A 137,926-nucleotide genomic window follows, 5' to 3' on the forward strand; every position below is an offset into this window, starting at 1 on the left:
TGGGTTTTTCCTTCAGCATTTTGGCTTTCTTTCCAGTGAACGGTGGCTGGTCAGGTCTTTGCTTCTTTGTCAGGGGGTGTAGCTCACAGTTTCACCCCTCCTCCTCTTGTTGCGGAACCTGCCTTTTATTTTGGGGTGGAAGAGGGAAAGGACAAGTGGGATGCACACAGCCCATGCTTGCTGACCACTGTCACAGGCTTGTTTTAGCTCAGGGCATTGTCAGCAAAGGAGCAAGAGACATTTTGGGGGCAACATTCACAGCCAGGGTTGGCTGCTGCTGGGCATCCCTGACTCACTGCGCAGGAATCTGCGCTGCACAGAGACTGTTCCTGCTGTCCCTTCCACGTCCATTACTAGAACAAAGTAACCCTGGCTCATCTGCAGCTCAGGACACAATTCCTATCATTGGGAGCAGCCACACCCTGCTCAAAACGGAGCTCCAAGTAGGGATGCTGCAGCCCTTGGGCTGCATTATGACAGTAAGGAGGTTTTTCTTCAGTGCTTGGGAAATCTTCCTGAGGATGGACCCAAAAAGCAAGGCCGGTGTGCAGGGCTGTGCTTAAGGCTTTATATAAATCACAGCAACACTATCTGCCTGTGTCAGGTTCTGTGTCCAGCTGCTGCTGCTTGTTTTGCTGCCTGCGTGAGACAAAGAAAGAGGGTCATGGACACCGAAATGGGACACCTCGTGTCCCATCAAGGGGGGGAATAAACATCTCTGGGCAGTCAGGGCATGGCACACTGCCTGCTATTCCCAGCACTATGTCCAGTGTCCAGCTGGGCTTTGCATTTCCATGGCAAGGAAGGGTGCTCTGCAAAATAATGAGCAAGAAAACTCTGCCTTATCCAAACAAAGTGTTGGTATTTATCCTTGTTAGAGTTCCAGTCACATGGCTGTGGCTGTGCACACGGCTGTGCATCACCCTATAGACTCTGTGTGCTGCAGACGAGGATGCTTGTGACAGCAAACCCCATTGGGGGGTGCACCAGCGTTTATCCTCATAATGCTTAAGTCTGGACGTCTGTGCCCACACATGGCCAATCCCTCTGGCTTCTCATTATCTTATTGACCCTATTTAGCAGGATCTTGCTTTCTCATTTATCACTGAGAACCTGAGCAGAGTGGTGAGCTGTGCTCCAAGCATCTCCCTCCAGATTAATCCCTCCCACCCTTTGGAATAGATCTGAGATAGCAGCCTTCCTATGAGAAACCAAGGCACATGATTGCACCGTCATGCTGCTTGCCTCCTCCCTGCTCAGCCCCTGTCGGCCAGTAAATGGATGAAAATGGTTCAGTGTCACAGAACCATGAAATGTGTGGGGCTGTAAGGACTTGAAAGATAATAGAATCATCACATGGGTTGGGTTGGAAGGGACCTTAATGATCACAGAATCAAGGAATGGTTTGAGTTGGAAGGGACCTTTGAGGTGAGCAATGGGTGAATAATGGGAGGAGAACCGGGATTGGTCCCTCTCAGCTGATTCCTGCTGTTGCAAAGCCTCGTCTTGAGGCTCAGAGCAGGATTTGGCCTGCAGAGAGAAGTGCTAAGCAACGTGGAGGCTGTTGTGGGGTTGGAGGAAGCATCTTCTGTAGAACCCAAATTAAAAGCCTGAGCCAGGACATCCCTGCCCTGAGGTATCACATGCAAAGGCACAGCTTCTGGATCTGCCGTGATACAAGTGCAGGGTGACTGGTCCAGCCTGGTGTTTGTCTGATGGAAAAGAGAGATTGCAGCAAGAGATCCCCAAAATGCAATTAGTGCCCTTAAAACAGCAGCCAAGTCCATGTCCAGATTCCAAGAGCAACGTGCTTTATGGATAAATCATGCAGGTAATGCCCCTGAGGTGTCACTGTGAAATGTTTTGCAAGGGAAAGGAAGGTTTGAGAGCCAAAACCAAGCACAGCTCAGGTAAAGACCCACTGAAGAGAAAATGAGGTCACTCAGAAACACACAGAGGCAAGCAGCCAAAACTCAGCCCCTCAACATGCCCCACCTCCCCCTGCACTCCTCTTTCCCCATGCATGGCTCAGATGGGGGAGCAGGCAGGGAGCAGGAGGGTCCACATGTTCTGCCACCTCTTGGATGGAAGAAAATCAGGGCACAAAGCATTCTCCTGCTTCTCTCCCCCGTGAGAGAGCTCTCCCTCTCCCTCTCCCTTCCCGTTCCCATGCTGCGCTTCATAGCAAGGCGCATTGCTCTGGGTCCGCGTGGCTCTAATTGGCATCTCAGTTCTGTGTCAGCTCTTGGCTGCTCTCAAGAGTGACGAGGAATTGATTATATATTTTTTACCTTTTTTTCCCTTGCCTTTGAAGTACTCACAGGGCTTATTTTTAAACTCTAAAGAATCCCATTTGTTTTTTTTTTCTCCTTGCAGAATGTAGATCCTCGGATAAACACGATCTGTGAGCACAGATGATATTTCTGACCCCTCTTCACTGCAGGTTTGTGGCACAGCGGCTCCTGTTTGGCTGCACGGGGAGAATAATTAATGCTCACAATGCAGAAATGTGGGACATCGACCCTGGAAGATGGAAGGGGCTGTGAGATCCCAAGGTTAAAACAAGGAGAAGTTTAAAGACCAGGAGCTATCACCACAGTGGGGATGTGTGGGTCAGTGTTGAGGCTCTGCCAGGTGGGCTTGGTCCCCAAACTGCAGCCTGGGCAGTAGGATCTGGCTGTCAAAAGGCAGGGGATGATGCTTGTTAACTTTGCTTTCCCACTGCTGTAGGTTTTGCATGTCCCTAGACACTGTGCATCAGCACAGCAGAGGCTGTCCTGTTGGCATAATAATACCATGGGCTTATAGGATGGCCTCAGTTGGAAAGGACCATAACAATCATCTAGTTTTAACCCCTCTGCTATGTGCAGGGTTGCCAACCAGCAGACCAGGTTGCCCAGAGCCACATCCAGCCTGGCCTTGAATGCCTGCAGGGATGGGGCATCCACAGCCTCCTTGGGCAACCTGTTCCAGTGCATCACCACCCTCAATAAAAATCATTATCAGCGCTGAGAGTAAAGTGGGAGTGGGATACATGGGTACAAACCACCTCCTTCCCACAGCAGTGCTAAAGAGCTGCCCCTGGGTAGGGTCTTCCTCCACCTGGAGATCCCCAGTCTTTTTCTGAGCTGTATTTGCTTTGCCCTGGGGGATCCTGGACTTTGGAGTACCCAAAGTGCTTTATTTTGAGCCAGACCTCCATCAGCTTTTATTATCCCATTGTCATTATTCTGTTATTACTGCTTAAAACTTGGTTGCTTACCAAGAAACAGTTCCTGATAAGGATGACAAGCAGTCACCAGCTCTCAGAAATGCCAACTCCTGCATCCTGAGGGCAGTGTGGATGTCACAGCTGTCAGCAAATCAGCATGGCCACCATCCCAGCACTCCATAAGCTCTGCAGGGATGATGCAGGGTGAGATCCTAAAACCACAGAACCCCAGGGCAGGGTGCCCAGCATCATGGCCAGGGGCTGTGAGAGATCCCCAAGGAGGAGCTCCACCGCTCTCTGCTCCCTATGCCAGGGCTCCGGCACCCACCCAGTGCAGGAGTGCTGCTCATAGCAGCAGACAAGCTCTGGAGTCAGGGAGAGTGGTGATTGGAACCAGGACCACAGAGCCATAGATTCATTAAGGTCGGAAAAGAACTCTAAGGCCACCAAGTCCAACCCCAACCCATCCACACCATGACCAGTAACCACATTCCTCAGTGCCACATGCATAGAACTTCAGAGCCTGAGCCAAAGAGAAGCCCCTGAGACAGGATCCCCAAGGTAATGAGCATGGTTTAGTTTTACTATCTCCTTGTTCCTCTATGTCTTTTGGCAGCAAAACTACATATAATACACACAGAGATGACAATGTGTGTGCTGCTTCCATAGCAGTCTTCTCTCTCCACCATGGTCAAAGGGAGGATCGTGGTGCAGGACAGAGACTGCAATACTGTGTTTGTACCCAGAGTTGGGTCACTTCACATGGTGCCATTCTGCACAGGCTCCATTTCCATTCTCCAGGACGCGGTGGAGGCTGATTTACTTCTTTCTGCCCACATTGCTTGGTGCTTCTTGTGCATTGAAGTGAAGGGTAGCATCACTGTTGGCACCAGGAGGGGATTAGTGCTGTTTCCACTGCTTCATAAGGCTGTTCTGAGTGGGAGAACAGTGCGTTTGAAGAGGAAAGGTCCAGGACTGCTGGTATAGATGTAGGGCTTTGTGTCATGACTTCTTGCATGTGTTACCAGGACAGTTAGTGCTGCTCATGTGGTTTTGTTGGGGACCTTATCCCATACATTCTTCTCCTACCTCCTGGCCAAGTGCAGCCAAAGAGATCCAGAGGATTCCAACTCTTCCAGGTGAAGAGCAGGGGGAGATGCAGAGACAGTACACCCAACTTGATAGCCCAGAAGTTGTTCAGGTCTACTTACCCATCTGCTGGTTAAGAGAAGATAAGATACAGCAGAGGAAGGAACCACATTCATCTGCTGTCTGCCCTAAGACATTGATGGGATCCAGATTAGTGAAACATGAGCACACATCTTTGTGTTGGCAGTCTGGAGAGTGGCAGACCCATGAACCAAGTTCTTCCCAGCCCCAGGCTGGTTTTAACCTTGGGTTTCACCTTGATTACATCTTTGCATTCTTGCACACAAAGCAACGTTGTCCACTCCTGTTTGATCTGGTCTCCCAGGTGCCATAGTAAATGGCAAGTTTGCTTCACGAACCAATCGATAATAAGCTACTTAAACAGTGTTGTGTTGAGGTAATAGCATTAAGGAGTCTGGAGGGAATTAAGGAAATAACAACTGGCTTTATTAAGGAGCTTAATTCAATTACATAGGCAGGATGGTTTAAGCTTCAGTCCTGAGCTCTTGGAACGAGGTGCTCAGCAGCAGTGAGCACACAGCCGGAACCATCTCAGAACTCCCTGGAAAACTACAGCACAGCATCATGATGGAGCCAGCAGGACCTGCCTGGATGTCAATTCCATTTGCTTGGGGCTTTCTCAGAACACAGAGGGCTTCTGGGGACTCTTCTGCTTTCTAGAATCACAGCACAGCTTCTGCTCCATAGGCTGAGAGACAAGTAGAGTCATGGAGTGGCTTGAGTTGAAAAGGGCCATAATGATCATCCAGTTTCAACCCCACTGCTATGTGCAGGGTCACCAACCCCCAGACCAGGCTGCCCAGAGCCACATCCAGCGAGGAAATGATGTGTCCTGAAGAGTTTGGGATGGAAGCCCAACCCACAGTGTTTGGGAGAATCTCTGTGAGCTCTGCAGGGGGAGCTGAGATCAGGGTTTCCATGAAGAAATGCACCTGCAAAGTGTTTTTTATCTAAGCCCTGGGCACACAGTTAAGCAAGCACAGGGCTAAGGCACAGCAAAACCAAAGACATCCTGCACCCAGTGCATCCCAATGAGGATGCTGGTGGCAGAGCAAGGAGAAACACCTGGCACAGCTGTCTGCTCCATGAACAAGGCTCAGCCACTCTCCAACCTCAGACAGCAACAAGGAAGTTGCTTTGTCGCCAGGACACCAGGGGAGAGAGCTAAAGTGCTCACCCTCAGCAGCAAGAGCAGTTTAATAAACACTTTAGCAGGAGCAGTGAGGGACATCTGCCTTAGACACGTAATTGAATTTCGCGGTAGCAAGTGGATTAAGGGATCTGAAACAGGGCAGTTTTGAAATCATAAGCAAGAGACATTGTGCAATTTGATTCTGCTGTGGAGAATGGAAACAAACAGATTAATCCCCGGGAGGACAGGAACAAAAATATCTGGGAGGCAGCAAGTGGGGGTCATGTTTGTACAGCTCTGACTACACTGCCTGGCTCTCCCGCCTCCATGGAAGGAGATGAAAAACCCATTTGGGATCATCTAAGCCATTCTCTACCTCATTTGACAAGGGATGCCATTTCAGCAGCTTGCCAGCACCCTTTGAGTCCTTCCAGAGGAAGGAGCCAGGTGTTGATGCACATTGCAATGACCAACCACTAAGGATCCACAGATCAGTCTGTCTCTGTTCTGAAGCCATGGATGGTTTTGACATCTTTGACACCATGTGATGACAGATGTGCAGTACTTCCTTGTATGTGTTTGCAGTCTGTTATCTTTTTCCTGGGTTCAAAGTACATTCACTTTAGATGACACTGGAACATGCATCTGTCAGACAATTCATCTGGGTCAAAGTACTGACTAGAGGACAGGAAAGGAAACTGCAAGATAAAGGGGCTGAGATAGGAGTCCTCTGTAAATGCATGGTACTGAGTAAAAGGGGTCCAAACACAAGTTAATGGAGATAAGCTGTTAATGAACAAACTAAGCCCATGAATTACCCAGGGTTACTGCAAGAAAGGCCATTTGCAGCCCATATTTATCTCATCCGAACCTGCCCCAGCCGATATCAGTAGTGATTGCTCAGGGAAAGCACAGAAGACCCAGTTGTCAGCTGGTGTCTCCTCCATCCCTTCAACATGGTTCAGTGGAAGGTGGGTAAAAGCACCAGGGGAACATCACCATGCCCTGGTTCTCAGAGATCTGCTCCTGCTGACAGAACTGGGCACATGGATCCCGTTCCTACACCATCATCCATTATTCTGTTCCAATATAGTGTAAGAGAGCTGTCCATTGGAGAGCCTCCATCCATTGGATGTGATCTTACATCTGCCTGCATCACAAGGCACACTGGCATCATTTATACAAGAGTTCTGTAAAGAGAATTCCCTCACACCTTGAACTTCTTTACTGTTTCAAGAAGAGAGGACCTGCATAGGTCTGTGGTGCTGGATGGTGAAGCAGTTCTTCCAGTTGGTTTCACAGCTCCCATTTGATCGTTTCACAGGGAAATTGTCTTCCTTCTTCAAACAGAATGGTTCTGCAGAAAGGAATCAAAACGGTGCTTTTAAGCCTGAATTAGTTTATATTCTGGAGATGAGGTGGGATGAATTGACGTGGGATGAGTTCATATGGGGTGAGACGAAAGGAAATGAGATGAGGTGGGATGATGAGATGAGAGGGTGATGTGAGACGGTGTATGGGAACACAGGGCCCTTGAGTAGATGACCCAACATAGCCCATGGCATCCTTTATCAAACCCCTAAAGAGACAGAAACCACAGCAGCTAAAGGAGGAAGCACTTGCTTTGAGCAGCAGCAACAGTTTCTGCACTCAGTGTTCAACAGGCAGCGGTGATATCTTCACTCTGCTGCTTTCTGGAGTTCTGCTTCAGTAAAGAGGGGAGTTTAATTGTTTCATTACGGAAACTGGATGAAAAAAATAATAGCCCTGCACAGTTTCATTCCCCTGAATGAAAACATCTCAGGGAAGCTGCAACCTATTCCATTTTTTCTTTCACACTCTTCAGTGGCTCATACATCTGCCCAACAACAACTTAATTAGGAGAGCCTTTGCTTCCTTTCATGCATGAAAGAGCAGCAAAACAGAAGAGAACAACAGTTGTATGAAATTATCTCATCCCAGCTTGTTCAAGATGGAGAAAACCAAGAGGGTGCTTTCCTCCTTGGGCTTTATACTGTGGGGAGGTGTGGTGTGCATCAGTGTATGTTGGGTGCAAACTCTATGATGTTTACTTAGTAATTCTCCTTAATTCCAAATATACTTCTTATCCTACTCCAGCACCAGGCTGAGAGGACATTGCTCACAGTTCCCAAGCATAGTTTGGCCTTAAATCTGCTGGCAATTCTACCAGTGACCCCCAAGTCTCTATTTGAAGGACACCATCCAAGTCTCTCCTTGCTGCTCCCTGGAGCCCACATGGCAGAAGCTCATTCTGCACCATTGGGGTGGGCACACGTGGACCTACACATCTGTATGAGATGGTCCCAATAAGCCTTTTCCCATCACTGAACTCTGCCTGGCACTGTCTTCCGGTGAGGACAGCTGTGAGTCATGATGTGAGCAGAGACAACGTCTGTAAGTGCCCGGAGTTCTCATGTGACCCAGCTCCTCTTAGCTTTCATCTCCAACACAACATGAAATGGAGTCTCTAAGGAGCAGTTTATTACATTTTCTTGGAAATTTCACTACCCAAATGTGTTTGATGATTGAGTGGATGCTGGCAGGCTAAGTCTGAGCCAGAGAGGACGAAGAGCGCCAACGAGTCCAAGTAACACACTAAAAGGGCAATAATTATCCATCCAGTCCTCCAGAGAAAGTGATTCCTCCAAGTATAGCACTTGCAATGTATTACTCAGACTACTGCCGCTTTCCACGTACAACCATTGAGGAGAGTGCTTGGAACAAGGCTGGCAGAAGGACCATCCTTCCACACTCTTTGAACCACTTCCCTTTGCAGACTCTCCCTCCCTTGCTGGGGGGAGGCTGGGATGACAGGTCTCATAAAATGGAATGGTGCCCTTGTGGGGCTGGAGCGGCTTAAGCGAGAGCTCTGCTTATGGACTTTGGGATTGAGAACAGAGCGATTAACAAGTATAGGATCTATCAGATTTCTCTGGGACCAGGTGGGCTGCAATAGGAGCATGTATGGGATGCAGTTTGAGACTCAGTTTTGGATGTGACTGTTGCCCCAGAGATAAGTCCCGGCTTGGAATGTTATTTTTAGGAGGATGCTGCTAACATTCCTTCCTTGTTGTTTTCAAGCACTTGCTGGAAACAACTCGGCACACACCAGCCCATCCATCAGACTGTCCTCCAGCCGCCCAAGGAGGAAATGGATGTAGTGGGGTGAAGTCTATTTAGGTTTGTTAAAAGCCTATCCATCTTCCAGCCTCTCTCGCTGTTTGCAAAAGGGGACAGGGTGAGGGATAAGACTGGAATCAGTGCTGGAGACGCTGATGAGAGCTCTTTTCATAGAACCATAGTATGCCTCAATTTGGAAGGGACCCCCAAAGATCATCAAATCCAACTCTTGGCTTCACAGAGCATCACCCAAACCCTATGGCTGAGAGTGGTGTCCCATTGCCCCCTGAGCTATGGCTGCTCAGGGCTGTGCCCATGGCCCTGGGCAGCCTGCACCATGCCTACCATCCTCTGGGTCAGAGCCGTTGCCATTCTCTTCCCATGAGCAGAGCCCCTCATTATGACACAAAGCCACCTCCCTGCCCTTATAACATCCCCCGTATCTAGCACAACCCCAGATGCTGGCATTGGGCTCAATGATCTCTGGACATCCCTCCCAATCCCTTCAGTTCTGTGATTCTCTGATACTGTGATCCCATGCAAGTGGGGTTGTTTTATCTGCAGTTCCAGCCCAGGAACACTTAGGATGGATGTTCCCTTTGAACAACACTGCTGCACATCCTGATTTGTATTTAGGATAAGTGCGATCCACAGCTCTTGTTCATTACTTACCTCCCACGGGTAGCAGGCGTGAGGGAAACAAATGGCTCATTTTGTTCACATCTAATCCACTGCGCCTGGAAACCCACTGATCTCTGTAGCTATCCTAATTGAGAGGAGGCTGCTAACGAGAGCGGTGCTCAGCAGAGCAGGGCAAGAATAAAGGGATCGTTTGGTTCAGTGGCTGAACCCAGTGAGCCAAAAGCTGAAGTTATTCCATTAACAAGGAAAATCATTAAGCCCCAGAACAACCCCAGTAGTGCACAACTGGGCTGCCCAGGAACACATCTGTCCCATCATCAGAGCCACAAGAGGAGCCTCATAGCACAGCACCAACACTGTGTCAATGCTTCCCACATCCAGCCTGGGCTTTAACACATCTTCCACTGCCCAAAAAGAGAAGTATCTCGCATGCAGACATCCTGATGAGTGCAGGAGAACTGTGTGCCTCTGAAGGGAGGATTACATATGCACAGCATGCAGCCACGACTTCCTTTTTGTGTTCTTTATTTATTTCTCTTTGATTTCCCCCTTTGCCGTTTCCCGTTTTAATCGTTTCTCATGCTTTAGGGATTAAATGCCTTGTTAGAATATTCCCATTACACACACCTCGTGGTCCTGAAAGAGACGACGCAACGCCGCCCGTTATAATAATAATGCCAGTATTTGATTAACAGGGAAGCTACACACGGTAAGATTAGAGAGAAAAACTGCTGCTGCTGTTGTGCCTGGCGGGAAGGAAAGCTCTGGCTCCTGCAGTATGGCTGATGGATTGCTCCCAGCCTGAAGCTGCTCAGTATTCCTGTCAGAGCTCAAAGGAAGTGTTAAATCCTCCCAGAGGGATTTTGCCTGTGACACAGTGATCAATGGGGGGACACGCGGCTGGCTCACTTTGAGCAAGTAGGGATGATTAAGCTGTTCAAGGTTTAAGGTGGCTGAGCATCAGGCTGCACAGCTTGAGGATTGCCACCACCATGTGGGCACCACCTTGGGGTCACCACCAATGCCACCACCTTGGGAGCAGCACTTTGGGAACATCACCTGTGCCTCCTCCTCATGGCAACTGCTGGGCAGGGGATACAACCAGGGCATTCCCTGGGCTCTGGCTGTGGCGTGGTCCAAAGCCTGCACGGGAGGGTCTGGGTGGGTAAACAGGAGCAGGGGGTTTGCTGGTGGAGAGGAATCTCAACAGATGTTTGAGCTGGGATCTTCTGATCCTGTTGGTATCCCCCACTGCAGTGGGTTAGCTGAGCAGTCTGGCTTGGTGCTGGCTGCGAAGCTCCCTTCTGATAATTTCATTCAATTCCCTTCATGTTCTTCCACACGTCATAATAAAGGCGAGGGAGAAAGCTTGTCGCAGAGTATAATTGCCCCTCCTGGGACAGAATGGCTGGTAGCAGCAGCTTTGTAGCCATGCAGGGAAAAGCAGGTTGGAAGGGCTGGAAGCCAGTGCTGCAGTGATGATGGGAGGAATGAGATCAGAGCTCCCCAGCAGGACCCTTCCTGTGGGTCCAGGCTGGCCCTGGGTATGAAGCTAGAATGAAGCTTTCCCCCTTACATATATGCATATATATATATATATATATGTACATAATGTATGTGTCATTTGCTCCTGCAAACCGTTTGGATATCATTCTAGCACAGCTGAATGTATTGTCCAGGGCTGAATGCTGCTCAGCTCTTCCCATAGATGGGGATGCAGTCCTGCTTGGGGTACGTGCCGTTGGCCCTAAACAACAGCTGTTTTCCTAAGCACATCTTCGTGACTTTCATGCAAAACTGCAAAGCTCATCATTCGAAGACAAATCCCTGCTGCAAGCAGCTCAGGACCATGCCGAAGCAGTGCTGCCTGCAGCCCTGGCAAAGCATAAGGGCATGAAAGCAACACCCACATGTGCTGCTCCAAATAACAGTGGGGCAGAGGAAGAAAGAGATTAGGTAGAGGATAGCAATGGGTGAGAAAATGGCTCCAGAGTTTCCACCTGTACCCAGTGTGTCCCCAGCCTGTGCCACGCTCAGTGCTTCTGCACCCCATCCCTTCCCCAGACAAAGCGAAGGACACTTTAATGGGCAGCCTGGTGTAATTCCTTCCCCTTGGCAGCGCAGATGGCAGCGGGCAGGAGACAGATGCTCACCACAGCCCGAGGTGGGGGCTCACAGCAGCCCCGGCTGCGTCACTGCAGGGATTACAGAGAGAACAGCACGTGCGAGGGGAAGGAGACGTGTTGTACTCCACGCTGCATCTGGGGACAAACCCCCTGTGGGCTGGAGAACCCACCTGGGGCAGATGGATGAGCTGAGGTCCCTACGAGGGTTTCAGTTTCATCCCTGGGATCATTGTAACAAGAAATGAAATATGAAAAAAAGGTTTATTGGAAAGCAAAAATAACGAGTAATTCCACCATTTCTACCAGGTGTTTGGGAGGTGTGGAGATGTGGCACATAGAGGCATGGTTGGTGGTCATGGTGGGGGGTGGGTTGGGGTTGGATTTGATGATCTTAGAGTCTTTTCCAACCTTAATAACCCTATGATTCTTTTTAGGAACATGAGTTAGTGGGCATGGTAGAGATGGGTTGGGTTTGGACTTGATGATCTTAGAGTCTTTTTCAACCTTAGTGACTCTATGATTCTACTTGAGCACATGAACCAGTGGGCATGGTGGTGAAGGGTTTGGGTTGGACTTGATGATCTTAAAGTCTTTTCCAACCTTAATGATTCCATGAATCTATTTAGGAACTTGGGTTAGTGAGCATGGTAGGGATGGATTGGGGATGGAGTTGATTTTAGATGTCTTTTCCAACCTGAATCATTTTATACCTCTGTGACCAACCCAGGTTTCCTCCCAATGTGGCCAGCATCTCCTGTTCAGTGTTTTAAACACAGGAAACGATATGAATGGAAATAGCTGTGCAGGAATTGTTCCTCCGTCCCAAGAAAGGGCAAAAAAATAAAGAGGGAAAGGAGTGAGTGGTGCTTATGGAATCAAGTGATAGCTCTGGAGGACTTAATTAAAACCCGAGAACTAAGAGTATTTAGATACACTGTCAGGCTGAATTACACCGCGTGTGTTTGACTTTCACATGTTTAATTGAAGATCTCTGCGTGAAGGACTGTACAAATCTCACCGCTCAGCTTTACAAGCTCCTGGAAAAAATGTTGTAAGAGCAAAGAGCTGTCGCAGGAGCTACAAGTTAAGACAAAAAACACAACTGGAACATAAAAGGAGAAGCACGGGTGGTACCCAGCTGGTGATACCCAGCCTGCAACCCCAATGTCTCACATCCCATCCCCATGCCCACAGTGCTGCCAGAAAGCACGCACCTATCCGCCTGCCTCCTAACATCCCTCTGCCCTGTTCTCACATTCACCACCTGGCATTTAGAGCTATGTAAACATGCCCAGCCTCTGACGCCTCCCTGCGTTTTTCCATTTGGTGGCACCTTGAGCATCTCTTTCTCACCAGTGCATTGTGACCGTGCCCTATGCCCTATCCCCCATTTCACTCCAAGTCACACCATAGGGCTGTTTTCTTGTCGAGGAACTCCAAGCCTTATCCTCAGAGTGAGAGACCAGAGGACAATGGGGCAGAGGACTTCCAGGTGCCTCAGGGATGTCCCATGGGCATGGAGACCTCCAAGGGGCCACCAAGCATTCCCTGTGTCCTCCACTTCATTTCAGAAATGGTAACTCAACCATTTGCAACTATGGTTTCACTTTGTGTTTGCATCTCCAAACCAAACAAGCTGAAGATACTTTATAAAGTAAAGCTTGCCCATCACCTCTCAAATCTGTGCTCCTCTGCAGGATCTGTGATCAACACTCAGGACCCAAAAGCCACAAAGGTCTTTGTGCAAAAAAGGAACCATTTAGGGCTGAACCTCCCTGAGCTGATCAGAGCCCATCACCATGGTTGTGTCTCCCAGTCCCCATATCTACACCTCAAAGAGATTTGTCCCTATGTTTCCGGCAGGATCTGTTACATAGAGTCATAGAATCACGGTCTTATAGAATGGCATTGGTTGGAAGAGACCTTCAAAAGCTCCATCAAGCTACAACCCTCTGCTGTGGGCTACCAGCACTCCCAGGGTCTGCTTCTAGACCAATTTAGGGGTGTTCATATCATTGTTGGGGTCAGGGATGGGAACAGCACCTCAGTGGGCCACCTGCTGGAAACTACTTTGGTGTTTGCTGAATGGAAACACAGCTGCTCCTATTCTACATGCATAACCCCGTTCATCTCTTTTTAGATGACTTTGGACACACGATGGGTAATTTTGGAATCACGATGGATCAATTGAATACATGATGGAATACTCTGGATGCACGATAGGTCATTCTCGTTGCCCGATGGGTCATTTTGGATACACAGTGGGTCATTTGGATGCATGATGGATCACTTTGGAATCATGACGGATCATTTGGATGCATGTTGGGTCATTTTGGATACACCAAGGATCACTCTGGACGCACAGTGGGTCAATTTAGATGCACAACAGGTCATTTTGGTTGCACAGTGTGGCATTTTGGATGCACAATAGACCACTTTGGATGCACCAAGGATCACTTTGGATGCACAGTGGGTCATTTGGATACACTCCGTATTATTTCAGATGCATGGTGGATCATTTGGATGCACGACGTATCGTTTCAGATGCACGCATTGCATTTCGGGAGGGCCATAAACACTCAAGCAGCTGTCCCCAGGCTGCCATTATGTGCAGAGCAGACAATAAAGGAGACACAGCCGTGCACGGGCACATAATTACAGGACGGAGGTCTGCAGCAGGCAGCTCACGCTCGCCTGCCTTGGTTATTTATGCAGACAACCCAGCACCAAAAGCAGGGAAGGGCTCTGTTTTGCCTTTGTACAAACACACTTTGAGCGGAGCCGTGGGGTAGCAGAGAGGGGTTTGGTTTTCTTCACATAAAGTCAGAAAACAAACATTTTATGATTATGGATCATCTGTTTTATGCAAGCATCTAACAGCCCTGCCTTAACGCCAGCCGTTGCGCTGCTTGCCCAAATGAATACACAATAAAACACATCCCCAGGCTGAAGGACTCACAGTTTAAACACAGGGAGGTGGGAAGGACCAGCATTGCTGGCTCAGGCAGCTGCAGCACGGGACATTAAACAAGTTGTCAGGGCACTGAAAGCAGCCCATAAACACCCACCTGCAGGCTGCTCCACCAGGGAAGCAGCAGTCGGACTGAGGCTACAGGTGCAAGGATGGCCATGAGGGGTCCCCAGTTTTGGGGTGTAATGAGCATGCACGTGGTCCTGCACCCTGAGCTGGCAGTGACCTCCAGTCTGCAGTCTTTGAGGGTCTCAATGGCCTCCACTTCCAGGCTTGGGCTGAGCTATGAAGGACGATCCCTTCCCACTGGACCAGGAGATGTGAGCAGCCTTGGAGACGGGTTGTAATCCTGATAAGCCATTCTGGTCTCCAGATGGTTCAAGCCCCAGGCTCCTTCTATCACCTGTCCCCAAGCACTTTGCAGCTATCCCTTCTCCCCAAGCAAACCCTGCCAGCTCCGACTGCTGAGAGCAGCTGCAAAAGCAGCTGGAGAATGCAGGCAGCTCTTGCAGACATCAGCACTTTCCCCTGCTAGAAGTGAGCCTGTCCCTTCCTGGCTGTGCTACTGAGGCAGGAAGCACTGCAGGGGACGTTTGACCCCTTTCCATTCACCTTGACCCTGTGCTGGGAGTGGAGTTAGGACAGGAGGGATGCTCAGATGTAGGTCCCATATGAAGTGCAGCACCTGCACAAAGCACACAGCCACTCAGTGGGGAGAGCTGAACACAGGACGTGGGGAAGGAGAGTTGAGAGAGCTGGGGCTGCCCAGCCTTGAGCAGGGGAGGCTCAGGGGGATCCCCCCACAGCTATAAATCCTTACAGGAGGTGCAAGAGAACGGAGCTCTGCTCAGCGGTGCCCAGGGGCACAGCCTGCAGCCCAGGAGCTGCCCATCAGCAGCACTGCAGTGCTGGGTGGGTGCTGGAGTCCTGGCACAGGGAGCAGAGAGCGGTGGGGGCTCCTGCTGGGGGATCTCATACAGCCCCCGGCTTTGGTGCTGAGGATCAGGACCAGGACCGGGATCGCATCTCTATGCCCGTATCCTGCGGGGCTGCGCTGCCCTCTAACGGAGGAAAGCCCCGGCAGGCTGCAGCACTCGGCTCCCCCTCCTTCTCCTACCCATTTTCGAGGTGGAAGACCCCTCCCCTTTTTGCTACTTCCCTTTAAAATAAAGTTGAGAGGGCCGTGGGTATCCTTGGAGGGGTTCAGATGTGCTGAAAACACATGGAGTCATAGAGTGATTTAAGCTGGAAGGGACCCTTCAAATCCACCACATCCAACTCGCCTGCAATGAACAGAGACACCCACAGCTCCACCGTGTTATCAGAACCCCATTCAGCCTGACCTTGGCTGTTTCCATGCACGGGGCACCCACCAGCTCTCTGCTGTTCTATGCTTCACTACCTTCTCCACTGGACACCCTCAGGGCTGTTCTTCCTTTCCCTGGTGTATTCAGCCCCCCCTTTCCCTGCCATGCACTAAGGCTGCCCTGAGCCCTCTGCATCCCATAGCTTTGCATCTGAGCATATGCTGGCTGGGGCCTCTGCATCCCATGGCAAAGCACACCCAAATGCTTGGAGGGTGTTTGTGTGGATGAATCTGTCTTGGATATCTTGGCCAGAGTGAAGGAAAAAGAGAGATTTCCTTGCTCTGGTGTCTCAAGGATGGGTTACAGAACTGCAGTGTCACCAGGGGTGATGCTGAAGGGCTCAGGTTGACAGCAATGAGATGAAGAGGGTCCAGAAAAAGCAATAAGAGGGTAGAAACGGTCCTCCTCTGGTGTACAGAACAGTCTCTGAGCTGGCTGTGGGATCTTCTGATCCCCACACAGCCTACATTATGGCTCTCAAACCATTCATTGAGGATCCTTTCTATAAAGCATCCAGTGAGACCCTCCCAGGACTCCTCATCCACCAGTTCAGGATTAGTCTGCAAAGTCCCTCCAGGGAGCAAATTCCACCTGGAGATGCACTAAAATACATGAGAACTTTTCTCAATGCGTTAACCATACACTCAGAAGTGCTGCAGGTGTGGGTCCCCATCAGCTTGCCCTGATAGGATGAAATGTGCTGGCGGGGGGGGAGTGATGATCAGATGAGGGTAAAAGGGTTATTTCACTTCAGATGTCAGTGAGTGGAGAAGAAATCAATAACAAGGCACTAAAAGCCATTTCTGGGCTCCTGAGTGAACAGACATCACACCCAGGGGAGCATTCATTTCCCTCCCGGGCAGGCTGTCCTGCTACAGAGTGAACACTGGGAACAGTCCTTGATTTGGGATGGATGAATGTGCTCTACAGGAGCCCTCCCAGAGCCCTTCCTACTGGAAAAGCACCTCTCCCCCATAGTCAAACTAAGTGGAGTATTCCCAAGCACGTCTTCCTTCCATTTATTTCTCCAGTAGCTTTAAAAACTAGCTTTAAAAACCGTGGTGTCAACCCATCAAAGCCCTTTTGGACCTATGAGGACTCAAGTGGACCCATCCCTTGCCCATACTCAACCCTGATGAACAACCAGCCCCTTCCCTTGGGGGGCCCATGCACACAGACACACACCAGCACTCAATTCCCTCTCCTTTATCTCAGCTTTATTAACCATCACACCCTCCCCAGCTGGGAAACCAGCTTTCTACTAAAGGATGCTGTTGCTTATCCCCTGTACTCAAAGAAGCTGTCGCGGACCACTCTCTCCTCTGCAGTGACCCTCTTGCCTGATGGGAATGTCTGGTAGGTGTGCAGGTTCTCTGGGGACACACGCTCTAAGTGCCATCGTGTCTTTGCACTGGGTTCAGGCCTGGGGGACAGATATAAGGAAGGAATTATGTATGGAGGTGGTAAGGTGCCAACACATGACCCAGAGAAGCCGTGGGTGCCCCATCTCTGGAGGTGACCAAGGCTGTAAATGGGGCTCTGTGCAGCCTGACCTATAGGAGGGGTCCCGCTGCTTTTAGCAGCTTCCATCAGCTCCAAACGTTAAACTTCATTGCAGTGGCAATTCGTGACCACCTGAATGGTCCGACAGTGAGGGCATGAAGGTAGATCTGGGGTATGGGAGCTCTCCCAGCCCCGGCTGGGCACTAGAGGGCCCCCGAGCGTTTCTGCTGCCCGTGCTGGTGCCCCCCACCCTGACATGGGGATACTCCCAGCCCCGTATCCAAAGGGGCTCCTTGCGTTTGCTGCTGTGCATCCCCATGGTAGGATAACAGAGCGCTCTGTCTTGGGTTGATATGAGTGAGGAGATGGGACAGGACTGCTGCTCCAGTACAGCAGCTCCTGTGAGGGCTAATGGAATAAGCTAACACGCAGGATTTCAAATGTACAGCCAGGAGGATGTTTGCTTTTAGAACGTACTGGTAATTTTCAATTGGACAGAGACCCCAAAGCCTGGCACTGTCCAGCTGGTTGGGGGATAAAACAGGATGGGATGGGATGGGGTGGGATGGGGTGGGATGGGATAGGATAGGATAGGATAGGATAGGATAGGATAGGATAGGATAGGATAGGATAGGATAGGATAGGATAGGATAGGATAGGATAGGATAGGATAGGATGGGGAGAACTGGAGCGGGGGAATGGATGGGATGGGATGGGATGGGATGGGATGGGATGGGATGGGATGGGGAAGGAGTGCCTGCTGTGTACTCACAGGTCCAGTGGGTGTGGATATTTCTCCTCCTCCTCCTTAGGCAGCAAGAAGTAGGGAATGGGGTGAAGTGTCCCAGTCTTGTCCTGGTAAAACTTGCGTTGCTTCTGGGCCAGCTGCAGTGAAAGGCAAAGAGGATTGGGCCAGCAGCCTTTCCCAGCCCTGCACAGCCACTGCCTGCAGGATGCTGCTCAGCACACTGCATCCATTGAGCTCAAGCCCCTCAGCAAGATCCCATGGATACAGTGATTTGGGGAAAGGCAGCAGAGGAGGCATCACTGTCTCCATCCCATCCCCACCTCGTAAAACTTGTCCAGCTCCAGGGACCGCTGTTTTTCCAGGCTCAGAGGGGTGTGCGTGGAGGTGTAGTGTCTATGCAGCTCTCCTGAGTACTTCCTTGAGGTCTGGGGACTCTGCGGCCTCATCATGGTGGGGTTTCTCAGAGGAAAAATGCTGCGCTCGGGATGTGCTCTGCTATAACTGCGAGGGAAACGTGGGGTTAGTTTTCATTTCCCCCTATTCAGCATCACAGTTTGCATTTTAAGGTTTCCTTGGGTAAGGCAATGCTGCTGACAGATCTGCCGTGCTGCAGAGGGACCGCTCCTACCCAGCCCTCACGGTGCATCTGGAACCAGAAGCACTGATTTGCACGGTGCACACTGAACCCCTTGATAGTATCTGAGCGAGGTTCTGCACCAGGGCTTTGCTCATTGAAGCACAAAGCTGATCTTTTTCAAAAGGAGAGGTCATTAATACATATATCTCAGTTAGGTGCCCTGTCTGTTCCCACTGCTGCACCTTTTCCTTGCTTTTATCTGCAGCCTGGCCACAATTTGCTGTTTACCAGAGCAGCTGGATGGAAAGGAATGGGAGAGATTTGGCAGCAAATCAGCTCCAGGGGTGAAAGCACTGAGAGCCCTTCAGACACAAACGAGCAGCGAGCTGTCAGTGGGATGCCTCAAAATGATGCTCTCAAATGAGCAGAGGAGAATTATTTCTATAGATATGTATCCTACAACCACAGCTCTGCCTACAAGCGAGAATGAGCAGGAGCTCAGTGGTGCTCGCAGGGGTGAGGGGTGTTTTGGGTCCATGTACAGGACCTATGTAGGGTGCAGGGTGCAAGGTGACCATACTCAGCCCTTACCCAGCTCCAGCAGAATCCTGATTGCAGAGTGTCCCTGAGCTGTCGTTACCTCAACCCAACCTGAAACTGTCCCGTTCCGTTCTGTCTCCACCTCAGCTGGCTCACAAACACCGTCACCAGGCAACAGGGAGAACTCAACCCCAGCACCCATTGTGAACATCGCCTACTCCTACTGCCTGCCCCCCAACGACCCCCATACCCTGCCCTCACCCAACCTTCTGTGGGTGAAATGTCTCCACGCTGGCATTTTTTTATGTGTTTTTTCTTCTTTCTTCTTTTTCCTTTTAATCAACTCTTTCTGTAAGAGGAACTGTGGGCTCTTCTCCTGCCCCAACAGTGTAACCATGGACCTGCCTCATGCTGTGCCAAGGTAACTTTAGGGTGGATGTTAGGAAACACTTCTTCACAGAAAGGGTGGTTAAACACTGGAATGGGCTGCACAGGGAGGTGGTTGAGTCGCCGTCCCTGGATGTGTTTAAGAGCTGTTTGGATGCGGTGCTCAGAGATACGATTTATCAGAGGGCTGTTAGAGTTAGGGTACTATGGTTAGGCTGTGGTTGGACTTGATGATCTTGGAGGTCTTTTCCAACCTGGGTAATTCTATGATTCTATGATTTTCCACCTTGCTCCATTCAACCAATGCAGGACTAGTGGGAAATGTGGATGGAGTCTGCACATGGTCTTTGGTATGGGAGATCTCTCCTTGGAAAGCATTGCTTCTGGATTAGGAAAGTTGGGTTCATTGAACTGTAAAATAATGGAGGTTGGAAAAGACCTCTAAGATCATTGTGTCCTATCATCAGTCCATCACCATCACGCTCATGTTGGTTGTACTGAATTGAAGAGAAAGGGAGATCCTCTGTGTCAAAATTTGCATGAAAAAAAAAGGAGAAAAATAATAAATCCACTCACTGAGGAAGCTACTGCACTACTATGGCTGTTGAGTAACAAGTGCAGCTCTGGCATCTATGAAAGTCTGGAAGGATGTTAGGCTTGCAACCATGGCTTTCCAAATGGTCTCAGAGGATACCAGAGGCAGAAGAGAAAGAAAATGAAAAATGATGCAAAAGGCCAAATGGATTTACCAAGAGACACAGCTGGGCTGTGCTCCTCAAAGCATCTGTCTGGGAGGGGACCAAGGTTCTTATAGCCAGGGTGGGAAGGCCAAGGTTTGCTGGCCATGGCAGCTCTACACTGCAACAAATAAAGCGCTGTAGACTCTGCTGGAGAGCCTGAGACTCCAATGCAGCAGTCCCAGAGCAGCTCTTCCCAGAAGATGTTTCCACTTCTCTGGAGCTCCCTGAAGGTTTTGCCATCTCTGCAATAGTGATGAAGGGTGCAGGGACGTATGGCTGCACTCAGCGGGATGCACGGTCTGCAGAACTCAAGGGGACACATGGCAAACACTGACTTCCTTTAGAGAGGTTTTTTTTCTCAATCCCTTGCATTCTCTCACCCTTCTGCTTACATACAGAAACTGCCTCCACAGCATTTCCCCCTTTTCTTCCCAAGACCGACACACACATGCAAGAGCCGCCCACTGCAGAGCTCACAATTACAGATGATGCTGTGATAAGCGCTTATCTCACAACGCCTCACTCATGACAGTTGCATCCCCCAAACCCTTCAGCGTGAAGGAACTTCAGTGCAGGGGGGACAGCAGTTTGCAGCAGCTCGGAAAGAGGTGTGGACTGGGAATGGAGCAATGGAGCAATGCTCGCCTGCAGGGATAAGGTGCTGGTGCTGCCCACAACAACAGGGAACAGAAAAACACAGCAACCCACTGTAATTAGTATCAAGGCTCTTAATGGTTTGACAAAGAGGGAGGCTGATAATGATTTTTTTTCTTTCCCAAGCGTGGGAGGAGAAGAGCTGGGGGAAAAAAAAAATGAGAGAAAAGGAGTTAAGAACAGCAAATTTCATTAATTTTGGACTTAAAGTTCTGTAGCATCATCATAAGAGCAGTGATTGCTTTGGGATGTGTGACTGGGTTGGATTTATTGTGATGGATACTGGTGCCATGGGAGGTGGAGGGAGACTGGTTATGGCATGATCATGCCTTGGGAAACCACACTTTCCTCTTTAACTTTGGTGTAAGGCCATGGTAAATAATAAAAATCATTGGTGATTCAGAGGTGGGTGTGTAATTCTATTCACACGCAGCGATGCGAAAAATGCAGATATGTCGTGGAAACTGAAATATGTGTTTGGAACCACAGGCAGATCCTTCCTCTCCCAGACCGAAGGGCACATTTTGGATCCACCATACCTTGACAGTCTGTGTTCATTTGGCTTCTTTGCAATTGGGCTCCTGTGTTATCGCCTTGTACAGAGACACAGAACAGTTTGAGTTGGAAGGGACCCTTAAAGGCCAGGTGGTACAAGTCCCCTACAATGAATAGGGGCACCAACAGCTTCATCAGAGCCCCGTAAAGCCTGACCTCGAGTGTTTCTATGGACATACTGTTCCTGCTCATCTTCATTATCCAGTTTAACCGTGTCATGGATAGACAAATCCCCATGGCTACAGATGGAGACCTTCCCCCACCCAAAAGAGCACTGAACTCCGGAGGCACCTTTAGTTCTGATCAGACAAACATCAGCAGCACTGTGCAGAGAGATGTGGATACAGCCCAGATCCATCCAGGAGAGCTACAGATGTGCTCCTGTGTACCCCAAAGGGTGGTTGGGGCTGGAAGTGCCACTGGTGCCCTCCGGTCCATCAGCACCGCGGACAGAGGCTTAGGAGGGGATCCCACCATGTGTGCACATCATCTTCTATCCTAATTTCTACTTCTGACATTGCCACACAAGCCCTTTGTCTGTCATTTTCCAGTAGCAGAACTAAACCTTGCCTGGGATTCCATATAAATAAAGACCAGGAACGAGCAGACCCATTCTTTAGCAGGTCCCTCTCTCACTGCTGGTGCAGCTCTCAAGAGCCCACCTTGCACCACCCACCTGTTCCATCAGCATCCCCAGACAATGCATCTCATGCTGAGAGTACTTTGCTATCAACTTTCTGCTGTTAAGAGGTTTCTAATTAGCTACGTGGTACAGAAGGCGTACGGGCTGCAGATGCAGCACCATTTTGTGCAGCACAGCACAGGAAGACCAACCGGGAACCAAGAAATATCCTGTAGTTTGTGCCTAATGAGCACTATTAATCCCCACAAGTTTCTTCGTTCTTATGCACTTGTGAATGAGTGCAGGGACCTTTTCCACTGGCAGGACAAATGTAGATGGAAGGACATGCCTCATTTCCAGGGCTTTATTACTAATTTATGGAGGTTTCACCCTCACTTGTCTCTCCCTGACAATGCTGAAGCCCTCTTGGGTTCACTTCTCACTGCAAAAGGGCTTTTCTGGGTAGTTTCCAAGCAGAAAACACAATGTGTTGGGCTCCCAGCTCTGCCTTCATGCTTGTTGATTGTCTTCCTCGAAATAAAGGATGAGTTTAAGGTTCCAAGAACAGTGTGATATGCAGCCCTACCAGGCATGACCCTCTCCATACCAAGTCCACACTGTCAAGCTGTTATCTATGCCCCTCGCCATGCACTCCCCATGTCTTCTCCCATTGATATGGTTGACCCCCAGGTTTCAGCTTGCAGTGCTCCCAGCTTGATGCCTCACACGTAGGGGGAGCACTGCCTCAGTTTCCCCACTGGAGTCCCTCTCTCAAACCCTAACAACTGAAGAGGGGTGATTCTTGCAGCCCTCCCCCTTCCCCCACCCCAACCACCTCCTTCTCCAGGGAGGGAAGGGGAAGGCGGTGCTGCTGCTGAATAATTGAAGAATTCGGTGCTGGAGGAGGGGGGGTGTGCACCGTGTTGTGCCTCGGAGTGCAGCTGGGAGCGCGGCGAGCATTGCACTGAGCATTGCACCGAGCACTGCGCCGAGCATTGCACTGAACGTTACCCTCAGCGTTGCACCGATCCCAGCGCATCGCCCCACACCATGGCTCTGCAGCTGCAGCTCCGCACCGTCTCCGGCCTCCGCGGCAGAGCGGATCGCATCGCCAAAGCGGCTTTCCGAGGTAAGGGGAGGGGGCAGAGGTGGAGTGCATGGGGGTCCCGGGATGGGCTGTGTCTCATGTTCCCCAATGGTTGCACTTAGGAAGGGAAGGGGTGTGAGCACTCACTGCCCTGGGGACAGGGATTTGTGCAGTGGGGAAAAGGGGGTGAATCCCACTTTGGGATGCTCCCTTGTTATGCCATCCCGTGTTCTCATCCCTATTTTCCTCCTGGATAGAGAACTGGTGTCACTGTCACTCCGGGCAGGGTGACACCAAACTTCAGAGCAGTGCTTCCTTCTCCTGTGCTGGAATGTCTTGTCTGGCAGCCTGCTGCCATCAGCTGCTGGGCAAACAGGAAGATTAGCCTCATGTATAGGGCAGAGACCACCTCTGTATGCTGCTGGGGATGCTTCATCCCCTGCTCACTCTAAGCACCCATGGGATTTGTGACCAGGACACTCAATGTCACCATCAAACCCAGTCTGAAAGGAGAAGCTCCCAGTAATCAGACTCAACAAGGCTGGATCCTGATGGCAAAATCTCACTGCTAAAAGGGGGAGCCATCCCTGGTTCTGGTGTGAAGCTGGGACAGGACCTTGTGTGGGGCTGCAATTGCTCTGTTGTAGGGCAGGGGCTGGGATGATCATTCTGGGATGATACTGAAGCTGTATGATCTTTATGGGAAGATATTTTTCCCTGAAACATTAAGGATTTTGTGTGTGTTACTAATAGTGAGGCATGAACAGGGATTTACCCATCATCTAGAGCCTGTGGCTCATCTCCCTGTGCCTCCCTCCTGGGCCAGGTGTTGCATTTGCATCACATGAGAGGAAGGAGCTCAGAGTGCAGCAGCAATACAGTCTTTTTGTCAAGAGATGATCTGCTCTTTGGTATTTAGTGCTTACTGGTGTTTAGCATCTCCATAGCTCAGCCTTTGTTTTCCCCTTGCTCCATGATCATTTGGGAACAACAAGGAACACAGTCAGGATATGGGAAGTCCATAGCTGCTGTTTTGGGTTCCATTTGTTTTGCCAAGATTGGCTGTGGAATCTCCTCCTTGGGGATCTCCAACAGGCCCTGGCTGTGGTGCTGGGCACCCTGCCTTACTTAGGTGGCTTTGCTTGGGCAAGAGGGGACCAGAGGGACCCAGCAAAGTCAACCACATCAGGGTCCTGGTGTTCTGTGACCTCAGTGCCAGGCTCAGGGGAGCATCCCAACATGGACACTTAGTTTTTGGGCTGAAGTCTTGTGGGAAGAGTCTCTTTCTTTTCTCCAGTGACTCTAGAGGGAGCACACCCCTTTAAAGCAGCCCCACAAATGAAGGGAGGTGTCCACCTGAACAGGCCCATCCCGGTGCAGGTCATTTCTGGTCCCCAGCTATCTCAGCCAGGTGTCCCTTCTCCAACCCCTGTATTGCATCTCTGAGCAAAGCCACAGTCCCTCCATAGAGCACACAGCAAAGGGTGGGTCCTGCAGAAGGCATTTGCAGAGCAGCACTGTGCTGGAGCACAGCAGTGCTCTCCTTCTGGTGCTCCTTCCAGGGGCTGCTATACCCACAGCTGGATTGCCCAGAGCTGGGGGTGCCCTACTAACTATTGCCATACACCAGAGTCTGTCTTGCTGCTAGCATAGCTTTTGTTCTGAGACTCTGTGCACTTAGACACCAGGGTTAAGGTGCTGCTTGTCCCCATAGCCAAGGACATTTGGGATCGTGTACCTGATGGCCCCATTCCTGGTCCTGCAGGTGGAGCTGGGTGGTACGAGATCCCTAAGAAACCATCACACTGATAGCAGGGAGCTGAGAATCATGATATTTCAATCTGTAGCAACATAAAAGTTGATCCCATAGGTGTAACAGGTGTCCCAGCCTCTGTGCTCCCTGATTAAGGGTCGCCTGTGCATTCCTGAGCACCAAAGACTTCCCAGCAGTGTTTTTTATTACCTAGGAGACAGCATTCCTTTCCAGAAGGAAAAAGCCTCTATTTGTTTCAGTGAGAGACTATCGGAATCTTTATAACTTTCCCTTCAGCACTGCTGTGAAGTAGATCTCAGCCACAAATACTGATCTGGGGTTACACTGTGGGTGATGCTCCATGGGGAAGCCAGTGTTAGCATCTCAAAGGACAGCACAGATGTGGGGCAGCTCCCCCCATTCACTTTGCCTCAACCAACCTGCTCCTCCTCTCCCCCTGCAGGGCTGTCCTTCTACACCCGGGTGATGGAAAACTGTGAGGACGAGGCCAGGTTTGACGAGGTAAGAGAAGCAATGTTTTCCTCCTACTCTGTCTCAACCATGTGGTTTCCTTTGCCATGACTGCTTGTCCACGCACACATCCTTATTCTCCAGAGGTATTCCCAAGGCAGCAGTAGTTCTGTGCAAGCATAATGGGATAAAGGCAGTTCTGGGGGAAGATCTCAAACTTAGGTGTGCTCCAACACCTCTCTGATGGGTGCCCAATGGGTCTCTTGGACCAAACATTCCTTGGCTGTGATGGGGGGGGGGGGGGGTGTCACTGTGGGATGGTCCTGCTGCATTTCCCATGGTGGCAGTGATCCAGGCAGCGTGATTCTGCTTTATTCCTAAACAACAACCTGTGTTGTCGGCACTGAGAAATGCTGTGCTTGCAGATCCCTTGCTTGAGGGGGAAAAAGCCCTTCACATCCCAAACCCTTGTGCTGGGTGCCTGCAGGTTTGTGGATCAGCCTCCAGCTCCCAGTGTTGGGCTTGGGAAGGGAACAAGAAGGTATTGGGTTTGAAGGAAGGAACTGCAGCCCCAGCTCTGTGCAGTTTCAAAATGCAGCCAGTCATTAGCAAGAACATAACCAGAGAAGACTGAAATAAGGTCACCCACACAAGCAGGGAATAGAAATACTGTGAAGAAGTCACATACGAAATGGAAATACATATTCAAGAGAGAACTGGAGCTTCCTTTGATTGTTTTGTGTTTCACACAGAAGTTAACCTATTCCCGGGGGTGGAAGAACAGAGGATCCTATAAGGAAAAGGAAGACTTTTAAACTGTTTATGGCTTTCTAAAGCTTTTTTGCCCTAAGAAAACAAGCCTTGACATTGGATGTGGGAGGTGTCTGCAGTATGACCACTTGGGAATGTGTGCTGGTGGAGCTGGCAGCCCTTTGTGACTGCAGTGGGGCTGCAGTGGTCAGGCACCCCTTGCCTGGATGTGATGAGATGTGGGCAGCCATTCCATAAGGCACTCAGGTGCCTAAATGTGTGCCATGCTGCTAAGCATACAGGTCCCAGCGTAGCACCCATGGCACAATGCTCCCCAGGGGATCCAATGCGATCTACATTGAAAAGGGGGCTCCACTTCTGGGCTCAGCCAAACCTGTAGGATCAGTTGTAGGTGCTGGGATGAGGTTGCTGCTGGTTGCAGCTCTGCTGCAATCAAGACATTTGAAGTGCAGCCCTGTTTCCTACTTCCCTATGAAACCTCTCATTTGGTGGTGGATGGAGTTCCATACAGCTGGCAGCCGGTCATGAGTGGTCAGCACTGGGGTCAGCCCTGTGTAATATCTTTATGGGTGATCTGGATGAGGGGACTGAATGCATCCTCAGTAAGACTGCAGTTAACACCAAGCTGGCAGAAAGCATTGATCTTCCTGGTCCTGTGATGGGGTGAGAGGTGGTGGCCCCAATTTGCACTAGGAGAGGTTCAGGTTGAACATTAGGAACAATTTCTTCTCATAAAGAGCAGTGATGAAGTGGCACAGCTGCCCAGGGAGGTGGTGGGGTCACCATCCATGGAGGTGTTCCAGAACAGCGGGGATGTGGCACTGAGGGATGTGGGCTGTGGGCATGGGGAGGGTGTTGGACTGGGTGATCTGCGAGCTCTTATCATTCTATGATAAGCTCCCACTGGGAGCTTCTACAGGGAAACACTGAGCCCATCACCTTCCCAGCCACTGCTTAACATTCAGGAGAAGCCACTACCAGGCAGAATATGGGCTGCCCCAGTGGTTTCCATTTGTTTGTATTCACTCTATTTCTTTTGCAATTATCTTTATTTGTCGCTTAATGAATTATGCAGAACCTGTGCCTCTCCAGAGCCTGGGGAAGAGAATCTCTGGCTCTTCCAGGGGCCGAATGCAGTGCTTTGGCTGTTTTGCACAGTCAGGAACAGTTGTATCCTGTCCTGTGTGCACCCTGAGTTGTTTCTTCTCCAAGGGAAAATGGGAAAGGCAGAGACTTCTGGTGATGGTACTGAGCATAGAAATCTATGACTAGCTTCTATGTGCTCTTTCTTGCCTAAATTCAGTTTCTCCTGAAGGGACCAGGACAGGCTCACTGCTATGACCAAGGAAACTGAGACCCATTGCTTCAGCCTTTGACATGAACTGCTGGATTTGTCCCTGAGCCAGGAGAGAGGAGGCAGGCAGGGCGAGCATGCAGCCAAAGCTCCCAAGGGTTGCAGGAAAGGGAGACCTGCCTTGCAGAGATGCCCTTTTGCAGCACCTTTGAAGCAGTCTCACTAAAAGCATCTGGCTTCTGCATTCTGCAAAGGCATTTCTCTGCCTCTGTATTATTTTTTTTTTCCCCTTTGTTAACAAAACAGATAAAACTGACCCGGTAAACATCACTTGCTTAGCTTTGCAAAGGGCTTTTAATAAGACTCTTAACAATAAAACCAGCAAGGAGAATTAACAGTGAGCCAGGCAGCATCCTAAAGGGACATCAGTGACTCACAGAATGCATGAATCCCAACCCTGGGATGCTTGGGGCTGGAGGCACCCCTGGGTCCCTCTGGTCACTCCCCTGCCCTACTGAGCCACCCAATGCATCCCAGCACAGGGGCTGCCCTCAGCACCTAATGCAGCACACATCATCATTAACCTCCTTGGCAGGAATGGTGCATCACTGGCTCATGTTCCACTTAGTGTGCATTGGCACCTCTGGGTCCTTCTCTCCCAGCTGGGTGATAGTGCTTGTGCAATGCTGCAGCTCCCAGCCCCACTCTGGGGATGTGACACCTGTGTGGACACCCACAAGGGCCTGAAGCAGATGGGGAAGGGGGAATAGCAGCTTGTCCTGGCAGCCAACTGTGACACACATCCACATTCATCACATCAGTGTCTGGTGGCTCGAGATCTTGTTCTCCATTTTCTGTGGCTCCCTCCAGCCTTACATCCAGCTGAAGTCTACATTAGACTTAGAGCACAGCATCCTCAGGGGACAAATGGACAAGGTTTGCTGCAGGATACCATAGAGCATGGAGTGTCAGTAAGATGGAGGGGGAGCATGACTGACACCCCAATCCACTGGGAATGGTTTTCCATGCCCTGGAGGAGATGGAGAATGGTTCCAAGATGGTGAAGAACTTTGTTCTCAGCCTGGGGACAAGTGATGTTCATAATCTTGATAGTGGATTTGGAGGAATTCTGGACAAATCTCTGAGAAGGTTGTTCTCCTTTAACTGAAGTAATCAGCTGAATTGGTGTCCAGAAACAATAGGAGGGCTGTGACCCCCTAAAGGAGAGATGTCAGCAAGTTTATTTCCCAAGGATTGCAGGCAATACTCTGCAGACTGTGTGAGTGGCTGCAGATCGGTGGCCATCCCTGCACTGCTTCTCCTCCTGGGGCTGCAGACCTCTTCATGCACACAGAGCATGGGGTACATCAAGCCACAAATAATGCCAGAAAGAAGGAACACAGCAGATTGTATCTCATCCCTGAGGTTTGCTGTTCTCCCCAGTGTGTGGCTTTGGCATTTGCTCACTGGCTGCAGTGTGAACATAACCAAATGAGCTTCATGGTGTGCAAAGCTCAGTGGGGATGCTGGGAGCCTTTCTAGGTCACTGCACTTTCCAAGTGACTTTATTTGTTGTTCTGCTGCCTAACAAACCTCTAAAACCAAGGGGGAAGCTGATGATTTGTTATTTCTGTGCTTTGTCCTGGCAGCCCTACCTGAGCTGCGAGATCTGTTCATTGATCACAGAATGAAACTTGGCTATAAAACCCAGGGGGCAAGGGACAGCCTTATTCCATCCTGCAGCCCAGTAGCAGGAAGCAGGGACTCACCCACAGGCGTACATAACAGAAGCAGGGATGCTTGTTTGTTCCAGTTCCCCCCCAAAATATAGTCTGAGGACAATCACAGAATCAGAATCAATGAGGTTAGAAAAGACCCCTAAGATCACGAAGTCCAACCCCAGCCCATCCCCACCATGACCACTGACCATGTCCCTAAATAGAATCATAGAGCTATTAAGGTTGGAAGAGACCACCAAGAGATTACCAAGCCCAACCCATGCCCTTCCCACTTTGTCCACTGACCATGTCCCTCAGAGACACATCTCCATGTTCCTTACTTCCAGGGATGGTGACCCCACCACCTCCCTGAGTAGTCAATACCAATGTTCTTTCTGAGATGAGCTTTTTCCAGTAATATCTTCCCTAATGCCCTTCTCCTGAGTGGGAAAGAGCCAGGGTTTATTTCTCCAGCAGCGTCTGTGCTGCAAACACAATTCCCAGCACTGTTACTGGGTGTAAAGTGACATCCCTATTGTGAGGCCATTTCTAGTTTTCTATTTCTGGATATATATATTTTTTTCCCATTTGCTTCCTTGACTCACTGCAGAAAACATAAAAGGGAAAAAAAAATAGCTTGGAAAATGAGTATCAGCGTATTTCTGAAGAGTCACAAATGTCTTCCTGTAAAGTTGCTTGACAAGCATTTTCCTTTTACGGCTCTGAATGCAGATAACACAGGTCCCACTGCCTCAGCACCCAGGACACCACGTCCCCATGCAGCCACACATCCATCCATCATGGCACTGAGCAGCTTGGTACAAGTTTTGCTTGTCTATGGCATGCCAAAATGGATCTGGGACTTGGGGAAGCAAAGGAAGCTCAGGCTGTTTGGTCTAGCAGAGTGATTTCTTGGCTTGGGGAGGGAAAAAAGACACATACACACACACAGAAGGGATGAGATTGAAACTAAGCATAAAAAAATAAATAATTGAATCCCAAATATACATACATTTGACACCAGGACACATGCTTAGCAAGATCCCCTATAAGACATTCCTGTTTGTCTTCTGGTAGCAAGAAGGGTTGGTTAAGATCTTGCCACAGTCCCTTCAGCTCTATCCTCGCCACCTCCAAAACCACCCTGACATCTCCCTTCTGTCCTTTTTCCACAGACCTTTCGCTGGCCAGTTGCAAGCAACATCGATGGGAATGAGATCTTGGAGATCCAGGTCTTCAACTACAGCAAAGTCTTCACCAATAGGTGAGAGCAGTTCCGTCCTTTCCTCCCACCATCCCCAGGTTTGTTCTTGGTTGAGCTGGATCCACATCTCTGTTCAGTTTGGGGGCCAGAGTAGGAGGAAAATGCTGGTGGTGTCTCCTGGGTTGGGCAGGTAGTGTGTAGGGCATGCTTTATATACTATATATACTATATATAGCTAAACATACACAAGTGAAAAATGAAGAAAGAAGACCAGCAAGCCAAGAAAATAAGGTTACCTACCTTTGTCTTGATTTAAGTAGGAGCCTGAGTAGCAGGGGGAGAGCTGCAAACACTCCACTGTCAATGTTTCATTGACTTGGAAGAGGAAGGCAAGGAGATGGCTTGCATAGAGTAAAGCCACACATGGAAGCCCAGGGCTTGGGGGATGATTCCAGCTCTGCTGCACTTTTTATGTTGTAGTAGTGGTTTCTCTTTGGGCAGAAACTCCTTTGATGCTTTCCTCAATGTTCTTCTCCCCTGCTGTGACCATGCAGACATCTTTCTCTGGGTAATGCAAATGCAACATATTGCAAAGTGTTTACTCTAGCCTAGAGACAGGTGGAAATCTCCAGCTACCCAACACAAATATCCTGTAAGTGAAACCAAGTGACCTCTTTGTTTTGCTGAGCTGAATATACAAGCAGGTTGGGTACATCAGCCAGCCAAGAGCCACTTTCATTCCTAGGATGACCTTCTACTTTATCATTCTCATCTCTTTGGTTATGTTCCTCAGTTTGCTTTCGACTCATTTGGGTGTGGGGCTGCACGTGCCTGATCAACCCTACCTTCAAGCAACAATTGTTGGTACAGGCTGCAGCCATGTCCTGTGGTGCTGGATGGGCTTGAAGTGCCCAGGCTGAATTCTTCATCTCTTTATCTTCCACTAAGACCTCAGCAAGCTCAAATGATTCTTGCTGCCATCAATGATGACTTAAAACAGGTGCCCTATTTTTAGAATTTCCCCATCAATCTTCCCTCGTTAGTGTTCAGCATTAATAGCAGGCATGGTTAAAATGATAACGCTATAAAAACCTATTCCTTGCACACAGCTACCCAACAAATAGGCTCAAAAGAAGCAAACCAAGCCCATTCTGAAGGCTCTGTCCCCTCATGAATCTACCTGGAATGCCATTGATTGTGCTCCAATGTTCAACTGCTTTTCATTGAACACTCCACGAGCACTGCTATGATTTTCCTAGTACTGCTGCCAGGTTAGCCCAGCTCTCTTCATTCACCCCATATGAACACTTTGTTGTGCTGGGATTTCTCTATTATTCCAACCTCATTAAAAAATGCTACCAATGAATCACAGGCTGCCAGTTGGTTTGTGATGATTACCCACAAACTCTCCCTGGCTTGGAACAACGCATAAAAATATTTATCCAGTGTGTTTTCCTGCTTTCCATCGTTACAGGTTGGAACTGCTGCTCCTGTTTCTGGAGTGCATTTGCCTTCAAAAGCAGAGTTCCTCCTCCCCAGCAGCTCTGGGGCCAGGCACCGGCTGGAAGATGCTCCTGTCCTGTTGAGGACCCAGAGCAGGACACAGGACATTGTGCCATCAGCCCTAATGGCACAGGGCTGATGTCAGAGAGATGTAGGTCATTACCAGATCTCTGCTGAAGCTTTCCAGTGCTTTTTAATTACCTGTTCCATCTCTCTCTGCTAAACTAAAAAGCACTTCAGGTTAGGAACTGTTTCCTCACGCTGGCATTTACAAACAGAGATAAGATGATCCCAAAAGCATTCCTGTAGCAATGAGGTGCATGAGGAGCAATTGGTCCCTGCAGCCCAGTCCAGAAGAGGAGTGCTATGCTGGTACCAGAGGTAGAAAGGGAGATTCATCACAGGGACTTTTTGCAGCTGTTTTCAATAATTAGTTCAGCATGCTGAATAATGAATACTTTATTATTATTATTATTTTCCATAAAACATTGAGCTGTTGGAGAGGGTCTGCAGGAGGCGACAAGGATGCTCAGAGGGCTGGGGCACCTCTCCTATGGGGACAGGCTGGGAAATAGGGACCTTAAACCTGAAGAAAAGAAGGCTCTGGGGAGACCTTACTGCTGCCTTCCAGTATCTAAAGGGCTCTGGCATAGGTTGCCCAAGAGCTATGGGTGCCTCATCCCTGGCAGTGCTGTAGGCTGCCATCAAGACATTGCAAATTTAAAATGAGGACTCAAAAAATGGCTATTGTTGGCCAAACGACCCATTATTACGGGTAACTATGAGGGTGAACTTGTTCTCCAGAACACTACCAAACCAATGTGAATCCTCAGCCGTCAACTAATGACTGTAATGAAATACTGTATTGTGGGCTCGTGCAAATGACTGTTAAGGGTCCCTTCCAACTCAAATGATTCTAAATGGGAACAACTGCCCAAGTTTGTTTTCCCTTGAAAACAGTGGCAGATCGAATCCCAAAAGGAGCTTCATCTCCTCTTTGCAGTACAGGAATCTATGGGAATGAGGGCTCAGCTCGAAGCCCAAGTATGTGTCCAGTGCCCTTTGAGAATCCAGTCTCAGGAAGGACACGTCTCCTGTAGATCCAAAGCTGTAGCTTCCAGTTTGCACTTGTCTCAGGAGCCCTTAAGAGCCACACGACATGATGAGTAGGTAATGAAGTGGAATACCCATCACATCTTGCCCTTGGATCACATTGTTTGGGTTCAGAAAATTAAGGCCTCAGTTTACGAGGCACCGCCATAACTGCAGCATAGCATTTCATAGAAATGAGTTGGAGGAGCAAGAGGACAGACAGACAGAAGCCTTGGAGAAAAGGGAGTGGAATGGGGAGAAGCATCGCCCTGACTCCAGGGTTTGGAAAGGTGAGCCACGGTGAATAATTAACATGCAACTGATTAGCACTATTTATCAAAGCCCCAGATAAAGGCATGACACCTGATGCAGATCCACTGTGAATAATGGAGGGGATCTGGTGCCGAGTCGTGACTGTGTGGCTCATTGCCTTGCTTTTGTCTGCTGCCTCAGTGGCCATCACCATGAAGCTAATTAGATGGTAAGATAATCCTCTCCTGGCCCTGGTGCCCATGGAGGAGCTGTGGGGTGCTGGTCCCTGCAAGCTGTTCCCCAGGGCAGCTGTCTGAGTGCCCAAAGGAGGGAATAGAGCATAGAGGTTGAGAGTTAGATCACAAGGACACCTTAAATGAGTCATGCTGCCCATCACTCCATCACAAAAACATATCTCCAGGCATGGCTGGCAGCCGTTTCTTCAGGAAAAGTATGTAAAGAACCTACTGGTTTCTGTGGTGGCCCGAGGACATTTCCCTTGGGTGCTTCTTCTCTGTCTCTAAGCTGTCCCCTTCTCTTCTTCAGCCAACACTACCCAACATTCAATGGGAGCCATCTTCTCAAGGGCCAACTAGGCTGAGCAGAAGTATGGTGCTCCATGTCAAGCCTTGCTATGCAAACTGGGTCAGTGCACCTCTACAGCCACCACAGTGAATGGAACAGTTAATCACAGACCTACAAGTTTCCACTTTCTGCCTCAAGACCATGGCCAGGCTTGGAAAGTCTCCCAGCCAAGACCAACCAAACTGCTTTGGGGATGCCCTGTCCTGGTGAAGGTGGATAACAGGCAGTGCCACATTCTGATGGAGGTTATATTACTAGTGCCCTTAGGCAACCTGAAATGCTGGACAAAAGGGAAGGACCAATAATGATGAGTTTTACCTGAGATATTTCATCTGATGCCATGTATCCCATTCTGGAAAACATGTGGTAAAGCCAAAAACGTGCTACGTGGCCTGATGACCTGATTAGAAGTACTGAGTTCACACAGGGGCCTGCCTATCTCTGTCTTCTCCCTTCGGGTCCCCTGGGTAGACCTGAAAAAAATACCTCTGAAATGGGTGAAAACTCACAGCGTGTGGTCCTATAGCAAAGGGCCCTAGGAGATGGAAGCACAGGAGAAGAGTGTGTGACATGGGGCCACACATTCTCCCCATCCCTAGAATGAGGACGCTCCTTAAGGATGAAGAAAGACGCACAACACCAAATATCTTTTGCTCTGAGGAGGTTCGCTTTCCTCCCTGCTGGGCATATGTCACCATTTTCCTCTCCAGGGTGAGAAGCAGTAACTGGATCTGACCAAGGGCGGGCAGCCACCTTACAGAGCTGCCTGCTGCCTGTTGGGTGATGCTGGGGTGGGTGCACAGATAACATCCCTGAGAGAAAACCGATCCACAGAGAGCAGTCGGGAGCTGGCTCCCCTTACCTGATGGGGAGACAAAGAGGCTAATAGCAAGGGCTTTCAGTACAGCACTGCGCTTAGCAGGACAAAAATAGAGCTTTGTTTTCTTTCTTTTATGCTCTAGCTTCTCCAGTAATCCAGACAACTGCAGAATTCACTTTCAGGCCAGCACTTGAAGGGCTGGGGAGGTGGGCATTGCTGGAGCTGGGTTTGCAAAGCAATGGGAGCCACAGTTGCTCTGCTGGGACCTTCCTGCTGCTGAACATAGAGGAGGTAGAGCTTGGAGCATCATCAGTGGGGCAGGGGGTTCACTGCTCGCAAGACTTTTCCCTCTCAGTGTGGGATGCCCTGGGTGAGCAGTGCCCCCAGTGCATGCATGGAGATGTTATTATGGTACAGAGAATTGTGAAAAGGGAGCAAAGTACCCCTCCTCAGAAGGAACTGAGTATGCTTTTAACCCAGACAGAAGGTTTGCATAACATCACAGCACATTGGCCCCTTGCTTGGTTTGATTTTGCCCCAGTCCAAAACAGCTTATTTGAGTTCCTTTCAAATTTACATACTTGATTAAGGTCCCCAGACCTTGTTACTTGTTGTCCAGATGGGTCAGTCTCTTGGAGTGAATCTTATGCCAGGCTTAGTAACTGGGAACAACCCAGTAACCTTGACTGTTCCAGCACCATTAAGACATTTTCCCATTTCAATCTCTGAAGGCCGCTTTCCAGTGCAGTTACAGGCAGCTCCTGCGTCAAGCCATCGGTTGCAGGAGCCCTCTGCTCTTGTGTTACTAACTGTGTTGTAAGATGAAGCTGTGCATGTCCCCGCTCATTGCAGGGGAGTTGGACTAGATGACCTTCAGAGGTCCCTTCCAACTCTAAGGATTCTACGATACAACAGGCATAGGCTCAACAAAGTGGGTCTTCAGACACAGTGGACCATGGATGATCCCTCGAAATCTTGTGGATACCAAAAGTTTACAGGTCTTATACTGAATTTGACATTTTCATGGTTGAAAAATGTACCTGAGTTTCTTGAACACCCACATACCCATGGGGATGCCCTAAGGTGGACATCTTACATAAGCCGGAAGATCTGTGCTCTGGAAGAGTGAATCTGATGAACTGAGATCCTTCCTGATGTGTCTGTGTTATCATTATAAAAGGATCATTCCTCCTGAGAGCCCTGGCTCCCCATCTATCCTGACCCATGGGCTGCATGTTTTCTTTTCATGCTTTTTCCTTTGGTATTAAATCAACGCTTTTTATCCTGCCCATTTTCCATCGGTCTTCATGGGCTGTGGGGTTATTCACCTCTGAAGAAGGCCCTCATCTGACCTCTTGGACTGGTGTTACCAGGGGCAGGAACCTGGAAGGACAGAAGTTTCCATACTATGCCAGAGATGCAAGCTAATCAGCTGAGATGCTGTAGAGGTGTGCGCTCAGCCTCCCCGCCAGCGATACCATGTGATACCACTTGTCTATTTTGCAAGGCAATAATGGCATGGGAAAAAGAGCAGAACTGATGTTTGGCTCCCACATAAAATGATGCTTTGCAGGCTTTTGACCAATAGGAGGTGGGAATATGTGAGCACATGGGATGGCTCAGAGATGCTCTCCACAAGCGTGGTTGCTTGCTGGACCAGTGATGTTGTGTCTGGGAGCTCGTAGTTCTAGTGGTTTTCTTGTTGTTGTTTTGGTTTGTTTTTCTATCTTTGTGTTTGAGTAAAAAAAAAGGGTATTTAGTTTCAGAGCCTACGTCTTCATAGAATCATTAAAGGTTGGATGTAGAATCATTAAAGGTTGGGAAAGTTCTTCAGCATCCCCTAGACCAACTGTCCGCCTACCACGTGCCACAAGTCCAAATAGAAAAGCGTGGCATGTTGTGGGGCATTCAGAAGTCTCAGACCGTCCTGATCCATGGCTCTAAGCACAGAACCAGCTGGGCTGGGTCTGAAACTAAAGAAGTTTCTATAGTCTGATAAAATTACGAGTGACCCAGAAAAACTCCCTCACTCTTTCCATGAGCAGAAATGCAAGGGGAGGGAGCAGGGCACTCAATGAATTATGAAACACTCGGAAGTGAAAGGCTGTTTCAGACAAGTGTTGAATATTTAATTTCCTCTTGCTTGGCTTTTGCCTGCAGGGGATGTGCTGGGCTGTGAGGGGCTCAAGGAAGGAAGGCATCACCCCAAACTTCACACCATGCATCTTTCTGGTGATTCTCACACATATGAGCTGATCTCAGGTCTGTGAGCAGAGCTGGGAAGTGCAGAGACACGTCTCACATGAGCTTGCAAAGATGAGTGAAGAAAGTGTTGAAAGGGCCAACATCTCACTTCTGAGGAGGCAGAAGCAGATGCTCATTACCTGTTTTCATGGTTCAGATATTGCAGCAGGGGAAAAGCTGTCAAAGAGCCAGAAACTGGTGCTGAGATTCTTGCTTTTATCCAGTCCTGCTTCAGTAACAGCACACAATTATGAGCACATATGGGCAGCATGTGCTTTGGACTATAGCTCAGCTGAGAGAGCATCAAAGTGCTGGAGGTAGATGTGATGCTGCTCCAGCCTTTGGGCTTCAAATCACAGAATTATAGGACCACAGAGTATCCTGAATTGGAAAGGACTCATGGGAATCATTGAGTCCAGCTCCTGGCATCACACAGGACCCAACCCAAACCCTATGTCTGAGAGCGCTGTCCCAACACTCCCTGAGCTCCATCATCTCAGGGCTGTACACACTGCTCTTGGAGCTCTGCCATGCCCACCACCTTCTAGGGCACAGCTTTTCCCTAACTCCCACATGACCCTCCCCTGATGCAGCTCTGGGGTCTGCCCACCCCACAAGCAATGTTGCAAATGGTTTCTGACCTCATGCCACAAACACTCGTGATGCTGGGAGAGGGGATGATTGTGTCCAGAGACCGTATCCTCACCCCCAGCATTACAGAGCTCACATTTCACAAGCAGCCTGACATTCAGATGTGTCAGCTGAAGTCTGTGCGGCCACTGACCTAGACAGGCTAAGAGCCAGATAGAGAAGAAATGATGGAGTCTCCTTCTCTGGAGATATTAAAACTCACGCTTTCCTGTGTGGCCTGTTCTAGGGAACCTGCTTTAGGGTGAGGATGAACTGGCAGATCTGCAGAGGTCCCTTGTGATAACCCCTATGATTCTGTGATCCTGTTTGCTCTTCTTAATCTGTTTCCCCTACAGCACAGCAGGAGGGCTGTGTGTGAAATGCCCCCTGGAGACATTTGCTCCCTGTTAGAGTCCAGGGTTCTTTCCCTCCTCTCTTTGCAATGCACTTTGACAAGGCCAGATCCAGATGCTTCTAGGGAGAGCTGCTGTCCAAGCACATTGCTTCTACTGTGTCCTAAAGCCTTGAGACTGCATACTGCTGCATCTCCCACAGCATCTACACCAAAGTCAACTCCAGGGTGCACCCCAGGTCCTAAAGCACTGTTGGTGTGAGGAGATTGACGTGGTATGAGATGGTCAGTGCCACCAACTGAACTCATCACTAACACCATATCTTAACTGACTCCTGACTGGAGCTTTCAGCCTACAGGGAGATGCTGATACTTCTGGTGAAGTATCAAGGAGCAATAGGCACAGTTTGCGGCTTGGAGACAATGCATGTTGTAGGCAGCTCCTATCTCCCTCTTTGAAATCCTGACAAATCAGCAAAAAAAGGGCCAAAAATTCACTTAACCAGCTGCTGTTTTTATTCTTGTTTTTGTTTTTGCCAGAGTAGAGCACTGCAAGAACATTTGCATGCCATCAAACATCTTTGCTATCATCAGTCTCATAGCACTGGAGGTGACATGCAAGGCCAGCAGTGCAAGGCAATGACACATTGCATGTTTCAGGGCTTTTTCCACATTAGGTGTCACTTGATTCACAGCCGGCTCTTTGCTCCAGCTGACTCAGCCCAACCTGGGAAGATCCCTCTGGTGCAACACCAGAACATGGAGAACATAAAGTCAGAGCTCTCTGACAAGCCATGAGCTAGTGGATAAGTAATGGCTTTTATTAGAGAGATCTCCATGGTATCCACTGTGGGTTTTGATTTAATGAATGTGGCTGCTTTTAGTGCACACTATGCTGCCTTCCCTGGCTGTGAGAGCAGTGGAGAGCCTGTAACAGAGAGCCTGGGTTAGATTCACAAGGAGCAGTGAGTTGCCTTCAGCTTGCTCATCTTGGAGGAGTCTGGGTGGTGATCAGATGCTCAAGGAGAAACAGCCATGGTGGTTGGGAGATGTCATGTGCCCTCATCTCAGCCCTGGCATTTGTTGCAGCCCACAGTGGAAGTCAACATGCCCATGTTTGAACTCTCAGTCACAGGAGTAGGAACACATTTGGAAAGAAGAAATAGCATAATGAACCCTTACTCCATTCTAGCTGTGGATGCGTCACCTGAGACATGTGGTTCAGGCTCAGGTGAGGCTGTCACCCACTGCAGGAGTTGCAATGACCACATGGGGACTGAGTTTGTTATGGCTCATGCACAGCAGACCACGGCAATAACAGTGATATCATAGGATCAAATCAAAGGTCCACTGGGTAGTTAGGATTTGAAGGCTTTTCTGGAGTTCTCTAGTCCAGTCTCATGCTCCAAGCAATGTCAGCATCACTTATAGCAGGTTGATCAGCTTTTTATCCAGCTGGGTCTTGAGACAGTAGGATGGAGACAACACAGCTTCTCTGAGCCCTGCTCCACTGCTTGAGGGTATCCAGAAAGCTGAGATATCCAGTTTGGATGTTCAGTTTGGGTTCTTTTAATTGTACCCTAGTAATTCAAGGCTGATTGTTCTCAACATCTCCTTTGCTTTTTATCCCAGCAGCATTGCCTCAAAAACAGCTTCTCCTTTGTCCACCTCTTTCATTAGAATCCTTGTCCCTGCATCTCCTGTTTAGATCCTCACAAGGCCAACACGCTGCAACATAACCAACTAACCAACTAAATATATAAAGAAACCCAAACAACCACACATGCACTGGTGGCTCTTGGCCATCAAAGTGTTTTCCCACTGAAAATGAACTCTGCTGGCGGCTGACTACACCTCGCCTTGACTTTGTTTTGTAGGCTTATCGGCACTTTCCGGATGGTCCTGCAAAAGGTGGTGGAGGAAGGGCACGTGGAGGTGACGGATACGCTCATAGATGACAATAACTCGGCCATCCAGGTAGGTTGCAAGGAGTAACTGACCACATCTGCCTTTCAGAACTGGTCCATCTGCACCTCGGCCAGCCCGTTCTATGGGAACAGCCAAGCCTGTATTGTGCACCTGAATGCCCAGATCCTCACCTCCATCCCATCACTCTTGGTGTAAAGGCCAACTCAGCACATTTCAGGGCTGTTTAATGCATCTCACAGGAGCTGTTTCCCATGGAAACTGCATTTTATAACTTAGAAACACAGTGACTTTTGGTCTTGTGCATCAAAAACCATGGTGTTTTGGCTAGACGCAAAAACTTAGCCTCCTCCTTCTGCTAGACACAGTGCTTTCCTATCCCTTTATAAGCAGCTTTCTAGGCTCAGCATTAAGATGTGCAATTGCATGTAACACTTTAATTGCATAACCCTTGTCTTAATGACAAGCAATTAGCAATAAAAAAGACCAATGGCTTCATTAGCAGGAGGCATGATCTGGTTTGCTCTTGAGGGTGAAGGGAATAAAAACAGAAGAAGTCCTAAGGAGGGAGAAGAAAATGGAGAAAGCACAGACTGAGGATGTGGGGATGATTTCAGAACTGGAGAAGTCACCTTATGATATATCCTTGGTTTTTCCTCAAGTCAGTGTGAACATCCATAGGAGGAAAATCCCATATATTCAAGACCACTCAGTATCACAGGGGGTGACAGGAAAAATCAGCAGATGGAAATTAAATCTGGGCAATTTCTTGATGTTGAAAACAACAACATTTTAGAATGAGCTAATTTTGGGTGGTTGGACTGAATGATCTTTCATGTCTTTTCCAACTTTGTTAATTTTATGTTTCTATAACTGAGGAGGTCCCAGCATTGCCTGGTGCCTTGGGGCCTGGAACTCACTGGGGCAACACAGCAGGTGAAGGGAGGTGATCTGCTGTCCTTCTCCTCTTAACAAGCCAAGAGCATCTAACTGGAGGAACCTGCAGTACAAACAATCTTCCCCAGCCCTTGGCTGAACGTGCTCATCAACTCCCCTCTGAGTACCCAACATCTACATTCCCTTTACATTTATTTGTTTTTTAATTGGTATCTGTAGAAGGCTCTGGAAGATATAAATGCTGAGTGTTGTGTATTGCTATGGATCAGGACAGCATTGGCAAGGCAGATGTGACAGGAAGACAGATCGCCCTTGGATAAGATGATGAAACCCCCCTGTCTTCTGCAGACCTCAAGCCATGTGCATTCACACACACAGATCTTGGGTTTCAGGAATTTGCTTTGGGCAGAAATGCCATTTCCCTTTATTTCCCCTTCATTTCTGGGACATCTTAGCTCCAAGTCTCCCCTGTTGAAATCAGAGCCAGAAGGTGAGGGTGTGTGTTTGCATTTTGGGCTTTCAGCTGGCTTTCCGTCCCTTTTCCCATTCAGTCTCCATAGCAACTTCAGGGGCACAGAGACAAATGAGCTTTGTGAATTCCCTCCCTAAACCAGTGCTACTCCAGCAAGGGGATGAAATCAAACTGAGGGAGCCCTAAGGAGAGAGTCCAGAGGGCAACACTTGGGATGTTTGAGTGAGGAATGATGGTGGAAATATAACAGTGGGCACATGGAATGACTTGGACTTCTTGGAGACCCCCACCGAGACCACATCTTCATGAAGTAATAAGGACAGGGGGCTGAAAAATGATGGGATGTTTTGAGGAGGCAGATGTGGGCAGAAAGCAATTTCCAGGCTCAGCTTCGTCTTTTTGCAATCAAACACAATGGAAGGGTCGAAAAATGCTTTTTTCCTTTTTACTTTGCTGACTGCAAAGCATTGCTGTCAGCTTCCAGCTGGCCCGAATAATATTATTGACTTCTTCTAGCAAAGGGCATAAAAGACCAAAGAATTGTGGAGCCAGGAGGAATTTCATATTGGTGTAATCCGGTCTTCAACAAGAGAGGCTCTGATACAGAACTCAGATCTCATTATTATTGTCTCATCAGGTGGGGGGAAAATAAAAATAATAATAATAATAATAATTAAAAAAAGACAAAAAATGATATTTGGAAGTCCAATGACAGAGGAATCCAACAGCCCTTCGATGAATCATTTCTCTGAGTAATTTTCTTTATTGTCACAACTCAGAGTTGTCTTCACGGTGTGGATTTCTCTCGGTTTCAGCTTACACCTACTGTTTTCCCTTCCAACTAATGATGACTTGAATAAAGTCATCACAGCCCAAAACAAAATCGTGCATTTTATTGCACTGACAGTTTCTCAGTTCTTTTCATGCATTCCTCCAGACCGCCTCCCATGTTTTCCAGCCTTTCATCCTCCCTTTGGCGAGCTGAGGTTGGAGGCAGTCAGGATGCTGTACCTCCTTCATAAAATATAGATGAGAAAGGGAAGATTTTCTGCAAAAAACAAACAAACAAGCAAAAAAAAAGAAGAAAAACACCATCCAAGTAATCCTTGACTCACAGAGCTAGAAAGTAGCATCTCACACACCTTGCCCAGGGTAGAACCTATTGCTCTCATGGCATTTCTCCCTGAGATGTCTCTCACCTCTCCTTTAAAGTCCCTGCACCCATCACCTTTTCCCTGGAAATGAATCTGGTGCTGAGTTCTTCCTTCTGCAAGGAACATCTTGTCCTTGTGTCTAAAATCAATTGCGTTGGCATTTGATCTAACCTGCAACTTAGAATGGAGGTGGTGAATGGTTTTTGGTTTTGTTTTGCTTTAATCTTTGTAGCAGCTGTTTGCCTTTCAAAATGCTCATGTTGTTAGTGGAGGTAATTTTCTGGTTTCTTTGACCAAAGCAGTGCTTTTAGAAAGACTTTGGACACTGGGACAGAGGTGGCATCAATGGCTGTTTGCAGCAAGACGAACTCTCATGTATTTGATTAGGCTTTATTGACTGGGGTCTTGTCTTGGAAAAACTGTTCAAGATCTCTAAACCAGGCAGGAACCTGGTGATAACTGTGGGTATGAGGAGAATGAGCATGGGTGATGTACCACCAAGATAAACCATCAATACAATATGACTTCCATCTGCTGATGGTGAAGAGACTTGGGGAATTGAGGCAGAGAGGTCAAGCCAGGTAAGGCAATGGCTCCTCCTGCCTTCTGGGTATTGCAGGACCTGCCTTCCTCCCATTGTTGCCCTTGAGGGATGATCCTTCCATCTTTGTGTCTTGCAGACCAGCATCTCCATAGAGATCAGGTACCAGGCTCTGGATGGGACAGTGGGCACGTGGAATGACAAGGAATTTCTGGAGACTCCCAGTGTTCACTCAGAAGGGGATGGCAGGTACTCCCTGGAGACAGACAGCCTCCTCTCCGGCCACCGGCAGGGCACAGATGGGTCTGTGAGCAAATCCAACCAGCAGTCCACAGAGAGAAGCTTCAGGAGGTAATGTGAAAACCAGTGCATGGAGGTATGTGAGGGCAGCAGAGCTGGGGAGGGCTTAGCTTGGCACCAAGGGACAGCACTGCACCAGCAGCTGGGTAGCTCCACATCTGAGGAGCACCGCATCCCACAGAAATCAGGAGATCCATGCCACAGCTCAAGGTGAAAATGGCTTGTAGGAGTCTACCCGCCGGTGCCAACAAGTCCCTTTGTTCCAGCATGCCTGCCTGGAGCACATGGTTGGCTTGCAAATGTAGTTCTGTACAGATCTAGGGAGGACTAAATGCTCAGCTGTTGGCCTGGACTCATCTTTCTGGATGTTGTTAGAGCTATTTGCAGATGTCTCTGGTCTTGCATCTTGATGGGGCTGTCACCAGTTTTCTATTAACTTAAGGCTCCTTGTCATCATGGGAGAACTGGTGGGGAACAGTGATGTTTTCTAAGCCCATAGGATGTAACACCAGGTGAGAACAAGCCCATGAGAGGTCCCTTTCTTTTTCTCGACACAGAGCAGCTGTAACCAGTCACAAATGCAGCCTGATCACTGGAATGGGTGGAGATGGCTCAGGACTGGGGACACTGCAGATGGTTGTCCACTGGGATGAAGTGCAAGCTGGAATCAGTTCTGCTGTGAGCTGTTGCTTATAGGCGCTCAGGGCTCTGAGGAGCCTTTACCACCTCAAATGCCATCCATGAAGCCAAGGCATGGATGGGCACTGAGGTCAAGAGCCACAGTGATGCTGTCTCGTTTTCAGCACACCCCATGTTCAAATCCTGGCACAGCTCTTCAAGTAGGAGTTTTGCAAATGTAAAGCCACTTGTGCATGTTTGTATTGTTTTCATGGGCTGCTGAACCAGATTTTCAGCCAGATTTACAGAATTTCTGTAGCTGTGTTATCCATTACAGTGGCTCCATCTGTCTGTTTGCAATAGCTCTTGAGCTGAACGGGAAGAGTGGAGACCTCAAAGTCCCAAATTTGCTCAAAGTCTTGTGAGAAGAGATAAGCAGGCAGAGGGGAGAGGCTGAACATGGGGCAGACAAAGGGAGTGGAGATGGGTGTCCAGTGCTCTCCCAGGACCATACAGCCCCTGGATGACTGTCACAGTCTAACAGCATGCAAGGTACTTGTAGGTCAGAGGCAGATAGCCCCAGTGTCTGCAAACCCATACGGGAACCCAGCTTGGAGGGGTGAATCCAAGCATAGCCCTAATAAATTAAATAGCTTAAACCCTTAAATAACTGCTTTTCAACAAGCTTTTACATCTCTGGCACTGCTGAAACCATACATCCCCCACCCTGAGCTTCTGCAGTGGTGTGCTTCAACAGTGTTTGCTTTCTTCCTGTGTTCAGCACTTTATTACGGCCATATAAGGGCAACATCTCTTTTTCCCCATGGAGAGAGATTGAGGGAAGTTATCCCCAGCTGCTCACATCACTCCTAGGCACTTAATTAACTGTGTGAATTGGGCTGAAACCTGTGAGTTTTCAAGCAAATGGAAAGTGCAGACTCGTTTCCCAGCTCGGTGGACCGTGATGCTGCCAAAGAGGGGACGATGTTGAAGGGACTGAAGGGTTTTTCTGCAGCAGAAGCCTGCAGGGTGTGGGATGAGTTGTGTTTAAAGGCTGTGGAAAGGGGCTGTAGAGTCCAGCTAAGACGTCCAGCTCAGCCAGAGGTGGAAGACAGCTCCTGTAGCCCTACAGATGCTATCAGGGCATATTTCAGAGTGGTTTGCTGGGCACACCTACAGGATGCACAGGGGCACATGGTGGTTGCAGGCTGCTGAGTAGGTGCAGGACTCTCTGAGGCTGGTTTGCATGTCCTTTCCAGTGGAGAGTGGACACCCCCCCCAAAAAGCAAGGCATGCTCTTTCCACTGTTCCAAGCAAGACAGAACATGGATAACTGCACTAAAACTCAATAGGTGGCCCAAGGTTCAACCTGCTTCCCTGGTCCCAAGGGTCTCTCCTGTGCCTTCTGGCTGGAGACCTGCCCTGCATCAAAGCACTTGCTGCTCTGCACTTATCCTCACCAATCCCAGGCACTGCTGGTCATTGATGTCAGCACCAATATGAAAGGCAAGCAGGGAAGGGGCTGATGATTTCCATGTCACCACACTCACAGGATGGAAGAGGACGAGATGTATTATCACAGCGAGGATGAACTGCTGGGAGAGGGGGACACCCTCAGCCAGGGTTCCCTCAACACGAGGTAGGGAGCTGTCCGCCACCCGCGGTGCTGATGGCAGTGTGAGCTGTCCGCCGCCCGTGGTGCTGATGGCAGTGGTGTTTGCGGTGCTGTGCTGCTCCTGTCCCTTTGGATGTGCCACGAGAGTCACTTCTGGATTCCCACTTCTCATCTGCGGGAGAACTGGTGGGGATCCGTGATGTGGCAGTTGTAGAAGCATCCTTGGAAAGGACGCTCAGCTGCCAGGAGGAGCACTGGGATCCAGGAGAAATGGCTTTGGGGTGGAATGAGCTCCCTGTGCTGTGCATGAAGCTGTGCAGTTTCCCTTTGTGGTGGTTTTTCTTGCCGTGCAGTGTTGATTTGTTCCCTACCTTGTCCCAGAAAGAGTTTGAGAAGAGATGCAGGAAAGAAAAGTTCAGGTAAACCCAAGCACCACGATGACACCTCAGAACAGACCCAAAGGGCAGACAGGAATTTCCCATCTAGAACCTCTGTTTGGATGGGGCAGTGTTGGATGCCAGGCAGTTTGGCTCTAGAGGCAGGAGTGTGTCCTTGCACTACTCATTTTGCTGTGTAAAGAAGCATGGCTGTTTTTCATACCCAGCAAGCAGGAAAAAATCTTGGCAGCTCTGTAACTGTGTGTCTTCACAGGCTGCTTCCATCATCTGTGTCCTCCTAGGGGGAACTTCAAATCCAACTGAAGGCAATGGGAAAATCTCCCTGGATTTCCACAGGCTGTCAGCATCATCTCCATCACTAAGCTGCCTCTTACGGCTCATTAGAGACATCATTTTATTATTCAGCTGATTCCCTTTGCAGGGGTGGGGAAAAAAAGTGGGCCTTGATACGTGAAGAGCAGCAGCCACAACCAGGAACACAAAGATGGCCAAACTTCTGTCTTTACTTTGCAGTTTGGTGCAAGAACTTAAAGCTGTGTGCAGGCAGATGGGAATGGATGACCTGGTTAATAGGATCACTGTCACCTCCGTTGGGTGGCTTGGATGGTCCTTAGATCCATGGGCTGCTCAGGGAGGTAACAATGCTCTGGGGGGAGATGGTGGGGATGTTGAGGATGATGGGGATGCTATGGCATTGAGCATTTTCACAGCAGACAACAAGGGATATGCTACTACCCTTCACCACCTTGCCCAAGGTACAAACCCCATAGGGATGGCCATTTGCTCCTCATAAAGCCCCAGCATGGTTCCTGGTAAGAAAGTGCAGCTGCAGAACTATTTTGCTCTTTTTTCCTCCACAACAGGGAAAAAACATCAAAAAGGCTGGAGCACCTCCTGTGCTCCCTGCTGACTGCTCAGGCAGAGACAAATAGCACAGAACCAACATCAGGCTGCAGTCAATAATGTGCAGAAAGCAGCCTAGAAGCCTGTTTTGTGTTCAGCAGCAGCAGCCTCAGAGATAAACGCCATCATCACCAGCAGAATCTCCCCAAAAACCCACTGGGGACTGCAGAAGGAGGTTACAAAACCCCTTGCCCTTTGTGGTCTCCTTTCATGACGCACCACACAGGAGCTGGTGCCTGCTATTTCATGCTGAATGACAGCAGGTGGCTGTTACTTTGGGCACATGTTCTTAAAGTACAGCCTCTGTGTTTCTTCATAGCTTAACCCCTTGTGTGCAGATGGATCCCTCAGGAGAATCTTGTTAGGTTAGAGAAAATTGGGGAGAGGGACATTGTGGTTTCATGCATGACATGGATGTCTTTGCACCAGGTTCTCACCATATAGTGACCTGCCACAGAGCACCTCCCTACCATCCCTACCACAGCTGGAGTCCAGCAACAGACCTCTGCTGACCACTTCTGGCAGCTCACTGGGTCCAGCCAAACAAGATGGAGATGAGACAAGGCAGCTGTTATAAGAGGATGAGGGAAAACAAAAGGGCCCTCCAAAAAGCAAGGTGGTCTCATACACTGAGGTGCACTGAAGCAACATGGATTGGGAAGAAATAGCCTTAACCTCATTACTAAGGAGCAATCCAGTCCCTGTGACTTTCAGCAGGAGCAGCCAAGAAAGTAGGGAACAACACTTGGGACAAGAGGGCATTTTCTTCTTTTTTTTCTTCAATGTATAAGAGTTTGCCTTTGTGCCTTTGCTGGGGAGGCAGACGGTGTGCTTTGGGATAGCTGAAACATAGCTTGGTGCCCACTGCCTCCATGCAGTCAGCACAGGCCACAGCACTGACCCAACACAGCCCTTTCCAGCCTGAGCCACTTTTCTCTTAGAGCAATTTTCACCCCAGGCAGAAGGGAGGAAAGAGGTCAGGATGGATAGGACTGGTTAACTTCCACTCTAATGGGGAGCCCATCCAGTTCAACCAGTTTGACCAGCAGAAGGAGTTTCGATTCAGTGCCACGGGCATGCATGGAGTGGTTTGCTGTGTTGTTGTGTTCTGAGGTTATTCCTCTACCCTCTGTTTTAAACAATGAGAAACTCTCTAACTTCTCACCACAGTCATTTTTTTCCTCTGTCTGTAATTCCCTCAGCCTTGGAGATGATGCAGAAGAAGATCAGCACACTAGGTAAATATCCAGCTCAGACCTGCTCAGACCATGGCCCTGAAGCTCTGCTGAGATGCTCTCAGAGCCTTGCTCTTACTTAAATCCAAGTTTAAATGTCAAAACTTGGAGATTCAGATAAGTAAAATCCAGATCTATTCATTTCATCAGGGCTCACAGGTCGGAGCCTATTCACTGTGCAGTGTCCATTGTGAGCTGCCAGACTGCCCAGATTCCAGTGCGATGGGGCTGTGCACATCACAGCTGTTGACCACCTTGAAACTGAGCTCTCAGGAAGCATCACTTGATCACTGTTGACCTTAAAATATTCATGGGCAGGACAGAGCTCTGCAGCAGAAAGCAATCTGGTCCTAGTAAATTATTGATCTTGCCTTTTCTTGTGCATGCCCAGTGGTCCCAGGCCATGCCTGACTGGGTTCAGCCTGCTGCAAATTATCCCCTTGGGTCACTTGCTCCAAAGCTGGGGTCATTGCCAAGCACTGGCGTTGAACTTGGTGATGAAACCACCTGATGGATGGCAGGGAGCGGAAGGACTCCCTGCTTCAGGTTTGGGCATAGTCTATCAGCTTTCTTATCTTCTGGTGGAGAACCGTGGTTTGGCAACACCAGCATCCCTGTAAGAAGGGATGTCACCATGCACTGGCTTGACCAGGTCAATGTTTGCCTTGCTGAGAGTGGCCTACTTCAAGAAGCCTGACGTTGTGGTTGTATTTCTCTTTCTCTTCTGTGCCTCACTCAGGATTAAGTTTAACGACGGATACAAGTCAGTAGCAAGGTACCAAAATGTCATGGCTGGTGGTATCCTGACTTTTTATTGGGGGGGTTGCTCTTATCCCATCCCATTCTAGTCATAGATTCACCAAATCCCAGAGTGGTTTGGGTTGGAAGGGACCTTAATGCACATCCAGTTCCAACCCCTGACACGAGAAGGGGCATTTCTTACCAAATGAGGTTGCTCAAATCCACATCCAACCTGGCCAGTCACCCCATGTCCCAGGCATAGAAACATTCTGGATTTGGGACACAAGCTAAACTGTGCTGAACCCCAAATCTTTATCCCAGTGGACAGCTCAAGTGCAGATTTCACCTTGAAGAGCTGCCTCAGGTTCAGAAGAGCAGAATAAGGGGAGAGAACCTGGGTAAAGCTGACCCCAGAAGCAGAAGTTTCAGAGGCTTTCTGGGGGACCCAACCATGCCTGCAAACCTCTCCTATGTTGCATGGCAGAGGGAGGCAGATCCTGCCTCTACAGACAAATCCCATGTAACATGGTGAGGGTCGCTCGTCTGCAGGGCTAGTGGACTCCCAAAGGCAGAGAATATGAGACAATTCAGCTGCCATGCATGGGTCCAGGATGATGATCCTAACCTAGCCTCATCACTACCTTGCCATGCAGTGCTGACCAAGGCCGAAGTGGTGAACACTGCATTAAATGAACCTTCTCAGCATCACCTCTGGAGGATCCTACCAGAGTGGGGTTGCAGCCAGTGTTCCCTTCCCCTGTCCCAGTGGGCTCCCATGGGCTGTGGGAGGGCATATCCTTTCGGGTGGGTTTGGTTCTTTCTCATGTTCACTTTCCTGGCTGTGTCTCTTCCAAACAGCGAAGACCCTGAAGACACCAGGTACTGGGGATGGTATCCCTCCTTTGCTCAGGCCCTCTGGGCATGCTGTGTCCTTGCATGAGACTTGCATGTTAGCATGCCAACCCCTGCACATTGTCTGGACATGAGGAAAGGACCTAACTGCTTCCTGACCTCTTCTTGGGGACAGAGGTTTCTTGTATTCACCCCATCCCATCCTCTCCAAAGTGCGGGTAGATTGCATTCCCACCTATGCCCATCAAGGACTTATTTCCTTCTACTCAAGGGACTTCCAAAGGAAATCAGAGGATAGTATTTTTCTGTTTGCATAGCTATCAACCCACCCACTCACCCATCTACTCATCCATCCTTCCATATCCATCCTTCTCTCCATTCATCCCAATACAATTTGAGGTACCACCTCATCTTAATGTTACTTTTTCCATCTGTCTATTCATTGATCCATCTCAGTATGATCAACCTATATCACTGTGTTTATTTCCATTTGTCCATTAATGCAATTATCTCCATCTATCCCTCTACCCATCAACTCCTGCATAGGTCTACTGTCTGTCCATTCATTCCAGTGCCACTCCATTTCTTCATCCATCCATCCATCCATCCATCCATCCATCCATCCATCCATCCATCCATCCATCCATCCATCCATCCACCCACCTTTCCATCCATCTACCCTTCCTTCCATCCTTCCATCCATTCACCCATTCTGTCTATGCAATCCTGGTGCAGTGAGATCTTGCTCTGGCATGCTGGTGAACTGGGTTGGGTTGGTTGCTTGATGCATGATACTGATGGAGGTTTTGAGGAAAGGAGGTGGGTGTGGGTCTTTGTCACTGCAGCAGGATGAATCCCATTGAAGGAATCGATCTTTCTGATTGCAGAGCTAAAGCTAAGGGGAAAGAGAAAAGACACCTCACATTGCCATTCAGGTACCTGACTCCCCCATCCCTTCCTGGGGCCGCTTTTAGCAGTGTTATTGGTTTCCATTCAAACAGCTCCAGAGCAGGACCTCAAGTTCACCTGTGCTCTCCAGAGTGCTTAAGACCAACTTGCATGAAGACACAAAGTAGGGATTCTCCGCTGGTGCCACAAGTGGGAAATTTACATTCTTTTCCAGCACAAAAATGTTAGACTGTGGCTGTTTGCAGTCAGAGAAGCATCCTTCTGCAGTGAGGGGTGGAGTGGAAGGGTCAGGGGATGAGGGATGGGACAGAAAGAGAATAATCCAGCATTGGCTGTTCCATTGAGGCCCTTGAAAAAGATTATCTGTAATGTAGTGCAATGCCAGGTACTTCTGCATCCCCCCCCCCACCTCCCAGAACAACACAGCTCATACTCACAACTGGGCATGGCTGATCAGGCCCTGCAGCATCCTGAGGTGGAGGCACCTCCATGGGAATTTGGAAAGGCTTTAGCCATAGCTGGGCAGGATCCTGCTCAGGTGAATCTGTCTAAAAACCCACTTCACACACCATTTACTTTTTTTTTAATATATATTTTTGTAGGTTCTATTCTAGAACAGACAACCAGAGGGCCATGCTCCATAGACACCCTCCCATTCTGTGTCCCCAGCACAGTCACAGCCATAGGGAGAAAGGAAGCAACAAACTGTAATTAAAACCCAGGCCTCCTAATTATCTTTGGCAGCTGGTTAATTGCTTTCTCCTCCTACTTTGCTGATGCATTAAAGGAGAGACTAGGCAGGATAGAAAGAGGGACTAGGGAGGGGAACAAGGAGGTAGGGTTGTGGCAGTACTACAGTTGGGGATGGGGTTATTTGGGAAAGCTTGTAAGGCTCTGTAAGGGGAAAGGCAGCTCCTTTTTCCTTCTCTGGTCTGATGAAGTTCTTGATGTGCACTGAAATTTGCCTTTTGTCCCCTTGATGCACAACCCTGGCTCCAGCAAAGGCAAAGAAAAGACAAAGGAGCACAAGTAGGTTGGCTCTCTGTGCTCCTACTCTTTTGCTTCCAGCTCTTCTGGCTTGGTTTGTGTTCCACATGCACGTGGCATGCTCTCCCTTTCTCTAAAGCTGAGACTGCTATGTCTAGAGAAGCTTTAGATTTCTGGGGCATATGGGGCAGGGGGATGGTTTGGGTGCAGGTTATCAGCACAGGACTGAGGAAACAAGATTTAGCATCAGATTTATAACTCCAATGCCCACAGGCCAGCCTTCTGCATCACCCATATAGATATTACTTAGGCTCCTGTTTGCTTTTACCCCAGCTCCTCATGCTGTGCCCATACCAAGCTGTGTTGGAGCACTGTCCAAAGAGCAGCATCCTGCAACTCTCAGGTGTAACAGATCTGCTGAAACTTAAGCTCCAGTCTCCTGAGAGTGCAGGCTGATATCTGCTGCCCAGGGACAATCCCTGCCCCAGCATAGGGTGTTCCCAATCAGCGTGCTCTCTTCTGGCTCCTATTTATTGCACTGCTGCTTAAAGTCAAGTTTACAGCAGTATCTTGCTGTGTCAGTTGTGTGTAAAGGTGTTCTTTACAAGAATGGAGGCAGCACCCACCTGATGGACATCATTCCTACAAGGAAATGGACCATGAAGGCCACCCTGCTCCCTTTCCCTGATCTCAACTCCCCAGTAAAAAGCAATGATTAAAGTGTCATGTTCAGCCATGAATAATTAACCAGAAACCTGCAACTAGATCTTTAACTAGGAGCTGGCCTGGAGAGAGGCTGCTTCCAGCTCCCTATACATGCCTTCAAATCTGCTTGTCCCTATGTGTTCCTCTCTAGCAAAGCCACACGGGGCAACCCAAAAGGGGCAAAGCCAAGCTCTTCTGTCAGCTGCAGGATGTGCATTTTGTCATCAATGGGAGGCAATCTGTTTGCTCAGACAACAGAAAATCCAAAGGAAGAGCACTGTGGGAGGGTGGATGGGTTCTCTTGTACCTAATAGAGGGTTAAGCTTTCTTGGAATCCTGGCTTGAGTTGGGAACAGCACTGAAGTGCTCAGTCCTTCACCCCCTGCCTTGCAGGAGCTCTGCTACCAAGCAAGGCTGCAGTGGGCTAGCAGCTTGCACTGGATGGGAGCAGGCAGGTGAGCTGGCATTCTTTAACAAACCGGGCCAAAGCTGGGCTGTGGCAGAGGGGGTTGCTCTGGGTGGCACTACGCTGCCTGTGTTGGCATCTCAGGTTCACTGCTCCTCATGCAATATTCACGTGGGGATGGTGTCAGCTCACTGCCAGCTCCCCATCCACGCTGTAGGGTGGCTGTGGCCATTTCTCTCCTCGTTTTAGTTTGGTGGGAGGAACACAGGGTTGGCACAGCCTTTCTTCAGCACTGCCAAGACCCTGCTGTGCCTGAAGAGGAGGCTTGGTGGGGGTCTCCATCTATGCTTGGTCCTAACCCGCGTACAGGGATGGCTGCCCCACCATAGGTGTGCTGCTGGTGGCTCTCCTGTCACCACTGAGCCCTTCTCCTGGAGGAAGCCGGGTCCCGGAGAGCTGACAGGTGAAGGTAGTACCCTGTGGGATGGGGACTGGGAAGGGGGCAGCTGTGGGATGTGTCATTGTTCATCTGGCTTGGAGAAGGTAATGGATGAGGCTTGGGAAGGGGATGGAGCTGCAGGGATGGATCACCGGGGCATCTGCTTGCGAAGCATCTAGAATGGCTTTCTCCTTGCTGTTTGCTTGCTCTTTCCCTTCTCTTTGGCATGGCCAAAATTTACAAGAATCTGTTTTCATCCACTTCTTAGTTTTCTTTTCCCTGTGTGGCCACTTCCTAGATATCCCTGGGGCCAGGCTCCATGCAGATAACACCAGGATCAGGGAAGGATACAGGTGGGGCTGATATAAGCAGCAGGGAAATGTGATTGGGGTGTGGGAGCAGGGGACGCTGCCTAAAGCTTTCTCCTCTGAGGGACCTTGAGCCAAGTCTCATCTTGTGAATGAGCTGGAGGTTGTCACTATGTAGATTTCCCATCTCTGGGTCTTCTGATGCAGTTAAGTTGCCTTTGGGGATATGTGAGAGACTGCTGTGGCTGATCTCCCCGGCACATTCACTATGACTCAGCTGGCAGTGAAGGGTCACTGACTGCAATGCTCATCCTTGCAGAAGGGGCTGGGCTGGTCCTGCTGGGATGGGTCATTCACAAGATGAGTCTTGGCTTAGTCCCAGTCTTATATTATCATTGATTCTTTAAGGTTGGAAAAGATCTTCAAGGTCAAGCCTTCATCAACCTGACCTACCAAGTCCCAAGTCTGGAAGGAGGCGTCCTTTCCTATAGCAGAGGGCTTGGAGTTGGATGATCTTAAAGGTCCCTTCCAACCTAATCCATTCTACGATTACCGAACTATGTCTTACAATGCCATCTCCACATCTTCTTCTACACCGCCCCAAACCACCCTCATCATTCCCACATCAGATGCTGTTCTATCCAGGACCCAATACACCCTTGATGTCCTTGCAATGAGCTTGCTGTTTTGGGTCCTGGTGAGGCACAAGCAGTGCCGGAGTCTTCCCTGCAAGTTCCTACTGAGACCCATCACCAACTGCTTTTCTGCTTTGTTTTACTGTCCAAGGAATTAGTGAGGCCCTGGAATAGGCAGCCCAGAGAACTGTGAGTGTCCCATCTCTGGCAGTATCTTTGGCAATGGATGGAGCCTGGGGCTGGTGGGAGGTGTCCCTATGGCAGAGGCTGTGGCTGGGCTGGCTGTAAGGTCCTTTCTGGTACAGTTATTCCAGGGTTACAATTGCCCACTGAGAAACTGCTGCTCTCCATCAGTCCCACAAAGAAATCACAGCTACAAGAGAGACCTGAGTCCTGAGCATTTAATTCCAGTTAAACCTCAGCTGTAAATAGTTCCTTTATCTTATGCTGGCCTTCTGCCCTGGTTGAATACCACCTCCCCCCTCACCTTGGTGAATACATTATTCTCCTATTCCCCTTAATATTCTTCTTGTTTGCTCTGCCTCTGTCAGCAGCCTACAGGCATCCAGCTGTTATTTGTATGCATCAGACTGGCTGCAATGTCAGGACTTCTTCCCCCCAAAAGAGATGCCTTTGTCTTTTGGCCTCAGGAAAATGAATTACAGCTGAGGTGGGGAAATCCAGGAAATCCTGTCTCCCAAAAATACCTGCAATGTTGTTATTGCCCATTGCTGTCGCGGTTATACGTGTATTTGGGAGCAATCCACCCTGCAGCACATAGTGCTATCATTTACTGAGCACTGGTTTTTGTGGGCAGTTGGCATCATCCTGCAGTACTGTGCTGCATGCAGGTTAGGGCACTCCTCTGCAATTTAGTGCTGTAACAGAGCAAACCAGAAGCTAGGTGTTGAGTTCATCTATGCTGTCCTGATCCATGAGGCTGTGGTGTAACAAACACCAAGTATGTTTTTTATTACAAAGATGGCTTTAGATAAGTGCCCTATGGAGCAGCCTCACAATGGGGAGCAACAGGGGTGAGCAGAGAGAGGAGGTGTGGGGCAGGTGGAAGAGTTTGGCTGCTGTTGCTGTACTCCAACTGTGTTTTATCCCAGCTTGGGGATCAATACTGAGGAAATACGAGGCCTTTGTTTGCTGTTGTCTCTATTGGTCTTTCAGCTGATATTTCCTCTCTTGCTTCCAGTTCTGAAGGGTTCCTTTTGTCCCCACACCCAACATCAGCATTGAAAACACAGGATTCAGTGTTTGGTCTTTATTTCCTCTTACAGAGCTGGGAAAGGAGTTTTTTCAGCCATGAAGCTTGGCAAGGCACGTCCCACAAAAGATGACCATCGGAAGCAAGGTGGGTGCTGGGAGAAGGTTGTTCCTTCATAGAATCATAGAACCATAGAATGGTCTGAGTTGAAAAGGACCACAATGACCATCTGGTTCCAACCCCCTGCTATGTGCAGGGTCACCAACCAGCAGACCAGGCTGCCCAGAGCCACATCCAGCCTGGCCTTGAATGATGCAGGGATGGGGCATCCACAGCCTCCTTGGGCAACCTGTTCCAGTGTGTTCCAATCCTTCTTCCAGTACTGTTTTAACAACCTCCCAGGAAATAATCTGAGAGACCCTATGCGGGGCTTGTGTTGGGCACAGCCAGCCCACAAACCAGAGGTTGGAGAGAGGGTATATGGTGCACAAGAGAAGATCTGTAGAGAAGGTCTTCATGGAGAAATGGGAGGAAGAACTTATGGAGAGAGCCTCCCACCACATGCAACTGTGGCAGAAGCCCTGCAGGTCCAGTAGGCAGCCTCCAGCTTATTTTTAGGGATTGTTTGCAAACATGGCAGCAAAAAGCATGATTTCACCCTCGGTGCATGCACAGTGCAATAGGGCTGAGCTGCTGTGGGGCTGTCTGTCCCATGCTGAAATTGGATGCCTTTCTGGAAACGCGCAGAGCGTCAGTGATCGGAAATTCATTGCTGTTTCCATTCCGAACAAAGTATTGGGTTTCGATGGCAAAGAATCAGGAGGATGCCTTTTTTGTGGCCAAGGATGAAATGTCATTTTAGATGCTGTTTCTGTGTGATTTCCCTGCACCCACTGGCAGCTGATATTCAAACAGTATCTTCTTTCCCAGCTATCCATGTGCTTCTTGCATGCTTTTCCAGGGCTTTCCTCACCTCTTACCGTCTCTTTGGGGGTTGGACTGGATGATCTCCAGATTCCCTCCCACTCCCTGTGATCCCCTGATTCCCTCTCTCAGACCCTTGCTATTGCACCTGATGATGGGATAAGGTGGATGTGTTGCACCTTTTGGTTATCCAGCAACATGCACTGAATCTCATCCCATTGGACCATATGCTGCAGTGCTCACTGAGCTTCCCAATGGCCATGGCAATGACGTGTAGGCTCAGGACAATGTGTGTGATGACAGAAACCCTTCCCAGTGTGCCCAGGATCTGAAACCAGCGTCCTTCCTACACCATAGTCTGCTTTCTTTATGCTGCCCCACACAAGGGTGCTGGTCCTGCTTACATCCAACAGACAGGACAAGTCATCAAAAACCAAGCAAGAAAGGTGCTTTTTTGGCCACTCAATTGCATGTAGGAGGACAGAATCTGCTGGGGTCCTCCCTGGGTGATCTGCTTTTGATTCAATCAAAACTTCCAGTGAGGATAAAGGCCCCTTTCTCTTGTTCTTTCATACCCCTCTAGCCCAGAACTAGATGGTTTATTGTGTTTACCCCACAGCTAGAGCTGCATCTTGTTCAAATGCTGTTTCACCCTTTGACGTCTGGTTTGTTTCTCATTTTTCACTTTTCCAAAGCTTCACAAAACCACACGTTGCCTGGGCGGAATAACATGTCACATGAAGCAAACCTATTTTTAATCCCTTTCAGACCAGGCTGTCTGTGAGCTGACCTGGTGACCATTGTTCTTTGTATTATCGGGTGAGGTTGATAGGACGTATTGGTTACCTTTCCCTGCACCTTTAATTATTCACCGAGTGGAAACAATGAGAGACATTCCTTTGTCTCTGTGTGTTTATGCAGATGAACCCGCTGTTCTGGAGGCAGAAGACCTGGACCGAAAAGTCATGAGACTTGGAGGGGGGCTGGACCCAGACACCATTTCCTTGGCCTCTGTCACAGCTGTCACCACCAATGTCTCAAACAAGAGGTGAGGGCGCACTTAGCATCCCATGTCCAAAAGATGGGGTGTACTGGAAATCCCATTCTCCTGTGCAAGCAGTGTTATGGGGAAATATCCAACCTGCTACAAAGAGCACAAATGTTCAGCGATGGTTTGCAGCCTCTGGTGTTAAATCCCTCAGACTCAGACAGAGGAGGGGCTGCCAATGCTCTGTCATGGTTTGCAGTGAATTGATCTGTTGTTTGACTGAGGGTTTCTTCTGCCCCTCCAAAGGTCGAAACCTGACATCAAAATGGAACCGAGTGCTGGGAGGCCGATGGATTACCAGGTGGGTGATGATCCCGTGTCCCCAACCACAGCTCACAGAGGGGAGGATGTTTTGCAGGTGTTATGGTCAACAGCATTGTTACTTGAGGAGCTGAACCACCTCATTCCAACATGTATCCCCATCTGCCCATGGGACAGCTCTGGGTCCAGGAGCAAGAACTGGAGCCGCTTGAGCATCTCTGGGCTTGTTGGTGCCAGTGTGATCCATAAATTGGTTTCTTTTCTCATTTTCACCAAGCTGGGCTGATTCAGCAGCATTTTAGCTTTCTGTCCTTGCCACTCAGCTCAGTGCAGCAACGTGTCCACGGGGATTCCTTAGAGTGTTGCAAACAAAGATTTTTTGTGATAGATTTCTTGCAGAACATTTGCAGCATCCACTTTGCAACCCAAAATGAAAGCAAACAGGAGAAGCAGGGTGTGGAAGAGGTTTAGTTACGCGTGTAATGAGCCTAGAGTGAAGAGAGAGACACACAGAAAGCTAGAGTGCTGGGTTCAGGAGTTATGTAACCAGAACATAAAGAGGAAGGGAAAGGTGCAAAGCAAATTTCAACTGCAAGAACATAAAGACCACTGTGAGCAAGAGGATCACTTGGGTGGTGTTTATGGGGGAAGGCGAATCTCATCTGTGATCAAAGTACTCACCTGACAACCTCCAGAGGGGCTCAATGTGTTTCCAAACATTGTGATGCCCAATATGTGAGCAGTGAAGATGTGCTGGGTTGGTTTGGCTGCTGCACCACTGGGCATGGGATCTCTCCACAGGTCAGCATCACTGTCATTGAGGCCCGGCAGCTGGTTGGGCTTAATATGGACCCTGTGGTCTGCGTGGAGGTTGGGGAGGAGAAGAAGTACACATCCATGAAGGAATCGACCAACTGCCCTTACTACAATGAGGTGGGTCTCTTCTCCAAGGATGGTCGTTGCTCCTGCTCCTCTGGTGCTATATTGATATTAGTAAAATGGGATTTCTTGTCACCTAGGTTTGTTCTGCATCAGGGGAGGGTGAGGTGGAGGTTAGGGAAGGAGGGCAGTGGGCTTGACCACAAGCTGAAGGAGCTCAGGGATCATTGCAACACCACTCTCAGACATAGGTTTTGGGTTTGGGTGGTGGTATGAGGAGCTACGCGAGTAATCAGTGCTCCTTGGGAATCTCTTCCAGTACTGCATAGTCCATGGTTCTGTAACGCTGTTTTTTAACCCAAAAGGAGCCACTCTCCTGCCTTCACACCTGTTCTTTCCCTTTCAGTACTTTGTCTTCGATTTCCACGTGCCCCCAGATGTCATGTTTGATAAGATCATCAAGCTGTCTGTAAGTGAGCGTGCTGGCATTGCCCTTTCCTCTGAGCTTTTAAGAGTCCATTTTACTCATGCACTGTGGACGGATTTGAGTCCCTGACAGGAGCAGAGGTGTCTGGCCCTATAAGCCCCACCACTTTTGCAGAGTTCTGGTCCCCCTCTATTACTGCCTTCATTACCAGGACCACCCAGCTGTGCTTGTAGTCCCCTCCAGAGCTGATGGCTGGTGTGTCAGAGCCTCAGCCTATGTGTTTTGGCTTTTGGGAAGCAAGACCCTCCCAGACCATGAAGCTGGGCAGAGCTATTGCTGAAATACAGAACTACAGATCTTAAAACCAAAACAGTCCCTCCAGAGCCACAGAGGGCAGTGAGCAAGGAGATTCATAGAGTCACCAACCAAACCACACTAATTAGGAGCTTGTATATCTATCCTATGCATAGACTGGTCATGCAACTTCTCTCACAGAGGGAATCAGAGAGATTTCAATCATCCTAAAGACCCTTCCTTCAATTGAACATCCCAGTGTTTGTTGCTATAGTGGCTAAAAACTGTATCATGTTTCAAAGATGAATTTGTTTGCATTGTTCCCTTTCACTTTTCTCCCCCTCTTGATTTCCAGGTGATCCACTCAAAAAACCTCTTGCGCAGTGGGACTTTGGTGGGCTCCTTCAAGATGGATGTTGGGACAGTTTACACCCAGCCTGGTGCGTAATAACCACAGTTTGCCAACATGCCTACCTGTGCCATTGAGAAATGCCTTTGTAAGGGATCTAGGCAGGCTTTTCTTTCCTCTGGTGATGGTCTTTAATTAGAATCTGAGATGTAAACAAATCACTCTGGCTCCTCCAGAAAAGATGGCATAACCCATCTGAAATAAGACACAACAGGCAGGCTGAGATGCTCTCTGGCTCTGGCAGCCCTCCTGAAGATGTCCAGGCTATTTAAGTAAGCAAGACATTTCCCTTCCAGATAGATAGCCTGATTTCATAGAACCATAGAATCACCTGAGTTGGAAGGGACCATTAAAGATCACCTAGTCCAACTCCTCTGCAATGAACAGGGGCACCTGCAGTTCCATCAGGTGCTCAGAGCCCTTTTAAGCCTGGAATGGATCTTGCCCTATGTAGCTGGCATTTAAACCAAGAAAGAGAGATTGCACACATACAATGAGAAAGAGGTTGATCAGAGCTGCTGCCGTGTTGCTGGCTGATGGTAAAGCCCTCAGTGACTTAGCACAGATGGGCCCTATGCGTGCTCATAAAATCTGTTGTGCAGTTATGGGCATCGTTTATAGCACATCTGTTTCAGGCAACCTGTTTTATAGAATTGTGAAAGAGCATTGAATGCCTTTGGCATCCTGTCCTCAAGTGAGAGCTGGCATGGATGGGATTCATTTAGAGAACTGTGTGAAAGGAGTCCAAAGGAGACCCTGGAGAGTTCATTTAGCTCATGAGCTCACTGCTCACTGCCAGACTCCCCAGTATACTTCTGCATGAAAAGACCAGTCCCTGAATCAAGGAATGATACTGGTCCTGGCTATGGGACTGATAAAGCAAATACACATCCAGGAGACCTGTAAAAAGCTTGTTCTGCATGGAATAACATTGCCTCTTCGATGGCCCAGTGCTTGCAGTATGGCAGAGCTGAGCACATGACCATACCTGCAGAAAAGATACCTCCAAAATCACTGTGTTTCTGTCTTTTATTTCAACATTCTATATTCAACTATATTCCAATATCCGGTACTCTGTATTTCTTCCAATAAATGATGGTCTTGTCCTCTGGCTTCCAGAGCATCAGTTCTACCACAAATGGGCCATCCTTTCTGACCCTGAGGATCTCACTGCTGGGCTGAAAGGTTACCTGAAGTGTGACATCGCTGTTGTGGGGAAAGGGGACAACATCAAGACACCCCACAAAGCCAACGAGACAGAGGAGGATGACATTGAAGGGTATGGAAGTTAAAAACAAAGGAGTGTAAAACCTCATTCTAGCCCTAAATGCTTTGGGCTAATTAAATATCTCTTTGTACAACCACAGGCTTTCAAATCCATTTCTCAGCCTTGAGGCAAAATGCTGGTGTTGATTTCTTGACTTGCTGCAGCCCGAGGGCTTGAGACACTGCCTGGAGTTGTTCTGTGCTGCTCACAGTTACATTATGCCACTTTGTCTTGGACAAATCTAGCAACAGCTCCAGAAGTTTTGTTCACATCGTACCCTGTGGCTCTCATTTCTTCTCCCAGAAGAGGAAAGCAAATTCTTCGAATAAAAGCCATTTGGTGGAGTTTGATTCTCACCCCAAAATACACACCCCTTCTATCATGACAAAGGAAAAGGCCCTTATAACATCCCAGTTGGCTGACTGGCTTTAGATGTCTAAATTAAGCTGAGTATAATCATCCTTTAGACTCCACTGACAATAATGATTACATCCCTTTGGTGGAATGCAGATTGTTCCAACCTCATGTGGCTCCTCTAAGATTTTGCTTACAAAACCACCACTCACCATCGTAATGTAGGAAGATGCGTGGAAAGAAGGCAGCTATAAAATGCATGGCTGCAAAACTCTTTCCATCTCCCTACAGCCTGTGCTCAGAAAGCAAGCTAAATTCACTCACCTTCTTCAACCCCAGCAGCTGTTTCCAGCACTATCTCTTTGCTGTTGTTGCAGGAACCTCCTCCTACCAGATGGGGTTCCTCCAGAGAGGCAGTGGGCTCGTTTCTACATCAAGATCTATCGAGCAGAGGGCCTGCCCCGTATGAACACCAGCATCATGGCCAATGTGAAGAAGGCTCTCATTGGAGAGAACAAGGACTTGGTAGACCCCTACGTACAAGTGGCATTTGCAGGGCAGAAGGTGGGTAAGCACCAAAGTGGTCCTGGGAGGTAACGTAAGCAGGACCAGACATTATGCTGGTGTCAGGAGACAGCCTCAATTGACCTTGCATGATAACGCTGAGATGTATGGCAAAATCACATTGTTTGCTTCATGTCACGTTCCCCGTTCTTGTGCAGACTATGGTGGGTTTGCAGCCATCTCCAGTAGAGGAAAAGAGCTAGTTCCTAGGGAAAAAAAGAAGATGAAATGACCCTAAAGTGGTCATTAACATGGGAGGAGTGATGGATGTGTACCCTCGTTTTAGATGGGATAGAATTAATTTTCTCCATAATGGTTGCTATGATGTTTGTGACCTCCATAAACCACAGAGATATCAAATATCTTCCTTGTCCACTCGGCAGGGGAAGACATCAGTGCAAAAAAGCAGCTATGAGCCTCTCTGGAATGAACAAATCATCTTCACAGAAATGTTCCCCCCATTGTGCAAGAGGATAAAGATCCAGATTCGAGACTCGGACAAAGTCAATGATGTGGCCATTGGTACCCATTTCATTGATTTGAGGAAGATCTCTAATGAAGGAGACAAAGGTAAAGCTAAAGTGGGGTGCAGGACCTTCTTCACAGCAGAGAGGTATCCCTTGGGCAGAGATAGCAAAATAGCTCAGGCTCTCTTTCCAGTCCTGGGCATAGTTACTTCTTGGTTGGAGTGACCAAGACTCACTGTAGTGCCCTTCTGAAGTCACTGGACACGAGCTCTTTGAAAGCCCAGACACAAGCCTCCAGGCCAACACTTGAAGGCAAAGACATTAAAAAATAATTGTCCCTTTCTGAGACATCTGTTGCCATGGATGGATGAATATCTGACAGGCTCCCACTTTCACACATACATGAACATGTGGGCACACATAGGCAGGAGCATCATGAAACCAAAGATGGCTCTTTGAAAAAGAACTAATGGGGAGTTTTCTCTTCTTTCTTGACTCATATTAAGAGACATGCCCAATGGGTGACTCACCTCTTTTTAGGCTGATACACTGCAAAGTGCCCATCACTGCCTTCCCTGCAAAACTGTTTTCATACATAATTGCAAAAATGCATCTCTATGCACATGTGTGTATATTCAAGTCTATGTCACCACCCACAGCAGGAAAGTGATGATCCCAAGACAAAGATGTGCCCTCCTTCTTCCATATCCCCTTCTCTACCAGCGTATTTGTTCTCCTGCAGGCTACCTGCCCACCTTTGGCCCTGCGTGGGTGAACATGTATGGCTCCACTCGGAACTACACCCTGATGGATGAACACCAAGAGCTGAACGAGGGGCTGGGGGAAGGCGTCTCCTTCCGGGCCAGGCTTCTGATGAGCCTTGCAGTTGAGATCTTGGATACCACCAACCCAGAGATCAACAGCTCCACTGAGGTGCAAGTGGAGCAGGCCACACCAGTTGCTGATGTGAGTCTCCCCTAACCCTACAGTTGGCAGTGAAGAGTTCTGGGTCTCAGTCCCTTTGGCTGGTTATCTCCAGCCTCACAGACAGGATTTCATTTAGTATTGTGCTAAATGTTCTGCTGTCTTTGCTATGTGTACACAGATATGTCCATTCTTGTCCTATATAGGGATGCCCACATATGTTAGTCTTTATGAACCTGAGCTGAGAAGTAGAAATGGAGCTTCTGGATGACAGCTCATGTTCAGTGTGAAAGCTCTCCTTTGGAAAAGTGGTCTCACCTCACCTCTAGAGGAAATTAAGCCACCTGGAAGTAAAGCCATTCAATTTCTGAAAGTGCATCCAAACAAAGGGTTCGCAGAGGTTTGATTATTTCAGTTTGTGAGCAAACTTGAGCTCATATCCCTGAGTGTCCTTTAGACAGTCTCTCATAAGCAAGGGATGGCCAATCTTAGGTAAACCACCACATTTAAACATTAGGCTAAAACCTCTGGTCAAACTCTCTCTGCAGAGATCCTAGAGACCCAGTTCAGGCAGACACCTGACGCTCACATGAATCAGGCAGAAGGACATAAAACTCCACGGTCTTCTTAAAACCCAAGCAGAGACCATGAGAGTGCTCACACAGACGAGATGATGAACCCCACTGCTAAGACCTCAGTGTCATTCTGGCTGACCCAAACCATGATCTCTGGGATTTCTCCTGCAGAACTGCACAGGAAAGATGGAGGAGTTCTTTCTTTTTGGAGCCTTCCTGGAAGCTACCATGATTGACAGGAAGATCGGTGACAAACCCATCAACTTTGAGGTTACAATAGGTTGGTTGTTTTCTTGGTGAGGGTGGTTTTGAAGCACACCTGGTGGGGAATGAGGGATCCAAGGCCAAGAGCAAGGTTTCTTCCCCTCTATTCCATGCAATCATGTGCCAGAACACATGCTTCTGAGACTGACCGCATGCATTTCTTCTGGCTTGAGAAGGGATGTAAACATCCATCACTCCCCATGGGAGTGACAGCTCTGTGACTTCATTTCATTTTTCATTCTTGAGGCAACTATGGGAACCAGATTGATGGTATGACCAAACCTGTCCTGCGGAGGAAGAAGGAGGGAGGGGATGGGGATGAGGAAGAGTCTGAGCTGCTACACAACTCAAGTGAGGATGAAGCTGATGAGGATGGAGAGATGGTCTCTGTCTCCTCATCTCAGCCCATGAAGCCCTTGGTTACAGACAGGTAAGCCTTGAATTCACCTCTCACACACATGACAAGCTGTACACCCAACTCTTGGCTATCCAGCACCACCAGTGTTCTAACCCTATGGTTGCTGCAACAAGCTGCCTTTTTAATATTACTTAGGATCTTAAAAACTAGATGAGGTTATAAACACCCAGAGAGGAAGGGAAAGGAAAGGAGACAGGGGCTATTCTGAGCCATCTGTATGACCACCATGGAGCATCTCATCTGCCTCCTCTTGCAGGAACTACTTCCACCTACCGTACTTAGAGAAGAAGCCCTGCATCTACATCAAGAGCTGGTGGCAGGATCAGCGTCGCAGGCTGTATAACGGCAACATCATGGACAAGATTGCAGACAAGCTGGTCAGTGTGTTGGGGAGGGAGGGAGCTGGGGCTCCATTCAGCTTAGCCCTGAGCACCTCTAGGGATGGGGCACCCATAGCTTCTCTGGGCAGCCTGTACCAAGGCCTCACCATCCTCATCACAACAGATTTCTTCCTAATATTTACTCTAAATCTACTCTTTGGGTTTAGTGCCATTACTCCTTATCCTGTCACTATACCCCCTGACTACAGCAAGGAGAAGAGCAGAGGAATCCAAGTAGGACTGGTAAAGACAAAACCTAACAGATCCAGCCAGGATGATGTGGAAGCTGTTCCAATCATCCAAAGCTACCTACCACAACCAAACCTGTCCCAGACCCAAGACCTGAAGTTATCACATGAAAAAGCAAACAGATGCTCCCACTATCAGCCCCCTATGGGGTTGCTCCCTGTAGGGCTGGACCTCATCCCCACTGCCCCCCTCACCACTTCTCCTATCCCTGCTGCAGGAAGAAGGGCTCAATGATGTGCAGGAAATGATCAAGACAGAGAAACCACATCCAGAACGTCGGCTCCGAGGGGTCCTGGAGGAGCTGAGCAGTGGGTGCTTGTGAGTAAATGGTGGGCAAAAGTGCTGTGCTACAGACCCCTGCTTTCTGTGGGGTTATGGGCAAGGTTGTGGCACTGAGGTTGTAATCTCATCACAACTTACCCTCTGGAGGGTAGGCAAGCATTTCATTGTGTTGGCACAACACCATATGGGTTGCCTTTTGACTTGGAATGGTGCTTATATCTGCACAGCAACAATCCCAAAACAGCAATGGGAGCCTCAATTTTGTGGCCTCTGTGTGCTGGTATCTGAATGGCACCTACTCTCCATGTACAACACCATAATGGGAGCCAAAAAGCCTCCTGGAAATGATTGCATAGGGACCAAAGATTCTCATGCTTCCCTTCCCACAGGCGCTTCGTGACACTGGCTGACAAGGACCAGCACCACTCTTCCCGCACAAGGTTGGACCGGGAGAGGCTCAAGTCCTGCATGCGGGAGCTGGTGAGTACAGTTCAGCTGGGAAGACCTGGGACTAGTTCTGATCTTGATAAAGCAATGGGGAATTTGCTCTACAGACATGCTGGTTTCCAGTCTCCATGCATTGAGAGTTTGGGGTTTACTGCTGAATGGAGGAGCCCATGAGCTCTTGGGTCTTGCATGGATCCCCGGTGGCACTTGGGGGTACATGACTGCCACCCTTCCACCCTGCTCCAGCAGTAGAGCTGGCCTAGGTATTTGGAGCTGGTAGCCCAGCTCCTTGCAAAGGCATTAGCCATGCAAAAGAGACATACCAAGATCAGGTCCTTATCCAGCTGACAGAGCCAAGGACACCAGCTTCCACAGACAACTGCACAATACAAAACCATGCATTAAATGTGTGAGAGCCTTCATGGGCCTTATTCTGAACCATTTTGGACTCCCCTTTCACTGCAGGAGAACATGGGCCAGCAAGCCACAACTCTGCGGTCACAGGTGAAGAAGAACACCATGAAAGACAAGCTGAAGCAGGTGCAGAACTTCCTGCAGAAACTCCGTTTCTTGGCAGACGAGGTGCGTTCCCCTGCATGGAGACAACAACTGTGCACTGACACAGCAGCCAGGGCCCAACAGAAGGGCTCACTGCAATCCTTGTAGGTGCAAGAGGTTCTCATGGCATAGGCCTTGTCCAAGGAGCCTCTCCAAGTCTATACACTGCCCCCATGGAGCACTGCTGGGGTGGAATGGGTCAGCATTAAAACTCTTCTTCTCAGCTTCTTTATCATAGTAAGGAACTGAGATATGGTCTCTGCCTATGAGCCCTCATGGTCATGGAGTAATGAGGAAAGATAAATCTTTAGTCTTTGCTTAAGCAGACAAAGTTCTGCAGTGGAAGGCTCAAAATCATTCCAATGGCCATAATGTGGCAGTAGAACCATCCATCTGCTGCGGGATCTGCTGAATTTGCTCTACAAAGCTCTGCAGCCCCGCCAGTGCCTCAGTGGTTCCAAAAGAGCTGAAAGCCTGACAGGTCTCTTTGGTTTTGTTCACAGCCCCAGCACACCATCCCCGACATCTTCATCTGGATGATGAGCAATAACAAGCGCATTGCCTATGCCCGCGTCCCTTCCAAGGACATCCTCTACTCCATTGTGGATGAAGAGATGGGCAAGGACTGTGCCAAAGTGAAGACTGTCTTCCTCAAGGTGTGTGCCTGTCATCCCAGACAAGAGGAGGAGGATGGAGAAGAGACAAACCAGGATAATGGGAGATGGAGATGAGAGAACTGGGGGTCCAATTTTGCTGGTGCTTGAATAGCAGGCATGAAAGATCCACTACTTGTAGTGATAGTAGATACTGGTTCAGCTAGCCAGAAAAGGGAAATCTGACTTGGAAAGAAGTCGGTGTTGTAGATAATGTTGTAGATAGAAGATAATGCATGAGACAGGACATGATCTGGAAAAAATGAGGACCTTGTATTTAAGTGGTAGGGGTGCAAGCAGTGTACTGCAGCAAAGTGTGGTGTGAGGTAGTCTGTCCTTCCCCAAGGCCTCCCCTGCCAACCTATAAACTTCTCTGTTCTTTATGCCCAGCTGCCTGGGAAGAGGGGTTTCGGACCTGCTGGCTGGACAGTTCAGGCCAAGATGGAGATTTACTTGTGGCTGGGCCTCAACAAGCAGCGCAAAGACTTCCTGAGTGGTTTGCCTTGTGGCTTTGAGGAGAAGAAGACCACCAGAGGCCAAAACCTGCCATCCTTCCCTCCCATCAGCCTTCTTTACACCAGTAAGAGCTTCCCACCCTTGGTAGGTCTGGGGATAGGACATGGAGCAGGCAGGAGGGAGCCTGCCTGGACACCACTTGGGATGAGGGCCTTCCAGTTGTCCCAGTCTGTTCCCATGCAAGCTGGGTTGTGGGAACTGTGTGCCCTCTTCCCTGCTGCCCTGTTCTTAGTTGTCATTCCGCATGCCAACAGTAGGATGTTGAAGTTCTTATCCATCCAGGACTCATGTTTTGAATGTATTTCCTTCATAGTGCTGGTCCTGAGCAAAAGCAGACTGCTGAGTTCTTGCTCTCCAGGCTGAGCCCCACAGCTGGGCTCCAGTGCTGTGTACCAAGATGTCTCACTTCCATTCTCTGTTGCAGAGAAGCAAGTTTTCCAGCTGCGAGCCCACATGTACCAGGCCAGGAGTTTATTTGCTGCTGACAGCAGTGGCCTTTCAGACCCCTTTGCACGAGTCTTCTTCACTTCCCAGAGCCAATGCACCGAGGTAAACACCATCTCCTGACCTGGAGGGCTGGAGGTTTCTGGGGTTGGTGTGACACTTTTCCCATCAGCTCTACATCCTGCTCCCACGCCACAGGTCTCATGACTGCTAGTGAATCATGGATGAGCTTAAATACAGCATGGGAAAGCAGCCGTGGCAATGGGGCTTGGCTGTTTCCAAGGGCCCTGTTGGAAGCCCCTTCCCCAGCAGCGCCTTCAGAACACACCCCCATTCACCAGCACACTGCTCCCCTGCATCTCTATGGCTGCAATTTGACCTGCTTGGCTAGGAGGAATGGGAGCATGCTGGAAGCCTATTCCCATAGCCACCTTTGGGACAGGGAAACTGAAACCAACATCCAGACTGCTGCCCTTCTGTACAGTCTCAACCCTGGGCTGAAGCTCTAAGTCCATCTTCCATTCTTCTAGGTTCTCAATGAGACCCTATGCCCAACCTGGGACCAGCTGCTGGTTTTTGACAATGTGGAGCTGTATGGAGAAGCCCATGAGATGAGGGACGACCCTCCTATAATTGTCATTGAGATCTATGATCAGGACACAGTGGTAAGATGAATGCTGGCAGAGAAAAATGTCTCTAAGTTTGATGCTATGTTCAAAGGCCAGGAAGACAGTGCAGTAGGCATGGCGATGATGGGTTAGTGGTTGGACTTGATGACTTTAGCAGTCTTTTCCAACCCAAATGATTCCATGAGAGTGCAAGAAGCATGTTTTCTCCTGACCCTTGGAAGAAGGTCCTCCACATTTCCAAGGCCACGAACTAGGAGCCACTGCTACTCATCTCTTAGACAAAACTAAATGATATCTCATTTTTGGAGAGTGAAGGAGTTTTTGTGATGTGGTAATTGAGGAGACACTACCTTCGTCTTTCCCCTTAAAGTAGCCGCTCAGTCATGGCCTCCTTGCTGTTCCAGGCCTAGGCCATTTCCTTCATCTTGAAGATGCTTATGACTTAGAAAGTGCCTTCAGATGGGAAACCAAAGCTGGCGCTGATCTTTGATATCTCAAAAGTGCAATGAGGAAAGCTGGGCCAGCAAATTCAAGTACTCTTCCCCCCTTTCTAGGGCAAAGCTGACTTCATGGGCCGCACCTTTGCCAAACCAGTGGTGAAAATGTCAGATGAACAATACTGCCCACCACGCTTCCCCCCTCAGCTGGAATACTACCAGATCTACCGGGGCAATTCTACAGCAGGAGACCTTCTGGCTGCCTTTGAGCTGCTTCAGGTGCCAGCCAGCACAGAATGAGGAAAGGGTGTGCTGGGGAGGTTGTAAGGGAGTGGGAATTAATCCATGGTTGTGCAAAATGTGTGTATTTGGTACATCCTTGAAAATCTAGAAGGGCTTAGCCCGAGTCAGGGGGTTGAAATGAATGTTGTTTCAGGATCCCTTTGAACCCCAAATGTTGTATGATTCTACCACAGAATGATTCTAATCCACACTGCGTTTCTTCCAGATTGGCTCTGGGGGTAAGTCAGACCTACCCCCAATTGATGGCCCCACAGACATAGACCGAGGTCCCATCCTGCCGGTGCCACTGGGGATTCGCCCTGTGCTGAGTAAATACCGAGTAGAGGTAATTGCATTGGAGTGCCAGGTCTTAATGTTCAGCAGCAAGTTGGGCTGTGTGCATCTCATAACTTTTTTGTGTTCAGTGAGGTCCCAGAGCAGAAAAGGAAGTGCTGAGAGTAGCAGAGATCTTGGGTTATTCTAGATCAGATGTGGGTTGGACTGTGTGGGGTGTCAGACTGTGCTGCAACACCACGCCATGTGGAGAAGAAGAGGAATGCTCAGGGATTCACCAGTCCCCAGGCAATGGCATTTGTTTCCCTGCTCCTTTATACAGCTCTTTTATAACAACTCCTTTGGCCCCAGCTGGACTCCATCCAAAGGCAGTCCTTCTCACACTCACACCTTCTTCTCCTGTCCTAGATCTTATTTTGGGGACTCAGGGACCTGAAGAGAGTCAACCTGGCCCAAGTGGACCGGCCCCGTGTGGACATTGAGTGTGCTGGGAAGGGGGTCCAGTCAGCCCTCATCCAGAACTACAAGAAAAACCCAAACTTCAGCACTTTGGTCAAGTGGTTTGAAGTGGTGAGTGCTTCTCTTCCCCAAGGGCCTATCCCTACTTTAGTCCCTGCTGGTCTCTCCAACCACCCACACCAAAGCCCCCACAACCCACATCCATCCCTTGTTAACTGGCACACCTTTGCATCCCAGGACCTCCCAGAGAATGAGCTGCTCCACCCACCTCTGAACATCCGAGTGGTGGACTGCCGGGCTTTTGGGCGCTACACCTTGGTGGGCTCCCATACTGTCAGCTCCCTCCGAAAGTTCATCTATCGCCCACCAGATAAGAAAGCCCAGCACTGGAATATGACAGGTACAAACCTTGGGCCATAGGGACACAGACTGTGGGGTGTCTGTGGGGCACTGCAGATAACTGAGGGGCATGGACAAAGAGGAGGTGGGATGGTTCCTGTTGTAAGACGAGAGAGACTTCTTCATCTCTAACGTCTACAAGAGAGATGGTTCCTGTTGTAAGACAGAGAGGTGGTGGTGCCCCATCCCTGAAGACACCCAAGGTCAGGCTGGTTGGGGCTCTGAGCATCAGATGGAGCTGTGGGAGTCCCTGTTCATTGAAAGAGTGTGGGACCAGGCGGTCTTTAAAGGTTTCTTCCAACTCAAACCATTCTGTGATTCTATGATCTCTGTATATTTATGACTCCACCCTCCAAATCTACCCCAAGACTCAAGATGAATTTGCTATGCTCTCTGCTGCTGCTATGTGGACCTCTACTTGCATCTCTATGTGCTGATATTTTCAAGGCAATCCCTTTCTATATCTCTTCTCTAGAAGTTGGGGCAGATGTTAAAAACAAGCCTTTCTCATCATCTGCTTTCCTTTGTTACAGCACCATCTTTTAATTTTGCTATAAGGGTCTGTGTTCATTCTTCCTGCCCCTCTCCTCTGAGCAAGGTGACCTTACATCACTCCTGCATGTATATTGCAGCATCTTACCTGAGCTCTCAGTTTCTTTTCTACACTCTCCTTCTCTCTTGTTCTCTCTTTCTCTGTCTTCTGTCCAGCTAAACAGCTCAGAGGCTATCTGGCAGTGGCCAATGGTGCCCCTTGCTCTCGCCCCACAGGGGAGATTGTTGTCAACATGGAACCTGAGGTTCCTATCAAGAAGATGGAGACCATGGTGAAGCTGGAAGCTGTGAGTATCAGTGTGTCAGAGCTATGCTAGCACTGCCCATCTCTGAGGGATTCCACTCAAAGGAAGGCTGTTCTATCCTGTGCAATTATGGGGCTGGGCTGATGCCTGGAGTTGCAGGGTCTTGAGTCAGTACCACTCCTACAAATCAACACTTCCTGTTCTGTCTAGACTCAACTGTTTCTTGCTGTCCAGTGGAGGACCGTTCTGGGTTAAGCAAATTAGACAGCTTCATGTTTTCCTTCAAAAAGAGTCAAATGGGAATGATGACCTCCCTTGCTAGGCAAGAAAAGCTCAAAGAGAGCAGAGAGTTGCATGGAATGGTGGTTCTCCTTGGAACCCAAGAGAGGTGTCTCCAAGACAGAGATGGGTTTGGTGTGTCACACCAGCATATTTCATGTACACAGAGCTTTCCCAGCCAGAGCTCTGTGCAAAGTTTATGGTTTCTTACACCATAGGGAATGGTCTCTGACTTCTCCAGCTTGCTGTGGCATGTGTGTGCCTGTGTGTGTGTACACTCAGGTGAGGCTGCACTGCTAACCTGCTCTTCTTCTCTGTTCCCTTCCACCCTGGGTGGCAGAACTCTGATGCAGTGGTGAAGGTGGATGTGGTAAGTGACGGCTCTACTCATCATCCCTGCTCCCAACCTCTACACCCCATCCAACACCTCTGCGCAGCTTTCAGAGGACCATGCACCCTCAATATCCCTAAAATACTTGGGTACTAGTGCCATTTTGTCCCAGGTCACAGATAGAGCAGTGTTTCCTGTTAAGGAACTCTGGCCTGGTCCCCATGGACTGGGAAGCAGTTTTGAACCAGCACTTCCCAGCACTGCTGTGCCAGGAGGAGCAGGGCAGACAGCTCCCTGGGAAGGAGGTGCTGGTTATTGCCACCACAACCAGGTACCAGAACCCAGAGGGGTTTGTGGTGCCTCCAGGAGGACACAGGGTACTTCCTAGACAGAGGGAGGATCGCTGCTACATGCAATGCTGTAGCATGAGAAATGCATGAATGAAATGGACGACAGACAGGAAGAGCTGTCTCAGGATGCTGGCACAGTGTCTTGCTGCTCAGTGCCCATGTCTCTGCCTTTAAAAGGGGGAAAGTACTAATGAGGCCATGCAGCCAGGAGGGCACTGTCTGCTCAAGTGCTTTCCCCACCACCTTTCCACTACAAGGTGTGTTTGATTTTCACATGAATCCTCTGCCTTTGCCACCCTTGTTCCCCGCAGTCTGAAGAAGAGAAGGAGAAAAAGAAAAAGAAGAAGAAAGGAGGAGGAGGTGGAGGAGGAGGAGAAGAGATAGAAGAGGAGGAGCCAGACGAGAGCATGCTGGACTGGTGGTCCAAGTATTTTGCTTCAATTGAGACTATGAAAGAGGTGGGTGTTGAACAAAGGAGCAGGGGTATAGGCTGGAATAGAACACAATTGCCTCCTGTATTCAAAGCCTGAGCTCTCCAGCTGTTTCCAAAAGCCCAAGGCTGCGGTGCTTTCCTTGCTTGCCTGTTGGTGAGGCTTTCACTTGGCAGAACTGAGCAGGATTCAGCTTCTTTGGATGCACTTGTTATGCCCATGGTGTTGGATATGCAGGCAAATACACCTGGTAACAGCATCACTGCTCAAGGCTGCACCAAGCACCTTTGGTGGCCAGACCTTATCTCACTGCTTGGATAGGAAAAAAGCCATGACCCTGAGTCAGGCATTTCCAGCAAGCACTGAACCCTTGACACAGTCACCCACTCCCTGCTTGCTTTATTTCTCCTCCAGCAACTCCGGCAGCAGGAAGCAGCTGCAGCAGAAGCAGAGGAGAAGGAAGAAATGGAGATTGCAGAGGGTAAGCAGCTTGCAAGTGAAAGAGGGAGTGGAGCTGCAGAAGGGAGGATCAGGACTTGAGCACCCTGCTGGACCATGCATATGGCCACAAGGGTGACCTTGTCCATCTCCTCTCCTGGAGGCTCCTTGCCAGTCCCATCAGCAGGGCTGGGACAGGTTTCCACGAGGACTTTCACCCATCCTTTCTGTATGTCCCACATTCATATGACAACAGGTCGTTGTATTGCTTAAGCAATGCGAAGTTTATTAGCTGAGAGAAAAACAGAGCCTGGTTCTATTATGAAGGCCAGCCTTCATAATAGAAAGATGAAGCCTTGCCAAGCTCGGAGCAGCTTCTTCATGGGTTTGCTGTCATGGCAGGGATGCTGGGGGATGTCTTGTGTCCCACTTCCTTCTTATTCTGTCTTTTGAGCAGGACCCACTTCCCCTTGGCACTCCCATTCCTTTTATCATTCCTCTTCCACACTGTGTCCTTGTTGTTTTTTGTCTGTCCTCATCTGCACTGCCCAGCAATCATGAAAGCTGGCAGATTGAGGCAATGAGGGATGAGGACTGTAGATGGGTGGGAGAAGAGCACAACGTTGCTCAGCTTAGACTTCTTTCCAACAGCCTTTCCTTGTGTAACTGGTGCCACCAGCTGGTGGCTGCTCTGAATAGAGACCCAGCTGGCCATGGGCATCACCCTCTGTAAAGGCAGCAGCCTGTGCCGTGGTGCTGAGCATCAAGCACTGTCACCTTTTGCAATACCTAGGCTGGTCTTTTCTTCTCCAGGCTGCACATGACAGGAAAAGTCTTTAGTGGGAAGAAGAAAAGGAGATGCTGTTGGTAGGATAAGGTCTTATTACTGCTATGGAGACTAGATAGAACCTAGTGCTCTCAGTCATCTAAATAATTTATGTTCTGGAAGCTGCTTGCACAGAGGCCACTAGGCTCCTGGAAATGCTGTGATAAAGGCAGTGATGGCCAGAGAGCAAGGAAAGACTTGAAGGGCTTGAAGAGTTACTCCAGGGCTGGAATGGGAGCTGCAGGCAGTGACAGCTGTCAGCTTTCATGATCCTCCCATTTTAAAGACCTTGATCAAGTCTCCCTTCCCTGTCTCCATCATCCTTCCTCACCTCCATTTCCATCTCCTCCTTCCCTGCCGCTTCCCCTTGGACCCAGAAATCAAACTTGATGACTCTCCCATGAAAGGCTTCAAGGGCCAGGCAAAGAACAAGGAGAAGTCCAAGGCACCCAAAGATGACAAGAAGAAGAAGCAGCAGTCAGCCCCTGAGCTCCCTGAGAAGAAGAACAAGCAGAAGATTGATGAACTGAAGGTGTGTGTGTCAGCTTTGTTCCACCTTAGTTGCATTGGGCAGTCACCATAGCATTTCCTCAGTGTTTTTTGGTTTGGTTTGGTTTGGTTTGGTTTGGCTTTTTAACCTGATCCCCCTCCTTTCTGTCTTCTAGGTCTTTAACAAAGAGCTGGAAGCAGAGTTTGATAACTTTGAGGACTGGCTGCACACCTTCAACCTGCTCCGTGGGAAGATTGGGGACAATGATGACAATGCAACAGAAGAAGAGCGGATAGTGGGAAGGTTCAAGGTGAGTTTGGTGGCTGAGTTGGCCCAGGACAGGGACAGCCCTTGTCTACAGGCTTCTGTGCTGAATGTGTCCCTAGCAGGACCAGGGGAAATGGTTTTAAGTTGAAGGAGGGAAGATTTAGGTTGGATGTTAGGGGAAAGTTCTTTACTAGAAGAGTGGTTAGGTCCTGGAACAGGCTGCCCAGTGAGGTTGTGGATGCCCCGTCCTTGGAGGTGTTCAAGGCCAGGTTGGACGGGGCCATGGGCAACCTGATCTAGTAAAGGTGTATGTTTGGTGGCCCTGCCAGGCAGGGGGGTTGGAACTACATGATCCTTGAGGTCCCTTCCAACCCGGGTCATTCTGTGATTCTGTGATTCTGTGATTCTGTGATTCTGTGATGTGCTTTAGTAGGAAGGGACTGGATGCAATAGTAATCAAATTGCACTGACCCAACCACAAAATCTTGCAGAGATGGAAAGCCTCTGTGGATAGATACAGGCTTCAGGTAGTGCATCTACAGAGAGAATGGTCTGAAGGCAAACGGATGCTTGAGAGTTCTTACATAAGGCAGTTTTACCCCTGGAAATCCCTGTCCATAAGCACCTTTTTAGTCTGATTGCTCTGCAAGCCTCCTTTCCTTTGTCCAGTTTCACTGATCATGGTAGCAAGCCCTAAAAGTGGTGCTTGAGGTGTGAAGGAAGTTTGCAGCACATGGCTAGAGAGAAGGCTGAGCCCTAGGGAAGGGTGGTCTGGGATGGGCCTGCTCACCCTGGGCAGCTGGGCTCTAATCAGGTTGTGCAATCCCTCCCGCCAGGGTTCTATGTGTGTCTACAAAGTGCCTCTCCCTGATGATATCACCAAGGAGGCAGGATATGACCCCACCTTTGGCATGTTCCAGGGGATTCCCAGCAACGACCCCATCAACGTGCTGGTCCGAGTCTATATTGTGAGGGTGAGTATAACAGCATGGTGCGGCAACGTATGATCCCCACAAGCCCTGGACCCCAATGTAGACAGTAGAGAGAACAACAGCTGGAGGAGGAAGTCTTCTTGACCTACTAGTCAAGTTTTGCTCTGGGTCTCTCTTTAGAGACAGCAAACAAGGCTCTATTTACATATATCTGAAGGGACACAGCCAACTATGCCTGGCTCGGCCAACCCAACTTCTCCCCAAGCGGAGACAGGGGTTTACATGCAGCAGGACTTCTCACCAGCTTAAGCCAAGTGACTCTGCTTAGGGGACAAAAGAGCTTTGCCATGTGGCTTTGGCCTGATCTTGGGAATCAGGACCTTAATTGTTCACCAGCATGGATGGGGCTGAATTAACACTTCTCCTCTTCAGGCCACTGACCTTCACCCAGCTGACATCAATGGGAAAGCTGACCCTTATATTGCCATCAAGCTGGGGAAGACAGACATCAAAGACAAGGAAAACTATATCTCCAAGCAGCTGAACCCTGTCTTCGGAAAGTGAGTTGTCCAAGCTCTGTTGCCTGTTCACACCCAGAAGGTGTTAGCTAAGCTTATCACCCCTTGGACCTGCACCCTAGTCATCCCACAGCTGCTTTGTGTTGGGGGACTTTGTGTTGGGATGAGTCCATCAGACAGAACTTTCCTTGCAAGTGTGTAGGCATACTCATTTAAGTCCGTCTCTCCTTTAGCAGCAGTGTGGTCAACATAGTAAATGATGTTTAGGAAATGTTCAAATCTGATAATGACAAAGTATCTGCTTTAGGAGGCCTGAACTGTGAGAGTATTGGCTGGTTCCCCAGTGACACATAGACTTAGTTTCAAGGCTATTGAGTCAACCAAGTCAAGCAGTCATCACGTGCTACCTCCTTTCTAGGGCTGCTGAATCCAAAACAGCTTGTGCAAAGATAAAGCTACAATGCATACGTTGAACACACCGTAGTGACAAAAGCAAATTAAAGACCCAACTTGCCCATGATCTTGAGCAGCAGCCAACTGTTCCAACTCCTCTTTCTCTTCGTCTGTTTTCCCCTGGCCTAGGTCCTTTGACATTGAGGCCACCTTCCCCATGGAGTCCATGCTGACAGTGGCAGTGTACGACTGGGACTTGGTGGGGACAGATGACCTCATTGGGGAGACCAAGATTGACCTGGAGAACCGCTACTATAGCAAGCACCGAGCTACGTGTGGGGTGTCACAGACATACTCCATGTACGAACAAAGCTTTCCCTGCCCAGTCTCCTGCCTGGACCCATGACTGTCTCATCTTCCACGTCAAAGCCTAGATCTCCTGCAGGAATCTCCCTCTTTCATTGCCTTCTGATGGGGAAGTCTGTGCTGTACTTATTCTCTTAACAGGGGTGTTAGGGCCAGAACAGGAGTGCAACAGCAGAGTGGGTCCTGAGCAGGAATCCAGGGCTGGGAGGAAGGGGTTGAGGGGCATTGATGCAGCTCAATAGAAGAATGAGACTAGAGCTGTAATAGCAGCAGGACCAAAGGAGCAAAGCATCAGAGGCCAAGAAGTGTGCAATGGGGATTTCAGGTCTAAGTCAGCATGGAGTAAAGGGACTGGGGCAGAAAGGTGTTAACAAAGTATAGAGCAGGGATGCAGTGGGACCTGTCTGCTCTGAGGCTTCATATTTGGAGCCCCAGATCTTTATCCTGTGAGTGCTGAGTCCTTCCTGGCACCAGCATATACCTGGCTTGCAGAGGGAAACACCATATCTTCTTTCTCCCTGCTACTACTTCACTGACTTTGTCCTCCTGTTTGCAGACATGGGTATAACATCTGGCGTGACCCCATGAAGCCCTCACAGATCCTGTCCAAGCTGTGCAAAGAGGGCAAGGTGGACGGGCCACACTTTGGGCCAGGAGGAAGAGTGAAAGTTGCCAACAGGGTGTACACTGGTCCCACAGAGATTGAGGATGAAAACGGTACCTGCCCCATGGGATGAAGATTGGAGGGGAGTGGGGGTCTGGGTGTCTCCTCATCATCCAGGGTTGGAGACAGGTCTAGTGGCCCCAAGACCCTAATGCAATGTTGCAGTCCTTCCCCATCTACCACCTTACATTGACCCTTCACTTTGTTGCCAGCTGGACAGTGTCTTGTAGACCACCCAAGCCAGAGGGGTGCTGTTAGAATTGCTCATGGGTGTCCATGGCATGAGATCACCAAAGCTGCCTTTAAAACATTATCCTGACAGTGTATGCTTCAGGAATAATGAAGAGAGCCCACCTTGATCTTTCCAAGTTTTAGGAAGCTCCGTGTCCTTGATATAACCAAATCCTCAAAGGTTGTGTCCCGGTGCATTCACATTAAGAAAGATGAAAGCAGGCCATGAGGTGTGCACAAGAGGAGAATGTGGTCAAAAGATATGGAGTTTGTTCAGCCTGGGTAAAAGCAGGCTCATAGGGGATCTGGACCTCCTGCAAATGGTTAAGGTTACAGGAGAAAGAGGAGAGTTAGGAAGCGTTGGCTCAAATGGACACTAGTGAATGGAGAGGAGTCGCTGGCAGGCAATTCAGCTCCCCTGGAGCAGGGAGAAGCTGGAAGAGGAATCCAAGAAGAGTGTGTGCGTGTGTGTGCTGGTGCCAGGAAAATCTGGGGTCCTTCTTGAGCAGAGGAAGAGGGTTGTTTGCTCTCCTTGGTGTCTTTCCATCTAGATCTCCAAGCTCCTTTGCCCACGCAGGTCAGAAGAAGCAGACAGATGAACACTTGGCCCTGACAGTGCTGCGCCACTGGGAGGACGTCCCACGGGCAGGCTGCAAGCTGGTCCCTGAGCACGTGGAGACGCGCCCGCTGCTGAACCCTGACAAGCCGGGCATTGAGCAGGTCCTCCAGGCCCCCCAGAGAGCAGCATGTGGGCATCAACAGCCCTAAGCACTTGCCTGTTAACTCCAGTAGACAGAATCTTCAGTGCCTCTCCCTCTTGAGGCTGCATCCCTTTCATACCCCTAAGTCTTTGACTCCCCTATGCCCATGCATCTCAGCACCACACCATGCCATGAGGGTGGGCAAGGACTCCTGGCCAGACTGTACCCTATATCTGGCATGACCAGACTGATGCTGAAGGGCAGGAGGAGTTCAGGGGAACACCGTGGGTATGAGGAGCAAGGAAGGGCCAGGGAGCTGACTGCACCTCTCCAACCTTGCAGGGTCGCCTGGAGATGTGGGTGGACATGTTCCCTATGGATATGCCGGCACCTGGCCCTGCCATTGATATTTCCCCAAGGAAACCAAAAAAGTAAGGAATGTCCCAATCAAATGATCACTGGGAAAAACTAGGGGTTTCTCCCTGGGGATCTCCCACAGTCCCTGGCTGTGGTGTTGGGCATCCTGCTCTGGGCAGCCCTGCTGAGGCAGGAGGGGATCTCCAGCCCTAAGCATCCTGGGGACTGGGATTCTGTCATGGCCCTGCTGAGTCTGGAAGAGCTGACACAGACTGTTTTAGTGATAAATTTACCCAGCTATTAAGCCATTCTGTTCCTTAAATCCTCTGGCCTGGGTTGTGCAGAAGCTTAGGGGACAGGAAGGTAAAGCTTCCCTTGCTGCTCCAATGACCTCTCCTGGGTTGATCCCAGTTCTTGCCCATCTCTGGTTCGTTTATTTGGATAAGTTCCCTGTGAGCAGATCCCTGTGCTCTCCATGTCTGAACCCAGTCTCTCATCCCCCTTGTTCCCTTCCTCCTGCCCCCTCCCCAACACTTCACCTCCGTGTCTCCCTTTCTCCTGCCAGATATGAGCTCAGAGTGATTGTATGGAACACAGACGAGGTCGTCCTGGAGGACGATGACTACTTCACTGGCGAGAAATCCAGTGACATTTTTGTCAGGGGGTAGGTACTGCATGGTCTGCCTCAGCCCTGGGCATGCTGATGCTATGGGGAATGACAGGTAGGTCTGGGGGGAGATGGAGGTACAAGATTAGATAGCACCAGCACTCTCCAGAGATGTGGTGCCTTGCCAAGCTGGGTACCTCAGGTCCTGTCACCAGAGATTTAGTCAGCAGAGTCCACCCCACCCTAAAGCAGAGACTGCATCAGACCCTAAATCTTCCTGATGGGTTCAAATAGATACACCCTGATATAGGGAATCCACAGCAACAAATACAGACTGAGCTGCCTCTGCACGAACTCCTTGCTCCTCTCCACCTCCATCCTCCTTCCTGGAGAAATATTCCCAGTAGCCAGCTTGAATTTCTTGCACTCAGACCCCACTATTCCCTCTACATCCCTCCTCTGAGGCTGCTGCAATGATTCACAGAATCACAGAATGACTCGAGCAGCCCCAGCTCATCACTGAAGGCCCTTAGGCCCTTTCCACAGTCTGTCCATGCCTTGCTGGCCTGGAGGCATCCTGGCTGCACGTGCAGGATGGCCCCATGCCCTCTCCTCCCTTCTGGAGAGTTCTACCCCTCTGGGCTCTGCAGGTGGCTGAAGGGTCAGCAGGAGGACAAGCAAGACACAGATGTCCATTACCACTCGCTCACCGGTGAAGGCAACTTCAACTGGCGTTACATCTTCCCCTTTGACTACCTGATGGCGGAGGAGAAGATCGTCATCTCCAAGAAAGAATCAATGTTCTCCTGGGATGAGACTGAGTACAAGATCCCAGCTCGCCTCACGCTGCAGGTCTGGGATGCTGACCACTTCTCAGCCGATGATTTCCTTGGTAAGGGAGGGGTCTGTTGAGCTGGGCAAGTGGGACTACCAGCAGGGTTCCATCAGGGGGTGGTGTGGGTGAGGCAACACCCAGACAGGAATAGAGCCCTGAACAGTAGCCCTGGTCCACAAGCCCACTACATCTTACAGATCCCTTTGGGTATGTTGTCTGTATATGGGACCAGAGCCCTTATCTTCTCTGCTGCTCTTTCAAAGGCTTCTTCTGAAAGCAAACATCAGCTTTTTAGTTCCCAAAGCAGTTCAGAATAGTTTTCCAGGGAAGGAGATGATGGTCAATCCTACCTCCTGCCGAGGACTTGCACAGCCAACATCGGTGCTTCCTTGTCTCCTGCCAGGGGCCATCGAGTTGGACCTGAACCGCTTTCCCCGGGGAGCCAAGACATCCAAGCAGTGCAGTCTGGAGATGGTGACAAATGAGGCAGAGCTGCCCATGGTCTCAATCTTCAAGCAAAAGAGAGTGAAGGGCTGGTGGCCATTTGTGGCCAGGGATGAGAATGACGAGCTGGAAGTCACCGTAAGGATGGGGAGAAGGGGGTGATATTCCACCCTGGGGGCCACAGCCATTGCAGACCACCCCCATGTTTCTCTCTGCTCCCTTAGGCCCCCCTGTCACCATGGCTGGGGGCCAGGCAGGAAGCATAGCCTGGGGCACAGCATCCTTCTCTCCCTTCAGGGGAAAGTCGAGGCTGAACTGCACCTCCTGACTGCAGAGGAGGCAGAGAAATCACCCGCTGGGCTGGCCCGCAATGAGCCCGACCCACTGGAAAAACCCAAGTAAGCAGAAAATCCTTCTCCCCAGCAAATGCCTGGACTCCTATGAGATGCTGTTGGGTCATGCTCAGGGAGGGAGCCACGCATGGGGAGGTGAAGAAGGGTCACATCACAGGGATGGGAGTTATGGGCATGGCCTTCTCCTTTGGTTCCCCACCATTGTACACTATTCACTGCCTAGCTGCCTTTAATTTCACTCACTTTTTCTGGCCTCCCACCTCCTCCTCCTCCTCTCTGGTCCTGACCAACAGGACACTAGCTCCCCCTGGCTCCCCCACATCCCTGCCCTTGCTCTGTCTGGCACATATCCTACTAATTCCCCTTACAAAGGTCACCCATGTATGGACCCCTGGTCTCCCTTTCCACCCTGTGGTCCTCTAGCTGTGCTACCTGCCCTCTCCATGACTGTGATGTTTATGATGGGTGTTTGCTTCCTCGGCAGCCGTCCAGACACGTCTTTCATCTGGTTCCTCAACCCTCTCAAGTCCATCAAATACCTCATCTGCACCCGCTACAAGTGGCTCATTATCAAAATCGTGCTGGCCCTGTTGCTCCTCATCATGGTGGCCCTCTTCCTCTACAGCATGCCAGGCTACATGGTCAAGAAGCTCCTGGGGGCATGAAGCATAGGAGCATCCAACCTCCAGCTCAGAACCATCACCTGCCCCAGCCCCATGCTCTTCTCCTCCCACAGCCTCTTGGCAGCCTCAGGACGTATTTCACTCCTGCTGAGCCTCCTCTTCTGCATTTATCTGTGCATTCCTGTCTTCACTCACACAGAAATGAGGCTGGAGGAGCTCCGTCCTCAAGGCTGGGTATCATTCCCCTGGGCTGGCAGCAGTGCCCAGCCAGCCCCTGCAGAACACCCACAACGGGGTCTTTTGGCCCTTTGCCCTTTGGGGCAGCGGTTGGCATCCCCCAGGGAGCTCAGCACCCTGCTGCAGAGGTGAGGAGTGCAAGAGCTGAGCTAGAGCCAAGGTGTTGGCGTCATTGGAATGTTCTTCAAATGCTCCTGAGGGGATACTGAGAAAGAAATCTGGGGGCTCTGCAAGGGGCTGACCCCGCTCTGTCCTCCCTGGGGTACTAGCAGAGCCAGGGAAGCATCCAGCAGCACCAACATCTCTCCAGGGCCACTTACCTGGCATTGGCACTGGCTGGACAACCCCGAGGCTCATGGGGAGCTACATCTTCTGGCACAGTGTGAGCTCCCTCCATCCTTCTCTCTGGCGGGTTTGCACTCATCAAGAGTTTTGGGGGCATTTCTGACTGTGTAGAGTGGGGAAGGAGGGAGGGAAGGGCTCTCGTCTAAGTTCTCTGTAATATTCAGCTGTTGATGACCCACCATGCTCAGCTTCAAGTGTGTAAGACCCTCATTCAGTACTTAAGAAACACTCGGAGATGTTTTTAGGAGATCTGTGTTTTATCCTGTCAAGTCTGGGCTCACCACTGACCTGCTCCTTACAGCCATTCTTGTCTCTATACATTATCTCAACACTCCTCAAAATGGATATGTCTCAGCCCGTGCAGTCCATGTGACTACTGGGCTGGTGGTGTTGAGAGGGGCTGCTACCGCCTACATAGGATGCAATCTCTTCTATCCACCACGTGCAACCTGCAGCCATGGGGCAGCTGATAGAGCAGAATCTGCTGTCTCAATCTGGGAGAGAGAAAAGAAGGGGGGAGAAATCTTAGGGCTCCCTTTGGATCCCTTTGAGCTGGAATTCTCAGGGCAGGAAGGCCAATACTGGGAATAGTGAGGAGCCCGGTGGCCAGGGAGTCCAATACGGGGGCTCTGGGCAAAGGAGCTGTGGTGGGTGTGAGCACAGGGCAGTGGGCATCTCTTGGACAACACTTGGCTCAAGCCTGGCCCCTTGATACCAGTTCCACCCTATATAACACATACCTCTCTCGATTGTCTACAATCCTCGCTGTCGTCCTCATATACCTCTGCACAGTTTCCCTCTGGGTTGTGCTTATCCGTGTGCTCCTTCTCACAGCATTCTGTGTGCACACAGGAAGGCTTAGTGGGACACAACTCCCTTCCAGTGAGATTCCTCCAGCCCAGGGTGTAAATGCCCAGAAGATCCAAGGAGGGCTCCCAATGCTGGAGGAGGGTGGGAAGGCTGGGGAGTGGGCTCCTTCCTTACCCACAGCTTCACCCTTCGCAAGGACAGGACAAATATCAGAACTGACGAGCAGAGCTGTCTCCCGAAAGTGTGGAAGCCCAGTATTTTCATGACCGCTTGCAGCTGAGCAATGAGGAATAACTTGACTAGGAGCCAGAACACCTTCATGGAGATTCAAGGGTCCAGGCTCAGTGGCAGTCCTCCTGATCAGACCCATCCAAAACACAACACACAGTTAATAACAAGGCTCCTCTTATGCTCATCCCACCACTCCCAGAGTAACAACTTCTCAATTGCATAGATCCCAATGCTGGCCTCTCAAGCTGTGCTCCCCATGCTCATCCCAGTCCATTTGGCTGCATCAACCTGCACACCCAGCATTGCAAGGAACCCAGGGGAGGCTGACAAGCCTCAAGGGGATGGATGGATGGATGGATGGATGGATGGATGGATGGATGGATGGATGGATGGATGGATGGGGCAACATAGGGCACCCGCTCCTACCCACCTGGTTTCTCCTTCTCCCAGCTCAACTGCCACGCTCCTCAGCTGCTTCCTCTGCCCTGCAGGCAGAGACTGGAGCACCCACTAAATCATGGCCATGACTGTGACGTGATGGTGACATCACTTGGATTCACAATGGCTGCCCAGGGCCGAGCTGCACCCAACCCTCAGCCTTCTCCTTGTCCTCCATGATAACACTGCCCACCACGTCCAATAAACATGAGATTCTCTGTAGCCTTCCTCTTTCTGTTAAGAGATAGGTAAAACTGCCCACCACATCCAATAAACACAAGATTCTCTGTAGCCTTCCTCTTTCTGTTAAGAGATTTACAAATCTCCTTGCTAAGCAACATCCATCCTTCCTGCACCCCTCTGTCCTTGCACACTGACTGAGCTCTTCCATTGCAGCCCACAGCCTCAACCCTGAAGTACATCCCTTCCTAATCGCCCTCGTCTCTACTGCACATGCGCAGCAACGACCTGCATCCGCAAACCTCTATGTGGGGACCAAGGAGGTAAATTCCTCCCCACTGTAAGGGTAGAGCAAGTCCGAGAGTGCCTCCTTAGACTGAATGAGTACAAGTCTATGGGGCCAGATGGCGTGCATCCCAGGGTCCTGAAGGATCACATCCGAGACAGCCAGCATGCTTCACCAGGGGAAAGGTCTGCTTAACTAATTTGTGGCCTTCTATGATGGAGTGACGGCGTTGGTGACGAAGAGAAGGCGACAATGTCATTTACCTGGACTGAGCAAGGCCTTTGACATGGTCCCCACCACATCCTCATCTCCAAATTGGAGGGAAGTGGATTTGATGGTGGACAACTAGATGGATAAGCAATGGTTGAAAGCCGCAGACAGAGGGTGTGGTCAATGGATCTATTCAGGTGGAGGCCTCAAAGGTAACGGCGTGTCCCCCAAGGGTCTGTCTTGGGCCGGTGCTCTTCAACATCTTTATTAATGAACATCGATGAGGGAATGGAGTGCACCCTCAGCAAGTTTGCTGACGACACCAAGTCGAGTGGTGCGCGTCGATACGGTGGAGGGAACAGATGCTCAGCAGAGGACCTTGACAGGCTGGAAAGCTGGGCTCGGGTGAACCTATATGAGGTTCAACACGGCAAAGTGCAAGGTTTTGCACTTGGGCCGGAAGAACCCCAGGCACCTGTACAGGCTGGGAGGAGTGGTCCTTGAGAGCAGCTCAGCTGAGAAGGACCTGGGGGATGGATGGATGAGAGACTCAACATGAGCCAGCAGTGCGCTCTGGCAGCCCGGAAAGCAAAATGGGATCCTGGGCTCCATCAGGAGAGGGTGGTCAGCAGGGATAGGGAGGTGATCGTCCCTCTCTATCTTCTCTTGTGAGGCCCATTTGGAGTACTTGTCCAGGTGTGGAGCCTCAGTACAAAAAGACATGGAGATTTGGAAAGGGGCCAGAGGAGGGACAGGAAGATGATCAGGGGGCTGAGCACCTCCCCATGAGGACAGGCTGAGGAGTTGGGTTTGTTCAGCCTGGAGAAGAGAAGGTTGCGGGGTGACCTCATTGCAGCCTTTTCAGTACCTGAAGGGAACTTACTGCCAGGAGGGGAGTAAACTCTTGGAAAGGGCTGACAATAGCAGGACACGGGGAAATGGTTTTAAGTTAAAAGAGGGAAGATTTAGGTTGGATGTTAGGGGGAAGTTCTTCACTAGGAGAGTGGTTAGGCCTGGAACAGGCTGCCCAGGAGGTTGTGGATGCCCGTCCTTGGGTGTTCAAGGCCAGGTTGGACGGGCCATGGGCAACTGATCTTTGGGGTCTGATCTATGGGGATCTATGGGGTCTATGCGGTCTCTATGGGGATCTATGGGGTCTATGCGGTCTCTATGGGGATCTATGGGGTCTATGGGGTCTATGGGGGATCTATGGGGTCTATGCGGTCTCTATGGGGTCTATGGGGTCTATGGGGTCTCTGTGGGGTTCTATGGGGTCTATGGGGTCTCTATGGGGTCTATGGGGTCTATGGGGTCTCTATGGGGATCTATGGGGTCTCTATGGGGATGCGCAGCTACTGCGCATGCGCCGCATCCTTGTTGCTAGGCAAAACAGCAGCGCCGTGCCACTACGCGTGCGCAGTAGTTGCGTCGCCAGGCAACGCGTTTTCGCATATGAGCCGCGAAGGGGGTGAGCGATCGGCGGGGTCGAGGTGGAAGGAGCCGGTATCGGCCCCTGAAACGGACCCGAACCCGGACTCGGAACCGGATCCGACCGAACCTGGCCCCGAGGAGCGGATCGCCGCTCGCCGTCTCCGCATCGCCGCCCGCCTCGAGGCCCAACGGCGGTGAGAAGAGGGGGCGGCCATTGCGAGGCCTAATCTTATGCCTGATCCCTTCTGTCCCCTATCCAGGCCCTTGCTGCCTTTGCTGCCTTGTACCCACACCCCCATGGGCCAGGCCTGTCCCCCATCCCATCAGCACTGTATGAAGGCCAGGCCTGTCCCCCATCCCATCAGCACTGTATGAAGGCCAGGCCTGTCCCCCATCCCAATGGGAATGGCCAATGGTGCTGGAATCCACCATTCTTGGATGAGTTCCTCTTCTTTTCTGCACTTCTCGGGGCACATTGAGGCTGCTGAATCATTCTCTCTATGCTGGGATGGAGTCACAAGCTTTGCAAGGTTATCTCGCAACTTTAGGGAGATAGAAGTGCAAATGATTCTGTCTTTTTTCCCTTTGCTGCCCAGGCAAGAGCTTGGAGAAGATGAGGAACCAAAGGAGGAGGATGAGGATGTGGAAGAGGAGAGAAACAGCCACAAGGAGGTGGAGGAAATCCGGCAGGTATGACAGTAAGACAGGAAGGTCCTCTTGGATCCCTAAGCTGCAGGCATTTGGCTTCATGCAGTACTCAGTGTCACCCAGCAGCCTGTATGAGAAAGGACACAGTGGCAGAAGCTCTGTAGGACCAAGTGGGAGGAGACTCATGGGCTATAGATTGAAGACAAGATTTCCCTGTAGCAAAATGCCCATGGATTGGAGGGTTCTGAGATAGGAGCTGTGCATCCAGACTCATATCCCACTGTCCAAATATAGGGGAAGCAAAACAGAAATGTGCACTGAGCACGGGCCAGTTCCTCTTTGTGCTGCTGGCCTTCAGGGCTCTCCAAGTGAAGGAGGATTCATGGGTGCACTGAGGTCTTCCCAGTGCTCCTCAAACCCTGCTAGAACATGAGAAGATGGAGCTTATGGGTCTACATAGGTTTCACAGTGTGGGGATATGATCTGGAGCCTTGACAGCATGAGAGCAGCTCCAGTATCTCTCCCTCCAGAGTTGAAGTTTACAGGTATGTGTATCATCTCCTTCACAGAAGTTGGCCAAGCTGCTCTTTGAAGGCATACGGATGGTGACAGAAATCCAGGTGGCTACTGACTTGAGGGAAACACAGAGGAGAGCAGAACAGGCAGAGCTGAAGAAACAGAGGTAAGAGACTGTGGTGTGGGTTTGCTCTGCTGGAAAGGAGAGACGCAGATGTTTGTGCAGCTCTCTGAGCACATCCCGAGATGGCTGCATTACATGCAAAGCATCCTAACTCTGAGCATCCACATACACTTAAAAGTTAGGGTTGCACTGCAGTTAATTGCCAAAGGACACCAAGAGCTCCCAGGTCCAACCTGCCACAGGTGGATCTTTACAGAGTGTTTTTAGCAGTGAGTGTAGTTATTAGCTATAGCATGAGTAGGTGCAGGGCCACCCACACCAGGCAGTTGTGTATGAGGACTGAGAAAAATGTGAGGCTGTGCTGATGTGAGGAAGTGGATATAAATGTCTTCATGGTGAGGGTGGTTAGATGCTTGCTCGGGGGCCCATCGTGATGTAGGGATATTCCAACTCAGCACTTGCCTGAATGAGGCCCTGCACCATCTGCTCTGCCTGGTTAATCCTACATTAACCAGGACCCAGTGTTTTTCTGAGGCTCTTCCAGCCTCAGTTATTCTCCAGTCTCTCTATGGCTGCCTTGGGTAACCTGTCCTGCCCCACCAGAGGGATCTCTAAGGGTCTGGCTGTTTCAGCCTTGCCTGCACAGATCAGTTGAGGAACACCGAGTCCTTTCTCTTAATTGCCTTTGGAGGGCACTGTAGGAACAGTTTGTGGGAGGCTGGCTGGAGCAAGGCATCAGTTCCTTGCTCAGAATATTTTCTATTAAGCCTATCTATAAGGATCTGGATATTTTAAGCCCATAAACAGCCCATAAGGAAGGTTTCAGAGAGGCAGTGGTGGAATGTGTGTGGGAGAAACTCAGTCCAGCTGCATGTGACAAAGGGAAAGCACTCCCTTTGATTCTCCAGGGTTGGGCTGTGTAGCTGGGAGTTGTGTCACCTCCCACCTGCTGCCTCATCTTGATGCCACTTTTCAAGCTAAGTTATTCAGGAGAATGTTCCTGTGGCTTTGTATGTGGTGTAGGCCACTGAACCACTTGTTGCCCTGCGATGGTTTACCTTCTTCTACTGCCCACAGGGTGGAGAAGCTGGAGAATGTAGCCAAGTACAGTGCTGAAAAGTTTGAGGAGATCACCTCGAAGTGGGCCTTGGCCAAAGATATGACAATCCCTCAGGATCTGTGGCAGCTGCTGAACCAACAGCAGCAGCTGTGCACGCAGCTTCTGGATGAGAAGAACAAGCTCATTGGTGAACTGCAGCAGGTAGTGTGGGAGCCATGCGGAGGTAACCAGGGAGGACTGGAGTTTTCAAGCTTTGGAGGGTGCTGTTCTAAAGCAACAGCCATCCCCCTGGCCCACCGAGGCCCCAGCACATGGCTGGGATGCATGCAGTGTCAGTTGGTCCAGGACAAGAAGGGGATTGTTTTCCTAAAGGGAAGCAAGTCTTCTCCAGAGCAGGTTCCTTGGCCCTCAGCAGCAGGAGTGGCCTATTGCAGATGTTTCACCTTCCACTCTATCTTCTTACCAGCTATGACCGACCTTTGGTGGTGATGTCTCTCCTCCCACCTTTCCTCCTAAATACCTCATGACTTGCTGGCCTTTTGTCCTTGTCACCTTTGGAAAAGGCAGGATCTGGGTCCTACATTCTCTGTTATCCCCTAGTAAAACATTCTCTCTGATTTCAGCATCTGCTGTCCTCCTCCAGGAGCTGAAAAACAAAGATGAGCAATACGTGCAAACCATTAAGAAGCAGTCAGATGACATCCACCTGCTTTTGGAGAGAATGGAGGAGCAGACCAGGATGATGTTACGAACTTACCGTCACAATATCCATCAGATTGAGGTAGCCAGTTCATTCGGTAGAAGTAGAGTTCAGGGAGAAAGACTGCAGCTGTTCCCTTCTCCATATCTGTTGCCAAAAGGCCTCAGCCTCTTTCCACCAGCTGGGTTGATTACTGTCCAGAGCAGAGAGCTGATGTCTTGATGAATGAAGCTCAAATCTGGCCAATCAAGAGCACTGAATGATGCTGGGTGCTGAGGGGCTGCTTTATACGATGCTGTGGATGACTTTGGTTCAGCACAGAGAAACATGGTAACATTTGAAAGCTATTGCTCTTTCATGGCTGGTTAATTGTCTTGCTAAAAGCCAAGAAGGAGCCTTGTTGGTCATAATTCTTACCTTCTGCAGAGCATGGAAAGTCACAAATCAGTGTTGTTGAGCGAGGGTTCAATATCAGACAATGATTTCCATTGAATTCACAGAGCTGCCACCAAAAGCAGCTCTCATGGGTTAGGGTGACTTACAGCTGTCCCAGTGGGCTCACAATGTCAGATCTCTGCCATTGAGAGGAGACATCAGGCCTGTGTGTATGTTCATTAGACAGGAGCAGCTGTCAGTCCTCTCCTGGTGTGGACTAGAACGAGGCTGGCAAATTGAGGTGCCACTGTGATGGTAAATGGCTCTGTCTCCTTGGCAGAAAACTTTTGAGCACGAACGGCGAGAGCTGCTGGACAACAACAGGAAGAAGTGGGAGGAGGCCATCCAGGACCTCAACACAAAAGAGGTAAAGTCCCCATGAGATTTATAAACTCTGATGGTGGCTGCTTGTTTAGGTGCATGGTGGGCAGAGGGGCAGGTATTTCAGCCTGTTTTGCCAGGGAATAATCCATGCATGACCTTGCTTAGTGCTGGCAGAGGGAGCTGTGATCATGGGAGGAAGCTGTCACCTCTGATGGATGATATTCTTCTTTTGCCCTTAGCTGGAATACCTACATTCCCGTGTGAGCAAGATAGAAGAGTTTGAGAAAGAGCTGAATCAGCTGCGACTGCGGGATGAGGAGGAGTATAACAGCATGAAGATTCATCTGGAGAATGATGTGCAGGTACAGAAAGGGCTGGTGTGTGCCATGTGGTGTGACAGTTGAGCAGACCACCCTGGTTTGTTCATTGCTCTGGAGGGCAGCTGGATGGTGTGTCTGGTATCTGATCACCTCAGCTCTTCAGCATGCACAATCCAGCTCCATGCCAACAGCATGATGGAGCTTTTAGTCTCTCCTCTCAGTGGGATCCACAGCACAGTATCAATGTGCCTTTGGCTTCTAAGCGGTCTGTAGCAGCTCTAGGATCTATGAAGCAGCTGGGAGTGTTGAGGGTTTTGCTTCTTCAGAAGTCAAGTTTGGTAGGAGGATCAAATAGTGTGAGTGTTTTGACACCAGATCATTTCAGATCAGACTAACTGCCTCCCTTGCAAAAGTCCGTGGCCTAGGAGGTTTGAGTTTTTGCCTCTGACATCTAGCCCTGGGCTCATGATTTCTCTAGTAGCCATGAAGTCATAGAATCATAGAATGGCCTGGACTGAAAAGGACCACAATGATCATCCATTTTCAGCCCCCCTGCTATGTGCATGGTTGCCAACCACCAAACCAAACTGCTCAGAGCCACGTCCAGCCTGGCCTTGAATGCCTCCACTTCTGCTTCCTTGGCTAAGCAGAGGACACAACCACAGCTGACACCTTCCCTGCTTGTTGTTATTTGTTGTTTCCCATGCTGCATGGTACAAACAGATTTGCATTTGACTTAGTAAGGCTCATTGCTTATTGTGGTTTCACCCAGCAGGCAGCTCAGCACCACACAGCTGTTCACTCACTTCCCTTCAGTGGGGTGGGAGAAGGAATCAGGAAAAGGTGAAACTTGTGATTGGCATAAAGACAGTTTAATAGAACAGAAAAAGAAGGGGAGATAATAATAATAAAGAACATACAAAGCAAGTGGTGCACAATGCAGTTGCTCACTACTCCCTTATCCCCTCCACTTTTGTTGCTGAGCATGATGCCATTTGGTATGGGATATCCCTTCAGTGATTTTGGGTCAACTGTCCTGGTTCTTTTCCCTTCCAACACCTTGTGAACCCCTATTCTCCTCACTGTCCATGTGGGCAGCAACAAGAAGCAGAAAAGTCCTTGGCTCTGTGTAAGCACTGCTCTGCAACAACAACAACATCAATGTGTTATCAGAATTCTTTTCCTCCTAAATCCATAACATGGCACCATGCCAGACACTACAGAGAAAATTCACTCTGTCTCAGCCAAAACTAGGGCAGTCCCACATGATGTTTTCCTAGGAGGCCTGGGGAAATACAAGCTAGGAGCCGTGTCTGCAAGGTTTTGCAACACAAACAGCAGGTGAAACATTGCTGTCGCAAGGTCCCTGTCCACTTGATAGAGCAATTCCAAGGGGACAGTTCAGATTCTGTGACTTCATATTGATAACTCGGGCTGATATAGATTGTGTAACGTTCACAAATGTTTCTGAGCCATTTAGGGTGGGAGAAATGTGCCTGGGAAGCTGGGTTTGGAGTTACAGGTTTGGAGTTACTTACATTACTGAGTTATAGTCAGGCTTCTCTGTGTCCTTTGCTTACAGCACAGCTTCTTTCCATGTTTTCTGAATTGACAGAACCTGGAGAGGCAGATCCAGCATATGAAAGCTGTCTATTTGATCAACCAGGAGAAGCTGGAATACAACCTTCAGGTGCTTAGGAAGCAAGATGAGGAGAACACCATCATCAGGGCACAACAAAAGAGGAAGCTCAACCGGTAAAAAACCATCCCTGGAAAACGAACAGGCTCTGCTTTACCTGCTGCCATCTCCTAACATACCATTTGTTTTTGTGGAAACCATCACTAGCACAGGATTGAGCTCTGACCTGCCCCATCCCTGGGCAGGGGGAGAGTTTAGTCCAGGGCAGCACCATCCCCAGAACAGTTTGAATAATCTGGCAGTGACCAAACTGTGCCAACTAGGTGGGATTCAGTCAGGTCTTGGTGCTGGTCACTAGCAGATGGGTAGCTCCAACTCCCAAAGCCTTCATACATGTGAGATTTGCCCTAAAGTGCCTCTTTGGGAATCCCCAGCTTTGCTATCCCTCTCCAGGCTCAACAGCTTACTCAGTAATCTGAGAAAAAAACTGGTCAAACAAGAGAAGCAGTTCAGAGAGGAGAACCAGAGTCTTGTAGCTGAGTGCGAGCGCATCAACGGACGATGCAAGGATGTGCAGAGAAAGATGAGGTGGGCTGTGTTTGGAGGCCTGGCCATCCATCTGTGATGAGGCTTCAGAGCATTTGAATGACATACAGAGGGGGGCTGACTCATTTATGGACACAAAAGCTGCTTCTATGGGCTTTCTTTCTCTACACAGGCACTTTGCAGCCTGTGATGCTGACAAGTTCGTGAAGGTCTGGCTTATGAATGAGGAGGAAGCCAAAGGGTTAATGCGGAAAGCTCTCGATGCAGATCGAATCATTCACACCCAGCAACTGGGACTGCCCTGGGAAGAGCCTCATTACTGGTTCCTCAACAACGTCGGCCCCTGCGGGCAGTACAAGGCAAAGAAGACGGCAAGCAAATTGGCCGCAGAGGTCCTGACAGGTGAGACACAGCCTCAGTGCCCTTGTCACCTCTGTGGCACTGGGTAACCCTCACCTTCCTCCATGAGAGCCCCCACAGTCTCTCCTGTCTTTGTCATTGCAAAAGGATCTGACTGACTGTGTGAGTTCAGTCAGGTTTGGTATGTGCCTGCTCTGAGCTGGCTCATTCCAAGCCACCTTGGGGATCTTAGCACTGAGCTGTGCTCATTGCTCCCAGCACCAGATGAGCTGACCCAGAGCCAGCTCACATCCTGGTCTTTTTGGCATAATTTCCAGGTCACCAGGATGACCGTGATTTCCCTGATGAAAGCTGCAGTGATGTTACTAGTACTGACCTGGGGAGCACAGACAAAGCATAAAGACTTTTTTTCTCACCCTTTTTCTGTCTTGCAGAGAGCACCAGTGGGGCACAGGAAAAGAAAGAGAAGGAAGAAGTGGGCAGCGGAGAAGGCCGGAAAGAAAACATAGCAAAGGCTGGGGATACAATCAATCCTCTGCAAAATATATCCAAGAGAACTGCCAAGAGGATCCTGGAGCTCGTGAGCGATGAGTCGGTGCGTGATGATGCAGTAGGAGGAATATCCTCATGCTGCCCAGCTGCTGCCCTTGGAGGGTGGCACAGCCATAGCATGGCACAAGTTGGCTGCAGGGTGCTGGGTTCTGGGCCTGAATGGAGATGCTCACTGTTTCTGTGCTTCCTTTGTGTCTGCCAAGGGTTTCCTCATTGAGAGAAAGCTGCTGGGGCCTCTGCGTGCGCTGGGAAAGCATGATTGCACCCTCTTGAGGCTTGACTCCATCTTTTCGGTGAGTTGTCTGTTGGCCCATCAGCAGTGTCGTGATAGTCTGAGTCTTTGCTCTGAACTGGTCAGGCCACTGCTGGGGAGCTGCCTCTATGTTTGACCTCTCTCCTCTTGGAAACTGGGAACCAAGTAGGAAAGTCTGGAGCAGGAGGCTGGAGAAAGGTCTGGAGAACATGAGGAGTGATGGGCAGCCAGAAGAACAAACTGTGATTCATAGAGAGGGTACAAAACCCAAGGATGGCCATCAGAGAGGAGAAGGGCTGTTGCCAACTGTCTGTGTGCCATAGGATTGAGAAGCCTGGGGAAGATCCAGCTGTGGAACTTTGTGGCATAAGGGGAGAGGAGTATTGTGGGAGGGCATGAAGCACTGTTGCCAGGTGCTTCTTGTCTCAAGGCCATCCTGCTGCTGAATTAAAAGCCCCACGGCTCCTCTGATCAGTTCTCAAAGCCCCCCATTCACAGACACCTCCACCTATCACATGCAAACCACCTTCTTACCGCTCACTCCTGCTCAGGCGCTGTGTAACCATAGACAGAGGAGCACCCTTTCCTCCTGTAAAATACTTGTTGTTTTTTTAGCTTCCCCTCCTGTGTTGTCTCAGCGATGCTAACCATGTTCTTTTGCTACCCAGGCCCTTGAGATTGACAGTGAGGATGACCTTTACCAGCTGATGGATTTCTTCCTGAAGTACAAAGCCAGGGAAGGAGCTCTCAGCCAGGTAGGACTGCCAGGAGAGCCCAGCAGAGCAGGGCTTATGTGGAAGGAGGAGCAGAAGATCTCCTGAACATAAAGAGAAGGCAGAAATGGGGCAGGGGGCATTAGAATAATGCTATGAACAGTGTCAGGGTTGCTCTATGGTCATGCATCTTGGGACAAAACCCACAAGGCTTGGTGTGGGGAAATCAAGGCCAGTGCCTGCCCCCAACCCAGCAAGGGCTTGGAACAGGCCTGGGCCCTGGCTATGAGGTCATTCACTAGAGGAGGTGGAACTGGGCTGATCTCAACAGGACATTTAAACAAGGTCCCTTGTATTAGTGATTATATACCCAGGGACTTAGCAAAGCAGTGCTAATTGACCTCCAAACTGGAGAACATCTCTGACCCATTTTATGGTAGCTGCAAGCGCAGTCTGTTGGTAAAAATTAGGTTGATGGATTGCAGTCATCTTCTGCCATGGCTGAACAGGGTCTCTTGCTCATCCATTCATGTCTGAGCTGCCTACATTTGCCAGAGGATGAGGCTGCAGATGCTTGGAAGCTCTTGGGAGCAAAGTGGCTCTTGGGGAGGGGATTTAGTGGGTAGGCACCATGCCCAGCTTGTTGACCTTCCTTCCAGAGCCAGGGAAGCCCAGGTGGAGAAGATATCACAGACCTGAGTAAGGACAGAGCAGGTGGTGCATCCAGTGCCCAGAGTGATGAGCTCCAATCCTCTCAGGGACCTTTGGGCTCCCTTCCATCTGTGTACCTCCATGCTGATGACGTCCTAAAGATCCTGAAAGCTTTTGTGCAGGATTTTCACAAACTGAGGTGAGACTAAGGGCAAAACAGAACTGCTGTCATTTGGAGGGAGAGAGACAGACAGGGTTGAGGCAACAGGACAAGGGACTTTGGGGGGTGTGTGGGCAGGGCTGGGGGATACTGTATTGCTCTGTCTGTCCTGAGAGCCACTTCATGAGGTTGCAGTGGGGTGGGGATGGTCCCACCAGGGAAAGACATCCATGACAGCTTCAAGCTTCATTGTTGAAGTGAGGGTTGGCTGGGTACAACCAGGCAGGAGATGTACAGCAGCCTGGAGTGGGAAACAAAGCCATGAGGAAGGCTGGTTCCATTCATTTCAGGGTTGTGTTCATTTGTGTGACAACGATGACAGCTCTCTGCAGCTGAGAGCTATGGGGCTATTCCTCATGAAGAGCTGAGCCCCAGGACTTTGTTCTCTGTCTCTCAGGGAGGAAGAGGAGAAAGAGGAGGAGGAGGAGGAGGACAGTTCTCCAAAGGAAGTGCTGCAAGTACGGGACAGCTCTAAGGATGGGGAGTACTGGGAAGCCTTGACACACGTTATCCCAGAGCCAACACTGAAGCTGTGGGATGCTCTGGCAGCGGCACTGGAGGAATATCAGTGAGTACCTGGCAGTGATGGTGGGGACAAGGTAAGCTGATGATTTGGCTGGGTTGGCACAGGCTGACCCTGCACACTGGCTGGGAAAGGGGTCTGCCAACCTGGCTACCACTGCTTACATGGGTGGGGGCTCAGCAGGGACCTCTGCAATGTCCTGTAGGTGACTGAGAGGCACTGGGCACAGGGTGACAAGGGACAGTTGCCCACCTCCCTGTATCCCTGCAGATGGGCTTCACAAAGGTGTTTTAGACCCCAGAGACCTCCTGGCATCACCTTGCCTGTCCCTGGGACCAGGTTAATTCTCTGCCTTCTTTACTCAGCAACATCCTCACGCGGAGGGCCAACCTGATTGCTGAAGCAGATGTCCTACAGCAGCAGAATTCAGAGCTAAACCTGATGCTAGAGCAGTTCATCAGTTCTGGGGTGAGTGTGATGTCCTCCTGACCTGCAGCCTGGGGATGAGGGTGCTTAGGCCAACAGTCCTGTACCTGCAATGTGATCCCAGTGGAAGAGTGAGGTTAGCACTGGGTCACAGCTGTCCCCACTGTGTACCCACACACCTAAATACTGTCCCTGTCAGGCTCAAGATGCCTTTCACCACAGGTAAACAGCATGCTGCTCTCCCCTCCTGTGCAGCAGATGGACCTGAACCTGCCCCATCCTGGAGAACCACAATGAATGCATAGATCCAGGACTCAGCTTTTCTCTGCCACGGGCAGAAGCTGTGTCTGAAGCCTGTCAGAGCCTAATAAACCTCTCCCAAACTTGAGCCAGCAATGTGTGTGTGTAGCCTCCAAGTAGTGTTCTTCCCTCTGAAGATACTGGGGAGCAGCAGACACTGTCCAAACCCAAGAATTTCCTGCAGCATAACCAAGCCAGGACCCCTCTTTCCACTTTGTGAGCTCTCAGCCTTACACTTGGGCAGAGTTTCACCACCACTGCCTGCCTGCTGGCCCCATAGTGATATCAACCCTGTTGTATTCCCCTCTTCTTATGTACCAGCATACAGCTTGTTGCAGGGACCCAGGTCAGCATCACCACCAGCCCTCAGTGTTTGAAAAGCCGCCCTTCTCTATTTAGTTTTACACTTTATTCCACTCTTTTGCTTCCTTTTTTCTCCCTGGAATCCCCCCAAACCATTCACCCCTTAATTATCTTTCCATTATTATCCCAGATGGACCCAAATCCTGCATTTCTAGGGCCAATATTGGCTCATTGACATTGGCTACAGCAGGATGACCCCAATGAGGGCTGCTACATCTCTCCCTCCCCTCCGATTCACACTGCTTATGTCTCACTCCCAGCTTTCCTGCCCAGCTTTATCTTTAGCCTTGACTCTCTTCACACAGCACCTGCAGTTTCTCTACGTTCACACCACAGTAAAAACAACCCCATTACGATGCTGCCCTTGAGTTGTTTTCACCCTCCTCCTCCTCCCCACCATGGGACCCATCACTTTGCACGGCCACCCCCGAGGGATCGGTGCCTCCTTATCTCCAAGCCACCAAATCGCCGCCTTTCCTCGGCTGTACAGAAGCATTGAGCAGCCATGGGCCGGGCTTAAAACCCTCCCCATAAGCACAGCCCGGCCCATGCCCGCCCATCGGACCGCCTTTCCATCCTCCGGTTCTGGATTCCTTCCCGAACGTGATGCTGCCGGCAGCTGCTCGCGGTGCGCACCGACAGGCTCGGCGTAGGGCTCGCTGTAAACGCTGCCACCCGTCCGCATCGACCCCGGCGAGGTAATGGGGGGGGATGGCAACGAGAATAGGGTCGCATCGGTGTGACAACGGGGATGGGGACTGAGAGCCGGGATCGGGAACCGGGGATAAAGGGCACGATACTGGGGTGACGCTGGGGATAAGAGGCGGGATAATGGGGTGGCACAAGGGCTGAGGGTTTGGACGCCGAGGTGACAGCAGGGCTGGGGGTTCGGGCAGGCACTGGGGTGACACGGGATGGGGCTTTGGACACCGGGGTGACACGGGGGTGACGCTGGGGCTGAGCACCAGGGAGGCACTGGGATGGAGGGAGCCGAGCACAGGGGGGCACCGGAGCTGGACATGGCCGCTGCCTGCCCCCTCCCCGCGGTGTCACTCAGGCCGGTGCCGGTCGGGAGGAGCTGTGGGTGAGTCAGGCAGGAAACCCGCTTGCATCACGAGTGGGGCTGTTCTCTAGTCGCTGCTCTCCGGAGCTCAGATCCTTTCGCCTTTCCACCCCCAACAGCGCCATGGAAAATGAAGCCAACGCCCCGTCCTCCAGTTTACTCTCACCCTCCACGACCCCCTTCAAGGAAGAACTGCTGTGTCCCATCTGCTACGAACCCTTCCAGGAGGCGGTGACTTTATGCTGCGGACACAACTTCTGCAAAGGCTGCATCAGCCGCTCCTGGGAACACCGGCCCCACATGTGCCCCGTCTGCAAGGAAACCTCCTCCTTCGAAGACCTCCGTGTCAACCACACGCTTAATAACTTGGTGGAGATGATCCTCCGAGAGGAAGGGAGACGACAGGGCCGACCGGCCGCCCTCTGCCCCCTGCACCACGAAGAAGCCAATCTGTTCTGCCTGGATGACAAGGAGCTGGCGTGCTTCGCCTGCCAGGGCTCCAAGCAACACGAAGGGCACAAGATGAGGCCGGTGCAGGAGACGGCGATGGATTTCAGGGTGAGGGAGCAATGCTTGGGGGTTGATTGCATGCAGAGAGGCAGCACTCTGTTTATTGGGGTGCAGGCTGGGATACGAGGGTGGGTGCAACCCTACGGCATCACTGCTGATGCTCTCCCTGCCTTAATCATCACCCCAACACCAAGAGCCTGCAGGAAAGGGAAGCGTGGCGATGCTCCCGTGGGTTGGGAGGGGTTTGGAGAGGTGCCATCAAGCCGGATCCGGCTGTGCTGGTTATTGCAGCAGCACCTCGGGGTTGGGAGTGCGGAGCTTTGGGTTGAGTTAGAGCAGCACGGCTGCTCCTGGCCTTGAGGAGAAGGGGGGGTTGTGGGAGAGGTGGCCCCGAGCACAGCCCTGAGCACAGCCCTGAGCACAGCCCTGAGCACAGCCCAGAGCACAGCCCTGAGCCAGAGCCAGGCGCTGCTCCAGGACACAACCGCTGTGACTCAGCCCATGGGGAGATGCCAGGTTTCAAAAGTCGCAGGGCAAAGAGCACCGAGCGAGCTGCGACTTGACAGTGTGTTATAAAAAAAAAAAGAGGTTTAAATATAGCAGGGAGGATTTGCCATGGAACAAACCTCTGCTTTGCTGCTTAGGGTCTGCGCTGCGCCGAGGTGCAGGAGGGCAGTGCTGGGCTGCAGGAGGAGGGGAAGGGATGGATGGAGCAAGGATCCTGCTTAACCGCGTCCTGCTGGGGTTGGGGGCTCTTGTCTTTCTGCATTTGAAACCTGGGGATGTAGGCTTGCGAGGGTCCTGAGGGCGTCTCCCCCCCGCAGGCCAAGCTGAAGAACATGGAGACCTCCCTGCAGGACAAGGTGAAGGATTTTGGGGCTGTGCATCGCTCCTACGAGTCCATCTCCAAACACAACAAGGTGAGTGGACAGTGCTGGTGGGGTGGCAGCCTGGTAGTCCCTTCTAGGAGGGTGGCAATGAGCCCAAACCCCCTGCATATATGTGCACTTACATGCACAGAGGGGATTGTGGAGGTGCTGAGCATGTGGGACAACCTTAACATCCTTACACTGGGCAGATGGAGGCCAAGCGACTGGAGGAGCAGATCAAGAGGGAATTTGAGAAGCTACATGAGTTTCTTCGGGATGAGGAGAAGGCGCTGCTGTCGCAGCTGCAGGAGGAGAAGCAGCACAAACACAGCCTCATTGAGAGCAAAATGAAGCAGCTGGCGGAGAACAGCCAGGCGGTGCGCAGCGAAGCCCGACAGCTCCAGGCTGACCTCCAGGAGGACGACTATACCTTCCTCAAGGTAATGTCCTGATGGGGTCCCCATGGCTCAGCCACAGCACCATCGGGCCTGGGGTGTTGGTAAGCCTTAGGAGCAGAGTTTGATGCCTTCTGTCTCCTTCTCTTTCAGACCCACAAGAACCGTAAGCGCAGGTGAGTCCTGGTCTCAGCTGTGTCCTCTGCCTGGTGAGACCAGACAGGTCCCCATGTCATAGAATCATAGAACCATAGAGGTTGGAAAAGACCTCTCCTTTAGCTCTTCCCCACCATACCCACTGACTATGTCCCTCAGTACCACATCCCCACGGTTCTGGAACACCTACAGGGATGGTGACCCCACCACCTCCCTGTTCCGATAACCCAATGTCCCCAATCCCAGTGGGGGGATTTGGAGTAGCCCCCTCCCCAGGATGAGAGCAAGGTGGGGGCCCTTGGAGCTGGAGCAGGAGTTCCTGCTCTGTTCATACAAAGGGAAGGCAGCTTGGGAGGAGACGTGGGGTGCTGCCATGGAAGCCCCTGCAGGAAAGCAGGGTGCCAGCATCCCATCCCTGTCCTCATCTCCTGCCCTAGGATTGCCTGCACGGCTGAGGAGCCAGAGGCTGTGCCACTGGGGATGCTCATCGATTCCGCCAAGTACCTGGGCTCGCTGCAGTACAATGTGTGGAAGAAGATGCTGAACATCATCACCGTGGGTGAGGAACTGGGAAGGGTCCAAGGATGAGATCAGCCTCTGTTCCAGGCAGCCCAGGGGGAATGGTACTGAGGGCATGGAGCATCCATGCACACCACTGGTTGTTCAGTAGTCATGGGGTGCTCTGTGGTGCTTGTACTCAGAAAAGGGAGCCCCGAGGGATGCATTCTTCCATGCATGGGTGGGTTTGTGCCTTTGATAGCCACCAGAAAGGAGATGATGGGTAAATGGGTGCTTGGGGCTCATCCATAAAGCTCATCCTTTAGACAAGCCAGGTTCAGCACTCCTAATGCAGAGATTCAGGTCCTCTAGTCAACCTATCCACACTATACCCACTCATAGTATCATGAAGGTTGGAAAACAACTCCAAGATCATCAAGCCCAACCACTGACCCATCCCCTCTGTGTCTACTCTTAGATCCCCAAGTCCAACCCCAGCCCACTGCCCACCCCCCCATGCCCACTGCCCACACTCAGTGCCACATCCCCATGGTTCTGGGACACCGCCAGGGACCCCACCACCTCCCTGGGCAGCTGTGCCACTGCATCACTGCTCTTTCAGAGTGTTATTCCCTAATATCCAACCTGAACCTCCCCTGGCACAACTTGAGGCCATCACCTCTTGCCTCTAACGCACGTCCCTAATGCATATCCATTTTGCAGTCCCTTTCAGCTTCAACCCCAACTCAGCAGCAGGCTGGCTTTCGGTGTCTGAAGACCTGACCAGCGTCACCAACGGGAGCTACCGGCTGCTGGTGGAGAACCCCGAGCGCTTCACCTCAGCCCCCTGCATCCTGGGCTCACGTGGGTTCTCCACCGGCTTCCACACCTGGGAAGTGGACCTGGGTAGTATCACGAACTGGAGGGTCGGAGTGGCCCAGCTGCGTGGTGGCATCCATTGGACCTTCCACCACGACGCACGTTCTGGGTTCTGGTATATCTATCGCCTTCCTGGGATGAACAGCAAGATGTGCCAGGCATCCAACATGGCTCGCTCGGTGGTGGCACTGGGGGAGCTGGTGCGTATCCGCGTCGAGCTGGACTGCGACGAGGGCGAGCTCTCCTTCTACAACGCCGACTGCAAGACACACATCTTCACCTTCCATGAGAAGTTTGGAGGCACTGTATTCCCCTATTTCTATGTAGGGGGCACACCAGCGGGTGCCACACCGGAGGCGTTGCGTATCTGTCCCCTCCGTGTCCGCATCCATGAGGATGTCCCCGTGTAGGGCCGCTGTCCCTCTGTGCTGTGTTACCTCCATCCTGGAGCTCCCCAGGTGCTCTTTTAGAGTCAGCTTTCCTCAGAAAAAAAGAAGAAGACAGAAAAAGAGAATTTATGTATGTGTTACCTCTTTTTTTATTATTATTATCTTTAATAAACTGCTATTCTAGTATTTTGGTGTCACGGTTTCTCATCATCTGTGCCCACGTCCCTCCGCCTCCATCCTGCTTCTCTCCCTTATATACCAAAGTGAGTTCATCCCTTCTCATCCCCTTTCTAAGGGGTTTCCCATAAATCCCCCAGCTCTGGGATGGCAATGTGCAGCATGCACTCAGAGGTGGGATGGAGAGGACACAAAGCTCCTCTAGTGCAACTATAGGGGGAAAACAGCAACCTCCCACTGTCCCCGAGTACCCTCCAAGCATGTTGTACCAACAGCCCCAAAGCCATAACCCAGAGTGGGTTTTGATTTGCATTATAAACCCTTTTCCCCTTTAAGTCCCTGCATGGTGCCAAGGCCACCCCGGTGTCCCCAAGCCCTGGGACGCGGTGCTCCAGGCGGCGCCTGGCAGGATGATGACATGAACAGGCTGTTTCCATGGTTTCTCACCATTTGAAGAGGATGCTCCTTAGGAACCAGAGCTGCTGGCAGAAAAACAAAAGGAGGTGTTGAAGGGGGGACAACCTGGGGGTCCTCCTCCTTGCTGACGTTGGCTGACGTGGCCCATCTCCAGCTGAGCACCCCTGATGTAGGGAACAGAGGCAGATCAGCGTCAGCATCCTGCTGTGTTGTTCTGCCCATCACTTCTCAGCTGGAAACCTGGGCATCCCACAGCCCATTTGGGCACAGCAAAGCATCCTTTGGAAGGAAGAAGCAGCGAAGCTGCTGAGCTGGATGAGATGTTTCTCTTTGTGAACCCCGAAGGGAGTGTTTTCCTGCAGTGTCTGGCATAAAAATGGCAATAAGGAGTGAAACGGAGCATCACTTTAGATGACAAAAGTGAAGCATTTTGACTTTTTCTGGACGATTTGTTGGGGAAAAAAAGCATTGTTTGCAGGAAACAATATGAATGAATGGCTTGGCTCCTTAACATGGCCATTTTTGTGTGTAATAAAGATTACTGCTTCTTCCCCAGCACTGAATCTCATTCGCAGAGAGGCAGAGAAATACCTTTAAGACAGCAATCTCCCCCATGGGCTGAGCATTTGCTCGCACACCCAGTGCTGGGAGATCCATTGGGAAGCACAAGGGGGTGCTGAGTGGGACCCCCCCTTTGGGTCTCTTCCTTGGTGAATAGCTTAGTTCAGACCTTCCTCCTCGTAGCATTTCAGGCTCTTGTTTCCTTGTTGATCCTCATGATTTCCACCTTGTTTTTGGCTGTGGATTCTCCCCAGCGGATGCTGCCCGACGCATCCGGGGATGGAGCGATATTTCAGGCGATATTTCGGAGAAGCAGACAAATCTCCCATTGGATCCCAGCTGGGAGGTGATGTCATTTCTGACCAATCCAGGGGAGGGCGGTGGTTTTTTTTTCTCTGCTCCCCCCCCTTCCTTCTCTCCCTTTGCATCCCCATCAGCCCTGGGGCTGGGCACGGTGGATGCGGTGATGGAGACCTCCTCCTATTTTGGAGAATGAGCCCTATAGGTATCCCCAGCACTGGGGGACCCCTCCTTGGGAGGAGCTGCAGTGGGCACGAGGCAGAGGGAGGGGGTTGGGAGGAAGCCGGGAAATGGGGCTGAAGAACTAAAACGGACTGCGATGCAAAGGTTGTGCATGGGAGGGTTTAAACCTATGAGTCCAAAGATGCGATGCTGAAAGTTGAAGGGAGAAGTGTTGGGAGGGCAATGCAATGGGGTGATGCTGAGCCTCCCCAGGAGATTTTGGAAAGAGATTGGGTTAAAACAACAGAAATAACTTCACTCCATCCTCACAGTCATAGAAATGCGGTGTTAATGAAGACAGGAAAAGGTTTCCAAGTCCAGGTGTTGACCCCTCACCACCATGCCCTCTAATCGCATCCTTAAGTAGAACACAGAATCATTAAGGTTGAAAAGACATATAAGATCAAGTCCAATCATCAATCCACTCCTGGGGCCACAGGTAGCTCAAAATCAGCCATCCCCTGTGAGCTTTTGGGCTGCAAAATGATGGCATTGGGCTGGGTGGTCACCAACCCCCCACCCCACCATGCTGCTCCTTTGGGGCTGTGAGGCCAGGATGTGCCTCCAGAGAAGGGTTTGTGCCATGAGCCCACACCTGCAGGGAACTCAAAGGAGCCTTTGAGCAGATCCCCCCCGCAGCGGGTGCCATGTGCTCACCCAGTGCCAGTCACAGCAGGGACAGCCTTACTGCCAAGTGGTCCCACAATGGCTGTTTGTCTGCTGCTGATTGCTGTGCTTGGTTGTTTGTCCTCCCCTTGCTCCTTTATGTGCTCTCCTCCCTCAGTGATTCTTCTCCCACCCCACATTTTGGACCCCACCAAATCCCACTGCTACTTCCACCATCTCCACCCTATGAGCACCCCACACATCTCCCCTCTGCCTGTTCTCTTGTTCAGCTCCCTTTGTGAGGGATTTTGGCCATCACATCCTATCCACTCTGGGGGCATCTTATGCCCAAAAGGATCCTTCACCCATTAGATAAATGGATGGACAAACCATGGACAAAGGTCCCAAGCTCTGCCATACTGCACTGTCACTTGTGCAATGTCACCCCATTTCTAGTTGGGTCACTCTCCCCTTCCCATGCTCGGGCCAAGATGCCACCCTATATTTGTTTTCCAGGGGGAAAAGACCTTTCCACAACTGAAAGCCCATTTGCGTAATGGAGGAGAGCAGTGCCTAAATATACCCACACAGTCCCCTGGAGGTGGCAGGATGTGATCTCCATCAGATGCAGCTGTCAGTGAGAAATAGGCCAGGGTGAAGAGAACACGAGGAAGGAGATTCAGCTTTGGGTGAGTGCATGGACGTGAGCTCTGGATCCATTTGCCCCAGGGGACGTCACACCAAAACAGCTTCAGGATCTGGGACTTGGAGTCTCCATGCACCCTCTGCCTGGTTTGGCAGAAGTGGTCCTCAAGTGGCTTTGGGGTCACACCAGGTTTGGGATGCATCCTGACCCTGGGAGGATGGAGCTGTGGGGTGATAGGGCCACACCACCACCCAAAAAATACAAAGACTGATCCATGCACATGGCACAATTCATCACCATTTGGGGTCACTGGGAGGAGTGCAGGGCTCTCCAACTCCCCCAAGCAGAAAGGTGCCCTTATCACTCTGTCCATCCCCACTTTGTCCCACTGGGACAGGGAATTATATCTGTCCACCCCCCCCAGCCCACACTGAGACCCCCCATTGGGTGACAGCAACATCACCAGCACTGCTCACACATAATACAATCCCACGTGGGGGCATTTTTGCCTCCCCATCTGACTTCCAGTATTTTTTCACCCTTTTTTTTCTCCATTATTTTATCATTTTCAATTCTTTTTTCATTTTTTTTCTCAATTCCCCCCCCCCCCCCCCCCCCCCCCCCCCCCCCCCCCCTTTCTTTCTTTTTTCCCCCATATCCAACCCCTGAAAATAGCTGCCAGGCTGTGACATCACCGTGCTGCTCCCGGGTTCGCACAGACTGGATCCAATCAGAGCCATAGAACTCTGCTCCAATCCCCGGCCGGGGAGGTGATGTCATATGGTGATGGACCCCCCCTCTGCTGGGGGAGGCTCGGTGCAGACCCCCGCGCCCACGTTAAAGAGCCTGGAGAGCACAGGGAGGCAGCGCAGGCACCGACAGTGCGGTGAGTGCAGCAGGCGGATGGATGGATGGATGGATGGATGGATGGATGGATGGATGGATGGATGGATGGATGGATGGACGGACAGACGAATCCTTGGGGGGGGGGGGGCTTTAAAAGGGGGGGGGGAAATTGTTTCACTGGGGGGAGAGGGGTCAGATGGGTGTATGGAGTTGGATGTGTGTCCTGGGGGTCAGTTGGATGTATTGCTTTAGGTAGATGTAGGTTGGGGGTGATCTTATGGATGGGGTGTGTTTTGTGGATGGGGACGTCAAATGGATGTTTGGAGCGGGATGGAGGTATGGGTTTGGGTGTGTGTATGGGATTGAATAGATGGATGTGGGGTTGGATGGACACATTGCTTTGGATGGATACATGGGGTAGGATATATGTACTAGTATTTAATGTATGTATGTACAGATGGATGGATGGATGGATGGGCAGACAGAGTCAGATGGATGGACTGGGTTGGATAGATGGATGGGGTCAGATACATGTGTTGGGACTGGATGTATGTATGGAATTGGATGGATAGGGTCAGATAGATAGGGCTGGATATGTCTGTGAAGTTGGGTGGATGGATGTGGTTGAATATATATATGCACTGGGATTGGATGGATGCATGGAGTTGGATGAATGGATGGAGTAGAATGGATGAGGTCAGATGGATGTATGGGATTGGAAGGATATATGGGGTGAATGGATGTATGGGAGTTCGATATTGGATGTATCAGATGCATGCGTTGCTTTAAATGGATGTACTGGGGGGTTGTTTCTGGAAAGCAATGCCTTGAAAAGTTTGGGGAGGGATCGTGGAAGAGGGGGGTTCGATCATTTCCACCCTTATGTCCTCACCCCATTGGGCTCAGCATCCCCAGTGAGGCACACAGCAAGAAGCAGACCCCAGTCCTTATAGCCTGGACCACCCCCCACCTCCCTATTCCCCCCCTTGCTTTTCATTCCAAGGCTCTTCCCATGCTCCCTGCTCCCCAGGTGCAATTATGCTGGGATGGGGCTCTGCAGCATCCACCCAGCCTCACCCCCAACCCCACAGCCCCCAGCTGTGCCCAGCTGTGCCCAGATGGACCCAGAGGGCAACAGTAACTGAATTACTGGTGATGGCAGCAAGCTGGCAGAGGTGACCTGCGGCAGGGCTCCAGCCACACCCAGCTCCTCAGGGAACGGGGGAATCCTCCCAACGCCCCAATGGCAGCTTGATCCAGCTGGTATCATGTGCAGGGATGGACCCCAGCCTCTTCCTTGGGATCTGATAGGAGATGGCTGAATTTTTATCTGAGAGATAAAATTTGGGTCTGGAAGATGGATTTCTGGAGCCCAAATACAACCATCCACCCAATAAAAGCCCAGGCAAAATGAAGAGTTGGGGGGAAAAAATATGAGGCTTGTAGGCAGCAGCATGGCAAATTCTTTCCTCCAGGCTGTCATGTCTCCAGGCACAGCCTCGTGGTGAGCACATCAGAGCATCCCCACCCCACCTCCTTAGATACGAGCTCCCATTTTATAGAGGGATGCATAAGGTCTTGGGGTATGGCACAGCTCCGCTCGTGCACCAGCAGATGCTGTGGATAAGGGTTGCATTTGTTTGTGGTGGGCTGTGGGTGGGTGGGTGGGTGCATGCTGGTCACAGCACAGTCACGCATGGGCACACGTGTGGCTGTGCAAATGTTGAGCAGTGTGGAGCAGGGAAGGGCTGTGCCGGCTGCTGCCATCACATCAGTGTGTGTCCATCACATCACAGACCCTGTGCTTACTACGCTGTTGTTCGCACGTCACATCACACCAGTAGATGCCCAATTCCAACAGCATGAGGCCATCACAGCAAACCAGTGTGTGTCCATCATTCAAGCATCCCTCACCTCGCACCACCCCACCACTGGGTGTCCGTCCTGTCAGACCAGTGTGTTCCTACCCCATCTCACCAGGATGTGCCCATCCCACCTCACCAATGTGTGCCCAGTCCATGTTATCAGTATGTTCCAATCTCACCTCATAAGGAAGTGACCATCCCATCTCACCATGATGTACTCATTCCAGTGTGTTCTCACCCCATCTCTCCAACACACACCAGTGTGTTCTCACCCCATCTCTCCAAGATGTGCACATCCCACCTTATCAGGATGTGCCAATCCCACCTCTCCAGCATGTACCCATCCTATCTAACCATTACGTACCCACCCCATCACACCAGTATGTGGCCATTTAGTCTCACCAGTATGTGCCCACCTCAGAACCTAGAGTGCACATGTGCCGTGGTATCAGTGTGCAGCTGCCCCAGGGTGGGAGCACAGGGAAGGATGATGTCCCCAAGCCTTAGATCCTTTGCACTGATCCTGCCTCTTTTCATCTCCAGGCCCCAGAATTGTTGCTGCAGACGCCCAAGGATTGCCAAGCCATGACTCTAGCCGGTAAGTCATGGGGCCATGCGTGGGAACAAGGGACAACATGGGTCTGTGTACCCAGTCCAGACATCCACTCCATTTTGGAGCATCCCCTGAGTGCATCAGTTTCCCCATTGAACAATGCATTTACACACCTTGTTTACCCCTCCTACATCAGCCTGTTGGCAACATCTGGGCAAAGTCCAATGCCAGCCACTATCCCCATCCCAAGCAAATGGCGGGACCCAACATCCTGACCCCACTCCCACCATCTCTCCCCAGCTTACAAAGAGAAGATGAAGGAGCTGCCCCTCGTCTCCCTCTTCTGTTCCTGCTTCCTCTCAGACCCCCTGAACAAACCAGCATACACGTATGAAGGTAGGACCCAATGGGCAGGCTGGGCTCCCTGCCCCAGCTCACAGGATAGAGGGTGGAAATCAGGGGTGTATCTGGGGTATGAGTATTGCTTGAAAACCATGATAGATGGGGAGGTGGTGGTGTATAGGGTGCTTATCCAAAGATAAAGAATCATTGGGCCGAAGGGATGCAGCCCAATCTCTCTTGCATAGATACAGATATCTTTCACTGGAACACATTGTTTTCTGGGCTGCTCTTAGTCCGTTCATCACCCATTGACATGGGAGGCAGAGGGTGGGATGTTCTGATGCCGGGAGTCACACCAAGTCCCTCTTCCAGCAGACACGGTAGACCTCACTTGGTGTGTCATCTCTGACATGGAGGTCATCGAACTCAACAAGCGCACCTCGGGGCAATCTTTTGAGGTCATCTTGAAGCCTCCATCATTCGACGGCATCCCTGAGTTCAATGCCTCACTGCCCCGGCGGCGCGACCCATCTCTGGAGGAGATCCAGAAGAAGCTAGAGGCAGCAGAGGAGAGGAGGAAGGTATGTAGGCACAAGGGGTCTTCCTCAGCACTGCAGCATAGGGATGGGGACATGGGGACGCACAGCGTTGCACTCAGGGTTCTCACTCCCATGGCACAGCCCACTTTGGGGCCATCACTTAGTTTGGAGGGGACATTCTCAGCTGGGATGGGAAGGAACCTACGGCCCCTGTGTTCCACATGGCCATGGTTTTGTCTGCACAGTACCAAGAGGCCGAGCTGCTAAAGCACCTGGCAGAGAAGCGGGAGCACGAGAGGGAGGTCATCCAGAAGGCCATTGAAGAGAACAACAACTTCATCAAGATGGCCAAGGAGAAGCTGGCACAGAAGATGGAGTCCAACAAAGAGAACCGCGAGGCCCATTTAGCAGCCATGCTGGAGCGCTTGCAGGAGAAGGTAAGAGCTCCGCGAGGATGGAGGGGGGGATGCACAGGGACAGGAGGGCGTCACAGAGCCAGATCAGGTTGGATGGGGTTGGGGGCAGCCTGATCTAGTGGTTGGCACATGAAAAGGGGTTGGAACTAGATGATCTTTAGGGTGCCCTCCAATCTAAGCCATTCTTTGGTTCTGTGACCCCATGCTGGAGAGCAGGGTGGGATACATGGCTCTTGGGGTGACACCAACCCCTGGGGGCACCACCAGTGGGGGGCTTCTTCTGCTACCCTATGTCCCACCCAGGGTGGGGGTCATGCATGGGGGCATAGTACTAATGTACTGGTGGGAGCTGGAGGGGCTGTGCTGCCACATCAGAGGTGCTCCCACCCTGCCGGTGTGAGCAGACACCTCCTCTCTCTCCCCGAAGCAGGTCTGCTCCCAACCTCAGCATGGAAGGTCCCACCCTCACCACCTCCAGCTCCCTCCAAACCATCCCTTCTGCACGGAGCTCACCCAGTGCCCTTCTCCAAGCTCCTCAGCCAGCCTTGAGTCAGAGGCAGAGAGCACGAGATAATGGCGGACAATCCGAGCTTGACCCCATCTCCTTGGGGTTCCCGCTCCATCTTGTCTGGTGGACATCTACCTCCTAGATAGAGGGCAAGGACAATCATTCTGTCTGTCCCTGAGTGCCTCTGCCATCCTTAAAACACCCCGGGGGAGGAGAGGATGCTGTTGACCCACCGGTGTCCCCGTGGGGACGAAACTCGTGCCTTCGAAACCCCTGAGAAGCCGCCGGTCCGAAGTAGGGCGATCTAACACGTCCCTCCTTCCCTCCCACCTCCCCACAGGACAAACATGCAGAAGAAGTGAGGAAAAACAAGGAGCTCAAGGAAGAGGCCTCCAGGTAAAGAGGCGATGCTTGGACTGACAGCTCCGGGAGGTGTGGAGGCTGCCGCAGCACCGGGTCGGCCGGCGGAAGGGGACGTCCCTCTGCTTTCGTTGTTTGTGAATGTACAGAGTTGACCAGTGAAGCCATCCTAGTCGTTTTGGGGAGGGTGGGGAGGGAGGCGAGCGGATGGGTGGGCCTCAAGGTGGCTGTCTCCATGGGGTCCATCAGCGCCGCCCGCCCAGGAGGTCGAAAGGAGCAAGGCCAGGGCTGGCGAGGTGGGGATGGAGTGGGTGGGAAGGGAAAGGGGGAATGTGCATTGTGTGTGACTTTCGTTTGGTGCTGGGCAGGCAAGAGCCCCTCCAGCCGTGATTCTCCTCTGTCCCACCTTAGTGGGGCAATGGCATCTCTTGGTGACCCTCCTCTCTCCATCCCATCTCATCTTCAAGGCCTGGAGCTGGAGCTTAAAGCCCCCCAGACCTCACAGCATTGTTTTGGGGATGGGGGCAAGGAGAGCCCTCATTGGAGGGAGTCCAAAGCCTTTACTTGGCTGCAGGATGATCCTTTCCAAGGGTGAAATTGGAAAGCCCCATGACTTCCCAAAGAGCTGCTAGATTTTCTAAGAGATCTCCCAAGGCTCATCTTCTCGGGCACTCTTGGATAAAATCCCCTTTTCTGCTTTAGGGAAGCAGGAAAGCTGGCAGCTTTCAGAGGCAGCAGCTCAAATGGGTGTTTGAGTAGGCAGAGCTGGAGGGGAAGAGGGAAACTGGGCAAAGTTGTGAAAACAGTGATGGAACAAAGAAAAACGAGAGAAAGAGAACCAGCAATGGTACAGGCTGCCCAGAGAAGCCACGGGTGCCTCATTTTTGGATGCACTCAAGGCCAGGTTGGAAGGAGCCCAGGGCAGCCTGATATGGTGGGTGGCAGCACTGCCCATGGCAGAAGGTTGGAATTGGATGATCTTTAAGGTCCCCTCCAGCCTAAGCCATGCTATGATTCTATGACCCCATGCTGGAGAGCAGGGATGGGGTACACCCAAAGCAGCCTGACCCTGGCACCTCCAACCCTGCTCCAAACCAAGGTCTCAGTCTCCTCTATGGCCAGATAAGGTTTTCCTAGCACTGATTCAGATCCAGGGGGAGCCATGTCTTTTCTCTTGCCATGAGATTCTTGCCCGGACCCTTGGGCCGGGGTGGGGCCAGCCTTGAGCCTGGAGGGGCTGCCAAAAGTGGGAGTGTGGGAGAAGGCAGCGTGTGAAGGAGATGGAGGGAGCTGTTCTAACTGTGGCACGAGCTGTCCTTTTTTTGTATACAACAAATTGTAAATAAACTGCCTTGGCATTTCTTTTGTTTTCTCATGACCTGTGCAGTGTGTGATGTGTGTGTATATTGTTTTCTTTTGGGTGGGGGTAAAATCTAGAACCAGTTTACCCATGGAGCCAAGAGTTCCTTCCTTCAGAGCCAAGGATGTCCTGGCTCTGGGAAGCCTTGCAAGATGGGTTCTCAACCAAGGAGTAGGTGGCCCCATGGCTGTAGGATTCAGTGTCATCATTAATGCAGACCCCAGGAGGGAATCCAGACCTTCTTGTGGAAGCAGTGATCATGATGCTCTGTACCCATCACACTCATCCTCTGTGGGAGAGGAGCTGGAGGCAAAAGAAGAGCCTGTTAAATCTGAAAAGGGAAGAAGAGCCATGGGCAAAAGGAATGGGCAAGATGCACAACTCTTGTACAGATGACATCAGCAGGAGTCTTAAGGCTGATCACCAGCAGATTTGTAGGAGCTGTGCAAACCCACAGCAAATAACACTCTGCTTTGTTCACTGCATCTTATTTTAATAAAAATTGTAGAAGGAAAATAGTAAATAGAAAAGAAGAGCATATACTGCTCCAACCAAGGACTCTATGTTATAGACCACAACAGCATGTGCCAAGAGGGGCCTGAAGGGATGGAAAAATCACGGCACAATGGAAAGAGGAACCCATCCTGGGCTGAGGATGGAGAAGGCAGGGAGACACTGAGCGAGCTCCCACCAAGGAGACTTAGAAAGGCCCCAGAAGCTTTGAGGAGGGCAGTGGGAACATGGGGAACAGAGTCAGGAGACCACAACTTGTGCTGGGGAGAAGCCTGTGGGTGGTATTTTTCCAGTGCTTTCAGCTCTGTATCATACAGCAGCTACTCTAACAGCTTCCCTGTTCTTCCTCTTCCCCAGCACAATCTTCCCACTCAGGGTGTTTGCCAGTCCAGCCTCAGGCTATGCACACCAAGGAGCTTTTGTTGACTTTGTTGTGTTTTTTCCATCCCCAATTCAGACTCCTTTCCCAGCCACGGAGACCTGTGGAGCATGGGCTGGTGATCTCCATCTCCAGTGAATGCACTGGGTTACAATTATCACATGGATGGAAGTGCTTTCATTGACCCAAGACATCAGAAGGGAACTGTTCTTCTGACTTGGGCAACAAAACCATGCCAGATCATGTAGCTAAACCTCCAGCAAGATACACACAAAGTTCAATAGCAGATATAGCAACAAGCAGCCACGCATGCACGTGGGTCCACAGGGCTGCCCAGTGAGGGCAGCAAGGAATCAGCAGAGTGTCTGTAACTCAATGAGGCTCTGTCAGTACAATTTCCTGCTCCATCTCACTCTAGACAGCACTATAATAGGGTCAGTCAAATTAAAGGGGCAATGTTGGAATAATTTATTAGTTCCTTAGTAGAATATTGGTTAATCAGTGGACATCATGGCCTGCAGTAAAAGGCAGGACCCTAAAGGGATGGTTCCAAGCAAGACATCCATGTCATGAAGCAATAAAGCTCTCCATCCATCACTGGTAGAGCCCCGGTGCTCCCTGCACATGATGGCACAACAGTGGCATAGAACATTCCATTGCAACTCCCAAACACCATTAGTCTTGGAAAGAACTGCCATAGAAGGCTACCAAGGCAAACCACTAAGAGGGAACAACAAATCATATTGTTTTATTGTCATGGAGATACTCATTTTTAGAATGCTTGGAAGGTGGCTACAAAAATTAAGAGAACGGTGACAGTCCTCATCCAGAGTAAGGCAGTTAAAGAAGACTTAAAATCATACTTAACCATTCCTGCAGACCACTTCTGAGGTGGATAGAAAGTTTATCAGAAGTTCTTTGCCAGCAAAAGGATGGAAAGGTGAAAACAGAGTGGAAAAGGGAAAATGGTCAACAATTAGATTCTTAAATCCTTTTACTTGGAGTGTAATTGTTGCAGCTAAACGATCCCTGCTACAGAAGCAAGGACCACTGCAAACCATCCTCCTGTTTTTCCCACAAATCCATCTCTGGGTTATACACGTTGGTTTCCCCACATCCTCAGGGCTGTCTTAGCACCTTTAACCCACCCTAGGATGTCCATGTTGTGATAGTGGTGGATCTTCAGTACTAAATACATACATGGCTACCTGAACACAGAAACAGCCATGCCCAGAGTGATGCTCATCTTCTACAGAGAAAGAACCGATCAATCACGTCCCATGTGGAAAACGGCCATGAGATTCCTGGCCTGAAATTACTGCTGGATTTGCATCCAGAGTACTCAGCATCTCCATTCAATGCAAGCTCCCATCACCCAGACAAAACCAGTGTCCAGATTTGGGCTCAGGCCCTGAGGAAGTCCAAGCACATCAAGGACTGCTGCTACCTGGAGAACCAGCAAGCTCCACGCTCATCTCTGCAAAGCCACTCTCATCACCCACCTCCATGGTGTCGGAAGAGCTTTTATCCCCCAGTCACTTGCTGAAGGCCTTGACACTTCTGCTGTTGGTTCAGTTCAGGAAGGATGGTAGCTCGGTTCCTTGGGGGTCTCCAGTTTTTCCTCTTAACAAGCTATTTCCAGCCTCCTGTTCCCAGCATTCACTCTTAGGTGGATTGAAGAATGCCCACGGCTCCTTCATGGGGAGATGTGGGGCCGGAAAGTGCGAGGCCGAATCATCATGACGACCTTCCTTAGGGAGTAGTAGTCTGTGTCCTTCCATGAGTACCACACAACACCATCCGGCCCGAGGATCTTGCGGTTCTTAATGGAGTATCGGCCACCCTGGGACGCACAGAAAGAGAGAGATGGTCGGGCATGAGAAATGCATAGAAGTGTCATCCGGATGGAAGCATAAGAAAAAAGATTGCTCTGAAACACTGAGCAAAGAGCTTAACAGCCACGCAGTGACAAGAGCACGTAAAGCTCAACATTTTTCAAATGCTCCCAATGGAGATGGCAACTCAGGTCGCATGAATCACCCGCACCGCCAGTTTCCATCATGCGGTCCCAAGCCGCGGTGTCTTAATGTTTGTGTCTGGCCTATGGCACTGAAAAAGCACTTTGTGTGCTAATACCTGTCTCCTCGCCCCCCCTGTGCCTCACCTTGTAGTACACCCCGTTGAGGTTGGAGAAGAAGCACTGGTGGTACCACCAGCCCCCATGGGAGATCTCAGCGCAGATGTTCCCTGAGTCAGGCGTGCTGAAGCTCCTCTTGTTGTGGTACCAGGCAAAGGAATCTTCCACTGTCCCGCTGAACCCATCCACGTGCAGGCGGTAAGAGTTGGCCTCGTCCTCAATGCTGCAAGCAAAGGATGCAGGTGGGGAGTGCAAAGCCTGCATTCCTGATGGGGACAACTAGCAATCACTGAGCTGCTCTGGCTGTGATCCCTGCTGTGATTCATCGCCTCTAAAAGCCAAAGACATCATATTTCTCCATTCTGTGGGATGTGACTCAGGGCAACTCTTATAGGTCTGAGCTGGGCAGACTGTGACTCTAAAACCACAATAAAGGGCTTCAGCAGCTTTGGCAAGGCAGTTCCCTAATTACACAGTACTGCCTCCCCTCCGCAAAGCAAGCATCTTCACCAATACTGGGACAATTAGTTATTAGCCCTGTGCTAGCAAGGGTTGAAGGTCACTGCCATTGCACAAGGCATTTAATGAGAAAGGTCAGGGTGACCATTCAGAGCACGTGTTTGATGGCAGAGGATGCTCCAAGGCACTTTCAGGCAATGTTTTGTTTTGTTTTTAACTAGATTCAGCTATTCTGGTGTCTAATCTAAGCAGGCTTCAAATGTTCCGTGCTGCCTTGAACACCCTCCCATGGCAGGTTACTCAATAGTCACCCACAACCATTTCCAGCTGAGAGAAGGAAGTATTTTGTCCAGGACAGCCACCTGGTCACCCTTGCTTAAGAAAGGATGCCTCCTGTCATTCACTGCCTTCTGCCATAGAACCATTTGTATCTGCCAAGAACCAGGGAAAGCCTACCTGAAGATCTGGTAGAAGGCATGCTTGTGTTTGTTATTCCAGTCCTCCAGGTCGATACGCAGAGAGTAGTCTCCCTGACTCGTTATCTTGTGGATGTTCTCATTGCCCAGCCAGAATTCACCATTCAGGTCCCCAAAGCCTTCCCTATACTCATTCCAGGTCCTATTGAAGTCAACTGAGCCATCCTGACGCTTCTGGATGACTGTCCAGCCCCCACCTGCCAGGAAAGAAAACAAAAGGGGAATGCCTGTGGTTCCCAATGCCAGCACACAGTGACATCTTTGAGGACCCATCTGTAGGTGTCTCCTGAAGTATGGAGATTATTACGTACTGTTCCCAAATCACCATAGAGGCACATGAGCCCTCTTACAGTATTGTCTCACTGTCTCCATCTGCTCTCCCATCTGTCCAAATCCCTCTCTCATTTCATTCCACTACTGTAAGATTTAGGAAGGGATTGGGGCCATGTTTTTGTTTGCTGTTCGTACAGGCTGTCACTCTGTGGTGTCCAAGGCTGTGGCAATGGTCATGCAAATAATTGTAATGACATAATAGAGATCACAATGTCAGAGCAGTCTGCTTCTTCAGGAGCATTCGTATGCCAGAGTTGCCATCACCTGAAGATCCTTCGAGCTAATGTTCCCCATAAGCAAGTTGCCTACATGTGGGCAGCCAAATCCCTCCCATTGTGACATTCCAGCATGGGACATGATTATGTGATACATCCATCCTATCTAGAGCAGATTTATGGGGCAAGGAACCGACCATCTACCCCATTTCCCTGTCAAATGACAGTAATCTTACAAAATGTGTGTATTTTAAACTAATTTTGTGAGTAAGTTCGTGCCTAGGGATGACAGTGATATGTTGTGTATAGATAATTAGATAATCAAGGGCCTGGGAGGCCTCATGCACAAAAATATCTGTGGGAGAGCCATAATATCTGGTTAGAACTATTCATCCAAATCCCTTATTTCACCACTAGAGTGGCTGAGCTGTTGTGGAGATGCTGCTCTCTCTGACTGCAATATAACCCCTAAACAGCTCTCAGGTAAGATACAACTCTCAGGTTAGGCAGACCCTCACACAGATCATTGCTGGAAGATGGTGTAGATACAGTACCTTCGGTGTCCATTTCACACAACACTTCAATGGGCATCCCTCCCACAGAGGGCATGATGCTGTAGATCCCAGATCGCCGGAGCCCATTGTAGTAAACAGAAGCACAGTCAATGGGGCAGTTCCTGACATGCCTCATATCTGTGCAAGAAAGCAGATAAATGTGATTTTCAGCACATAAAATGGAGAAGAGAGGAGCACGGATGGCGTTTGGAAGCCAATCCTGCTGGAACTGTTCCGATTGTCTCAACCTTGACATGAGTGGCCCAAAGAGCTTTACACCAGTGCAATGGAAAAGCCTCAGGCCAGTTGGCTCAGGGAGGAGTAACACGCCTTTCCCCCTGACGTCACCAGCTCAGAGCGGATCAAGGTTGGTAGGTGAAAGCCATTAGTGGCTCCTGCGTGTGCAACACATGAGTCATCCAATGGATGCTCCTCGCTGGAGGGGCAGTCACTGGCTCCTTTAAAGACAGATGGTAAAAAAAAAAAGATGGAGGCTGACTATTTGCGTTGTCTGATAGGGACAGGATAAAAGGGAATGGTTTAAAACTAAAAGGGGAGATTTGGATTAAATGTCAGGAGGAAATTCTGTGCTCAGAGGGTGGTGAGGTCCTGGCATTGCAGCCCTGAGAGCATCCAGGGACCCATCCCTTAAGGTGCTCAAGGCCAGGTTGGATGGGGCCCTTGGCAGCAAAAGTGAGTGGCAAAGAACTAGTGGTTTGGAACTAGATGGCTTTTAAGTTCCATTCCCACCCAAGCTGCCCTGGGATTCTGTGATTTAAGGCCTTTTTCCTCACACCATGAGTGTGAATCCCCCACCCCAGCACCTCCCCATCACCTGGCCGCTCCATCTCCTCCTGTAGCCTCATCTCAGCGGGGTTGAGGCAGGTGGGGTTACGCCAGACCCAGTCGGTCAGCACGGAGATGTTGTTGATCTGTGCCTGCATGTCGTAGAGCAGCGTGGCCTGGATGTGCTGCAGGGTGCTGGCCTCGTTGTATCTCTGCTCCAGGTCTTGTACCCGCTGCTCCAGGCTGTGGTTCCTCCCAGCTGCCTCTTCATGCTGCAGGTAGGGATACAGATGGGCTGGGAGGATGCACTGATAGCTCCTCGCTGCCCATTAGGTGGCAGAGCAGGCTTTAGGCAGCCCCTCCAATGCCTGCAGCAGCTGAGTTGAAATACCCTCCTTTCCCCTGCACCACCCACCCCTTTGGGGTCAGTCTGGCAGCCCCCAGCTCTCTACCTTCACTGCAGGGATGCTGCTTCTCCCCCAGCCTCCCCTTTTCCCCTCCTGCCCTGCCCATCTCCCCACACTGTGACATGGGATGCTCTGCCAGGATGGTTGAAGCAGGACCCTGTATCATGGTCATGTCCCCAACAGCATCACTCTAAAGGCATGCCCAGCTACCTGCAGAACCACAGCAGGTGTATTTCCTTCAGCTAGAAGGGGGTAGTGAAGCCAAAGGGTACGTGGTGCTTTCCTTATCAGGGCTGTAATATCTCTGTCTCTCCCATACATCAGCTCTGCTCTGTGAGCTGTGACCGGCACCAGCAGCCTGCACCCACGCACCAGCTCTGTGAGTAAACCCATGATGCTCCCTCCCAGACAGTGGCTGGTGATGGGGTTTTTTTGTGGGGCTCATCCTGAGGCAGAGAAGGGACCACTCATTCTGACCCGTTTTGGTGTCACTGTTATGGCAGGAGGAGTTGCGAGCTGCTCTCCATCACCTGGGGATGCAGAGCTCAGAGAGATGTCTGCTCAGATGGACAAGCCCACGCCAAGCTCCAAGAGAAATACTGATGGCAAACCAGCAGGAGGTGATTTATGAAGGTGGATTAAGGGAGCAGCAGCTCCTGGGTGGGAGGAGGGGATGCAGAGAGACCTGTAGAGGCTGGGTGGTGGACACAGCAGGGAATCAGGGTGACTGCAAAGATGGCTGCAATTGCTCAGGGTCATTTCCAACCAAGGTCCAACCCAAAGGGACATCAGGAGATCCCAGAGGCCAGCCCCTCTCCCATGTGGCACCCCACAGCAGACAAAACCCCTTCACTGTTGTCCACCTGGGTTTCCATTAAGTAGAAACGAGATCTCCCAGTTCATTCCTGTCTCCAGGAGACATCCAAGGAGCCCCAGCAATGTTAATGTCTCCACATTCACTGCTCAGATCTCTACAGGACCTACTGGATTCCATGGAGACCATTATATGATACACTCTAGGTGTGGATAGGGGGAATCCCATCATTGGCGGCTGCTCCAGAAGCATTCCCATCAACCAGCTGCTCCCAAGAAAACACCCCCTTCACTGTGTTATCTAGTGAAGGACTATTCTGTGCAAAAAACAGCAATTAACAGGGAAGATGGTGGTGTCCACCTTGGTGTGTGCAGAACTGTGCCATACCTAAGCTCTTCCAAGCAGAGGATTATAGAATCATAGAGAATCATTAAGGTTGGAAAAGAACCCCAGGATCATCTAGTCCAACCTTTGCTTTGGTCTGCATGATGGAAACATCACGGTCCCAAAGGGCAGATGGCAAGAATGGCCACAGTACCCAAGAGACAGAGGTTTGGGTCTCTCACATGGACCTACAGTTGCAGGTATTTGGCACATGGCAAAACTGTGACTCATGCCCTGTGTGGGGCAGATGAGAAGGTTTTATGGGGGGAGGTATGGAAGCAAAGCCCCACATGAGCGCACCAAGCCTGGGAAGGGGAAGCCTTGGACTGAGCCCAAGGGAAGGGTGTGGGAAAGGAGGAGATGAAGCCAAACAGTGTGTGAGTCACACCAGTTCTTAGAGCCAGCCCATATCAGACCTCATCTCTCTCAAAGACAAGACTTGCTTTCAGTTGTGGAGTTTTACACAATTGTTCATTGCTAACTGCAGTTCCCTGCCCTGTATTACACAGGGAGCTCAGCCCTGCACACCTGGGGTTTGGTTCAACCTCCTAAGATGTGTTTCCTCCATGACTACCTAAAATTTCAGCTCTAGTTGATTTGGGATGGATCAGCAACTCCAACCCATTCTAGGCAGGCTCAGAGGTGGAGGTCTTACTCGTCACACAGCAGGGCCACAGATAAAACACCAGAGGGTTTGTGGCTCATGATAAAAGCGATTAGCCCTGGAATGCTTCTGAGCCAACACAGTAAGAGGGGTTTAATGAATATCCCAACGTGCGGTCACAACAACACTATGAGCTTCCCAGCATTTCCTCCCTGCAACCAGAAGCGACACACAGAGGGAACCTACCAAGATCAGCTTTACCTGGAGCTCCAGGACCTTGATGCGATGTCGGTGGTTTCTCAACTCCTCCTGCAGCTCTGAGATCAGCTCCCGCAGCTCCAGGATCTGCTGCTTGCGTTCCTCATTCTCATGGAGCCAATAAGACACCTCGTCGGTACAACGAAACATATCTGGACACCGCTGCTCATCCCCCTGGGGCAGCGTGGCCACGATCTTGCAGCGGCCATTGGGCAGCACCTGGTTGCTGTACTCCCCACATTGAATCAGGCCTGTGCCTTCCTGGGGCCCTTCGTTGTCACCATACTCTGCAGGCAAGGATTTTGGCAGTGAGGGGACACTCAGTGCAGCCAGGAAGAGGAGGGAGAGCCAACGTGCCTCAGTAAAGCCAGTGCTGGGGCAGAGCTCCATCAGGATGCTGAGCATGGTCCCTGGGGATGGCTCTGTCACCACCCTGGATGGGGCTTTATGTCTATGCAGGACCACGCATGGGGAGTTGTTGTCTTTCTGAGCATCCCGCTGCTCCGACACTCTTTGAAATGTGAACCAGAGCTGGTAGGGACAAAGAATGAGCAACCAAATCAACCCAACACAACCCAACACAACCCAACCCAACCCAACCCAACCCAATCCCATCCAGTCCAACACAATCCAACCCACTCCAGTCCAACCCAATGAAATCCAATTCAACCCAGTGCAATCCAATCCAGCTCAATTAAACCCAACCCAATATGCTGCCCTCCAGCATATTGAGGTCCACCACCTTCCCAGCTCCCTCAGGACATGAATCTGGGGCTCTAACCATGACTCAGAACATGCAATATGATACCTGGACAGGGTTAGACCTCCAACCCATCCCTAGGGGTGGCTAGATGGCCTTCCTGAGGTCTGTGTTTTCCCATGGCTATGGGTTTATTAATGCAGGTGACTTCAGATCCAAGGGTGGATGGTGGGACGGTGACCTTGCCACCATCAGTATGAGACAAATATGTAACTTCGTCTCATTATCCAGAGAAATCAGCCAGTGCTGCCCAACACTGGGGTTCCCCCCCCCATGCTACCACACCACAGCCCTGCTCCACAGCTTTCTCTCAACAAAAAACTATCCCCATCCCATCCATCTGGGGATGGAGATGTGGGAGGTTGGCTCCCCTTGGCGCCCCATGCCCATGGTGCCAGCACATACCTTCACGAGGGCAGCTTTGGTGCTCCGGCAGCAGGCAGCAAGCAGGGACTGTCTGCAGGAAAAATGGGGTGAGCATCAGGGGCTGCTGGGCACTGATTCCCCCTGATCCTCTCACCGCACTATAAATAGGGCCAAGAGAGCCACCAGACTCAGACAGTGCACGGGAGGGAGGAGCACGGGTCCTGGCGTGACCTTATCAGCACACGGGGGATTAAGCCAACATCTTGGCAGGAAGGCATGGCTTCCTGCTCCTAGAAACCCCATCCCATCCTCATGATGAGTTTTGGGCAGACAGCTGGCTCCTCCTTTCTTCCAGCATCTACCTGATGTGCTTAATGGGAAAATGCTACCTTGGCAGGTGCCAAGGGCATCCTACTGGTTCTCAAGTGGAGATGGAGATTTTCCACTGCTGCCATTTGGGCTGCATCCCTTCATTGCAATAGCAAATCCCACTATGAAAGCTGCCATTCCGCTGCTCAGATGTGGACATTCTCCCTCCAGAGTCATCCCAGAAGAAAACCAGGGTGCTGTGCTAGGATGGGATGTGATGGTAGGATTCCTATTGACATGGTTTAGCAGACGAGGGATGGGATGTGATGGTAGGATTCCTATTGACATGGTTTAGTAGACGAGGGATATGGCTAGCAGGCATGGTGGGGATGGGTTGATGGTTGGACTTGATGACCTTAGTGGTTGTTTCCAACCATAACAATTCGATAATTCTATGGTAACAATGGGACAAATCACACCCCACAGCCAGCTCCTTATGGGGCAGTCTTGGGTTGGGAGACCAAGGGAAACATTTCGCTCTCAAACCTCAGCTGAGAGCTCCTCCAGTGCGATTAGCTAAAGACCAGCTTCTCTTTATTGCACATGAGTGGATGGGCATTTAACGTGCTTGCTGATAATGCAATCCATTATCTTCATCCCTCTGGTCCTGCTGCGGGGCCGGAGGTGGCGGGGGAGGCGAGCCGGAGGAGGGACAGAGCCGGGCACAGCCGGGCCTTTGTGTGGCCACTCAGGAGCCACTTTCCCCGTGAATGTTTGGGCTTCTAAATGGATCTCACCTCCCCTCCCCCAGCCCCTTTGCTTTTCATTTCTTTTCCCCATTATACTCGGAAAAAAACTCGTCCGGATCATTAGCGTCAGAGGCGGAGACGGGCGCTGAGTGCCACATGGAAGAGGCGAACAAACATTTCGTTCAATGCCCCTTGAGTGCCGTTTAGCTCAAGGCTGCTCCTTCACAAAGGGAGATGTGAAAATGGGCCCCGCACGCTGCTGTGGGGCGGCCGGCCACCGGGTAGAGCTGCGCTGGAGCTGCCTCTTCAGGGAGACAAAGCACAGCCATTTCGACTGCCTTCGATTGATGTCTGAGCTCTTCGGGGAGCATTTAGTGAGGAGGGAAGGAAGGGGGGGAGGAATTCAATGGGAGCCCAGGCAATGTGCATAGTCATAACCACGAAGCTCTGAAATGCCCAAGGTTGAGTGCTTGGCTCACTGTCCCCAGCATCCTTTCCACGTTCGTGGATGTACGTCAGCTGCAGCCTCTCTGATAGCAAAGGGTCAACTGAAGCCAACATCAGGCACCGCTTGGCCAACTCTTTCATAGAATCATAGAATCATTCAGGACTCCAAGACCATCAAGTCCAACCCCAACCCATCACCACCATGCCCACTGACTGTGTCCCTCAGTGCCACATCTCCATGTTTCTTGAACCACATCTACACACTCCCAAAGCCAGCAATGCAGATTGCACATTAAGAAGAAGCTGTTAAGGGTCATCATGAAGCCTGTGCCACCACCATGCCTTCTTCTCAATCCTCCCTAACACAAGCTGTTTTTGTGGGCAGCTCCTGATCCCCAAACCCATCCTTGTCCAGCCTCAAACCCATTGCTAGGACTGAGGACATGGACAGTATCTCTGTCCTTGCAGATCTGCCACCAAACTCACACTCAGTCTGCTGCAGTGCTGAACAAGAGGCCAGGATGTGTTGCCAACAGATTTGCCATCAGTCTTGCCCATTAGCTTTACCATTGGTTTTGCCATCAGCTTTGCCACCCACTTTGCTTCCAGACCCCCAGTGCAGAGTCACACAGCTGGCATCACCCCAGCCACCAATATTGGCTTTGGGCACCCTCTCCATGCTCCATCTGGGTACCAGCTGGGAGCAGACAGGAATGGAATACATATCCAGCTGGATACAACTGGAACACAGGAATGCGGTGTGGGAGCTGAGCTATAGGAAGGAAGCCCCTGCAGGGCTTCTAACCTCTACCCACACCCAGATCCCCCCTAATAAGCTGTAATCCCTCTTAGGGGCACAGGCGGTAATCAGGGATTTGGCTCCAGGCGTGCAAACGTGTGTGAGCACAGGGCAAAGCGTGCAGGCGTGTGCATCATCGCAGCTCTGTTGTGCCTGTGTATGTCTGCAGGATGCTACCAGTGCAAAAAGGAGAAGAAAGGCAGCAGGAAGGAGAGAAGAAAATGTGTAACTGGACAAAATACATAACAGGGTGATTTGGGGGTTCCTGGCTCCACCTCACCCACTTTTGCCCCCAGGATAAATCTGACCTGGGCTAACCCAGCACATAGAGCAGGACAGCTTCAAATCCAGGAGCTGATGTGAGCAGAGTTCAGTCTAAAAGCAAAGAGTGCAGTAGTTAATGATTGCCTTCTGTCATTAACAGCTACTGGATTGGAGTGAGTGACTCCTTGGGAAGGGCATCCCATGCAGCAGGCTGCCATGCTTCCTACCCTTTTGCATGGATACTCATCACTGCTGAAGGACCAGCAGGTCCACTGGGAGCTGTTTAGTGATGCACAGCATCCTCTCATACACTTCAGAGCCCCACATGCTTTTTTTTGCTTCTTCCTAGCCAAATGCCTTCATTCTAACTTCAATCCGATGACCTCAGGAGCAAGAGGTTGGTGATGGGACCCCAGCCCCTTCCGGAGCTGCTCTTGTTCTGGTAGTGAACACATGGCCAAGCACAACCATTTTAAGAGCAAATTACACAGCTCGCATTTCAATGTGTGTGCTCAGGATTGATCACTCCTATGTCTTCTCCCAGAAATGTCCTACCTTCATGGGGAAACCAGTAAAAGAGCTACCAGGTCAACAGTGCAAAGCACTGCAAGAAATCTCTAACCTGAGATTATTAGGGATGGGGACGATCCAGCAGCACACAGCATATGGCTGCAAGGCACAGATGTGACGCTGGAGGGATGTTGTTCCGGGCAGTACTACATGGCTGTCAGAAGACCCATACAAGCCCCAGCACTGCTGTTCATAGCCCAGGAGGATTTGAGCACAGCTGTGAAATTCACACCCCAGCCCAGGACTCATTTGCACGTAAGTGTGACCTGTTCAATAAATTAGAATGGAAAGGCCAGAAATCACGTGGCTGACGAGCTGCTCACCTGCAGGTGCACCTCCATGGGGACAGCAGCATGGCAAAGCCATCCATCCATCAGCCCTTGCCCATGGCATCCCAAAATTCAGCCCCCAGCCTTGCAGTGTCAGCCATTGGCACAGGCTGCCTAGTGAAGTAATGGAGTCACTGTCCCCAGAGGTGTTCAAGAGCCATGGAGATGTAGCACTGAGGTTTAGTGGGCATGGTGGGGATAGATTAGAGTTGGACTTGGATTGGGTTGATGGTGGCCTAAGAGGTTTTTTCCAGCCTTAATGATTGTGTGATTCTGTGAGTAGGTATGATGGTGATAGGTCAGCAGTTGGACTTGATGACCTCAAAGGTCTTCTCCAATACTAATGACTCTGTAAGTGGGCACGATGGTGATGGCTTTGCAGCTGAACCAGCCCCAGCTCCAGGAATGCTCAGGCAGCACCTGTGTAGGCCTTGAGGGATCACACCTTGGCCATAAATCCCAGCAGGAAGTACAAGGGAATGTAACTGGGCTCTGCTCAACAGTGCTCGGGGCAGCCCAGGGGCACAGGGCACAGCCTGGAGCCCAAGAGCTGCCCATTAGTAGCATTGCAGTGCTGGGTGGGTGCTCAAGCCCTGGCACAGGGAGTGGAGAGGTGTGGGGGTCCTCCTTGGGGGTGCCCCACAGCCCCTGGCCGTGGTGCTGGGAACCCAACCATCCTGAGGCTCTGGGCTATGGGGAGCTCAGAGGATGGACTCAGACCAAGCTTTGGGGGCTGTATCAAGGCTGGTGAGCGTGGAGGCATTCTTCATCCCAACGCCTCACCTCAACAAAGTTTCCCTATTTCCTAAATAGATTTCTTCCTTATAAAAATAACTGGCTCAGAGAGGCCTAATGAAGATGAAAGAGCTTTTAAAGTGGGAATCATAGCTCCTTTTTGGCCATAAAGCATTCAGAATAGCTCTCCGTCATGAAAATATATTGCATAGCAGGGGATCTGCCGTGGAGGGTGGAGGCAGATAATACAGTTAAGGAATATGAATTGCTTGTGCCACAGAGGTCTCCTGGATCTGGGGGGGAACTGGAGGTCTGGGAAAGGCATGAAGCAAAGTGAAATGGAACCTGTGACGGAGCTTTGTGCACCATCCCAAAGCAGTGATGTCAACCTCATGCACCCCACATCCCACCGCAAGGAGGAGAGAATCCAAATCCCATTGCAAGAGGGGAGCACCCACATCCCATTGCAGGAAGGGAGCATTCTGCTCACCTGCACATTGCTTGGTCTCGGTGTCTGGAGGAGCCTATTGGCAGCTTCTATAGCAATATATTTTACAGCTCAGGTGAGCCCTAAAGAAAATGAGTCTTGCTAAGCCTTGGATTCCTTGCTATAGGAGAGGGATCTGCAGACAAAAGCAGTCCAGTGGAACAGAGAGAACAGAGGTTTGTGCACAAGGAGGGGGCTGTGTGTGCTGCCATCCCAAGTGGTTTCTTTAAAAACAACCCTTTATTCCACCAAAATCCAACCCCAAACCCCCAGCACCCATCGGAGCACGGAGCCCTCCCACACCCGATCATAAGGAACAGATGCCCCTGCACCAAACACCCAGCAAAGCACTTTCCGTCCGACCCCTCTGATCCCGAAAGCAATTAACAGCTTCGCATGGAAAACTTGGCCGGCTGCGGCTGGCGGGGAGATGCTAATCCCATCCACAGCCACATCAGCGCCGTGCTCACTGCTGCTCTGCTTTTGTTCGCTACCTGGAAGGGTCCCTCCGTCCCCACCTTCCCCTCCCTTTCCCACCCCCAACCAAGGGCCATCCAGAGGGCGGCTGCGGCGCGACGCTGGGGGTATATAAGGCAGCAGGGATGCAGGGACGTCGCAGACTTGCTCTCGGGGAGACGGGGACCGGTGGTGGCTGCGCTCCAGCCCAAGCCGCAGGTGAGACCTCAGGGATGCAGCATGGCCCAGAAGGGCTTCTCTAGGGATATGGGAGGGGGAAAACTTTGCAAAATCTTGGTTGCAGTGGGTTGTTTGCATGGTTAGAAGGATGGCAGCAAGGGGATAAAGCACCCTCTTCCCTGAAATGCTTCGTGCATCCCTGCCCCCCAGCCTCTGCCCCCCCTTCATTCTCTGCTTTTTTGGGTTACTGCATGCTGATGTGTTACAGAAGTGGCCCCACAGTTGCAGATCCAACACAGCTGTGTCAGAGCTGGGAGGTTCCAGGCAGCTGCTCCCACGATTTTGGGGCAAAAGACCCAAAAAGCACCTCCACGCCCAAACTCTGCCCACTCTCTATTAAGAGCAGGATGAGATTTTCATTAATTTGCCTATAGTTTTCTATTCTTTGGGATGGGGTTTTCCTCCCCTGGCACTCCCAGGTTGAACCACGTGAGTCCCCACAAAGTTAAAAACAACTTGGGAAAGAGTTGGGTTTGGCAAAAGCAAAGTTAAGTGGATACATCAGCCTGGCACTGCCACCATCACCACAACCCTCACCTCGTCTGGACTCACCCAAAGCAGTCCCTGCAGCACAGCCTGCATCCCTGGCACTTCCAGCGTCTCCCAGAGCGCTTCCCAAGCGATGATCTGATGTTATTTCATGTACCATTTCAGCTTGAGGGGGGTTTGCAGGGGCTGCAGCCTGCAGGCAGCTCCATCATGCTCTCCCCCTGCAGCATCACTCGCTTGCCTGTGGCTCTCAGGAGGGGCAGAAATCCTCATGGCAGCGGCTGTCACCTGCAAAGGCGGGTGTTAATGCAGGTGACAAAGGACCTGGGATTTCGGAGGCAAAGGATGGTGACAGCAAAGCCACAAAAGGCTGGAAGGAGGGGGATGAAATCCCAGCAGAAGCAGCAGCCCTGAATTTGGGCAAATAGTTGTTATTTTTTTTAACTATTTCTTTGTTTCCATAGCGCTCCTCTGCAGTTTGGGGACCCATCCTTGGCTGGTACCATGCGGGGTGTGCTGTGTTACAGCCTGCCTGTGGTGCTGGGGCTGCTGCTGTGCCACCCCACCATTGCCAGCGGCCCATGCTGGGAGAACAGCAAGTGCCAGGACCTGGCCACTGAGGCTGGAGTTTTGGTAAGTGGGAGCGTGGGGCTGCCCCGGGCTTGGTTTGCTTTCTAACCCAAACGGAGGAGGTGATGGGATGCCATCCCTGCTGGGTGACATAGTGTAAGGTTGGAGTGATGCTTTGGGCTCTGTGATCTGAGGGTTTTCGTGTGCTCACGCCTTTTGGCTTCATAGAGTCACAGAATCCTAAAGTGGTTTAGGTGGGAAGGGACCCCAAAGCCCCCCCAGCCTCAACCCCTGCCATAGGGACACCTCCCAGCACATAACTCCATCAAGGTATGGGGCACCCACAGCTTCTCTGTTCCACAGCTTCACAACCTTCATTGTAAAGAACATCTTCACGTTGGGTAAAATCAGTTTTTGGACGGATATCATCCCTCCTACGTGGGATGAATCAGGAAATCAGGGAGTGATGGTCATGGGATGGTGGTCATGGTTAATTCTCTGCAGGGGCTGAGTGTGCTCTGTGGATCCAACGCACTCAATGCTCCCCCCCAGCACCTTTTACATCCCCATAGAATGGGTTGGGTACTCCATGCTCCCCCTGGGGGACACATAGAGTGGCACTTGCATGGGGACGTCACCAAGGCACGCGGCCACAGGTTGGACGTTAGGAAAGATTTCTTGCCCTAAAGGTGATGCAGTGATGCACTGCCCAGGGGATGCTAGGGTCACCATCCCTAAAGGTGTTCCAGAACCATGACACAGCACTTGGGGACACCGTGACTGGGCATGGTGTGATGGGCTGGCAATCAGACTTGGTGATCTTAGAGGTCTTTTCTAAGCAGAATGATTTTACGGTTCCATTTCACCCCATGCAGGCGTGTGCCAAGGCGTGCCGAGCTGAGCTGTCGGCCGAGGCACCCGTGTACCCAGGCAATGGACACCTGCAGCCCCTCTCTGAGAGCATCCGTAAGTACGTGATGAGCCATTTCCGCTGGAATAAGTTTGGCCGTCGCAACAGCAGCAGCGGAGGGCACAAAAGGGAGGAGGTGGCCGGCCTTGCCCTGCCCGTCACATCACCCCACCACCCCGCTGGGGAGGAGGAAGATGGAGAAGGGTTGGAGCGAGAGGAAGGGAAGCGCTCCTACTCCATGGAGCATTTCCGCTGGGGTAAGCCGGTGGGACGGAAGAGGAGACCCATCAAGGTGTATCCCAATGGTGTGGATGAGGAGTCAGCTGAGAGCTACCCCATGGAGTTCCGGAGGGAGATGGCGGCCGACGGGGACCCCCTCGGCCTCTCAGAGGAGGAAGAAGAAGAGGAGGAGGAGGGTGAGGAGGAAAAGAAGGATGGTGGCTCGTACCGTATGCGGCACTTCCGCTGGCATGCGCCGCTGAAGGACAAGCGCTACGGCGGCTTCATGACCTTAGAGCACAGCCAGACCCCGCTGATGACTCTGTTCAAAAACGCCATCATCAAAAGCGCCTACAAGAAGGGTCAGTGAGGGGAGCCCAGCCCACGCGGCCCCACGCAGCTTTAGTGTCCTGCCGCCATGTGTGTCACTTAGATCCACAGATCGCTCGTTATGTTGTTAATTACTACTCCAAAACCCTCCTGCCCCCGACACCAAATGGCAACAGGTTGGGGCTGAACGTACCAATGTGAGCAGTGCTCACGCTGGGTCATTTTCCTATTTTCACCAAGCTGTACAATACTGTAAATGATGGATTAAAAGAATTCTAAAAGAGAAAAAAAAAATTAAATAAAAAGACATATATATATAATTTTTGCAAGCTATCTATGTGTCTGCAGTGTCTCTGTGGCTGTGTCTTGCCAAGGGGTAAAACAAACAGGGACATGTTTGGTGGGACAGATTGATAGTTGGACTTGATGATCTTACAGGTCTTTTCCAACCTTAATGATTGTCATAGAATCATATCATAGAATGGCTTGGGTTGGAAGGGACCTCGAGGATTGTGAAGCTCCAACCCTGACTCCGCCACCACAGGCAGGGCTGCCAACTTCCATATCTACTACTAGACCAGGCTGTGCAGGGCCCCATCCAACCTGGCCTTCAACACCTCCAGGGCTCTACCAGTGAAATCTGGAGTAACTCCAAGCCCAAATCCTGCAGCCGGGGACCAAAAGGCATCACTGGGGCTGTGCATGGGAGATGGGATATATTTCAGTAGAGGTTACTCCCAAGGGATTTGGGCTCCCCCATCCCTCAGCAGCTTCCCCAGTACTGATCTCTCTGATAAACTCATTAACTGCCTATCAAATGGCAACACAGAAGACCCTCAGGTACCAAAGAAAGTGACCTTACCTATAAAGTCATGTTGCTAAACCTGAGGGGTTTAGCATGGTAAAGAGGGGCAATGAAAGCGGGGAGCAGCTGTGGATCTGGGACCATCTTCAAGAGCAAATATCAACTGTGCCAGGAGTAACAAATCCCTACCACCTCCCCCAGCCTTACAGAGAAACCAGGTGCCACGAACGTGCCAACAGAGCTGATCCCATAATGTGGCAACACCAACATTTATTGGAGGGCACGTCTGCAAATATCGACGGCATCTCAGCCCCTTTCACAGCCCCACTCCCCTCCTGCCCTCAACTACACACAGAAACAACACGGTGCCCTGAAATACAGAGATGGAAACGCACACATGCACCTAACTGCTGAGTTTATAGAAATATACTTTGTCATCTATACAGACACCGGTATCTAAACTAAATGTGATGTACAAACAAATCACTTACACTGTGTGTGTGTATCTGCAGAGACATTTACAAGTGGAGTTTGGGTCCTGAAATGTAATGCTGAGCACAGCCAGCACTTGCTTTTGGAGGGGAATAGGGGATGTAACAAGGGAACAGCAGCACTGGGACCAGGGAGACCACACCGAAACCCCCAGCCAGGGGATAAGGTGCAGTCCTGCCCCAGGATCCCTGAGAAGCAATGGAACCCCAGGACGTGACCTGTGCCATCCCCATGGCAGCCAGGTTCCAAGGAGCAAGCCTTGTGCTCATCTTCCCACCTTCCTTGTGAGTTTGAAGTGGTTTGGAGGTGTCATCCCCTCCCCCCCATGCACACACAGTCTGGCGGTTAATTCCTTTTACTACTCCATTTTGCTAAACATTTACTGTTTTTCATTTGCACAGCTATGGGAGTGAATCCTCCTTTGTCAAGCAGCCTCCTTGCATTCCCAATGCCAACTTCACCCAGCCAAAACTCCAGGGGGACTAACGAAATAAAAAGGGACAGGCTGGGAACAAAAAGATGGGGGGGACCCCAAGGAGTGGCTGTGGCAAGGGACAGCCTCAGGCTCTGGGCAGGGCTGGCAAAGCCACACTGCAATCCCAGCCCTGGGACTGAAATAAACCCTTGTTTTTTCTGTCCTCTTAAGCTAGGTCATTTCCTAAACCCGGATTACATGACAGCCACACAAACAAGTGGTAGCCTCGGGGCAACTGCAAACTGCACCCACCACCAGAGTGAAAAAAAAAACAAACCGATGTCAACGTGGTATTACACCTTCAAGTAACTGTCTGAAGAGCTACAGTAAGAAGGGGCAGAGAAAGGAGTGGTCGCTGAAGCAATCCATTGGCCACAGGCAGCACCACTGCGACCACTGGGTTTACCTGCTGTCCCCCCACTGTGCACAGCACCATCTCCCACACCTCCAGTTTTGAGTTTTAGATCCTCCTTGTGTCTCCTCCTGTAGTGAAATCAGAAGCAGCGTGTCCAGCTGGAAGGAAAGGGGTTGCCCCAGAGGTGACATGGGATTTTATAGCAGTCCTGGTGCAGGAGGCTCCATGCTTGGTTCAGCAAAAAGCTGCCTGACCACAACAAGAGGCCTTTCTTTCAAAAGGATTCAGCTAAAAATAACCAATCTTTTCCTCAGACAGGAAACCCAACACTGTGAAATCCCAAACCAAAAGCATGAAAATAGTTGGTTAGTGTGTTGATATGCCCAAAATGTGGTTTCTGCTCATGACTTATGGTGGCTCCAGGTGACTCAATGCACTGGCTGTGGCTGCTGTAGGGCTTCCCAAGAACACCCTGCTGATGACATGGACAAGTCAAATACAGCTCTTCTGGATCTCCCCTCCTCCTCGAGAAAAGTTTTCCCAGATAAGTCATGTTTTCAAGTGACCTGGAACCAGCCAGGTTGTTGTGTATCCCAACACTGGGATGGGACAATTGCTGCCCTCCTGTCACTCCTCTTGTCCAGAGTGAAGTACCCGAGCAACTGGCCATGCACTGGGGCAGCTGCTGGGAAGATGAAGCTCACAGGCCAGGAGCTGGATGTGTGGACTGCACCCTTCCCAGTGATCTGCTATGTGAATGAGCTCTAGCAGGATTTAGTTTTACAGTTGCCCCAGGCTCAGGCACGTTGCACCATGCATCCCCTTTTACAATCTCACACCCTGCGGCTTCACCCCTGCACCCTCGCCAGGGGTTCTCAACATGGCTAACAGATGATTTGGGGAGGGATTCCCCCAAGGAACAGGTTTGCTTTACGTTGGGAAGATGTACATGCCCAAAACTCTCTGCCAGGAACCGGAGCATCTCCTATCCCCTCCCCAAAAACAAAACTGGAGAGGGAGGTCAGAGCAATGACACACCTTCCTGCACCACCAGCTGCCCCCAAAATATTGGCAGGGGATCACTAAAGAAAGTACATGAGACAGGTTTGTGGTGCCAGTGAATCTTGGGGTAGTCTTAGCGTCCACGTCCCTATCTGTCATGCAGAAGGATGCACTCTCCAGGTGGTTGGCAGTCTCTCTCCCCAGGAGGTCCTTTGGCACAAGCTGTGCAACAGAGGATCTGTCCTACCAGCACGGCCATCCTTAGTACACACACAGGTCTGGGAACTTCATCTCATACACTGGGATGGAGTGGTTCTGGGGCTGGCCATAAGCAGCTGTGATGGTGCCTGATGGGCTTGGTGGTGGCCTGAAACACAAAAGATGGAGATGTTCTACAGAGGTGTTTCACGAGGAAGCAAAGCCTGCTGCTGCAGAGCAGAAAACATTGCATTCCTGCACCACTGCAGTTCTCCTGAGTGCCTCTATAGCAGAAGAGAACAGCAGCAAACAAACCAGAGGCTGCTCCCACCAACCCTAATCTCCTGTGCTACCACAGGTACCCCCCCAGTCGCAGGCTGGCACACACCCCCAGAGCCCTGCAAGCAACCCAACTGAATGGTTAGACTAGCCATGCTCAGCCCAGTGTGCTCAGCCATCACCCCAACTCACCGTATGGTGATCTCAAAGATCTGGTTGAGCTTGCTCTGCAGCAGCGTCGCCTGTAACACACATAGAAGCTGTATCAGTGTGGGTGCACCCCAGGAACAACAGCAATGCAAATAGGACACACACCCCATCAGCCTTCCCAGTTCACCAGAGAAAGAAGAAGGTGGCCTCACACAATTCAGAGCTGCATCGACACCATCCCCAACTGAGCCTATGTGGGGATTTAGGGCCACAGCTTCAACTCACCCGGGCGCCACAGTGAGCAGCAATCTCCTCAAATGGGGCTTTCTGAAACTTCTCCACCACTTGTCGCCTCCGCTCTCGTTCTTGCTCCTCCACAGCAACGCTGTCTACTGAAGCAAAGGGGAAATGGCTCTCAGCTGCTCCCCTCAGCATGGATCACCCACAATACATCCCCAACCCATAGCAGACAGAATGGGTTTGAGCATCACTAGTAAGCCAAGCAGAGGGTCTTCAGTGCCTGAATCTGGGACTTGACTCCCTGGAACACCAGAGGGAGAGGCACAGAGATGAAGCTGCCTGGCCACACTGCTACCAGGGTACAGTGTCACCATGGCAAAAGCACTGTGGATCCATCCATCCATAGCACACAAAGGGGTGATCAGATCCACACATCACCCACCCATATTCAAACGTGTCAGCCTCCACCTCTCCCTGTTACCTACTTACCTATTGCCTTCTTCAGTGTCTCATATGTGATCTCTTCAGCTGGTGCTCTCTAGAGGAAGAGGAAAAGCAGATGATGGCTCAGTGTTCAACACAAGACAGTGTTTGGGAATCACAGCAACCAAGAATCAGTGCCTGTATTCTTGAACTGAAACACAGCCTGTCCATAACATACAGGCACATCCTTCCTGCCAACCTGTATTTCTTACATGCTTTTTCAGGTAGGACCACCCTGGCCTCAGACCTCTTCAAAGGTGACTAAGAAATCTTGATAGTGGGAAAATAAAGGAGGAAGTTTTTCATCCAGAGGGTGGTGACGCACTGGAACAAGTTGCCCAAGGAGGCTGTGGATGCCCCATCCCTGCAGGCATTCAAGGCCAGGCTGGATGTGGCTCTGGGCAGCCTGGGCTGCTGGTTGGTGACCCTGCACATAGCAGGGGGGTTGAGACTAGGTGATCTTTGAGGTTCTTTTCAACCCGGGCCCTTCTGATAGGTTTGCCACCCTAACAGCAGCACGAGATCCTTCTAGATGTGTAGCTCTGCATCAAAGGACTGATGCAGTCTCTTCAGCTCAGGTGTAACACAGTACCTGCTCTCGCTCAGGACTGTTTCTAGACTCCACTTCAACCTGCAGGGAAATGGTCTCGCCAATGCTCTTCCTCTTGGATAAGCGGTCTTCATCTAGGAAAAACCAGGATGGATAAGCTGCTTTGCTGCCATTCCTCCATCTCCATAATTGCCCCATGCCTCAGCTCCTGAGTGGCAATCAGTCTGCCCAGCTGTTCACTCCAATTCTCCCAGCCCAGCACAACTAAGAACTGAGTCAAACCCTTTATGACACCATCATTCCAACCCACCATGTATGTGACACCCCCCAGGAATCTCCTATTTCTCTAATGCTGCGCCTCTGAGGAAAGGCAGAAAAACAACAGACCTACACGTAGCACAAGAACTTCACATTCCCATTACTGTATAGAATGTTTCCCACTCCCTGGTTCTCCTATAGACCGCAGGGTGGCACGTACCAGTCAGCTGGGGGACATAAGGTGTGCTGAGCCGGTCTGCATTGTAACCACTGCCACCCAGCACCTCACTGATCTTGCTCTGCCAGAAGAAGACCTCCGGGCCCAGGCGGTCAAGGCTCTTGCTTAACCTATGAGGAAGGAAAAAAACAGCTATATCTTCTCTGCTTGGGAAACGGCACCAGAAGGGAGTGGGTTTCCAGCCCCTTTCAGTCAGAGAGGGCTCATATGGCTTTCCTTAGCGCTGTCAGAGTTGGATACATCATATTAGTGAGACCAATGAGTTAAGGAAGGTGATTCTCCCCCTTTCTTCTTCTCTCATGAGATCCCACCTGCGGCACTGTATGCAAGTCTGGGGCCCCCAGCATAAGGACACGGACCTGCTGGAGCAGATCTAGAGGGCACAAGGATGCTGAGAGGGCTGGGGCATCTCTCCTATAGGAACAGGCTAAGAGCTGCAGGTATTCAGACTGGATGAAAACAGGGCTCTGAGGAGACTTACTGCAGCTTTCCAGTACTTAAAGGATCCTGCAAGAAAGGTGGAGAGGGACACTGTGTTGGGGGGAGGAGGGGAGGTGTACTGACAACAGGATGAAGATAATAGCATTATCCATTTAATAATGCCAAATAATAATAATAAACTCTTAACCACTCATGCTCCTACAAATGCTAAATCCTCGGGATCAGGTAATGGGGAAGAGGATGTTTCCAGCATGGGTGCTCACCTGGGTCTCTCCACAAACACATCTTCAGGGAGCAGATAAGGAGCTTCCTTCTGTCGCATCTGGATGACCTGCAGAAGGGAAGCAAGGAGTCAGGCTCAACCTTCACAGGCAGCCTGGCAGGCTGCAGCAGACAAGGCCTCAGCACCCACCCCAAGCCCTCGTACCTCGTGGATGTGCTGGCAGAAGGTGGGCACTGTGATGAGCTGACTGATGAGATTCAGGTAAGCCGCACCAAGGGCAAAGAGAGCACAGCGGTTGTATGCTGTCAAGTTGTCTTCGTTGGTCTGGGCTATCTCCTGCAGCAGAGACACAGCCCCATGTGATGGGGATAGGCAAGGTCCCAGTGTGGTCCCCATCTGCTGCCCACCAACATCCCAGCTCCTGGAGCAAGGGGCTGGGGCATTTCAGAAGCTGGAAGGTTGACCAGGGTCTCTTCCACGCTGTGCTAATCTGATCCCACTGTGGCAGGAGAAGCCCACAGGTGAGGAACCGGTATCCCCCTTGTTCAGAGACCCCAACTCCAAAAAACAACAACAAACAAACAAAAAGCCCTTCCCAGAGGTTCCTTCACTACTTCTATTGCCTATTCCCAAATACAGACCAGCTCTGGAGAGATAACACCAGGTAAGATGCCAGGGAAGGGGCTCTCACCCAGCAGGCCAGGTGTCCCATTAGCCTTTTGGCACTGAGCCCCAGCAGCACACTCAGCTTCCCATTCACCTACCTGCACTGCCAGCACCAAGCGGATGAGGTCCACTACGACCTCCTCGTTAGCCAGCTCAATGCTGATGAGCACCAGCAAGCTGTAGAGAGCCTCATAGTGAGCCTGGATGTTGCTCTCCTCCTTGCATATCAGGTAGATGTGCCGAAAGAGCTGCTGGCTGTGCTGCAGGAACAGAGAGGGATGAGGTCACCTTCTATGCATCCTCTACAGGGAACACTACTATCAACACAAAAGGAAAACCAAAAAAGCAGCAGGGCCCAGCAAAGGGGTTCTCATCCATGCACAAAGGAGCAGAACTCCTCCAGTTGACAAGCAAACAGAGAAAGCCCCAGGGACTGGGAGCTGTGACTCCCAGGTGGTGGTGGACACTGACGGGGAAGAGGCATCAGCAGGTCTGATAGCAGAGCCCAGGACTGGGAAATATTGCTTACAGAATCAAGCTCCTGCTGCAGCAGCATTATAGAAATGACAGCTCAGACCACAGCAGAGAAATAAAGACCTGAGCCATACTGCTGGAGAGCAAGGCATGGGATAGGGCTGGGCACACAGCGGTGCAAGGGAAATGTAGCTCTTCCACTGCTTTCAATGCTATTAAAATGCTGCTGCCTGGTGTATAACACAACAAACTGATCCTCTCTTAACCTCAAATTAGTTTCAGAGGGGTTTGCAAAGGAAATATTTTCAAGCGAGTGGCTGTTTGTTAAAAAACAAATAATACTAAGCAACTTTGAAAATCACTTGATAAATAGTATTTGGGATGCCAGCACATCCTGGGGTACTCCTTGCAACAAATAACAGATTACAGGGTCTGCAAAGGCTCATACATAAAGCAGTGATGTAGATTGAATCCCACTGTCTTTTCCCAGGGACACCTCCAGGCTCAGTGCCTCCAGTGTGGCTTGGGGAAACCAAGGCACTGTTCACACACAGGTGTGCATAAGAACAGCTCGACCCAGACTCTGACACTACCTTCTTCATGAAGACAGTATCTTGGCGTGAGCATTTTTCCACTTTCAGCTTCAGGACTGAGATATCGCTGATGATGCTGCAAGGAAAGGCCAAGGGGAAGGGAAAACTCAGACACCAGAGAAAGGATTTGCAATCCCCATCGCCAGCAGAACTGCTGGCCAGGAACAAGCCACTGGGAGGAACCAAGGGGGAGAAGCTGAAGGTTGGTTTTAGAACCCATCTGAGCAATCCAGATAATCGAGAGAGCTAAATCACTATAGGATTTCAAGAAAGTTGCACTCGGGAATACAAAGGCAAATTGACAAAGAAGCGTGCATGCAGAGTAGATGAGCAGGACCACAGCAAACCCCATGGAGATATTGCCATGTGGGATTCATCACCTTCTTCCGATTTAGCTTCATTCCTCTCCAGAGTAAGGCTAGCTAAATGCAGCGCAGCAATGCCAGTGCCCAGCAGGCCTGTCTGTGGGGATGCAATGCAGTAGATGAACCCACTCGAGGAGGTTACTGCTCCTGCACATCCTCCTGGTATCACTATCTGCCTAACCACAGTTATCCTCAGCTGGCTGGTCCCACATCCCTCTGGGCACAGCCTCTCAGTGACACCCCCCCACCCATCTGGCTCTTAGTGGACCTATTATCTGCGGCATTAGATCACCCCAGGATTAGTACCAGATTTAATAAGGCCCCAAAGCCTGCAGGCACTCTCAGCCTGACAGATCTCCCTCCCGAGCCTGCTCTGTGGGGTCTGCCAGCCCCAGCCCTGCTGGGGATCCCGAGGCACACACCTGATGGTAGAGAACTTCTGCCGACTGTCATGGCGATCAATGAAGCTGATGAGGATCTCAAGCACAAAGAGGCGAATCTCAGCATCCTCCATGAGGGCTGCAGAAAGCAACCTGTCCAGGAAGGCGCTGGGAAGTGCTGTGAGCATGTTACTGCACTGGAAGCCCACGGAGACCTGTGAGCATCAATTATAAAGGGAGGCAACACCACAGCGTCACTTGGGTTAAAGCACACCAAGAACAGGGGAATGCGGGCAGAAAAAACTAAGTACAGTTTCAACTCTTGCTATATCACCCCAGGGGAGAGAGATCCTGAGCTCAAGTCAGGTCTCCGTGCCAGAAGCTGTCTTTGGTCACAGGTCCTAAAGGGGTTGGATGCTGCTGCAGGGATAGTGACATGTTCATACCTGTAGGAGGGACTTGAGGAGCATTATCTGTGTCAGCCGATTTCGGTTCTCCCTGCCAAGGAGAAAAGAAATAAATAGTAAAATCTGGGTAAAAACAGAAACAATCCTCCTTCCGTGTTCAAAGGACAGAAAAACCTCAGGATAGGAGCACCAGATTTAACAGCAGGAAAAGCATTGCTAAAGGAAAGCTGCCCCAGTTGAACAGTATATGGAGCCCCATGTGTCTCACACCGTGCAATACAAGACTGAACATGGGCACCAGGAATTACCCCCACATCAGTGAGGGGCAGAGCGTGTCTCCTGTCAGGCAGCGTGTCTCTCCCATCAGAAATGAGTGGGAGCAGCCGGGCCCATACTTGGAAAATAAATATAGCATGAAAATCTGTTTGCTCCTTACCTACATGTTTCAGTGCTGATACCCTCGCTCCAAATAGCTCTCAAACTCTGTTCCCACACTTCTCAAGTAATTATGTTGTTTGGGTGCTTTCCTTTCCCTCTCTCTTCCTCCACAGCCAGTTATATATACCGCCTACTACTCAGTGTCAATAAAAGCTTGGAGGCAGCTCACAGGGGCCACACACACAGAGTGAGGAGGTAGTGATGAGCTCTCGGTCTCCACAAAGCCAAAAATGAGCTTCTCAGAAGCCACGGCCAGCAGCCACCTTGTTGACCTCATCAACTGGAGTCACTCCTC

The 137,926-nt window shown here is 50.6% G+C and overlaps 8 protein-coding genes and 1 long non-coding RNA gene across 31 annotated transcripts in view; 5 read left to right on the forward strand and 4 right to left on the reverse strand.

The window, feature by feature from the left end:
* Window positions 1–16,960: 16,960 nt before the first annotated feature.
* On the reverse strand, window positions 16,961–19,277 carry FAM166C (family with sequence similarity 166 member C). Its single transcript, XM_015859650.2, has 4 exons — window positions 19,180–19,277; window positions 18,332–18,512; window positions 18,036–18,148; window positions 16,961–17,183 (listed from the first exon to the last, which is right to left on the reverse strand). The coding sequence occupies exons 2-4, from the start codon at window positions 18,458–18,460 to the stop codon at window positions 17,039–17,041; spliced, it is 387 nt and encodes a 128-aa protein (XP_015715136.1). The 5' UTR covers window positions 18,461–18,512; window positions 19,180–19,277; the 3' UTR covers window positions 16,961–17,038.
* Window positions 19,278–22,953: 3,676 nt separating this feature from the next.
* Window positions 22,954–82,282, forward strand: OTOF (otoferlin). 8 transcript variants are annotated; one of them, XM_032443685.1, is made up of 49 exons: window positions 22,954–23,215; window positions 25,390–25,448; window positions 30,356–30,444; window positions 39,740–39,839; window positions 42,992–43,203; window positions 49,521–49,541; window positions 50,402–50,449; window positions 51,423–51,452; window positions 55,190–55,263; window positions 56,962–57,088; window positions 57,335–57,389; window positions 58,151–58,282; window positions 58,635–58,697; window positions 59,305–59,389; window positions 60,478–60,637; window positions 61,357–61,543; window positions 61,927–62,113; window positions 62,753–62,976; window positions 63,681–63,789; window positions 64,020–64,203; window positions 64,448–64,568; window positions 65,038–65,138; window positions 65,492–65,582; window positions 66,015–66,131; window positions 66,611–66,763; window positions 67,151–67,340; window positions 67,701–67,825; window positions 68,251–68,385; window positions 68,904–69,065; window positions 69,295–69,414; window positions 69,771–69,932; window positions 70,059–70,221; window positions 70,929–71,059; window positions 71,637–71,666; window positions 72,289–72,435; window positions 72,823–72,889; window positions 74,050–74,204; window positions 74,338–74,472; window positions 75,266–75,403; window positions 75,794–75,921; window positions 76,462–76,632; window positions 77,195–77,355; window positions 78,111–78,253; window positions 78,577–78,665; window positions 79,157–79,255; window positions 79,849–80,090; window positions 80,437–80,615; window positions 80,775–80,875; window positions 81,315–82,282. In XM_032443685.1, the coding sequence occupies exons 1-49, from the start codon at window positions 23,137–23,139 to the stop codon at window positions 81,493–81,495; spliced, it is 6,162 nt and encodes a 2,053-aa protein (XP_032299576.1). In that variant the 5' UTR covers window positions 22,954–23,136; the 3' UTR covers window positions 81,496–82,282. The 8 variants fall into 8 exon arrangements, with proteins under 8 accessions (XP_032299576.1, XP_032299577.1, XP_032299578.1 ...); XM_032443686.1 differs by having other exon boundaries at window positions 74,080–74,204; XM_032443687.1 differs by having other exon boundaries at window positions 70,989–71,059; window positions 74,080–74,204.
* LOC107312425 lies at window positions 82,274–83,616 on the reverse strand. Its single transcript, XR_001554494.2, has 4 exons — window positions 83,507–83,616; window positions 83,020–83,201; window positions 82,776–82,873; window positions 82,274–82,529 (listed from the first exon to the last, which is right to left on the reverse strand). It is a non-coding gene; the product is annotated as an uncharacterized LOC107312425 (long non-coding RNA).
* A 1,981-nt stretch (window positions 83,617–85,597) lies between these two features.
* On the forward strand, window positions 85,598–96,745 carry DRC1 (dynein regulatory complex subunit 1). 5 transcript variants are annotated; one of them, XM_015859838.2, is made up of 17 exons: window positions 85,598–85,815; window positions 86,218–86,311; window positions 86,839–86,951; window positions 87,987–88,170; window positions 88,613–88,750; window positions 89,385–89,471; window positions 89,668–89,790; window positions 91,364–91,503; window positions 91,841–91,975; window positions 92,106–92,335; window positions 92,728–92,888; window positions 93,049–93,138; window positions 93,767–93,853; window positions 94,471–94,661; window positions 95,080–95,250; window positions 95,571–95,673; window positions 96,600–96,712. In XM_015859838.2, exons 1-17 carry the CDS (start codon window positions 85,643–85,645, stop codon window positions 96,660–96,662), a joined length of 2,283 nt encoding a protein of 760 aa, XP_015715324.1. In that variant the 5' UTR covers window positions 85,598–85,642; the 3' UTR covers window positions 96,663–96,712. The 5 variants fall into 5 exon arrangements, with proteins under 5 accessions (XP_015715324.1, XP_015715325.1, XP_032299539.1 ...); XM_032443648.1 differs by having other exon boundaries at window positions 85,599–85,815; window positions 96,631–96,745; XM_015859837.2 differs by lacking the exon at window positions 96,600–96,712 and adding an exon at window positions 95,854–96,023 and having other exon boundaries at window positions 85,599–85,815.
* A 74-nt stretch (window positions 96,746–96,819) lies between these two features.
* On the forward strand, window positions 96,820–101,239 carry TRIM35 (tripartite motif containing 35). Of its 2 annotated transcripts, none has more exons than XM_015859840.2 (7): window positions 96,820–96,992; window positions 97,477–97,915; window positions 98,656–98,787; window positions 98,946–99,176; window positions 99,285–99,307; window positions 99,725–99,846; window positions 100,509–101,239. In XM_015859840.2, exons 1-7 carry the CDS (start codon window positions 96,901–96,903, stop codon window positions 101,072–101,074), a joined length of 1,605 nt encoding a protein of 534 aa, XP_015715326.1. In that variant the 5' UTR covers window positions 96,820–96,900; the 3' UTR covers window positions 101,075–101,239. The 2 variants fall into 2 exon arrangements, with proteins under 2 accessions (XP_015715326.1, XP_015715327.1); XM_015859841.2 differs by having other exon boundaries at window positions 96,879–96,992; window positions 98,692–98,787.
* A 3,505-nt stretch (window positions 101,240–104,744) lies between these two features.
* On the forward strand, window positions 104,745–110,786 carry STMN4 (stathmin 4). 5 transcript variants are annotated; one of them, XM_032443756.1, is made up of 6 exons: window positions 104,745–104,868; window positions 107,237–107,291; window positions 107,547–107,642; window positions 107,961–108,169; window positions 108,373–108,564; window positions 108,971–109,385. In XM_032443756.1, the coding sequence occupies exons 2-6, from the start codon at window positions 107,279–107,281 to the stop codon at window positions 109,115–109,117; spliced, it is 657 nt and encodes a 218-aa protein (XP_032299647.1). In that variant the 5' UTR covers window positions 104,745–104,868; window positions 107,237–107,278; the 3' UTR covers window positions 109,118–109,385. The 5 variants fall into 5 exon arrangements, with proteins under 5 accessions (XP_032299647.1, XP_015715366.1, XP_032299648.1 ...); XM_015859880.2 differs by having other exon boundaries at window positions 108,974–109,385; XM_032443757.1 differs by having other exon boundaries at window positions 107,964–108,169.
* A 1,205-nt stretch (window positions 110,787–111,991) lies between these two features.
* Window positions 111,992–119,615, reverse strand: LOC107312342 (angiopoietin-related protein 7-like). Its single transcript, XM_015859654.2, has 6 exons — window positions 119,094–119,615; window positions 116,673–116,895; window positions 115,838–115,975; window positions 114,716–114,932; window positions 113,828–114,023; window positions 111,992–113,506 (listed from the first exon to the last, which is right to left on the reverse strand). The coding sequence occupies exons 1-6, from the start codon at window positions 119,493–119,495 to the stop codon at window positions 113,360–113,362; spliced, it is 1,323 nt and encodes a 440-aa protein (XP_015715140.1). The 5' UTR covers window positions 119,496–119,615; the 3' UTR covers window positions 111,992–113,359.
* Window positions 119,616–125,491: 5,876 nt separating this feature from the next.
* POMC (proopiomelanocortin) lies at window positions 125,492–128,402 on the forward strand. Of its 2 annotated transcripts, XM_032443213.1 has the most exons (3): window positions 125,492–125,580; window positions 126,555–126,723; window positions 127,536–128,400. In XM_032443213.1, the coding sequence occupies exons 2-3, from the start codon at window positions 126,595–126,597 to the stop codon at window positions 128,157–128,159; spliced, it is 753 nt and encodes a 250-aa protein (XP_032299104.1). In that variant the 5' UTR covers window positions 125,492–125,580; window positions 126,555–126,594; the 3' UTR covers window positions 128,160–128,400.
* A 772-nt stretch (window positions 128,403–129,174) lies between these two features.
* The window catches only part of EFR3B (EFR3 homolog B), a 41,539-nt gene continuing 32,787 nt past the window's right edge, over window positions 129,175–137,926 (reverse strand). For 5 of the 6 annotated variants that reach the window (XM_015859662.2, XM_015859661.2, XM_015859663.2 and 2 more), the window contains 12 exons: window positions 137,233–137,284; window positions 136,829–137,001; window positions 136,042–136,117; window positions 135,073–135,234; window positions 134,513–134,644; window positions 134,349–134,416; window positions 133,627–133,754; window positions 133,191–133,282; window positions 132,605–132,653; window positions 132,161–132,267; window positions 131,918–131,967; window positions 129,175–131,615 (listed from right to left, as the gene is read on the reverse strand). In XM_015859662.2, the coding sequence (XP_015715148.1) occupies window positions 131,510–131,615; window positions 131,918–131,967; window positions 132,161–132,267; window positions 132,605–132,653; window positions 133,191–133,282; window positions 133,627–133,754; window positions 134,349–134,416; window positions 134,513–134,644; window positions 135,073–135,234; window positions 136,042–136,117; window positions 136,829–137,001; window positions 137,233–137,284 (1,195 nt within the window). In that variant the 3' untranslated portion in view covers window positions 129,175–131,509. The remainder of the gene's footprint in view (window positions 131,616–131,917; window positions 131,968–132,160; window positions 132,268–132,604; window positions 132,654–133,190; window positions 133,283–133,626; window positions 133,755–134,348; window positions 134,417–134,512; window positions 134,645–135,072; window positions 135,235–136,041; window positions 136,118–136,828; window positions 137,002–137,232; window positions 137,285–137,926) is intronic. The other variant, XM_032443445.1, reaches the window with a different exon arrangement.

This window comes from Coturnix japonica, chromosome 3 (assembly GCF_001577835.2).
Source record: "Coturnix japonica isolate 7356 chromosome 3, Coturnix japonica 2.1, whole genome shotgun sequence".
NCBI lineage: Eukaryota > Metazoa > Chordata > Aves > Galliformes > Phasianidae > Coturnix > Coturnix japonica.

What these genes read in the sequence shown, in the direction of transcription:
- FAM166C (XM_015859650.2), bottom strand. Translation starts at nt 18,460, where the DNA reads ATGATGAGGCCGCAGAGTCCCCAGACCTCAAGGAAGTACTCAGGAGAG. An exon ending in AGCTGGACAAGTTTTACGAG is followed by an intron (nt 18,149 to 18,331) that starts GTGGGGATGGGA and finishes CTTTCACTGCAG; the next exon opens with CTGGCCCAGAAGCAACGCAA. An exon ending in TATCCACACCCACTGGACCT is followed by an intron (nt 17,184 to 18,035) that starts GTGAGTACACAG and finishes TCTGTCCCCCAG; the next exon opens with GCCTGAACCCAGTGCAAAGA.
- OTOF (XM_032443685.1), top strand. Translation starts at nt 23,137, where the DNA reads ATGGCTCTGCAGCTGCAGCTCCGCACCGTCTCCGGCCTCCGCGGCAGA. An exon ending in CTCTAATGAAGGAGACAAAG is followed by an intron (nt 62,114 to 62,752) that starts GTAAAGCTAAAG and finishes GTTCTCCTGCAG; the next exon opens with GCTACCTGCCCACCTTTGGC. An exon ending in TGGTCAAGTGGTTTGAAGTG is followed by an intron (nt 69,933 to 70,058) that starts GTGAGTGCTTCT and finishes TTTGCATCCCAG; the next exon opens with GACCTCCCAGAGAATGAGCT.
- DRC1 (XM_015859837.2), top strand. Translation starts at nt 85,643, where the DNA reads ATGAGCCGCGAAGGGGGTGAGCGATCGGCGGGGTCGAGGTGGAAGGAG. An exon ending in AGCTCGTGAGCGATGAGTCG is followed by an intron (nt 92,889 to 93,048) that starts GTGCGTGATGAT and finishes GTGTCTGCCAAG; the next exon opens with GGTTTCCTCATTGAGAGAAA. An exon ending in CAGGATTTTCACAAACTGAG is followed by an intron (nt 94,662 to 95,079) that starts GTGAGACTAAGG and finishes TCTGTCTCTCAG; the next exon opens with GGAGGAAGAGGAGAAAGAGG.
- TRIM35 (XM_015859840.2), top strand. Translation starts at nt 96,901, where the DNA reads ATGCTGCCGGCAGCTGCTCGCGGTGCGCACCGACAGGCTCGGCGTAGG. An exon ending in TCCGCATCGACCCCGGCGAG is followed by an intron (nt 96,993 to 97,476) that starts GTAATGGGGGGG and finishes CACCCCCAACAG; the next exon opens with CGCCATGGAAAATGAAGCCA. An exon ending in CCATCTCCAAACACAACAAG is followed by an intron (nt 98,788 to 98,945) that starts GTGAGTGGACAG and finishes TACACTGGGCAG; the next exon opens with ATGGAGGCCAAGCGACTGGA.
- STMN4 (XM_032443756.1), top strand. An exon ending in CAGCAGAGGAGAGGAGGAAG is followed by an intron (nt 108,170 to 108,372) that starts GTATGTAGGCAC and finishes TTGTCTGCACAG; the next exon opens with TACCAAGAGGCCGAGCTGCT. An exon ending in TGGAGCGCTTGCAGGAGAAG is followed by an intron (nt 108,565 to 108,970) that starts GTAAGAGCTCCG and finishes CTCTCCCCGAAG; the next exon opens with CAGGTCTGCTCCCAACCTCA.
- LOC107312342 (XM_015859654.2), bottom strand. Translation starts at nt 119,495, where the DNA reads ATGCTCAGCATCCTGATGGAGCTCTGCCCCAGCACTGGCTTTACTGAG. An exon ending in GGAGGAGATGGAGCGGCCAG is followed by an intron (nt 115,976 to 116,672) that starts GTGATGGGGAGG and finishes TTTCTTGCACAG; the next exon opens with ATATGAGGCATGTCAGGAAC. An exon ending in GCCTTCTACCAGATCTTCAG is followed by an intron (nt 114,024 to 114,715) that starts GTAGGCTTTCCC and finishes CTTTGCTTGCAG; the next exon opens with CATTGAGGACGAGGCCAACT.
- POMC (XM_032443213.1), top strand. Translation starts at nt 126,595, where the DNA reads ATGCGGGGTGTGCTGTGTTACAGCCTGCCTGTGGTGCTGGGGCTGCTG. An exon ending in CCACTGAGGCTGGAGTTTTG is followed by an intron (nt 126,724 to 127,535) that starts GTAAGTGGGAGC and finishes CACCCCATGCAG; the next exon opens with GCGTGTGCCAAGGCGTGCCG.